The following is a 144,179-nucleotide window of genomic DNA, read 5'->3' as shown; positions in this document are numbered from 1 at the left end:
TTAACCTTGCCCATGTCTATGTTCACTAGTAGGTTATTCTTGGCCTCAAGCCATGCTTAGTGCTAACACCCTTTTAATTTCCTTTATCTTTTTTATATTCATTATAATATACGTGAGAGAATTCTATGACCTTACTTCTATGGATAGTCTCCCATATTAGTAAAAAAATACAATAGAGAAGAACCTAAAAGACGTTACTTGGACTTACAAAAAACATGAATAATGAATTAACATGTGTCGTTAACCTAATATAACAAGTGTTACATCCTTTCTTATTCCATACAAGGCCATTATTGGAGTGCCATGGGTAGGATAAAGCTTTTGAAAAAAAAAATCTTAGAAGAGCGTTAGAAAGAAAGGTTCTACTTGCAAGGTAAATTTATTTTCTACAATTGTGCACATTTTCCCCAAAGAAAATTAAAAATATATTAAAGGACATAGAAATATTAAGATTGTGAGGATTGGGTAAACATTTCTTTCAAGAAAGCTTTCTAAATTCCAAACATTTTTTCCAAAACACTCGGAAAGGCTCACAAGAACCCTATCTTAATGCCACCTTACTATCCATAATCCCGAGGTGGATTATCCACCCCCTTTTCAAGGCTAGCATAAAAAGCTATGGTGACTATTCATTCCCTTATCAAGGTGACCACCACCACCAAAAAAAAAAAGTTTATGAATCTAAGGCTTGACATGGTGGATCATTCACTTCCTCATTGGGCCCACTCTTCTTCAATATCTTCTTTAATATTACCTTTGATCTTGAGACAAAGCTCAAAAAGTCTACATTGAGATAAGGCTCTCTCCACAACTCAACCAAATTTCAAGGGAGGTGCATAATATGGCATAAAGGTTCTTACCAAAGGAAGCTAAACATGTTTTTTTTTCACCATCTCTCTCGGGATGTTTCTTAGAAATGAGGACCTACAAACACGGCAAAGATAAAGGACAAAATAAGAATCCTATCTAAGATGGCTCAAAACGTCCCAAGGTGGGCCTACAAAGAAGAACCAAAAAGAATCCTATTTAGAGTGGCTTAAGGTATTTCTTTATCCCTTCCTCTAAAATTGATTAATTCCTAAGTGTATTTATGAATGAAAACTTTCAGTAGGGTAAATTCATGGCCTTCATCCTCTTCTTAACCACTTCAAAACTTGGATTCACACAATTTGTACCTCAAGAGTATTGATAGTGGAAAAAACCTAGTGTATCCTAAATAGCCAAATTTTCTTTAAGTTTTTCTCTAAACAAATGGCTAAAGAGGTATTTTTTGCTAAACAATGGACAATTAGAAACTATCTCATCCCTCTTTTCATTTGGAGTCCCAATTTTCATCTCGATACCCTTAGTAACTCATCTCTTCTTGTGTAAAAGTACCTAACCTCCCTTTCTTTTTTTACCCCTTCATTGAACTTCTTTGCAAGCCAATTGGTAAATTGCTTGGATTTTAAGATAACAATGGTATCATACCTAGAATCCATTTCTTCCTAAAAAAACATCCCTTCTCATGCTCCCCCTCTTGATCCTTGTTGCTGTCGATGAGCTCTGACTCTATGCCTATGCCAAAAAGTTCTGATTGTGTGGCACAGAGTCCATGTGCTTGCTATAGATGGAAATTTGAGGCAAGAAAATGATTGAAAAGTTATTCAAGAACTCAACATACAAAAAATAAGGTTTAAAGCCTGAACTCAGTAGCTCATTCCATCATCATGAAGGCTTAAGTGATTGTGTGTGTGTTTGCGCTCTCTCTATGGTATGATTTAATTACTTTGTTGGCCTCTAGAAAATGGATTAGAAAGGGGGCTTGTATTCCAATTGGTGAAGAAAAAGAGTCATGAAGCATTGTAGCAACCAAAGGCAGAAACTGTTCCCACTTACCTTAATGATCATTCAAATGCTAATTAATTGATTGTAGATTTTTATTTATAATTTTTGGAATTAAATTGTAAATTTCAAGGTCCTTGATGGACACTCGAAAAATGCGAAGATCTCTCTCTAAAACTATAGCTCTAGTCAAATCACAAATGGAATACCAATGTCAAATGAAAAACACATCCTTGGGAGAAAATGAACATGAAAAATTTACTAAACCTATCTACAATAATAGTCAAGCAAGAATCCATAGATGTGTCATTAGATCAACAGTGCATCCCTTTTTCGTATTCTAAGTAGTTTTTCTCAATTAGATTTAATTTGAGACTCATTAGGCAGTATGGAATTATGCTAATGGCATGGTTATTGGCATCCACGATGAAATGGGCCATTCACATCTTGTCTTCTAGTATTTACTCCTTTCTATAGATATCAATGAGAGTCACTAGAATGTCAAAGGTTTATCTATTTGGGTTTGATATGTAAATCCCAATAAAGAAATGTCCCTATGGAGCAACATACATCATATGATGTGGTTGGAATGTTCCAATGGAGCACCTCTTGTACTTTTGTGGGGTGCTTTGATACAGTGCACCTTGGTCACAAACAGCTAAGATTTATCATTAGTGACGATCTATAAGAGTTCTTGACTCTTTGTGCTTAATTTCAATCATGAATCTTAAAATTAACTTTGATCCTCTCTAGTCCTCAAAACGTTTTCATGTTCTTTGAGCTTAGTTTAGGACTCACCTTAGTTTAGAGGGAGAGAAGAGAAAACATAGTGCTTTGAAGCTAAGCATCTTATCAATTGCAATACAACATTGGAAGTGGAGACATACAAAAATCTTATAGCTAATACAAATAGATTTCTAAAGAGTCTCAAGCCATTAATCAAAGGAACAAGCGATCTCTCCTTGCTTGCAACATCACCAAACATGCAACTTCAAAAAATTGCCTCTTGCTCAAGCAATTGGTTTTCTATTCCCACTCTAATTGCCTCTTGCTCAAAAAATTGCCTCTTGCTCAAGCAATTGGTTTTCTATTCCCACTCTAATTAGATAGACCTAAGCTCCTCAAACAAAACCCACGTTGCAATTTAATGGGGGTGCAATGAGAAATATTCTTAGTGTGGTGGTGGCCAACAACATCAACTAGTGGTGGTGTTAAACATCATCAACATAGTAGAAATATTCCTAGTGTGGTGGTGGGCCCAACAACAACACAATAGGTATCAACTAGCACCACCTCTTACACAGTCTCCTACGTTGAGATTGGCGATGGCTACTCTACAAACTAGTGAGCAACTTTTTTCTTTCAAACTTGAAAACTGTTAAAATTGGAAACCCTAAGAATGTAAGGTTTATTTCTCGTCACTCGAAATATCCATAAGAGGTTGTTAACACGCAATAAAATTCTCTTTACTAACGAAGGCTGCCTCAACAACATCATCACCAAAAATCTTTATTAACAAATTACTTGAACTATTTGTGCTTCACAAAAAACAAAGATCTAGATGGATTTGTCAAGCCTCTCATTTTTGTGAGAAATGGATTTATCACTTTTCTTCATTACTCATGTACCCATCTAGGTTCCACTACAATTTTTGTGGGTGCTGGTCTACACAATGATTTGATGTGCAAAATGAAGGTTTCCTTACACATCCCTTATATGTGTAAAAAGGGTATAATGTAGTCTAGGAGTCAAGTATAGAATTAATTTAGGAAGCCCTAAAAATTGTAAAGTATCCAAGATGCCAACATCAAGAAGAAGTAACAAGGGCCTCCTTGTTCAGGAGGTCTTGCGTAAAAGGTAGTTGAGATATATGTGGTTGGTTGCATTAGAATCATGCATGTATAGCACAAGTTGTCTTTATTTTTCCTTGGAACCTCCTCTAATTTGCATTGAGGGAGAGTTCTAAAATTTTAAGTTAAGTTACAATGCCAAATTATAAGGGTTTAGAGTGGTTGAGGAAAATTATTGTTATAGTAGTGAATATAGTTGTATTTAAAGGGTGAGTGTAAATGTAAATGATGCAATGAGAATGATATCATGGGTGACAAGATCCTAATGCATGTACATGCAAGCCCCTCACTTTGTGTGTTAATTTAAATGCTTTGATCCTTGTTATGAGTTACTTTGCCGCTTCCCCACCATAACACAACTTGTTAGATGTTAGTTGATTCTCAAGGTTTTGTGTCCTTGTCTAATTAATAGTCTCGCATTGGCTCCAGCCACACTCTTGCTACAAAATTTGTGTGCTAGTCATAACAAAATCAATGATGATGGTGATAATGGCACATAGAGTATTTGTATCCCTTCTCCTCCATGCCAAAAGAAGAGCAAAAGTATTGTTTTGATTTGGATTTACAAGATCCAAGGTATCCTCCGACCTCTTATAAAACCTAATAATGGTCTCCCACAACTCATAAAAGGATAGAATTGACCTCAACTTGAACTTATATAGTGTGTAGTTAGTTCCTTGGGGCTACATTATATTTGTAGGTTGAGCCATTTCTCTAAATCTTCTACCATGGAGCCACTTGCAAACAAGCATGACTTAGAGCCTATCCTCTCATACATGTAAGGAAACATCATCTCTACATTCACACAAAGAGTAAGATATTCCATAAGACAAAGGACTTAAAGTAAGGGAGATCAAGAAAAGGACTTAAAGTAAGGGAGCCACTTGCAAACAAGCATGACTTAGAGCCTATCCTCTCATACATGTAAGGAAACATCATCTCTACATTCACACAAAGAGTAGGATATTCCATAAGACAAAGGACTTAAAGTAAGGGAGATCAAGAACAATATTGAAAAGTGATGGCACCCGTGCACTCCAACAAAGGAGCTTTAATGACAATCTATGGAGATGAAGGATGCCATGTAATAGCGAGGGTGCGCAATGTAGTGAAGATAGATATCAATATGATAAAGGATGCTACCAAATTATCTATATATAGTACCTAGTGTTAGTCACATTGTAGGTCAAGCAAGGTTGACCACCCTACGACTAATCCAAATGGACCAAACCAACCACATCATCCAACTTTGATAACTGTAGACACTAAGCAAGGGATTGTAAGTCATGTTATAGCTTCTAGACCCATGGTTAGAGGAGGAAAAAATTGTCCATATGTAGTACCCATGGTTAGAGGAGGAGGAAAAAATTGTCTATATATAGTACCCAAGATGGTCATATTGTAGGTTAGTCACCCTACTAATCCAAATGGACTAAACCAACCACATCATCCGACTAGGATAATATTAGACTAACAAAGAGACAATAGATCATGGTAAACCCACCCAAGATCTCATTTGGGAACCACCCATTTGGGCCCAACACTAGATGTTTTCTAGAATACCTATACCCTTGAGCATGATCTACCTAGCTCTCATTTATCCTAATTAATGTGGAGAAAAACATAAGTAAACTACCTAGCTCTCATTTATCCTAGCTCTCATTTATGCTAGCCACCTATGGCTAACCCAAGTGTGCAGTGAAGAAAGACAAATAATACAAAAGGACAAAATTAACCACATCACCCCACTAGGATAATATTAGACTAAGAAAGAGACCATAGGTCAAGGTATAACTTTTAGACCAACCCAATGTTGTCTGAATGCACCTTTTTGGGCCTTGTAACTTGAGGACTAGGTGTCCTTGATAAGACTTCTACCCTTGATTATGAAACACTCTCATGCATCCTAATTAGCTTAAAGCCAAATATACATAAGCTGTCTCCTAATGATCTAGCCACCTATGGCTAACCTAAGTGTCTATCATTTGGCCTTCTATGGCTAACATGAGTGGCTAACACAAAGTAGCTTCTCCTCATATGAGGGGCCTTACAAAATGGGGTAATGCTACCCAATGACAATATGGGTGGAGCATTGGTATTGATTGAATACATGGAAGGAGAAGGCAAGAGGCACAAGGTCTAGAAGTAGTGAAGCCATTAGATTCAGTTTTCCACGACACTGCAAAGGAAACCCCAACAAAAATCACTTGCCCACCTTCCACTACAGCCAAATCTAAAGTTCTCACACTTCCAATAAACAAATTTGATGCTGAGTCTCACGTGCCCAACAAGGGTTAGCCTGCTGCCCATCTTCCAGGGCGAAGACTCAAATTGATTTGATGCTAACTTGAGGTGTTACTTGAGGTGCCCCAAAAAGGAAGGTATACAGACAGAAACCAGGGTGCCCAAAATGTATGTACAAAAAGGAACTTAAGAGTGTAATTTTACAGGGGTTTGGAGAATTTCTACTGGTTCTTAAAAACAAGAAAGAGCCAACAGCCCACATACGCGTGCACTTCAAAAATGGGTGCCTGAAAATCCCCAAAAACCACTGAAGGTTCAAGATGCAATCTCCTTCAAAATATTGATAAAGAGATTATCTTCATGACAAAGGAATGGGTGCTGTGAATCCATTGCAAAGTGGTACACTCTCTTTCAAAACATTGATAAAAAGGTTTGACAAGGGAATGGGTGCTGTGAATCCATTGCAAAGTGGTACACTCTCTTTCAAAACATTGATAAAAAGGTTTATCTTCATGACAAGGGAATGTGTGCTGGGTGGGAGGCCATTGCAAAGTGGTAGACTCTCTTTCAAACCATAGATAGAAAAGTTAATCTTCATGACGAGGGAATGGTGTTGGAGCCCATTTGCACTCTCTTTCAAAACAATGATGAAGGGGCGATCTCCATGACAAGGGAATGGGTGCAGGAAGTGCACTGCAAAGTGGGTTGCGACAGTGTGACACATGACCCATCTTCCATCCATCAGGGGTAGCGAGGATAGGAGCTGACATGTTTCATGATACAGACAAGCTAGCATAAGTCAGAATTTGCAGACACATGGTAAATGGCCATTTGCTGATTCAGCTATGTTAGAGTGAACTAAGGGCTGGCTGACTTGTCACAATGGTGCAACCATTCTGACGCAGACAGTCTCTGTACCCTCTCCTGATGGCAAATTCTCGCTCCTTCGACCAGCTACCATGACTTCAGGGAAAGCACATTTCAAACACCGGGATAAATATGAGAAATGCATTAAATGACAGAAATGTAGATACAAAGTAGTGTACGTGCCCAGGCAAAACTTCCCTTTCCGTCTTCCCTTTCCATTTATCCAGCCAGATGGAAGATACAATCTTCACGTTCATCACCAACAGTTCGCTGTCATTGCTCAACTCAAGCCTACTTCAATGGAACAGACCAACTCTACAGTATACAGCTCATAAACGAACCAAAGGTCTGGTGGCATGTGAGAGTAAAAAGGAGCTCAGAAGACCAAGATGTAAACCATACTGAGCAAGACTACCAAACTAGTAGACAAGAAGGGAAACGGTTCAAAACCAGCATTTGATGTCGTTGCAGGTGCCTTTGCTTCAGAACTGGCAGATGTAGGCGATACAACTGTGACTACTGAGGGAGGTAATGCAGGCTCTGTAACAGCGAGCTCAGAAGCTGGTGGATCAGCTGGTGGAACATTACTTGGAGGCACAGTTTGTGTCATCAGATTCCCTGGTGTCACTAAAAACATTGAATATACATCCGCCGATGGGTTCAAGTTTCGACACTCATTGCCTGCAAGGTTTTGTGCAACACAGTTTTTAGCATGCAATACCGGACAACCATATATGTTATTAGAGACCCTTGAGGGTTGGGACATTACCCAAATAGGCTCTGGCTGTTGCAGGAAAATCCGTGATAATCCCATCAACTTCAATTGCTTGCACCATGGTGTTGAGCTCTAGCGTGGGGTCTCCTTCATAATCAAAGGGCAATGCAACAAACTCACTTCTCAAATAAGAGACATACACAGTCACATTCTGAGCTTTAAACTGCCCAATCACATTGGATGAGTTATCCAAAAAAAACAACTCATTTGCTGGCGTTATTAATCCTCTTGGTAAAGTTACACTTGATGCCAGTTGCTTGATTTGCTGCACAGTTTCCTTCGTTATAGAGACATTCTCTGACTTGACTTTGTACACTAGCGTATAGGATGTCAACTGTTGGAGACGCTTAAGCACGGCACTATCTTCTGACTGTATTAGTATTCGGGATGACTTTCCATAGCCAGCAGCATCAAGGGCAGAAATAACAGAGCCGATGACATCAAGATGTAGAGATGTTTCTATGAAGTATGCGTTCTGCATGATGGTAAAACATCAGGGTAGACTGTCAAGTGAAAAGATGAGGTGACATGAAAGAAAACCCTTCTAAAGATTTGTTCTGAAGACATAGTAGTAAAACAAATTACATTTGAAAGAACGTATGGTCCAAATCTGAGCCCACGCATGGCCCCACGACTCTCTCTCTCTTTCACACGCCCACACACAGACCGCAAAAAAATCTTACTTGGATGTTAATGAAAACTCCTGCCTTTGATGCATTCTGGGATGCCCAAGCCAGAAAATCGGACAACCTAAGGATGTCTTGTGTTCTGTCAAAAGCAGGGTTTCGAAGGACACCAAATTCGTGCTCAGGACTGTACATCACAGCTGCAATAACACACAATACATTCAAAAGTGCCATCAGATAAAGGATCATAGAGGACACCATACAACCCCGCATCAATTAACAAGATGACCCAACCAAAGCATCTCTTACCCACCTTTCAGATTTTTTATCTCACTCCAAGTCATGTTGATGGAGAATAAACCTTTGGACTCCTGAAACTGAGCAATGCTACTTAGCCGTGATGGAAAAAACTCGGAGTGACGTGAAACATCTGTGCTTAACAAGAGATCTGGAGATTCTCTACATATTGGTACACCATCTTTGGTCATCTGGATCGGACAATCGATGTAATCTGCCCCATCCTTGATAGCCCCCTCGTATGCAAGCTGTGTGCAGCCAGGGAAATTCCCGCTTGCTCCATTGTGGGAAACTATAACAGGTCCCACATCCTTGTTTTCTGAGAAGCACACAAACGTATTAACATCAAGTAATCCTGTTTAGATTAGCATCAAGAGAAGCTGCAGCATTGGTGCAGTATTCATACCTAGTTCTGATGATGCCACTTGAGAAAAGCTACTGTAACACCCTGCATTATTGGAGTAAAATATTAACATATAAGTTGAGAGAAATCAGTTTAGCATAAAATCCATTCATAGGAGTCTAGAAAATCAAAACACAAACCAAAGGCCTCTGAGGCTGTTATTGGGAAGTCAGTGATGACACCGTCCACTATGGGACCACTGCCAGAGACGAACTGTAGATACTCTTGTATGGGATCGAAACTGTAATTATACACAGGTAGAGGAGCATCATTAACAAAGCCTGAGGCATACACTTCTAAACCCGCTTTGTGTGCATCCTGCACTAGTGTTGTCGATGGCTCCAGATACAGACTCTCGTCATCAACTGGCCAGATGAAGCCCTTCGGAACAAGAATGCCCGATGCAAAGCCTGCAATAGCCACCAAATTCTTCAAAAGATCACCATACGTTGCATTCGTACTTGGCTCCACCCCTGCTGCTTCCAAAAACTCGAAAACTAGCTTTGTGAGAGGCTGCTTTTATGCTTTTTAGAAAGCTAACTTCCGGTGACGAGATATAATTAATGTGCACTGCTTCAATTGCTGAAAGCACAAACGGTGCCATGTCAAGTCCATGCTCCTTGAAAAAACCTGGGTACTGTGCAAGAACCAACAGAAAGGAGCATCAGAGGGACCAAAATATCTTACGATATGGGAATTCTCAAACTTCAAACAGATCATCATACCTGGACATTTAGCCACACCAAATATGGAACCTTTAGATCATTCCCGATGCTAAACACATTCTCTAGCTGCAGGATAGAATACATCCCATCATAAACACTCGTACGGGACTGGATAGACTGAGTGGCTGAAAAACAAAACAGAGGAGAAATTGGTTAGCCACAGGGAGCTACGAACCTGCATGTCCCACTATAAAGATGACAGTCCAGATTATTCTCCTAACCATAGTTGTCAAAATGTCCCAACAGAATGGAAATCGTAGCTGCACGCCCCAATATAAAGATGACAGTCCAGATTATTCTCCTAACCATAGTTGTCAAAATGTCCCAATAGAGTGGAATCCCCAAAGTTCTTTAAAACGGCAAAGAATGAAAATGAAAACGGATCCGCACGATGTCCATGTCATAGGGTTAGTTGTGTTCCATAGACAGGCTTACCTGCACAAGGAGGAGGACCTTGTGCAAGATTACAACTTACTTAAAGATGCATCATGCACCACAATGGCAATGACACAGCTGCACTTAGGATGGCACTCATAATCTTTCCATTTGACAACTAGGTAAGACATTATTTTCACAAGTGCAAGCTTAGTAATGCTTCCAATGTTGCTGTCAAAAGGGTTGGAAAAGGTTGGCTATGCAAACATCTCAGTGGAGTTGGCAACAGCTTCTCCCAGGTAAAAACGTGAGAACGGGGCGTGAGAACGGGGTTTGGACCTTGCCAAAGCCAAGTTTTTACAACTATGCTCCTAACTCATTAGGCACAAAACCCTTACAGGCTGTGCGATCACTTGAAAGAGCTCAAACTCTTACAAAAACACAATAGAGTCACAAATCCTCCTAGTGAACATGCCCTAGTGGATCTTTCATACTTAATAAGAGGCTTCCTAATTGAATGGCATTGGCATTCAGTTTAGTCGAAAGATGAAAATCCCCTTTTAATACTTCCCTAATTCTCACCACATTTAGCCATCTCACATTACAACTCCTCTCTCTCCACCATCACATTGGTTCTGGCCGAGGCGGGTATCGTCATTAGCTAATCACAACATATCTCACTCTACACAGAATCATCTGTTGAATGATCACATGTGCTGTCAGATGTTTTCATTTTACTTTTTCTTTTAGTTTTCCATGGCTCAATATATCCATGGTACCATTGTATTACTTTTGGTCTCATAGGCCCTTGGGGTCTTCCATAGACGTTAATATAACTCTCTCCTCTCTCTCTCTCTCTCTGTCTCTCTCTCTCTCTCTCACGCAAACGCAGACACCTAGGAGCAAAAGCTAGCTCAGACAGTGTACCTATCCTTCTACTACATGCTTTTGATCTCAGCAGAGGGGTTGCATAGACACCTTGATGCATTCAGGGCTTGTCTTGCGAGGGATCTTCCGTAAATCCTGCTAAAACCTAAATCATGCTCTTTAATACCTCACATCAAGTTGCAACTAGGTAGTCCTTATATAGAGGCAAGGCGGCTGAGCTAGTCACTTCATACGTATACATTACTGGCCTATCTTAAATCATGCGACCAGCTTCCCGAGCCCGTTTGGTGTGAGAGGCTATGCTACTTTGCCTTGTTTGCAGAGTCGGTGTGTGCTTCTAAGCTCACTTCAAAGAATCTAGTACCAAGGCACTGGCTCCTTGATACCCTCACGGGGCCTACTGTGATGTATGACACTTCTTTTTCGAAGAGGAGGATTAAAGGAACGATAGGCAGATTGCAAGTAATGATACTTTCACAGATGATCGAGAGTAAGCCATTGGTGCCACATGAAATTTTACTAACCTGATTTGGGTGTAACATGCAGCGGAACTATGCGTAATGAAGGATCCTGTCACACAGTCTCACACCGCCTTCTTTATCTTGAGTTTCGCGAGCCTTTAGCAATCCACTTTTATCACTTCAAACTTTAAGAGATGGGGGAGAGAGATATAGAACTGTACACCTTATTGGGTCCCAAATTACCCACTAAAGGGCCCCCTCCTATTGCTAGGAGTATTTGCTTGATTATCTTTGAAGAGAATGAATGGATTGACTTGGGACTGTAGATAAGCCAAACGCAAGACCTTGAAAGACCAAGAGTCAGGCCGAACTCTACACGGTTGTAGAAGCACCAATGATGACCGATCTCAAGCCTATGCACTCTTCCAATGGAATGTAGGAAGGCTGCAAATCTGATTGGGACTGTTCTAGGCTGTGTTTATGTGCTGAAAATGAATGAATGAATGTGCTTTACCTTCACCAATAGGGTTGTAGCAAAACGATGATATGTATGGATGCTTAAGAATTCTGTATGAAGGCTGAAAACGTAGGTATTTAAGCGCTTCCTTCCTTGACTGAATGCTAGCTGATTCGTTTGTTGATGTATGCTCTATATGCTCAAGCGATGAAGCTCCAAGAGACTGAAGACTGGAATCTTTATGAAATGATGAATGAATGATGTGAAGCAATGCTATTTATATGCACGTCGGTTGGCTGTGAAGATGGCCGACTAGCTAAATAAAGCTACACGACTTGATAAATGGAGGAATAATGGTAATAAATGCTGTAAAAAATGCTATAAAACATGGTAAAAATACTTGATGACATTATAAGGCTTCTTCAATGGTTTAGGCTGTCTACTGACTCTATATGCATGAATGATTCTCTCCAAGTGGGTTAAGAGACTTGACTAACTCACTCACTCACTAAGGTTGAGGAATGACCTACATAGCTCGTGTCCGACATATCCTGTACTCAGGATTACAATGGGGTCACGACGTATGACAAACATCAAATCCTAAAGGGTTCTACTGCTGTACAGTGTTGCACTAATGATGAGCCATCTTATCACCATGCACTATAGTACATAGTGCATGTGACATTCCCTCCTGCTTAGTGTGGCGGCAGGTTCATGGCTTCCAAGTAGTCCGCCAACAACTGGGGATACTCTTGAAAGAACTCTTCGTCTAGCAAAACTGCTTGGTGGGTACCTCGATCTCGGAACTTTGTATAGACCTGACGGAGTCTTCGACCAAAACCATGCTTCCAACGATGAAGAAGAATCTGCTCAGGCTCAATGACTTCTAATTCGTCTACCAAGTCTCGCTACTTAGCGACACGTTCGGCTTCCAAGTAGTCCGCCAACAACTCAGGATACTTTGAAAGAAATCTTCATCTAGCCATCTTGTCACCATGCACTATACTACATAGTGCATATGACATTCCCTCCTGCTTAGCTTGGCGGCAGGTTCATGGCTTCCAAGTAGTCCGCCAACAACTGGGGATACTCTTAAAAGAACTCTTCGTCTAGCAAAACTATTTGGTGGGTACCTCGATCTCGGAACTTCGTATAGACCTGACGGAGTCTTCGACCAAAACCATGCTTCCAACGATGAAGAAGAATCTGTTCAGGCTCAATGACTTCTAATTCGTCTACCAAGTCTCGCTGCTTAGCAACACGTTCGGCTTCCAAGTAGTCCACCAACAACTGGGGATACTCTTGAAAGAAATCTTCGTCTAGCCAAACTGCTTTGCAGGTACCTCGATCTCACTACTTCGTATAGAACTGACAGAGTCTTTGACCGGGACCATGCTTCCAACAATGCAGAAGGATCTACTCAGGCTCAACGACTTCTGATTGGTCTATCACGTCTAGTTGCTGTTCATCTAAAACATCAAAGTCTAACATATGGTTTTAGCGAAACATGGAAAACATCATGGATCGTCCAACTATTAGGCAACTTCAATTTCATGGCGACATCACTTAACTTTTTAACTATAGGAAAGGGTCCAAAACTACAGAAAGAAAGCTTGGGACAAAGTTTGCCCACCTTTTTCAATCTCTGTTTGGTGATATGCAAATAGACCTTATCCCCTTCCTTAAAGTGGACATCTCGTCTAGACTTATTTGCCTATCTGTGAACTGAATAATGGCCAAGCTCAAAATTGAGGGCCAAACTGTATTGAGTACCAAACTCTGCGGAATCGACATGCGGATTGGTCATGCTATCCTAGTCATTTCCAAAGATTTTGAGAATGGTAAACTCCTAAATGGTCTGGATGCGAGTGTTTCTCCTAACAACATCGGCCACTGGTGGAATAGCCGACTCCATCTCGTGTGCTAATCACTCCACTGGGCATTTGGCATCGTCGAGAGCCACTTAAGTGCTTGGTGGTCTGTGTTGACTGTGAAAACGCGTCCATAAGGAACAGGTTTCAAATGTTTGAGTATTGACTTCTGTTCTAGCTTGCCCTTGAAAGTCTTGGAAAGACAATAGGGAAAATTGTAGGAGGTTCTACCCTAAGGACCAAATCAATATGATGATCCTCATGAGGAGAGGGTGGAATACTGGGTAGGAGATTATCCTTAAGCAAAATGTCTAAAAATGAAAAAGGAGATCTGTCAACTGAGGGACTGAAGAAGAAGATGAGCCAATTGTTATCGATGAGATAGAAGCTGTCTGGGCATAACTCCTTCCACTTCCTTGAGGACAGCTCGTCGGGCCTGGAAATGAGAAATCATAGGAATGCCAAGAATGCTCCTATCCCCACAAATCATGACAAGCTCAGGAAAATCTTTAGAGATAATAAAAGTGTCATGCTCCCAATTGGGAATGGGTTCATAACGATGAAACCATTGGATTCCTAAGATCATGTCACACCCCAAAAGAGCAAAGACAATGAAATCTCGTTGAAATGAGACCCTTTGAACTTGAAAAGAAAACTGCTATGCCTCTAGAGAAATGTGGGTGCAGAGACGAGGTGTAAACCTATCCACTTCCAAATGATAGGGCACTAGAGTACAGCTCATGCTGGTAGCCAACTGGGGAGAGAGAGTGTCCTCAGAACTGCGCATGTCAAAAAGACTATGAATATGGCGGCCCTTGGGAGAGCCATAAGCTCGGATCAGGCTTTTCTGTGTGGTTGTAGCCTCACCCTCCTGCTTAGCATCAAGCACCACGGATGGCATGGGATAGGTAAGAGCTGAACCGTATTGGTGTGGTAGCATGCGGTTCTGGAGGAGCGGAAAATACTGCAGCAACTGTTGGCAGAAGGCTCTTTGGAGGCTTGCTTCGCTTGCCATTTTTGATAATCCTTCTTACCATGCCCAATGGTATGACAAAAAAAACATCTATTGTCTAACTGGTACTTCCTTTGCTCCACTAGAGGAAGATATCCTTCAATGATGCCTGCTTTAGCCTTTTCCTTGGGGGTTTTCTTAGGATTGGATTCCTTACCCGCTGAACTAGAGCTAGGACTGCTGGATTCATCTTAGTGTCCTTAGAAGACGAATTACCCTTCCCCAATTAGGGTTTGGTACTAGACTCTGGTTGTTTAGGCTTACCTTTGTTCATCCTCATTTCTTCATTTTGAGCAAGAGTCAAAGCTCGATCATATGTGCTGGGTTCAAAGTTACAAACTGTGAACCGGATGTTAGGATCTAATCCACAAATGAATTGATCCATCTTAGCCTGCTCAGATAACCCTAACTGTTGTGCTTAAGTGATAACCTTTCCCGAAAACTGAAGCACGGGTGACACTTGTGATATGGTCTGTATGGATACTAGACCAATGTTGCCACCAAGTGATTGCCTTCAAGTGGAGAGCTGCTACATGGACTTTGTCTTGAGGATCCGTTAGCTTTGCCAATAGAAAATGACGGTTGTTGATGTCATGGGATTCTGGGTGGTGGCACCTATGGGTGCGAAAACTTAGATACATCAGATGCAATGCCTCCCATTGGTGTCAAGTAACATGTCCAATGCCGGTCTTCTTCAAGCTTGCGTTGGGCTTCCTCATAGTCCCATCTATCTGCTTTTTCTTCCCGCCATCTGGCTTCATCCTCTCGTCTTTGTTGTTCCATCTAAAAGAAGAGGGTGACGAAGTCGGGGATAAGTGGAGGAGTGGGTTTTGTTGTTGTTGCCTCCAAGAGATGGAGATGCTCCATAAGAAGATGGTTCTGTGCTCAGAGTAGAGCCATCTTGTCACCATGCACAGAACCATCGAAGGAGAATAGACAGGTTTGTTGGAGAACAAGCCTTATCCAAGTCCAAAAGGGCTACATGTTTTTTTCCGAAAAAGATCCTTCAATTAGTTAAAGAGAAAACAGCCACAAAGGGCTAGTACAACCACGAAGGGCTAAATACAAACTCGCCTCATATAAGGGTGGGAAACAAGTGATCATAAGGGGAAGAGATGCTTCTCCTCCGATTGGCCACTCTATGAGGAGAAGGTTATCTCATACAGGGGGAGGGGGGGGGAGGGGAGAACAACAACACAAGTGGTCTGTAGTGCCAAATGGGGCCACCGCCTCTATGTGTGAAGAAAGGGCTAGGCCTCCAAAGTCTCAAGAAGGCTTCCCGCCGCGTCCGCATGCGGTCAGAACCTCCCTGCAGCTTCCCCCACTGAACGCGGAGGGTATGAATGATGTCGAGCCATATGCTCCTGATGGTCTAAGCCGGTGGAGTATGGGTACCCTCAATGGCCTCACTACATCTAGAACACAAATCTCCCAGCGTTTGAATGAGCCTGGACACCAAACACCTGCAAGTGGGAAGGTGACTGGTACTACTGCAATACGCAATTCCAAAGCAATGTCGCTGAAACTCTTGGGGGTGGCCGCACCTCGGGCAAGCTGTTGACTGGACTTCGACTGCCAGCCAAGTACCCACTGCCAGACTCCTGTGTGCGGTCAACTAGAGGAAGAGAGTGATCTTCCTCGGCCGAAAGCTGTCCCAAAGCCTGATAGGCCCTAAGTATGCCAATGTGCTGCTGTTGTCGGTGTGCCATCTATCTCCGACATCTGGATCCTGCGGCCGAGCCTCGCTGTATATGCAAAGCAACAGGCATCCAAAGTCTCCACCCGATCTGTGGGATCATGCCACGTCCACTCTCAGGGTCCCACTCCAACCGCGTGAGAGGTCGGGCACTCCCAAATCCATAACCGCCAAAATCTCTCCCTGGCCACCTTGGCCGGTGCTAGATCTATGTGCCATGCACGTGCCCGAAAACCAATCACCCTCACCCTCTGCAATCCTCCAAGGGGTTCTCTGATCTCTCTAATCTGCCATGTAATCCAATAGAAAAAGTGAGCAGACAACTGTCCTCATCTGCTCACTGATGATGAGCCCTCTTGTCACCATCCACTACAGTGCAGAGTGCATGTGACATTGGGAGAGAAGGATCGAAGGAGAATAGACAAGTTTGTTAGAGAACAAGCATTATCCAAGTCCAAAAGGATAAAGTTGTGTGAACAACCTCTAAGAGGTTGCTACATGTTTTTTCCCGGGAAAAAGATCCTTCAATTAGTTAAAGAGAAAACAGCCACAAAGGGCTAAGTACAACCACGAAGGGTTAAATACAAACTCGCCTCATATAACGGCGGGAAACAAGTGATCATAAGGGGGAGAGATGCTTCTCCTCTGGCTGGCCAGTCTATGAGAAGAAGCCTATCTCATACAAGGGGAGGGAGGGAAACAACCACAGGTGGAATAAATGGGGTCACCCGCTTCTATCTGTGAGGAAAGGGCCCGCCGCTTCCGCATGCAGTCAAAACCTCCCTACAGCTTCCCCCACTGACCACAGAGGGTATGAATGATGTTGAGCCATATGCTTCCTGATGGTCTCAGCCGACGGAGTGTGGGTACCCTCGATGGTCTCAGCCGGTGGAGTGTGGGTACCCTTGATGGTCTCGCTACATCTAGCATGATGCCAGATGTGCTAAACTGCTATGCTACTACGAATCTCCCAGCGCTGGAATGAGCCTTGACACCAAACACCTGCAGGTGGGACTGTGACTAGTAATACTGCAATACGATGGTGGGAGACCTTAAGGGCATGGCCTCTCCCATCCTCCTCATAAGTCCTAACAACTCTAGCCTCGGTGGCCCAAGCAACAACCCCAAGTGATAATCCGGGTCGATGCCCTGTCCATAGCAAAGACGTGGAGAATCCGCTGCCAAATTTGCTGAGGCTTTGAGCAATCCGAGACAATGTCATTAAGACTCCTGGGGGTGGCCGCACCTCAGGCAAGCTGTTAACCGCCCTCTGACTGTGCCAGCCCATGTACCCACTGCCAGACTCCTGTGTGCTGTCCACCAGAGGAAGAGAGTGATCTTCCTCGTCCGAAAGCTGTCCCAAAGCCTCTTGCAAAAATCTAAAAGGAAGCGTTGTGATAGGCCCTAAGACTGCCAGTTTGCTGCTGTTGCCAGTGTGCCATCTATCTCCGACATCTCGATCCTATGGCCGAGCCTTGCTGTATATGCAAAGAAAGGGGCATCCAGAGTCACTCCCAAATCCATAACCGCCAAAATCTCTCCTTGACCACCTTGCCCGATGCTGGATTTACGTACCATGCACGTGTCCCGAAAACCAATCACCCTCACCCTCTACAATCCTCCAAGGGGTGCTATGATCTCTCTAATCTGGCATGTAATCCAATAGAAAAAGTGAGCAGACAACTGTCCTCATCTGCTCCTTGATGATGAGCCATCTTGTCACCATACACTACAGTGCAAAGTGCATGTAACATTGGGAGAGGAGGATCGAAGGAGAATAGACAGGTTTGTTGGAGAACAAGCCTTATCCAAGTCCAAAAGCATAAAGTTGTGTGAACAGCCTCTAAGAGGGCTACATGTTTTTTTCCGAGAAAAAGATCCTTCAATTAGTTAAAGAGAAAACAGCCACAAAGGGCTAAGTACAACCACGAAGGACTAAATACAAACTCGCCTCATATAAGGGCGGGAAACAAGTGATCATAAGTGTTGGGGTAAAGGCATTATGTCCACCCTTATTGTGTGTACAAGCCCATAAGTTTTATAGTACATAGTACACTTAGTACTTTTAATGTACTAAGTGCACTATGTGTACTAGAGCAAATATACATGTGTGATAGGGGAGTCACACACTCATACTGTGAGTTGACTTATCCCCACATATGTTTCTCTCTCTCTTGGATGTGAAGACTGCTTTTCTTCACGGTGATCTCCATGAGGAGATATATATGCAACAGCCAGAGGGTTATGCAGTGAATGGAAAGGAGAAGCTTGTATGCAAGCTGAAAAAGAGTCTTTATGGACTCAAACAGGCACCAAGGGAATGGTATCATAAATTTGACACATTCATGAAATCCCAGGATTTCAGGAGGAGTGACATAGATCACTGCTTATACACCAAGAAAGCTTTGGATGGCTGTCTATTGATCCTCATCTTGTATGTTGATGATATGTTGATTGCCGGGAAATCTCGTAAAGAGATGGATGCCTTGAAGAAGAGGCTGCATCAGACCTTGATATGAAGGATTTGGGTGATGCAAATCACATTTTGGGTATGCGGATACTTCGGGACAAAAATTAGCATGTGTTGTATTTGTCTCAGAAGGAATACATTGGCAAAGTTTTGCAGAGGTTCAATATGGACAGGGGGAAGAAGACTAGTACTCCTTTGCCTCCATATGTGAAACTCAGTGCTATGGACAGCCCACAGTCAGCTAGTGGCAGGGCTGATATGGCCAAGATTCCGTATGCTTCAGCTTGTGGCAGTCTCATGTATGCCATGGTTGCTACCAGGCCGGACATTGCATTTGCAGTGGGAGTGGTTAGTAAATACATTAGTAGATACATGGCCAACCCTGGCAAGAAGCATTGGGAAGCAGTGAAAGGTGTCATGAGATACCTGAAGGGCACACAGGATATGTGCATTTGCTCTGGCAAACAGGATGCATTAGTGCATGGTTACACGGATTCGGATTATGCCGGTCATCCAGATAACCGGAAGTCTACTACCGGTTATGTGTTTACATTCACAGGAGGTGCTGTGTCATGGATATCCAAGATGCAGAAGTGCACTGCCTTATCTACTAGAGGCCGAGTATATTGCAGCCACAGAGGCTTGCAAGGAGGCGGTGCCCACGGTGCTGACCACTTTGCCCACTATGCTCAATTCAGCCTGCCTCTTGTGCAGCATGTGTTGAAATGTTGGGTCTGCGTGTGTGTGAGTGGCAAGATTTCACTCATAATGTGTGTGGGGCATTTGTGGGAGACGCGTGTTCTCCCAAGAAATTGTCGAGTAAAGTTTAATTTATTTTTTCTCCAATATGGTCCCTTCCAAAACGGTCCAATCAACTCTGTCATATGCTTTCTCAAGATCGAGAAGCAAAACAGCCCTGCCCTCCCCCTAAGTCTGGCTGTAGCTGTCACCTCCAAAAGATGATAATGTTATTCAGGATGTTGCGGTCCTGGATGAAGCCAGTGTGGGAAGCATGGATCAAATCTGGGAGGGAAGGCTGAAGGTGCAGGCTGATTGCCTTGGCCAGGATCTTGTATGCTGTCCCAGAGGGTGATGGGTCTCCACTGTTAGATCTCCACGCGGTCACCACCCTCCTTCACAATAAGGCATATCAGGCCCTTGGATATGCGCTCGGGGAGTAAGCATGTCTGCATAACCTCATTGAAAGCAGCCCAAAAGCCTGCTCCCATGAGGTCCCAATGGCGGAGGAAGAGGGATGGCACCAGGCAGACTCTCTCTCCTGGGCACTTCCTGCACGGAAAGGCCTCCAATGCGGCTGCTAGCTCATGTCAGAGAATGGAGAATCCAAGTGTGGAGAATCCAAGTGTGTCCACAGGTGCACAGAGACACAAAGATGAACACGACATCAAACTCATTGATGAGCCACCTCTCTCTCAGGGGAGTCTGGGTCAGCAGTGAGCACGGAACTGTAAAAGGTTGAGGCCACCTCTTGGACCTGCTGAGGTGAGGCTCCGATGCAATAGAGGCAAGTGCTCAAATCCCCTCACTGAAAGAGGGGTCCTGGGTCAGCAGTGAACCACTGTAAAAGGTTGAGGCTTTCCTCGGACCTACTGAGACTCTGATGCAATAGATCTGCCGGGCCGATGAATAGCCCGAATCCCCTCTTGCCAAAAGTGGGGGTCCAGAGCCTCCATCTGGGAGTGAACCCAGCAATGTCTTGTCCCCCACCTGGGTCCATAAAGAAGCCCATGTGTGGTATCCATACTCAATCTGCTGCTCCTCCAGGCTCTCCAGTGAGGTGCAGGCTGCCTCCATCTTGGCGTGAACCCAAGGACTCGTTCCAGAAAGAAGCGTATCCATACTCAATCTGCTGCTCCTCCAGGCTCTCCAGTGAGGTGCAGGCTGCCTCCATCTCGGCGTGAACCCAAGGACTCTCTGGGGTCTGCTCCTGAAGTCGCTGCAGAGAGGCCAAGTTGCAGTCCCAAGTGTCAAATGAAGAAAACGCGGCACTCTTGAGGAAGCCTCTGCTCCCAGAAGAAAACACAGTACCTTCTATGCTGAAATCTACAAAAAACGCAACAAACTGTCTCTGCTCCAAAATAGAAAACGCAGCTTTCTTCTGCTCACAAGTCAACATTTTTCTCTAATACCATGAAAGAAAGTGCAGCAAATATAAAACACAGATGTAGGCCCAAGTACAAGGCCTATAAATGCTAGAAACTGATGTTTATTGCTGAAATCTGAGCACGAGGGAAGCCCATAGGTGCTGTACAATGGTGAGAAGCAGTAGCAGCTGCTAATGACCTCAACTGAATGCTAAAAAATGAGATGAACTAAGGGAAAGGGAGCCAACCCTTATATACTACCTCAGGATGCTGGTCGGCCAACTATAGCAAGCCGACAGCATGGCCGTAGCAAAAAATGCTACATAAAATGCCCAAAAATACCAAAAAATGGTAGAAAAATACTGAATAATCTCCGCTAAGATATGCTAATGCAAGGCCTCATAAATGGCCAATACAAGCATGAAAAAGGTGATGTAGACCCCCTGGAGATGATATAATCCAACAGTTCCAAGTAAGGGGACGCCCGCCCGTGAAATGTGCCTGTGAAACTGTCTGCTGCTGACATGGTTATGTGGCATGTGACAGGTGGTAAGTATTGGTCATAAACCTAGCCTCAAGAATTAGCAGTAATTTATAAGTGAGTGTGTACATACTTCATTAAGTTTTGGGCGACCAACACTCACTTATAAGTTATGACCAGGACTTGTGTTCGCGAACATTGATGTTCGAAGGTGGATAAGTTATGACCAACCCTATGTTCGCACACACTGATGTCCCAAGGTGAACAAAACCCAATCCCCATCACCCAGACCTTATCCACTTTCTACAAAGGGAGCAACCAACCATGTGTCCGTTCTAGCTTGCACCACAAGACACTTGTCATCTCCACTTGACACCTAGAGTGGACAACTCACCATCTCTCTTCCCTCTCTCTCTCTAGAAGTAGATGCCCCCTTCATGAGGCCTCTTTGGCTGTATTTTCTGCACTTTCTCCTTCCCAACTCCATATCCAAGCTTGCTAGTGAGTTTTCCAAGCTTCCAAGAGTGTTTCCAGAAAATGTTCACTCTCCCACACACTCCCAATGACTAAAATTCAGCAAAACAGCTCTTATTTTTGCTGTAATTTCTGGTCTTTTGCTGAAAACCCTAATTTCAACCTTCCTTTCTCTAATTGAACCATAGGGGAAGCTTTCCCTTCATCCTCTTGAAGACTTTTGTCCCAAAGGATCGCGACAAATCGAAGATTTCAACACTCCAAATGTTTCCATCGCGAAGACTTCCATTATCGTCAACTTTACTTGCAATTGGTAAGCAAGTAGCAAGAGGAGGAACCAGATTCCATGATCACATACCTTGTGTAGTGTTCTCTTGTCCTACGTGCTCTCTTACAGATTATTGCTAACATGTGTTGGTGAAACAAAAGAGAGCAGATGGTAGGGAATATGGGCACTTGAGAGGGTAGCGTGAGTTGCAAGTTTATATCGACAACCACATTGTTTGCAATACTATATTCATATACATTGGTATGGAAATCTGGTCAGAAATGCCCATGACACTATATACTTGATTCTCCCAAGTTCAAGATACTTTATTTGAGGGAGGGGCCGACCGTTCCGGCTCATTGTGTGTCTCTTGTCAATTCAGCAAATTACTTTTTGTATTGAGTATGTTGTCCATGAAATCTTGGTGTATTTAAGTGTATTGATTAGCATTGTGTTCAACCAAGTTACACTGGTATCAGAGCATACGGTTCTCTTTCACTTCTATCATGAAAGAGGATCACTGCGAACACTAGCTATCTCTACACTTAGAACACTAGCTATCTCTACACTTAGAACACTAAGGACAACCATACAGTGAATGTTGGAGAAGCTAACACAAGAGGCGGGGACAATGAAATGCATGCTTCCAATGCTTTACAAGATGAACAAACTCATGTGGTGTACATTAGGAAACAGGAACATGTGGGATAGCCATCTCGCGGCAAATAGAAAATGTAAGCAGAAGAGTCCATGGCCAAGACTAAACTTACTCGTATGCAGGCTCTTCTTTATGCACAACGAGAAGAATTGAAGCTCTACCACTATGAGAATCCATTGGTACATGATCGTTTGAAGGCCAAGAAAGCTGAATCTTATATGGATTATGCAATGGCAATGATTTCTCAAGAGTTGCACATGCAACCGAGTGATGCAACATGTGCATACTTGGCTCGTACCGAGGATGCCTATGCAAAAAAGGCAACCATCCCACATGCCTTGGTATCCCAACAAGTGCCCGAGCAACAACTTTATGTCTAAGAGGATGAATCCTCATGCTATTAGAGAGGAACTATTGGCAACTTCACACCATGCAAGAGTACCCTATGTAGCCCGTGAAGGATACAATGTTTATGGCAATGGTCAAAATGTATGTCAAATGCCATTGCCGGCGGCTGAAAATGTGCATGCACAACACATGCAACATGGGCTGCAATTTTCTGTTGGTGCACGTATTCCGCGTATCTCTCATGCCACTCATGCCTTCGAGTATGCTCGTGAGGGAGAAGCTATGGGTGAAAATGCATAAATGTGTGTTGAGGGGCCAGCCATGTTTCATGCTTACAGGGCACATGTACCTATGCCTAATGCATCACCTTTTATTCCTAAAATGATGCCAACCACAAGGACTGTCTGAAAGATGCAGGGGAGAAGAGAGCTTGAGCTCTTGCAAGCACACACACTCACAAAACCCTAAAAGAGAACACCAGGTGAGAGGCTGAAAATCTTCTTCTTCTTCTTCACACAACACTCAACACACCATATACAAAGATAAGAGTACACACTATGAAAAGGTACTCAACCAAATACATACTAGGGTTCTCTATAGTGTGAACCCAACTAAGAGTACACACTATGAAAAGGTACTCAACCAAAGCAAGAGTACAATAATTGTTTTGCTCTGCTGATGAGTTACCAAATGAGTTGCCACCCATACGATTGGAAGATCATCGCATTGATCTTGTGCCGGGTAGCTCACCACCTAATAGGCCAGCCGTGTAAGTGCATCCCAAAAAGAGATCATGATGCAGGTAAATGAGATTCTTAAGAAGGGTTTGGTTCAGCCAAGCTCTTCTCCATATTGTTCACCCGTGGATCTTTTCATATGTGTGGATTATGGAGCTTTGAAAAAAGCTCACCATCAAGAATCGGTTTTCAATTCCACGCATGGACGACATCCTTGACAAGTTGGATGGATCGGCGGCATGCTTTAGCCAAATTGATCTCAAGAGTGGGTATGTGTACATACTTCATTAAGTTTTGGGCAACCAAAACTCACTTATAAGTTATAACCAACCGTGTTCACACACACTATGTCCCAAGGTGGATAAAACCCAATGCCCAATTCCTTTCTAGGAGCCAATGTAACCAATCCTTCTTTCCATGAAGCTAGATCTCAAAGTAAGGCATCCACTTCTACCCATGTTGATATTGGAATGTTGTGGGCTGATGTACTTTAGGGTGGAATGCAAAAATTACAGATCATTATTGGCTAATATTGACATGACTTTCACCCGATGAACATGCATGCACTAATAAAATGCATGACATATAATGTACATGGGTTAAATAATCCGAGAACTTGGAGGCTACTTTGGAACTATGTATATAGGATGAAACCCGATATAGTGTGTTTAAAGGAACATAATCAGCATGCTCTCACTTGACAAGTTGGTTATTTCCATGACTATAATATATATTTTGTAGGCTTGGCTACTTTTTCTAGTGTTTGTGTACTTATACGACATGATTTACATACAATATTGGCTTATAATGATCTAGGTGGTAGAGTGACCATTTTACAATGCATTTTAAATGGGCAAACTTATGAATTTGCATCGGTTTATGCTTCTCTAGTATCTACTCACCATGCCTTACTGTGGCAAAAACTTATGCATAATCCATGGATGACTAATGCTATTTTGTGTGTGATTTTAATAATTCACCAACGCAAGAGGACAATACTTGTGGTCGTTCTCACATGATTGCAGCTGACGGGACCTCATGGACAAATGCATTATGTTGTCTAAATGCAATAGATATGTGGAAAGAAACTTGCTAAGATGTAAATTACTGATTATCGTGCTCGTTTGGGTCGTTGGTATATTTTAGAAGTTGATCATGCTGATCTTCATGCATGCCATATGTGGGTTGACTATTCCCTGGGACTCTTTGATCATGCTCCCTTATGGCTGTTATTTTGATGCTCCCATTGATGATATACAGCTGCCCACCAAATGACTTTGAATGGTAAATAATAGTTATGTCACTCGCCTCCCATTTGAGGAAATGGTGTGTGCTATTGTGGATGCTCTAAAAGTTGAAATGTATGAGGACATTGACATTGCTTGAGCCTTGGTATCATTTTGCAATGCGAATACAAGGAGTAATAACAAATTATGGAAAATAGTACTTAGGGGAAGAAAGACAACGAATCACTGGGCTGAAAAATTAACTGCAAGTTCTTGAAGAGCTTAGCCAAATTTGTTTCTTATCGTCCCATGAAGAAATGCAGATGATTTATGCCTGACATGAATTGGACGAAAATGATCAACAAAATAGGGCACTAGCAGGGTTCACACATGCAGACCCAAGTGTTCAGCATGGTTCAGCCTCTTTTAGGAGATATCCACGCATGGTATAGGGCCATTCATGGGCTGGATATGCCGTCCTAGGCCTGGCTGACAGCAGTAGCAAGGTGGTGGGCACCCTTCTCAGCAGGCCAACAGTATTACAGTTAATGTGGGCATCCCAAAAGGCTCTAGCCGACCTCCAGTCTTGGCATTTTTGGGTATTTTTCTCAATCATGGACATATATGAACAGGCCAACTGTTGTCTACAAACCGACTTGCATAAAAGGGAACGATAAATAGGTAGGCCAATAATTCAGCAAATTCATCTCTCTCCCTTTTGGAGATTGGTCATAATAAGCAGTTGTTAGTCCTCTTTTGGAAGGCATGTAACTTTTTCATGTACATAATACATATACTGCCAGTCTATCTTTCTCTTCTCTCATGTGTTTTGCATTAAGGTTCCTACAGGGTGCTTAAGGGTTGTGCTTCAAGGCATGAAGGCTTCTGCTATGTCACATTGGTATCAAAGCATTAGGTGCAACCATATCACCTTAGGTTTCGAAGAATAATTATTTTATTAATTATAAATATTAAAAAAACATATAAAAGCCACCTAAAATCATAGTATGATGATGAAAAAAACCTCGAGGTTTTGGGTTCTTTTAGACAAAGGAGGAGTTGCACATGGACATGATTTTTCCTTGCAACCGCCTGTGGGCAAGTTCCAGGGGTGTGTTTTGACCAAGAGGGTAATGTTTTGTGCACTGGGATAGTGGGCAGCTAGGCATCCATGGTCCGAAGAGGTGTGGATAGTTTGGGCACATCCTGTTATGGTCATGTTCATTTGGCCTAGTTTGGGTAGTTGGCCATAGTCCTATAGAGACACCTTTATAAGGACAAGTCTGAAGGTCATTCTATGCATGGTCCATATGCAAGAATATACAAAAGCCGAATCGAGTGCAACGAAGTGCAAGCTATGGGTCATTAGAAAGCAAGTATCTAAGCGTTTTTCAGTGGGACAAGAGAATCATCAGTTTAGGGTATGTATGTAGCCAAGGGGAGTTGCACATCAACATGATTTTCTTTTAGTTTTGAGGTTTTTTAGACCAAGGGGAGTTGCACATGGCATGATTTTCCATTGTAGCCGCCTGTTGGGGCGTGTATGGACCACGAGGGCAACGTCAAAAAACCTCAAAAACCATTAAAAAAATTGAAACCTGAAATTTGGGCAAAATTGTCGTACTGCAGAGGGTTTCAAGGTTTTTTTAAACTGTTTTGAAGTTTCGAGGTTTCGAGGTTTCAAAAGTTAGAAACGGGTGTTTTTGTGACTATGATTGGAACTAGATGCCGAGTTCTTTACCAGACTTGGAGTAGATCTCAGAAGTGGTGGTATTTTCGGCTGGATATGTAGTCCCAGGCTTGGTTGACAGCAGTAGCGAGGTGATGGGCACCCTTCTTAGTAGGCTGAAAACATTACATTTAATGTGGGCACCCCAGAAGGCTGGCCGACTAGTAATCTTGGCATTTTTCTCAGTCGTGGACGTATATGAAGAGGCCGACTGCTATCTACAAACTGACTTGCATAAAAGGGACCTATAAATAGTTAGGCCCAGCCAACTAGTAATCTTGGCATTTTTCTCAGTCGTGGATGTATATGAACAGGCCGACTGCTATCTACAAACTGACTTGCATAAAAGGGACCTATGAATAGTTGGGCCAATAATTCAACAAATTCATCTCTCTCCCTTTTGGAGATTTGTCATAAGTAGTCGTTAGTCCTTTTTTGGAAAGCACGTAACCTTTTTCATGTACATCATACATACATTGAAAGCCAGTCTATCTCTCTCTCTCTTCTCTCATGCATTTTGCATGAAGGTTCCTACAGGGTGCTTAAGGGCTGCAATTAAAGGCATGAAGGCTTCCGCTATGTCACATCCTCTCAGAGGTGGTGTCAATTATGGATGCACAGGAAGCAAGAGACCTTGAACTTCCTTTTTCAACTATACAGAGCTTAGTGGTGCTAATAAATCTTTAGGCTGTTGGAAATCGCCACATTGGGATGGTTTGACTGTTGAATTCTTTCTTCAATTTGGGGAATACTCGAGCATATGCTGTCGCTTATGATCAATCAATGATCAAATCATGGTTGCAAGGATTATGCCATCCTCTTGGCAAGAAGGGCTTGTCAAATTGGTGCCCAAAAAACAACTATGTCAAAATTTATCTGATTGGCATCCCATTACCTTGACATCAATAATCTATAAAATGATCACAAAAATGCTCACTGATGACAGACTCTAAAAGATTTCAAATAGAGGCTTACATTTTTGCCATAGTTGCATTTTGTACTCGTACTCATCCGTTTGCTACTTTCAATACGTACCGTACCGGTACCATGCTTTTTAAACCCGTACTTTTAAAAAAAATTAAAGTGACGAGGTGGTCTCCGTCTTTGAACTATGGTCTACGAAGGTGACAATCGTGCTAGGTCTTACAGCAGTGCTACCCTGCACTGAGAGCTTGGGCGGCCAAGAGTCTGGTCTTCTCCAAGCATGCTAAGTGGGGTACTACATGCCAGAATGCACAGCGGAAATGAAGACAACTGCTGTAGAGAGCAAAATGCAAATGAGAGAGGAAGAGAGAAGCTTTATAAACTCTGTATATACACTAGAAAAATCCCAGAATGGTATAATAACAAGTGTGGGGGGAATGGGTCATTTTATATGGCCCCAGGCTACTGGTCGGCCAGCCCAAAACAAGCTGACAACACCCAGATGTCCATGACCAGCAAAAAAAACACATTCAGCCAGCAATATCTCAGTCGGCCAGTACTGGATCAGGTCGGGTAGCAACTCCACCCGTTGGCTAGTAGAAGATGACAGCCGACAACCCTCACACACCTAGAAAAAATGGAAAAATACATGGAAAGTGAGGAAAAATGGGGGAATACCTAAAATGGGTGGGCACACCCACAACAGAGGCCCTGGTGTAATGTATAGGCAGGAGATGACTACTAACACCCCCTCTCAGCTCCTAGATGTGGAACCAACCCCTGTGAGTTGGAGTGCTGCCGGATCACAGCCTGAGGTAGAGGCTTCATGAAGTGGTCCGCTGCATTGTCCTCCGTCAAACAATAAACAAGCAAGATGTCACCAGTCAAAATCTTCTCACGAACAAAGTGATATTGTATCTCTACATTCTTGGTCCGGGCATGGAAGATCGGGTTCGGAGCAATAGCGATATAACTCTGGTTATCACATTGGATGACCGTGGGCTCGTTCTGTGGAAACCCAATCTCTCCAAGCAACCTCCGTAGCCACCCAACCTCGCAAGGAGCACCACAAGCAGCCCGCTACTTTGCCTCTGTAGACGACAAGGCAATAGTCGGCTGCCTCTTGCTGCTCCATGATATAGCTCCTGAGCCGAGGGTAAATCCATAGCTTGATGTAGACCTCCTCTTGATGTAGACCTCTTCGTGTCTCGATCTCCTCCCCAATCCGAGTCACTCTAGCCTTGGAGTCGGACTTGGTCCTTCGTTTCTTCTCCAGTGTCGTAGAAGAGTCCAAGATCATTCATACCCTGCAGATACCGCAAGATCTGCAATCCTACGTCCCAATGAGACTTCAAAGGCGTCTGCATGAATGAGCTCAATAGCCCCACAGGAAAGATAAAGTCCAATCTGGTGTTTAGCAACCAGATCAATGAACCAACCAGCTTTCGATACAGAGAGGCATCAACCAGCTCACAAGAATCATTCACTGTAAGCTTTGTGTTCGGGTCCATCGGTGATGTGATAGGCTTGCAGTTCTCCATCCCAAAGGCCTCAAGCAACTCATGACTGTTGAGAGACAAAGAAGCCCCTCTGGGTCTACTAGATCTCCAATCCCAAGAAGTGGATGTGCTCCACATGACCGCCAGGTCATCCACATAAAGGATGATCAACGTGACCAATCCGCGTTCCCGAAAGAGATACAAGTTAGGATCTGCAAGTTGCAACTAATCTCTGAAATCCAGTCTGTAGAAAGAAGGAATCAATCTTCTGATTTCAATCCTTGGGAGCTTGCTTAAGACCACACAAGGCTTTCCACAACCTGTAAACCATCCCCTCTGATCCTAGAACCTCAAAGCTTGGAGGCTACTCAACGTACACCTCCTCTTGCAAGTCACCATTAAGGAACGCGGATTTGACATCCATCTGATATACGGGCCACCGCTGAGAAGAGGCAAAGAAGAGGCAAGGGCAAGAACGGTCCGAATCAGGGTCATCCTCACTGTCGGTGCAAAGGTATCCTCATAGTCGATGCCAAGCCGTTGAGCATAATGCTTAGCCACAAGTCTGGCTTTGTGTTTGTCCATTGACCCATCTGACATATACTTGGTCTTAAAGACCCACTTGACACCCATGACTGACCGTTTTGACGGCCTCGGAATCAACTCCCAAGATTTATTCTTCTCTATGGCATCCAGTTCCACTTGCATGGCTTTCCTCCAAGTATCTTGAGAAAGCGCTTTCTTGACGGAAGTGGGCTCTTTGTCTCGCATGATATGAGACATCAAAGCATAGTTTACCTGTAAGAGCTCCGCTGAATGGCTTTTGTCAGGAACTCTATGCGATCTTCGAGGTCCCTTCTCTGTGGTCCACTCGGAGGAAAGCTCCGTAACACGTGACTCCCGAAGGGTGTCTTACAACCACCTGGGTACTCGAACAGAACGCGGAGCCTGCTCCTGCTCCAGGGGCTCATCTCCAGCTGTGAGCTCAACCTCTACAAATGATTACTACAAATGATTGAGGTTGTTCTGCTCTAGAACAATATGCTGGAACAATAAACTGGGAATCATCATCAAACCCATCTGGGTCACCAGCAAGTGGCGGCTCATCAATAGTGGAAGCTGGAACATGCTCATCAAAGACCATCTCTGCTGACGACAACCTCGTTCCGCTCCGCGTCATACAACCTGTATCCTTTGGAAAAAGAGTTATATCTCACAAAGATAAGCTTCTGGGACTTGGAGTCAAGCTTCCTCCTCTGCTTCTTTTGAATGTGAACATAGGCATCACTCCCAAACACACGGAAACGGGAGACATCTAGTTTCCTGCCAAAATAAGCCTCAAAGGGACTCATCTTTGGTACTGAAGTTGTCAGAGATCGGTTGAAGATATGGATAGCTGAAGCCACAGCCTCTCCCCAAAGTGGACGAGGAAGATACGATGCTCCAACATCGTCCTGGCCATCTCCACCACAGTCCGGTTCTTTCGCTCAACTACTCCATTCTCTGAAGGCGAATGTGTATTGGCTAGCTCCCGCTTGATGCCATGTTCCACACAAAACCGCACAAACACATTGGAAGAAAACTCTCCTCCTTTGTTAGCCCGAAGAGTCTTTATCTGCAATCCAGACTCTTTCTCCTCCATCACATGCCACTCCTTGAACCGAGCAAAAGCTTGGTCCTTTTGGGAAAGGAAATAAACCCATCTGAATCTGCTACAATCATCAACAAGCAGCATAAAATACAAAGAACCTCCCAAGGATGGGGTCTGCATAGGTCCACACAAGTACCAACTCCAAAGGTTTCAAAGCCCGCCTGGAAGCCTGCTTCGGAAAAGATTCCGCGTGCTGCTTACCACGAATGTAAGAACTACAACGTCCTCGCCTGCTATCAACATTCGGCAAGCCATCCACCATCTGGTCTCGGAAAGCCCGCCACAGTGCAGCCACATTCAAGTGGCCAAATCGAAAGTGCCACAAGTCACCGATTTGAGTGCCTGTCAGAGAGGAGAGCACTAAGAGTTTGTAGATACCGTTCTCCACTCCGCCTTCCCATACAACCTGGCCTGTTTCTCTGTCTCGTAGAGCAACAGAATGCTCCTCAAACTCCACTCGGAAGCCAGTCTTGCAAACGTCATGCACTGACAATAGATGAAAACCAAGTGCGGAGACATAAAGAACACGAGAGGAATGCTTCCCTCCTCTGCCATCGAGAATGATCTCCATCCTGCCCTCACTATGAATTGGTATAGTGGAATTGTCGCCAATGAAAATGAGACCTAACTGCCGTTTAAGATCCTGTAAGAACTCATGGGAAGGAGTCATGTGCTTGGAAGCACCACTATCAAGAATCCACTCTCGAGTATCCCTGGCGGTGAAGCCAACTGCCTCCTTGCTTGAAGAAGATGAATCATGTGTCCAAAATCTTCAAGTGCACAAAGGCTGGAGTCTTTGCAGCTGAAGCTGAAGAGTCCGCACTCTTCCTGGTATTCCGCTTAGGACACTTTCTCCAATAGTGGCCTTTCTCGCCACAATCGTTACAGGTCCGCTCAGCCTTTAGTTTCTCACAGTATGAATCGGGCTTCTTCTTAGAAGACTTCTCTGATGAAGACTTCCCTTTGTCCTTATTGTTGTTGTTACGGCCTTTCGACCCGCTGGCCAGTCAAGGCCTCAGAACCTCCGCCCTGTGGAGGGTTCGTAAAATGCTCTTCCTGGTCCAAGACCATAGGCACAAGCTCCTCCCACGTGATGGTACTGAGCCTGCCATTGGTGATCAAAGAGGAGTAAAATGCTGAGTACTGAGAGGGCAAATGGAATAACAACGTGATGGCCATGTCCTCTGAAGATATCTCTTTCCTTGCCTAAAGAATCTCCTGTTGAAGGGCTTGCAACTCGTTGATGTGTTCCCGCATTGTCGACGACTTTGCAGGATTCATCACCCGCATCCGCACTTCCAAGGAGATCCGCTCCATGGGTGATACCCTGTTATTCAGAGAAGCCAAATGTTGCCAAATCCCTCTGAACAGCGTCATATGCTTTATATGATTAAGCACCTGTGGTGTGCAATGAAGGAAGATAAAAGAACGCACATGGGCATTGACACGATCCCATAATTGTACCTGAGCCTCCCGTTCTTTCCATATAGAGGGTAACTCCCCATCTTCCAACTCCGGCTGTGGAACACTTGGGTGTTGCTGCCCTGTACCCGCCCTCCAGCACCCGGGTGCTGCTGCCCTGTACCTGCCTCCACCAGCACTCAGGTGCTGCTGCATCAGTACATGCCTGTGGCTTCTCCTATAACCGCAAGTGGTTGCTCCTACACCCGCCATTAGTACCGGTTGCTGTTGCTCTTGTACTCATCATCGGTAGCTGCTGATTGTTACTATCTGCACCAACCAGGAGCACATTAAAGGGGACACTCTTCTCTCCTTGGATCTGAATTTGAATCTAAAATCAAATACTTGTTTTTGTATTTCAAATTTAGATAATATTAAATTTAAATGTTGTTTTTCCAAGTCTTGTGTAGGCAATGATCACCATCGGTTGCCTTTACCATGGAAGGCCACTGGGATGGTGATCTTTCCCGTGAGTACCCTGATCGCGCCCTCACATTCAGAGGAGCCAGTGAAGGTCATTGGGGTTTGAGGGAAACTAAGAGCGAAGCTTACTTGGGAGCACCAGTTACCACTCCCTCTGCAGTGTCTCACCTTGCCAGGTGTTAGTACGGGCGTGCCTGTTGGTGCACGGTCTTGGAAGACCAGTGAGGGACCCAGTGAAGGTGGGAGACTGCTTGTGATTTGGGCTACTCCGATAAACCGATACTTCATCGATAGAAATCTTATTGTTTTCAGTCGTATTCACTCCATGTTATGGAGAAATCTGCCTTGGGGCTCGTGAAATCTTGTACATATAAATACTCCAAGAAATACAAATTGTATCGAGGGGGGGCGGTCCTTTTCGTCCCCAGTGATGGTGTCTAGTGTTCTTTGTCATTTCCAGTTTTAATGTTACAAGTATTGTGCATTATTTGTATTAGTTAAGCGATCAAAAAATGTGTATTTTATCTTCCGATTTGTAGGCCTCCTGTGTAGGGAGCAGTTTGTTGGTCATGTACACTCCCGAGTAGTTCAGGTGTAAACCCAGCTTACTCACGGGCACTTTTTCCCTGTGACTGGACTCAGGTTTTTTCCCCGTGTGAACACACTTATGTGTGTTGGGCACTTTGCCCTAGACCTTTTAGTACTCACTTGCACTTTCATTTTCATATCATTATTGAGTACATCTTTTCCAGCACTCTCATGTTTCTCTGTGCTTGAGGTTGTGTGTGTGTGTGTGCAGGCTAGCTTCTCTCCTACCCAACCAACATTGGTATCATAGCTTGGTTAGGGTTAGGGTTAGCATTAGGGTTTGCCCCGTGCTGCCCTTGAGAGCTTGAGCTTCAGCCTATTGGCATTAGGGTTTGTAGCATTAAGGTTTTTGCTATTTAGGGTTAGGGTTTTGCCCTCAGCCGCCTTACTATCGCCCGTCGTCACCTCTCAGATCCGCCGTTCCAAATCGCCCGCGCCGTCCTAGATCTGCGTCGCCCCGCCCCAGATCTGGCACCACCTGTACCTGCAGCGAACCTGCGTGTGCGCCGTCGCCTCTGTCGTCGCCCTCACAGGAAGCCGTCGCCTGCGCCGCCGTACGACGTCCTGTCGTCACTGCCCTCTATCGCATCCTGTACCGTCGTACGACTGTATTTGCGCCGCTGCACGATTATTACCGCCTCAACTTTGGTCCAACTATATAGTACTTGCATTTCAGTTCTGCCCAAAGTAACTTCAAATTCCAGGTTTGCTGCAGTATATGTATGCCATTGTGGACACTTTGACAGATTTGCATCATCGTGCAGTACACTTGCAGATTTGGGACATGCATATGTATTTCTCGTGGTAAAGGAGTTCCCTTTCAGTCCATTGATTATCCTGCTATTTATCTTCCGCATTCTTACAGTTTTGCTGGGCATTGCCTACTCGTGGTGACTTGTGATAGATTTGATGTGTTATCATGGCCAACAGTAGTGACCTCTTTGGAATGCTATCTCAAGAGGACAAGCTCAATGGGGATAACTACCCTATGTGGGCTTATATGATGCGTCATGTATTGGTTGCCAAGAATGTATGGCTATATGTGGATGGCACTGAGGAGCGTCCTCTTGCACCTGCTCCAGCGGAAGGTGAAGTGATTCCCGCTCACCCTTCTGGGATGCTAGGGATGCTCAGGCCCATTGATTGCTCTCTCGTGCCACAGGCATATCCTTGGGATACCTTGGTGGCGTTGTATTCAGGTCGCAATGAGGCTCGTGTAGCTTACCTTCGGGGCAAGCTTGAGATTGACCGCATGCTTGAAGGTGACTCTATCGATCAGTACCTTACGCATGTGAAAGACCTATGAGAGCAGCTCATTAACATTGATGAGGTCTTGACAGATAGCTATCTTGTTCAGACGGTTTTGCGTAACTTGCCTGACTCTTATCAGAAATTTGGTACCACTTTGCGGTTGTTGGCTGGCAATGCACCTAATGTGGTCACTTTTGACAACCTTGTGACTCTCTTGCTCAGTGAAGAGCAATCTTGTTCCAATAGGAACAACATGATGTCTGTTGAGTTAGCAATGGTTGCTCCCTTTCGTGGGAATAGATCTTGGCCTAAACCTAGCCCATCGGATCCTCCCAAGACAGAGGACAAGCCTGAAAAGAAAAAGCGCTAACTATTGCACGAAAACAGGGCACACCATAGAGGAATGCAGGAAGCGTATTGAGAGTGAAAAAAAGAAGAAGCTGGCATCTTCTTCTACAGGTGCAGATCAGGCCAATTTGGCTACACGTGTCAGCCTTGACCCTTACTTCTTCATCGCCTGGAGAGATGTCTTCTGATGCCGTTGCTTTTGATGACTATGCTCTATAGTTTGTACTCCATGGTATGCATTGTCTAGCAGATGCGTTTCAGGGGGGGGTTTTACTTGCCCACATGCAGTTGGTGATGTCTCATGGTCACTTATGCTTGTTGACCCTTATGCTGGTCTATGCTAGATGCTTTCTCTCATGTGATGTCTACTGGAGATGCCTTTTATGCTGTTTTCCCTTGCACCGGGATTGTTTCTACAGTGTTGACATTGTCACTTTCTCACTTGTGATGTTTACTGGGAGTGCCTTTTACACACTTGGCCAGTGTTGGCTTGCTCTCATGGTTTTGACATGTCACATGTATATTATTCATTGTGGGATTATGCATCTTTATACTTGCCATACATGCCACTAATCATGGCATCGCTGAGAGTTTACCTATCCTCTCATAGCATTGGTTGATGCCCGCCTTGAGCCCCCACTTTTTCTCCCCATTTTCAGCTTTTCCCATTGCTGAATTTTTATCAGCCCTACCATTGCTGATTTTTCCTCATCGGTGAGTTTCACTTTTGCACATTGCATGTCTCACAGGCTTGACTTCTGGATCCTGTTGCCTTTACACATGCGTATATCTGCTACCTCTTCTTATGCTTATATCACTGGTGCAGTTATAGAGCATTGATGTGGATTACATGTAGTTCAGCTTGGCATTTGGTACTTGCCTTCAGGGGGGTATTATGCAATGCCTCTTGATTTGATGCAGTTGATGTCCACATGATCTTTGCCATGCATTTCTGGTGATGCATTTATGTACTACTGCGCTTTAGCATTAGCACTATGACATTGGGGATTCTCCTTTTCCCCGTCATATAGTGCTTGCTTTTTCCATTGGCACTACAGTTCACTCTTACTGTGGAGCATAGTGCAGGGCAGCATTCACAGCTTTATCACCCTGCTGCTACCCGCTCACACCATTCACTTGAGGGGAGTTTGTTGGTCATGTCCACTCCCGGCTAGTTCAGGTGTGAACCCAGCTTACTCGCGGTTATTTTTTCCCTGTGACTAGACACAGGTTTTTTCCCCGTGTGAACACACGTGTGTTGGGCACTTTGTCCTAGACCTTTTAGTACTCACTTGTACTTTGTCCTAGACCTTTTAGTACTCACTTGTACTTTCATTTTCATATCATTATTGAGTACATCTTTTCCAGCACTCTCACGTTTCTCTGTGCTTGAGGTTATGTGGAAAATCCCCGTTCACATCTTGGCTTTGCTTAGTGTGTGAAACACTAAGCAGAGGGGGTGATGGGGTTGTGAAGGGCTCAAAGTGAATAGAGACTGGAAGCTGGCTAAACGAATGGCGCATCTATATACGGCAATTTTCTTACCAGGCTATACTATAGGGGGGCCGGTACCAAAATCTTTATGTCTGTAGCCGACGCCTCTCACCAACCAAATAACATGGCACTTTCCCAGCACGAGTAGGAGCGGAAGCTGAGAAAGAGCTTTGCGCTTTATCCTAGCATCTATCTCAGAAAATATGTATCTAATCAAGCGTAGCGATCAAGGTCATGTAATGATCGATGTACCAATACTTCTTTTTCACAAGCGGAGAACGGTGCGGAGCGGGCGAGACCTCTTCCGATGCCCCCTTCTTCCCTTCTCTTTGTTCAGGTTGAACCCGAAAGATTTTCCAAAAATGCTGAAATCTTACGAAAGCGCTATGCGCTTTCGCAACCTTCGGAACATTTTATGAATGGAATGAATTTTCGTTTATAGATGTAAAGAAAACGGAATTGTCTCTTTTTAGGCCAAATCTGTGGATCCCTTAGCGCGTAACGCTTCTCAAGGCGTCGTGGAACCTAAAGGAGGTAGCCTGCCTTTGGGACGGAAGTTTTCTTGCTACTGCACTCGCTACGCTTGAATGTTAGGGATGGATGGGCTTGTGCACTGCTGTAAGGCCATGTGCGGAGTTTTTCCTCGAATGCACCGCACTAGTCACAAGACTAGTGAAGGGACCAAATGGTGACATCCCCTCCGTCTTATAAAGTAGTTGTCCGCAAACTGTATAAGCCATTGCATTGGACTGCATAAGAGTATGCTTCACATGCCAGCGCTTGGAGACTACCAAGTACACGTGTTGTATGGCTGTTCTGTACAACAAGCTAAATGAAAGCACCTGCAGTCAACTGTGCGGCCAGCGCAGGAAGAGAGAGAAGGATAGGTTGCAGTTGGCCAAAAGCTGCAATCGCATGATCTAAAAAAGAAAACCCCTCCTTGCTTTTTAATAGAGTCGACCAGCCCTATATTTGCCAAAAATAGCTGGGCTGGCCCAAAATATCCAATTTATGCTTTTCCCAAGCTTGTGGCCCAAGTTTCATGTAGGCGCCTCCTTTTGTCCACCCTTCCGTGCCCCAAATAATAAATATATCTAGCCCTTCATTATTAATAATGTATGAACACATTGACTTATAAGCATTATAAGTCACTTCGATAAATAAAATCCCATGCTTCTCTTGCTGTATAGCCATTTTTTAGGCCAAAATTTGCCAATAAATGCTCCAACTTACTTATGTGGAAAATCCCCGTAGACTAGTGAAGGGACCAAATGGTGATAGATACAGCTCCCACTCTCGATAAGTTGGCAGAGACTTGGTCTCCGGGCACTAGTCCGAGTTGGGAGATCATCAGTAGCATAGCTACATTGCACATATGGTAGGTCCATTGCAGCGTGGCCATCGAGGGTACTCTCACCCCTCCAACAACAGGAGTCACATCATTCATACCCTCTACAGTGAGTGGGGGAAGCTTCAGGGCAGGTCGAATTGTAGCACGTGCAGACGACGAGAGGCCGTCTTGCGCACACGACACATGGGTCCCTTTCTCAATGATTAGGATTGATATAGATTACTTGGCATTACAGGCCGTTGGTGTGCACGCCCCCCCCCACACACACACCCCGAAGGTAGTTTCCCTTCGAGAGCAGCCAACCATGGAGGGAAACCACCCCTCCCCAATTTGTTTTTTCCTCTTATGAGGGTTATGAGCATCATGTACATTTAACCCCCGGATTGCCAATTTTTAACTAATAGAAGGATCTCTTTCCTGGGGGAAAAAATGGTGTCAATAGAGTACATCATTGGGATATCTAGGTAGCGTGCTACACTTGTAAACTCAACATACATTTTACATGTTGAGCTTTATTGGTAGAAATAGAGAGGGAGGATTCTTCTATAGGCATATGCTCACTTATGGTAGTGCTATGTGTAACAGGGCTTAACCAAGGGCACTTTTTCCCATGTGGTTTTTCCCCTTGGATATCAAGTGTGACAGGACACTCTACATATAATATTTTGTACTTCTATATTATATGGATGTGACACACATGCAAGGGTTGACTTGCATTTTGTGGCCACCACATTTTTGGCTCTCTCTCTTGCTCTCTCTCTCTCTCTCATTTCTGTGTGAGCTTCTTCTTCCTGCACCTAACCCAATGTGGAGGTTTTTGTGTGTGAGTGTGTGAGTCTGACACCAACAATTGGTATCAGAGCTATGGGCTGCCTATGGAGTTCTATCGTGAAATCTGCAGCACACTGTGAATTTTCGTTGATAGCCAGCAGTTCGTCCGTCAGTTGCTGCGGAATTCCGTCCGTCGACCTATTTCGTCCTTTGCTCCGTTGGGCTCAGCCTTTGCTGGCGGCACTAGTGTGGAGAGGACCACCGCCGCTCAACTCATAGGTGGCGCCTCCCAGTCCTGCCGCCTCAGCCGGCCGCGCTACTGCCCAGCGAACCGCCGCTTTCTGCCTCCTGCCCGCGGTTGAGCTACTATGGCGACCTCCTCCTCCTCGCTCCCTGTCCATCGCGCCCTACTCCATCCGCACTGTTCCGGTGGCACCTGCAAACCCGGACGCGCATGCCTGCCAGCTCCGCTCCAGTCCTGCGCGTCACTCCATTCTGGCGCACGTACGTGCAGCCTGACACCGCCTGTTGCATGCCTATACTTGCTACCTCCGTTGGCCAGCCTTCGTGTACTGCCCGAGTGGCACCTATGCTGTGCGTGCTTCGCTCGCCTGCTGCAGGTTTGCTTCATATTTTTATTATTATGTGTTGAACCCATAAATTTTTTAAAAAATTTGCAACCATTGTAGGGCAAGGCAGGTTCAACAATTTTTAGGAGTTTGCCAAAATTCCCCTTTGCTAGAAAATTGCAGGTGGTGCCATACATGCTATTTGGGTTGGAATTTGGGTGTTTTTCGAATTGAGGTCAAAATCAGCAAATTGAGCCTCTTTCAGTTACAGAAATTTGGGGCTTTTGTGAAAATTGGCCAATTAACTGCACATTGAAGCAATTGGAGTGCATAAAAATTGGGGCTTTTCAGATTGGAGCATGTAATTGGACATTACAGCTGTGATTTGTCGTATATGTATACACATTGTGTGTAATTGGACAAATTCAGATTGGAGCATGTAATTGGACATTACAGCTGTGATTTGTCGTATATGTATACACATTGTGTGTAATTGGACAATTTGGTGCAGGTTTACACTTGCTTCAGTTTGCAGGCAAAAATTTACACATGACTTTTGTTTGCTTGGGAGTGCACATTGGTGCTTGGTTTGCTTGCAGGTATAATTTGTTTACATGGCTCAAAATGCTACAGATGTATTTGGTGTGCTCACCCAAAAGGACAAGCTGGATGGATCTAACTACTCCCTCTCGAGTTTCGTGATCCGTAATTTGCTGGTAGCCAAAGGGCTTTGGGACATCGTGTGTGGTGATGACACATGCCCACTTACCATACAGCCAGCAACGCCTCAAAGGGGAGGTACTCAAAGAGCTCTTGAGGTAGAACCTGCTCCCACACAAGAACAAAAGAGATGGGACTCTAGGGATGCACAATCCATGTCATTGATAGTCCTTTCAGTGAAAAGGACTATTATTCTGCACATTCGTTCTTGCAAGACATCGAAGCTTGCATGGGACACATTGGAAGCAATGTATCAATGTATGCAACGAGGCAAGAGTTGCCTACTTGAAGAGGCAATTGGATCTTCTTTCTATGGATGAGGGTGACTCCATGGCAGATTATCTCACCAAAGTGAAAGATTTGTAGGAACAATTGCTCAACATTGATGAGGCTATCCCAAGCAAACAGCTGGTCACCAACACTCTTCATTCTTTACCACCTTCCTACTTGGGCTTTCATACCTCTCTCAACCTCTCTATGAGAGGAGGTGGTAATCCTGTCACTTTTGAAGAGCTAGTGGGTTTACTCTTGCAGGAAGAGCAAACAAGAGCAAACTTATCGAGAAACCGTGGTGGAGACAAGGCATTTACAGCCAAGGATAAGGGTAAAGCAAAGAGCTTTAGGCATGGGGGACAACAGTCTTGCAAGGCTAGTTATGGACAGCTCTCTTCTGGTGGTGAAAAGTCTGACAAAGGGGATGCAAACAAGCCCAAAAAGAAGGGCAAATGTCACTACTGCCATAAGCTGGACACTACATCAGTGAATGTAGAAAGCGGATTGCAAGAGAAAAGGAAAGAAGCACGCAATGCAGTAGCAGACTCTTCTGATGACAAAGCACAGCAATCAGCTAATGTAATTCAGGAAGAGTACACTTTTTTGGTCACATGCACTAGTGAGACACCAAGTGCTTCAGACAATGATATGTCTTGCATTGCATCTGGCAGATAGGATGTATCATGGTATTTTGATAGTGGTGCTTTGAGCCACATCACTTCATGCAAAGATGTATTTCAGCACTTGGTTTATGCTTCAAATGACCGCACTGTATCATGTGCAGATCATACCACATATCCAGTAAAGGGAATCGGCAATGTCATACTTATTGCAGCCATGGTGCCAATATATGTATGAAAAATGTGTTGTATGTTCCAGGGATAAAGAAAAATCTGCTCTCCGTCTCAGCCATAAACGATTAAGGTTTAAAGGTTGAATTTGAAGATGGGAAGTGTTTGGTAAAAGACCCATCAAAGGGTTATGAAATAGTCACTTCTAGAACTCGATACAAAGACTTGTATAAGCTGGACAACTATGACAAGCGTACTTATGATGCAAATACAGTGGCTGCCCACACTCCTACTATGCATGATGCAGAGCTATGGCATGCTCGTTTTGGGTATGTAAATTTTCGGAGTTTGATGCTTTTGCAAAAGCATCATATGGTTGATAATATGCCGCCTCTTGAGTCTCCAACAAGACATGCATTTTTTCCAAAACAACTCCGAACAAAGCTAGATGATAAAGGAATGAAATGCATTTTTGTGGGCTACAACAATGAGAGCAAAGGATAGCATGTTTATAATCCAACAACACGCAGGATTTTTGTCAGTAGAGATATGGTATTTGCTGAAAATTCAGTACAGCCCATGTACAGCTTGTATAAAAGTAATGATACAGGCATACAGGACATGTTTGATGGGCTATTACCCATTGCAATTAGGGGGGACTCAGATCAGCCAGCCCCTACACAAGAAAATCTTCATGTAGAACATGTGGAAGAGGTACTGTAGTACTCTCAAATGTCACAACCAGTGACTTCAATGTGCATACATACACCCAATGGCAACTGTTGACCTCTTTGCAGCACCCACAGTGTCTGCACAGTCAATCTGTCTTCCTGCAGTTCTTAAAACAGAGTTCTGCAGAGAATCAGTGACTTACCCGCAGTGCTCGAAATCGCCTACTTTCTAAAAAACGGAGGTCCTGACGCGCCCAAAATGCGTTTTCGGCCCTGACAATATAGTTGCCCTATAGCTTTACTCCCGCGAAGAAAGCTCCTCAATCAGAGATCGTTGCCGGTGCCTCCCGTATAGCTCCCGACAAGGGTGTAGTCACCAACACAAATAGGAAAGAGTAGTTGAAGCTCTTACCCTCGTACCGCTTCCTGTGGTTCTCTTGCTTGCAGCTCAGCCCTTAGCACGAACCAGGCTCTGATACCATGAAAAGATGCAGGGGGGAAGAGAGCTTGAGCTCTTGCAAGCACACACACACACTCACAAAACCCTAATAGAGAACACACAAGGTGAGAGGCTGAAAATCTTCTTCTTCTCTACTCAACACTCAACACACCATATACAAGATAAGAGTACATAATATGAAAGGTACTTAACCAATACATACACGGGTTCTCTATAGTGTCAACCCGACTAAATGAGCTGGCGCTATAACTATGCCAGTCTCTAGAATGGCTGTCACACAGCCTGTCATCCCACTGGCCGCATATCACCCATGATCTCACCAACCATGCCAGTGGTATAAGTGTGGGGCCTATCCCCCAGCGGGTCAGTGTCCACCGCCTCACTAGACGAGCTCGATATCTCAACAATTTATAAGCAGGTAGTGGGCATGATATACAACCGATGCTAAGAGTTTAAAGCAGGTTAGCTTATAGGTGTGCAAAGGTAGACTTCTATTTATATATATGTAGAAGACGGTAACTATGGAGGCTCTGAGTAAATCTAAGCATGTTAAAAGAGTAGAAAATTGAAATATTTTTTCGAGAGGACATTTTTAGAGAGAGACATCATATAGCCTATGGGTGTAAACTTTTACCCACGTAGGCATTTGTTGTTATTAAGCAAATGCTTGTTATGTAATATGGATAATAGTGGCGGGAAGAAATCGTAGCCTGTATCATGTATATATGTGGTGGTGGCAAAAAATCATATGTTGATGTTTGATCCAGATAGCCATTATCATGAGCTTAGGTGATGGTATGTCTAAGAGTAGTGTAGGAATGAGCTCTGGTTATAATTATTTAGAGGACATGCAAAGGATACTGAGAGATAGTATGTCTAAAGGTAGTGTAGAATGAGCTGTGGTTATAATTATTTGGAGGATATACGAAGGATGCTGAGAGATGCAATCTTCACCCCCGTGACATTATCTTTGTGTGCAAAGAGAAAAGAGAGGAGCTTGGGGCTTCTTGAATGGTGGTAAAGAGGAGCTTGGTGTGCGAAAGAGAGAATCTTGGAGCTTTCACGAGATGATGACAGATTCAAGGTCCCCTATGCTGGAGAGAGCATACTACTACACATAGGCATGGTAGAGTCCAAGTTCACATGTACCCTCCGATATAGATGGCCCCACCATGTGTATTTGCTTGTAGTTCTTCAGTTTTAAAATTTAATTGTAGAATAAAATTCAGGGTTGGCGAATCAATCAACTCATGGTCTTCCAAATTAATGGAGTCTTGCACGTCTGGATTAAAACCATTGGATTATCTCATCTAGCTCTTTTGCTATCATAAAGTTTTGGCATCTACTATGTAGCAATATTATTTATGATACAAAGAATATATGGATACATGGAAAAGTTTTTTTTTTAAATCTCCTCCCAAATTTGCAGTCAAAGGTTGCGACGATGTGTTTTTCATGTCCTTATCCCTAAACCTATGTCACCTATTCCTACGCATGTTTTTTCTTTAATTCTATGATTTATAAGATTTTTTCTAATTTTTTGAGATTTTATTGGCTATCATCTTCTATTTAGAATGATTTTTTACAGATTTGTTGATGATATAAATAAAAAAACTTCTCATAAATAATCTTAAAATATTTCAAAGCTAAGGAAATTTAGCCCCCTAAAAGTTGATGTTTTACATCAAAGTTGATACATAACATCGACTTTTCGGCTAAGAGTTAATGTTTTACGTCAAAGTTGATGCAAAACATCAACTCTACCACAAACCTTGATGTTTTGCATCAAGTTTCAGATGCTCCGGAGAAGAAAGTTGGAGAATCAGAGGTCGATTTTCACAAGCATTCTGCTTTAATGGTTTTGATTGCATAAGCATGCTCAAACGACCTGTTCCACAAATTTTGCATACCAACACGAACATGGTCGTATTGGCAGATTGCATCGAAACATGATTCTGTTAGTACTCAAAATTTGTGGAGCAGGTCATTTGAGCATGCTTGTGTGAATGGAATCATTAAAACAGGTTGTTTGTAAAAATTGACCTCCGATCCTTTAACTTTCTTCTCTATAGCATTTGAAACTTGATGCAAAACATCAAGTTTTGTGGTAGAGTTGATGTTTTGCATCAACTTTGATTCAAAACATCAAGTTTTATGAAAGAGTTGATGTTTTGCATCAAGTTTTGTGAAAAAGTTAATGTTTTGCATCAACTTGATGCAAAACATCAACTTTTAGCCTAAAAGTTGATGTGATGTTTTGCATCAAGGTGATACAAAATATCAACTTTTCCACAAAACTTGACAAAAATATGATCTTTTGTGGAAAAGTTGATGCAAAACATCAAGTTTTGTAAAAAAAAGTTGATGTTTTGCATAGAAATTTGATATTTCATTTTCGTGTTCAAAGAATCTTATGTATATCGTTGACATGTTATTTTGAATGTTTCTTGGTGTTGTGTTGCTATTCTAAATGCTGATTGGAGGGCTCATGTATTGGTTAACCCACACCGCATTAGAATATGGGGATTCGATTACACTGTGTGTTGTACTCAGCGCATTTATATATTTTTTGAAGGTTCTCGCTTTTTTTGATAATATGATTGTTAGCCCTTAATAAGGTGCTAGTCATGCAAAGGATCGGGCTATTAGCACGCTAGTACTGATGATCTCAAATAGGCTACTACTAGTTTGTCATAATGATTGACTCTTATCAGGCTTGACCTATATAATAATTTGGCCATGAGTCCTACCAAACACTAAGCGAGATTTTTCAAGCCCTTGGCCTTGGCCTTATACACCTCTTGGAACTACCTATAGCATTCCTTTTCTAAGGGAGGTTTCCCCACGAAGTATAGATGCACTCCATAGGTGAGAGCCCTATTGAAGTCATACATGGTTCGACCCATGGACAACTCTCTTCCTGTCTTGTCCACCCTCTTGCCTTCTGAGACCTTTGCTACCATTCTTTTTAACTCCTAACCATACATTCTTACTAGCATTCTTACCATTAAAGACCAATGTCAAGTAACCAGTTGAGCATGGATTTTTGTTGAGAAATGTGATGCCAAAGAGCACAAGGAAAATATGGAGTGAGTGTGAGAAGCCACATCACCAAGTCTGAATTATCCCACATGCAAGAGAAAGGCCAAGTTGTATTCTCCTCATATAAAAGGAGGACATTTCAAGCTTAGGAATACAAGCAGCACAACATCTCATGTCTTTTTATGAGTACAAGATTCCATCTAGTAAGCTAATTGAACTTGAGTCTTAACCTTAATTTGCACACACTCTCATGATGAGATTTTTTCATTTCTATCCACCTTAGATTAGCATTATGATTCATGTAGGATTAGTGTATGATTAGGTAGATGTATTGTTATTTTAGGATGTGTAGTTCGGAGAGCTCGATCCATGATTTCAACATGGCATCGTCTAGCTCTTCTAATCTACTTCAGCTCATTAGCATTTGATTAAGCTTAAGTTTAAGAGAGTATATTAGAGGATTTTCCAGATTAGGGTTCTTGTCCCTTTTTTCTTTTTCATCATAGCTCCCCTCCTTGCTACCGTTGAGATTAAAGAAAGAGTTCCCCATCTTCACATTCTCAAACTATAGCACTAACTTGGTGTCCCTTCAAACCATATCATAGTGGACTCTCTTTAGAGATTAGGGAGGCAGAAAGAGAGAGAGAGAGAGAGAGAGAGACAAGGAGAGAGTTGAGGGGTTTTTATTTAAGTGTACCATGGAGTGCATCAACTTTCTCTCCCACCTTTATGTAGCAGCAAAGAACGCCATCAAAAGTAGGTGCAAGCAGCACACAAAAGAAAACAATGAGTAATCATATGCCTCTGTAGCACACAGAAAGAGCAGATCCGAAAGACAAGTCGGCAAAATAGAGCAATTGAACAAGTAGTGGTGGGGAACTGCAATCGCAAGACTCAGACAGCCTGTTAATCGCCCTGTAGGCAGCGTAAAAAAATTACAGCATACAAAGAAAGGGGAAGAGCTGATGGGCACCAGAGAGAAAGAAGCAGCTCATGCATGCATAGAAAAATTGACAAGCGAAGAGAGTAGCCGATTCATTGTTTGTGAGTATCATCGCCGCCAAAAGACATCTCAAACTTCAAGCTACCCTCCCCTTTGCTTTGCATTGTCCTCACATTCAGCTGCACAGAGTTCCTTCAGTTCCACGGCTTTCCTTCACAATAGTGTTATCTCCCCTCATTAGCTTGCCACCATCATACGCCCACACTGAAAAATAGCCGGCGCCGCCAGCACCACACAAAATTTAAAATATATATATATATTATCTTTTTTTTAAAAAAATCGTATAGTGCAAAGGATTTGAAGCCTTATCCTCTCTTAAGGGCATGTTCACACGCAGGGCAAGACAAAACAATCATCTTTGCATTGCTAAATCTTGTTAGTGACTAGACATTGCCATGTTGAAGCTGAGGAGCTCCGCTGGTAAGACGTTCACAATGGCAACAATTATGAGATCATAAGAAAATTGCACATGGAGGACTCTCACATGAGGAAGGGTCATGTGCGAGTTGCAACATTGTGGGCATAGCATGAAAAGCAAACATCAAAGCACAAACAAAGCATGATTTGCAACAAAAATGAAAGTAACAAGAAAAGCTACAATGAAGAAGAAAGAGGAGCTGCAAAAAGTCTCGCATCAAAAATTCATCTCACTACCACTCTTAAACCAAAAAAAAAATATTGGTAAAAAGAAAAATCTTACTTCCTACAAAAAGTGTCTGATCTAGCCTCTAGGATCGATGATGTACTTGGCAAGCTAGAAATTTATCCCTCACCTAAGAGCCAAAGTAGCATAAAGGAGGGGATAGTGCCAAAGTAGCACATTTGTATCTTGGGTCAAAGCAATCCTAGCACATAGAGGGAGTTAGGAAGAGTGAAAACTTATTTGTATGACTCGCATCCAACCACTTTGAAGTAGCCCAAAGATTTGGCACCAAGGGGGGGTGTTGAGAAATGTGGTGCCAAAGAGCACAAGGAAAATATGGAGTGAGTGTGAGAAACCATATCACTAAGTGAGAATTATCCCACATGCAAGAGAAAGGCCAAGTTGTATTCTCCTCATATAAAAGGAGGACATTTCAAGCATTGGAATACAAGCATAACATCTAAAGTCTTTTTATGAGTACAAGTTTCCATCTTTTAACCTAACTAAACTTGAGTCTAAACCTTAATTTGCACACTCATGATGAGTTTTTTTCATTTCTATCCACCTTAGTTTAGTATTGTGGTTAGTGTAGGATTAGTGTATGATTAGGTAAATGTCTTGTTATTAGGATGTGTAGTTAGGAGAGCTCGATCCATGATTTCAATAATTTTCCATGACAAATAGCATACAATCCTTAGCCAAAGCAAAATGGAAACCATGCATTTGGAACTATTTTACTATAAGCTTTCTTATGATGTTGTGACAACTCAAAGCCATAAATAAGATCACATCCCATTAGGAATTTTTTGGACCCAAAAAGGGCCTCCTAAGGATTTCTAATTCTAAAGGATTAGAGCTTAAAAAGCTAGGCTTAAGGGAGACAAAGGCTATGATGACCCCTATTTTTTGCCTTGCCACATCAGCCATACCCTCCTAGTTTCACTTTTTAAAGGGAATATTCTCATACTCTCTCTCTTATTTTTTGACTTTTCTCTCTCTCTCTTACTTTTTGACTTTTCTCTTACTTTCTCTCTTACTTTTTGAATTTTTTATCTTCACTCTCTACAAATTGAATCTTTCTTGTCAGTTTGAAATCTCCTTTCTCATTAACTCCCACCATATCTCCCTTCCACATCAGCAAAACATTCTCGTATTTAGGTGGGTCCCAAAAAGTGAAAAAATTTTATTTTTTATTTTTTTACATTTTGAGGTGGAAAAAACACCACCCAACCATATCGCCCTTCCGCCTCGCTGCCGCCCACTAGCGCTGCCTTGTTGTTGACTGCCGATTCGCTTCGCTGCTGCCCACTAGCCCTTTCGCCTCGCTGCCTTGCTGACTGTTTGCCCATTTCGCCTCGCTCATTCATTCGCCGCCGCCCACTATGTTGGCCCGTCTCCCTCTCCGCCGGTAGGCCCTGTGATTCCGCCTCGCCGATTCGCTCACCTAAGAGCCAAGGTAGCGATAGTGCCAAAGTAGCACATTTGTATCTTGGGTCAAAGCATCCCTAGCACATAGAGGGAGTTAGGAAGAGTGAAAGCTTATTTGTATGACTCGCATCCAACCACCTTGAAGTAGCCCAAAGATTTGGCACCAAGGAGGGGTGTTGAGAAATGTGGTGCCAAAGAGCACAAGGAAAATATGGAGTGAGTGTGAGAAACTATATCACTATGTGAGAATTATCCCACATGCAAGAGAAAGGCCAAGTTGTATTCTCCTCATATAAAAGGAGGACATTTCAAGCATTGGAATACAAGCATTGTTGAAATATACAAGTGAATAGGGTGTGTGCGGGAACAAGCCCTTGGTTAGAGGCTGTAAAAGAGATTGAGTAAATGTGAAAGAACCTGTGAAAAGGTGAGAAGAATCTACTGGGAGAGAATAAAGGGTAGCATGAGAGAATTTAGGAAGTGTGGAGTTATTCTGGGAGATATTCAGGGAAAAGAGAAGAGGTAGAGAGAATCAAGCAAGAGGTGGAGATATTATGGGAGTGAATCATGGAGAAATCAATGGGATTTGATGCTTGATGTAAACTCTATAAATTGAGGCATAGCCCTAATGAGAATTTGCTGGTTTTTGAGTATCCATGCCTACATTAATGTATTTGCTAATTATCCACTAATCACGTCTTAATTATTTGCTAATCACTTTGTTAATGATGTTGATTCTAGTGTTTGATCTACCATAGCTCATCACAATGCTCAAATTTCAACATGGTATCAGAGCCATGCCTAGAATCCATCATTTTGTGAGCTCATTATCTTGCTAATTATTTTGCTAATTAGAATTAGTAGAAAATTATAATTTTTCCTCTTTTTTCAACTCACCTCTGTACCCCCAGCCAGTGGAGGAGCTCCCACTCCTTGCACACATAAAATTAGCCCAAACCCTTCTAGCCATAGATAGCCAACTCCTTGCTAATCCAGCCAGTCGAATCAGAAGCACAAACCGCCAACCGGATGAAGAGAAATCGCGTTTTTATCAAGCTACGTTTTTCTGCAACAAATCACTAATTCCCACTTCATCAAATCAAATTGCTCTAATTCCTCTTAGCCCCGGGGGTTTTCAAGCATGCTCTACAAGCTGGTGAAGACAGAATTCAGTTTCATCAAGTCTACGGTGAGATCCAAGCTCTTCATCAAATCTGCAGGTGACTTTGGTAAAACAAAGATTAAGCTTTCAATATTTAGTCAAATCTTGTGTTTCTTGGCTTAATCCTCTACTAGACTCATTGCTATTGATGCCTTTGAAAGCATTTGAGCTCATTTGAAGTGTAAGGCACCAGATCTGGACTCCCCGCATACTCTATTTTCTGCACACAAAACAGAGCATTAGTTTGTTAATCAATGATTAATCAATGCTAATCACTGTATTTTGGTACAATTGAGGGTTCAAATTAACCATTAGGTATCTGATACAGATCCCTATAACTTTAGATTGCAATTCGGAGTTGGTTTGATACTCCAACCATTCCGTACAAATTGGTTACCCTTGATTTAGTGTAATTTCTGGTGATTTTATGCTGATAAATTTATTGTAATCATCTATTAAACACCAGATTGAGTTGTAAAAGGGTAGACACTGCCCTTGAATCTTGAAATTGGATCAAGAGGTAAGACCCCCTTCACATCACCATGAGTTCAGCACAGGAAATAGCCAAATTTAATGGGGAGCAGTTTTATACATGATGGCAGACAAAAACCATGTATTTGCTCATGAGGAAAAATCTATGGGGATTAGTTGAAGGGAGAGATGAATGCCCAGAGAGAGGGAAAAATGAGTGGAAGAGCATGAATGAAAAAGCATTGGGACTTATTGCACTCAGTTTAAATGATGAAATCATTCATCACATCACAGGGATACAATGGGCAAAAGATGCATGGGATGAACTCAATAAATTATTTGGTACACAAGCAAAAAATTCAAAGATAAATCTGTTAATGCAATTCTACAAATTGGACATGAAGGAAAGTGAACCTTTAATCACACACTTGAACAAATATAAAAGCATTAACCAACAGCTGGCAGCCCCATTGGCAAAAAGGTCGAAGATGATGAGGCACTAGCAGTGCTTCTGAAGAGTGTGGACATTGTAGCAACACTAAAGAATGTACCTGAATTGAAGGTACACGAGATACAAGCAGCTCTACTAGAGCAAGAGAGCAGAGGCAAAGAGAAGAAAGGGCTCGACTCAACAGCAGGAGAGGAAAAAGCATTCTTCACCCGAGGAGGATTCTCTCGAGGATGAGGACAAGGAAGAGGCAGAGAAGGAGGAAGGACCTTCACTTGCCACAAATGTGGAAAGCCAGGACACATGGCGAGAGACTGCTACAGCAAACCCAGTGGAGAAGGAACATCGGCAAACTTCATGGAGGCTCCAAAGGAAGTGGAGTCGGATCATCTTTTCTGAGAGAGAGAGAGAGAGAGAGACCCCACAACCCAATGTAACCTGCCCCAACAAAGTAAAACCACCTTTGAGCCACCGATGATGTAGGCCAAGTAGTAGATGTATGTGTGAGCACTTTAGTCAAGGTCGCGGGCACTTATAGTAGCCTTGGACACATAGAGAGAGAGAGTGTCAAGGACTATGGAGTTTAGGGACTTGAGACTGGTCGCGGGCTATCAAGTAAGAGGGAAACTTGGTATAGGGTCCAAGTGTGCTAGGATTATTCACTTGAGGGGAGGTGTTGAAATATACAAGTGAATAGGGTGTGTGCGGGAACAAGCCCATGGAGAAATCAATGGGATTTGATGCTTGATGTAAACTCTATACCATACAATCCTTAGCCAAAGCAAAATGGGAACCATGCATTTGGAACTATTTTACTATAAGCTTTCTTATGACGTTGTGACAACTCAAAGCCATAACCAAGATCACATACCATTAGGAATTTTTTGGACCCAAAAAGGGCCTCCTAAAGGATTCCTAATTTTAAGGGATTAGAGCTTAAAAAGCTGGGCTTAAGGGAGACAAAGGCTATGATGACCCCTATTTTTTACCTTGCCACATCAGCCATACCCCCCCTAGTTTCACTTTGTAAAGGGAATATTCTCATACTCTCTCTCTTACTTTTTGACTTTTCTCATACTTTCTCTCTTACTTTTTGAATTTTTATCTTTACTCTCTACAAATTGAATCTTTCTTGTCAGTTTGAAATCTCCTTTCTCATTAACTCCCACCATATCTCCCTTCCACATCAACAAAACATTCTCGTATTTAGGTGGGCCCCAAAAAGTGAAAAAATTTTATTTTTTATTTTTTTACATTTTGAGGTGGAAAAAACACCACCCAACCATATCACCCTTCCGCCTCGTTGCCGCCCACTAGCGCTGCCCTGCTGACTGTTCGCGCCGATTCGCTTTGCTACCGCCCACTAGCCCTTCCGCCTCGCTGCCCGACTGTGACTGTTCGTCCATTTCACCTCGCTGATTTGTTCGCTGTCACCCGCTATGCTGGCCCGCCTCCCTCTCCGGTAGGCCCTGTGATTTCGCCTCGCTGATTCGCTTCACTGTTTGCCCCGCCACCTCGCTATGCTGGCCCACCTCCCTCTCCGCTAGGCTTTGTGCCCCCCTTTCCCCACCCACCCTTGCTCAGGCCCCCAAGGCAGCAACATAACTCTCTCTGTGTCTCTCTCCTCTCTGCCTGTGGGAAGGACTGCAGAGTAATCTAGAGGAATGGCCCCACCCACCCTTGCTCAGGCCCCCAAGGTAGCAACATAACTCTCTCTCTCTCCTCCCTGCCTGTGGGAAGGACTGCAGAGTAATCTAGAGGAATGGCCCCGAGTCTCCAAGAGAAACTTGAAGCCCTCGAGACGGCAATGAAGGCACTAATCAAGGAGAAGAAGAAGACATCTGATTCCAACCTCAATGAGGTGGAGAACAAACTACACCGACACATCATGGCCCTCGAAGCACGAGTCACGGACCTTGAACAAGAGAACACGGCACTCAAGGAGGAGATGAGTGCATTGAAAGTGGAATTGGTAGCCATCAAGATTACTAAGAAGCAAGAAGGGGAGATCAATGACAACACTCTCACGGCCATCAAAGAAGAGATCTCCAAAGAGATCACAAAGGACATGGAGGGAAAACTCAAAGCCAAGCAGTCAGGATGGGTTGAGGTGGTGAAGAAGAACATCCGTAAAGAAGTGAGGGAGGAGACTCAAAGGGAAAAACACCAAATCATTCACACCACCATTGAGGAGGAGAAGATGAGCATGCCCGCCGCCTCAACATTCGAGTCACAGGTATAGGCGAGACACCCGACTCCACTCCCGAGAAAGATGGACAGCTTCTATGCATGAAGCTCGGCTACAAGGAGGAAGAGGACCCTCTCCCCTTCACCAAAGCATGGAGAGCCGGGAAAGACTCAACATGCAAGCGAGCCCTCATCCTACAGTTTGCAGGAGAGACGGAGAGGGTCACCTTCATGAGAAAGAGGGTCATACTACGAGGTTTAGAGGGAGCTCCTATTTTCTTTGATGATGATCTCACAAGGATGCAGCTTGAGCATAGGAGAGCTTGCATGCCACGAGTCTTACACGCGAGGAGAGAAGGCAAGAAGGCCTTCTATCGAGATGGTCGGGTCATCATTGATGGCCGGCCCATGGATTAGCGGTTTGGGGCCTATGGGACATAGACCAGGCCACTGATAGAGATACACATGGCAGTATGGAACTGTAATGGTTCACTATGGGTGCAACCTGGACAACTGGAGCATGTTATGGTGGGGAGAGACATCATACTTCTGACAGAGACACATCAGAGCCCAGAGAGAGAGCTACCTCGAGTAGAGGGATTCCAGTGGGAGTCAGCATACAGGAGGACCACACGCCAAGGTACCTCGAGAGGGTCGGGGGGAGTAGCAGTTCTATTCATATGGGAGCTACAGGGGAGAGTGAGAGTGGTAGCATAGGATCCAGAGGCCAGATACATGTGGATCAGCTTACAGCTCTCACAGGACAGGGTTATATACATAGCCCTATGTTACTTTCCTCCATCAGGATTCTCCCATGTCATTACAGAGGACATGCCACAGCAGGAGACAGGACCCTCGCCATACACTTGTCTGTCAGAGGAGATTATGCATTATTCTACACTAGGGGAAGTATTTCTTACAGGCGACTTCAATGCCCACACACAGAGCAGACAGTGTGAGGTGTATGACTATGATGACATGGAGATCCTTAACCCTGTGGATCCAGAGGAGATAGGGGCTAGTCGGGCATCAAAGGACACTAGACTAGACAGAGGACATTATGGGGACCACTTACTAGAGTTGGGAGCTAGGCATCGTCTCGTTATTTATAACGGGATGCTACAGTGGCCGGGATCAGGAGGGCTGACATGCTTCCCACATGGGGGTCATACACAGACCAGAGGCACGGTGGTAGACTACATTATGGGGTCTTTGGAGGCATCACAGCTTGTCACCTCATTCTCCATTCCACCTCGTCCTATTGGGGCAGATCATACATACTTGGCATTTTCACTAGCCGGATCACCAGTATCACCAGCCCCCCACAGACTGACGCCACACACTACCATCTACTTCACACATGACATGGTAGACATATACATTTGTAGAGTAGAGGATGGGCTCCTACTCATGGATCCCCTGGCACCTATGGATACCATTACAGCCTAGTTGGCATCACTCCTACACACACGGCTGCATTACAGAGAGATCTTTCATTTCTTCATGAGTAGAGATAGCCCTATCTCATGGCGGCACTTCAGAGAGCCCCGGACACCAACACCTATTGCAGACCCACAGACATGGCACACATATGCAGAGGGCCTATACCACGTCCCACAGTAGCCACCTATACCTCAGCCACCACACAGGAGACTCGACGTACCATAGCTAGCTTCTTTACCCACTCAATGGTAAAGGAAGCTATCCGCCGCCTACTACAGCATGGACGGCAGGCCGCCGACCATATGGGCCTGTAGGGTGAGCATCTCATATATGCAGTAGATTCTTTGGCTCCTTTTCTTGCACACCTGTTTAACAGGGCACTAGCAGAGGGTTTGCCTGTGCGGAGTGGACGATGCACACCATTGTGCCGATTCACAAAACAGGGGATATGCTCGATCCGAGCAACTACAAGACGGTTATGGTTGGCCATGTGTTGGCCAAACTCTATGGTGCAGTGTTGGAGAAAGAGCTTAGCTTATATGCTGAGCGAGCAGGTTTACGCTCATCAGGGCAGGCAGGCTTTAGGAGAGCTTTCTCTACCACTGACCATGTATTCACTTTGAGATGTATGATCAGGCGAGGGTGAGGAGAGAAAGCTCTATTGTTGCTTTGTGGATTTCCACAAGGCATTTGTTGACACAATACCACGAGAGAGGCTCTTTCAGCGCCTGCAGTCTCTTGGCATACCAGCAGATATGACATGGGGCATCTATGCATTATATGAGCAGGTTTTTGGGCGACTCAGATGTCCAGGAGGTATGTCCGAGACTATTGCTAGCACCATTGGTGTGAAGCAAGGATGCCCACTTTCCCCACGCTATATGGGTTATACATTTGATGAGGTGGCTAACTTCATTACACGGGGAGGCAGAGATGGAGTTGATTTAGCAGGTACCTCAGTACATATTATGCTTTATGCTGATGATATTGTATTAGTGTCTGAGCGTCTCTCTCATAGCGAGAGGAACAGAGTATTGAGACGACAGGACCTATGGCAGCTCTATACACGAGAGACATGGATATCACCTACACAGCCTCTTCCATCGAAGATGCTATACTACAGAGATCACTTCATGAGTATCACTGATGATGGATTTATAGAGAGGCCTAGATACATGGAGGGCTTTTTACCACACGGCTCCCGAGTGGCTATTGGTCAGCTTAGAGTTTCAACACATCGATTGGAGATCGAGACTGGCAGAGCAGCACGGATCCCCCGGCCGAGAGGAGAGGTATGCAGATTGTGCAGAGAGGAGGTGGAGAGTGAGGAGCATTATGTATGCAGATGCAGAGCATATACAGCCATCAGAGAGAGATATCCCATTTTATTTAGAGAGCCACATTCCCTACGCCAGATCTTTGAGGCAGCAGACCAGCACATACTAGGGAGATTCATTCTAGACATACAACGTCACAGAGAGACATCATTATAGGCTCAGACAGCTCCAGAGGGAGGACGACAGACATAGATTACTACATTTTTTCAGAGATCCATCCCACTCCTAGCCCCTACACAGCAGGGAATTACTCTCCAGAGAGCAGAGACACTCAGAGCCCCGCAGGCTAGCTTTCGGACACCACGCCTATACCAGAGAGAGATAACAGAGATCAGAGCTCAATTTCACAGAGAGGGTGCGGAGCGACTGACTCGCTTCAAAGCAAACCCAGGCATGTTCTTTAGGGAGCTGCGGACACCCCCTTCATTGATGTATACCATTTTATACCCCTAGTATGGTACAAGATGAAGCTAGCTAGGTTGCATATCACGATTGTATACTCCATGCATATAGCTTTGCATTCTCCTAGTAGTAGAGTTCCATCCCCTCCCTCACTCATTGTACTTATTGCACACCCAGATTCAGCTTTTTAGTTCAGTACTTTTTCATTTTGTTGGGATGACAGAGGATACCCATTCAGGTACATCGATTTGTCTCATAGGCCGAGTTCGGTCTTTTGGAAGAAGTTAATAAAATCTCTCTCTCTCTCTCTCTCTCTCTCTCTCTCTCTCTCTCTCTCTGAGGATCTCTGTGCTTTAGCTTCTTCCTCTGCTTAGCTATGGAGCCGTTGCAAGCTGTGTGTGTAGCCCCTTATGAAGCTAGAAAACGGAAGGTTGATTTACACATTCGTATTCCTGAAGAGTATGGCAGCTCTAAAAAAACCCATCCTACTGATGCACAATCTGTCCAAGCTTGTAGGATAGCTAAGGAGAAAAATGTAGATCTTTGGGTTGATGGGCATCTCTATCCAGTTGACCCTCCATTAAGAGCAAACCCTCCTTTCCGTAATTTATCATCTTTTATGTAATTTGTTGGTGAAGTAGAGCTTGGCTTGTGAGGATACTGCAGAAGATTGACTACAAGTGGAGCTTGGCAAACCCATATTCTCCAATCTCAATTGCAAGCATCACAATTCAGTCTTTTACAATGTCAAGAAGGACTTAAAACATCATCAGTGATGATAATTAAGCAGGCCTCTGGTATGTCATACGAGGTTACTCAAAAGGTCTCCATGACTGGATCAAAGACAAGGAGATTTTTGGAGAAGCCAGCAAACATAGAGAATTCAAAGAAGACTTAGGGACTTTGGAGAGACCTGTGTGCAATCACCACAAATGTAGATTGTCCAATGCTAGCTCTTGTAAATATGCGCAAACAGCTTTGGATAAATTTCAATAACATGGTTCGCATTATGAATCAAAGTAGCACAACTGCCCAAGAACGAGCATCATTCCAACAACATATCATAGAATTCACCAAAAGTGTGCTAGGTGCTTGGGGAGAGAGTAAAGTAACACACTATATGGTAAGTTGTACAGTAAAAAAATAAACTAGTGTTTTAACCTTGACTTTTTCTAATTAAATTCTATTGTCATGTGTACAGCACATAGTTTATGCACATGGTAACAAGTATGGATCGCTCGACATCTGGAGTACCCAAGGGATGGAGAAATCACATTATAAAGCAAGAGGGGTTTATTTCAAAAATACAAGACATGGAGGTGGAGCTTCTGAGCAGGAGGAACACGTACAAACTATCTACAAGAAATGTTCAATTGGTTTTATCGCACAACCTTTGGAAGGGTATTGGTTAGGGAGCGGGCCCAACAATCTAATCTTGTGCAAGAGGCACGCAAGGCTGCAAAAAGTCATGCTCAGCTTGAATGGTTGCAGACCAATGCTCTCCATAGGCATGGTGCTTGGCGTGCACGAATGAGGAGACAAGGAAGGCGTTGGGTTGTGCACGCACTAGCATAAATCTAGATGTAATAAGGCTAAGAAAATAAGTTTAGTTAGGTTTTTTTTTGCCCTTAAAAAAAAATATTAATAGTTCCTTCTCTCACTTCATTTTCATTTCACTTTTTTAGAGAGCTTAAGCTCAAGATCTACGTAGACACCCATGTAAGGACACCAACACATCACCACGTTAGCATAGCCGTACATGGATATGGCACGCACCAAGAACACCGCACGTGTTACCATGCCTTCACAAAACACAGTGCAAGGCACCCAACGACCACATACTGGCGACAGCATGGAAGAGAGTGACCCCTTGGATTCTAGGACACGCCCAATGGGATCACCAGAGTCCAACCCTCCTCCCACAGCAACACCAATGCACATACATGCAGGCCCTTCTAATGGGAGAAAACGTGTGAAGAAGAACCCACAATGCAGCCACCCCAGAGATCAAGACAGAGAGGTCGATGATGAGCAGTTCGATTAGGTTGGTGAAAATATTCCTACATTGCGCAGCACCATAGGTGGCAAGACCCTACTATCAGGACAGGGTCCCCTACCTACCCGGGAGGAACTTGATACACAAGTACCACAGCAACAGGAGGAGGAGGATTCAGACTATGAGAGAGACCAAGAGGAGGTTCCTGTGCGTGCAAGCGTAGAAAGGTCAAGCTCTTCATGCTAAGGAAGTCCCAACCTTGCCAACGCACTAACACAACACAGAGAGCTCCAAGGAGAAGGATGCGCCAAGGGCATAGGGCTCTACAAGAAATCAAGTTTTATCAGAGGAACACTAAGTTGCTGATAAGAAGAGCCCCTTTCGCTCGCACAATGATTCTCCAACAATATAGAAGAGAGTTCCGTGTATAGGGGATTTCCCTTGAAGCATTGCAAGAAGCCTCCGAGGCTTACCTTGTTGGGCTTTTTGAAGACACCAACCTCCTTGCAATACATGCAAGGAGGATTACCATATCTGCCACAAAGGACATGCAACTAGCTCGGCGCATTCGAGGCGAGCGTGACACGATCTAAAGATCTTAGATGTTAACCTTTTTTTTTGAAGCAACTCTTTTGTTTCAAACCCCCCCTTTGTTAACAAGCCTATCTAGCTTTCATTTGTAACCTTCTGATAATTAAAATTTTAAGTTTCTCTTACAATGTCTCGGTGTCATCATGTTTGTTTAACATGGAGTGTCTATCATGTGCCAGTTGTCACCCAAGGCATCAGAAATTCTCCTGGAGGACTAAGGAAGCTATGCTAGAACAGTGCGAATTTGGCCTCTGCAAAACAGCGATGTAGGCTCAAAATTCGCACTGTTCTGGCGCTTCTCCCCCAGCCACTCAGGATCATTTTTGATGCATTTATAATGAAGTTGAGCACACTAATTGTGAGAAACAGTAGTTTATAAGATAAAAACACCTTTAATTATGTGTAAAAATATAGTGTTTATCATCCAATACATCAGAATTACTCCTAGAGTATTGGGGAAGCTATGCTAGAACAGTGCAAATTTAAGCTCTGCAGCGGCGATGCAGGCTCAAAATTCGCACTGTTCTGGCACTGCTCTCCTAGCCACTCTGGATCTTTTCTGGTGCATTTATAATGAAGTTGAGTACACTAATTGTGAGAAACAATAGTTTATAAGATAAAAATAGCTTTAATCATGTGTAAAATTACATTGTTTGTCATCCAATGCATCAGAATTGCTCTCCTGGAGGACTGGTGAAGCTATGCCAGAACAGTGCGAATTTAGGCTATGCAGTGCGGTGCAGGCTCAAAATTTGCACTGTTCTGGCACTGCTCCCCCAACCACTCAGGATCATTTCTGATACATTTATAATGAAGTTGAGTACACTAATTGTGAGAAACAATAGTTTATAAGATAAAAACAGCTTTAATCATGTGTAAAATTACATTGTTTGTCATCCAATGCATTAGAATCGCTCCTAGAGGACTGCGAAAGCTATGCCAGAATAGTGCGAATTTAGGCTGTGCAGCGGCGGTGCAGGCTCAAAATTTGCACTGTTCTTCTGGCACTGCTCCCCCAGCCACTCAGGATCATTTCTGATGCATTTATAATGAAGTTGAGTACATTAATTATAAAAACAATAATTACAAAATAAAACTACCTTTAATCATGTGTAAAAATACATTATTTGTCATCCAATGCATTAGAATTGCTCCTGGAGGGTTGGGGAAGCTATGCCAGAACAGTGCGAATTTGGGCTCTACAGCAGTGGTGCAGGCTCAAAATTCGTACTGTTCTGGCACTGCTCTCCCAGCCACTCAGAATCATTTCTGATGCATTTATAATCAAGTTGAGTACATTGATTATGAGAAACAGCAATTTACAAGATAAAAATACCTTTAATCATGTGTAAAAATACATTGTTTGTCATCCAATGCATCAAAATTGCTCCTGAAGGACTGGGGAAGCTATGCCAAAACAGTGCGAATTTGGGCTCTATAGCAGCGGCGGTGCAGGCTCAAAATTCACAGTGTTCTGGCACTGCTCCCCTAGGCTCCCAGGGTCATTTCTGATGCATTTACAAAAACATTGATGGTACAAACTAGAAAAAACAATGATATACTTGATGAAAATATGTTTACAAAAATTGTATTGTATTCATAATAAGAAGTGATACATCATCTTTACAAAAGCTTTCTTACAATATTGAGCTTCCTTCTCTTGTGACTGGGCAGAGTGTGCACAAGGAGTGATTGGGCTATTTCTTGAGGATCCTCTATGCCTATGCTTTTGGCTATACCTATATGAGCAAGAAGCTTATCCCTAAATCCAGAACCAAAAACATCGAAGGCAAGGGATTTTTTAATCAGAACTATACATTTGGTGCGTTCAAGGCGCTAGATGTAGGGGCGGGCATATTGTTGAATGTACTTAAGCACTTAAGCAGCTCAACAGGCACCCATCAATCATTGGGGCAATGGGAAAAGGAGATGGAGTGGGGAGCCACAATTTGCATCTCATAATGTTGGGACGCAAGGGCGAGCGACTTTTCAAAGTCGACTTCACGAGAGAACATGACAAAGAGCTCGCTCTTGCCTGCCCACGGTGTGTGAAGTTTTTTGGGAACCTCAGACTCAACTTGTACATGTGTACATGAGTGCTGTTCGTGTTGTGATAAGGTCATGGGAGCACCCATTGACTCAGCGTGGGCGTCGTGGATGCGGCAAGCAGGCATATGGTTTTGATGGAAGTGTATGTGCAGGAAAAAAATGATGAAATTCTGGAAGCACGACCTGTCCGGTGAGAGGTCCACTGGAGATGATATCAACTGCTTGGTCGTCTTGAAGTGTGTGCGCATCCAAGAAATAGGATGGGCATCGAAGCTGCATTTGAATTGGTGTGAAATGGAGGTATGAAGGCATGGGGAGCAATTAAAAGATTATGGGCCTTTGTTGCCTTTAAATTGGTGGGTGTGAAAGGATTATGTGGCCATCACTTAGGCCATAGAGAAGAAATAAAAATATAATATAAACGTGGTAAAAGAAGGCATAGCCACGTGGGAGCCTAGCGCTGCTGCCAACGTGAATTCTCGAAGGATGGCGAAGCAGCTGTGGGAGAGCGTGGCGAGTCGGCGCAACTGCTGACGGGTATGAGTGGAGGAGGCCGCTTTGTTGGGTGTGTGCTCTCTGGCACAGCTGCAAGATAGAGAAAAAGAAGAGCTGGGCGCAGCCGGAAGGGCTGGAGCAGACAGACGTGAGGTGTTCGCCGTGTGGAGAGCTGGGGGCCTCCCTTGCGTAGCTGCTTGCTGGCGAGCACCGTAAGCAAGGTTGCCGGGTGATATTGGTAGTGGCTGGGCGTGTGCAGCCAGGCGCTGGAGGGAAGCGACGTGGAAGCCGAGAGCATAAAGGGCACTGGTGGGAGTGGCTGGTGCAAAGAGAAAGAGAGAGATGATGGAATAGTGGGCTGGCAGGGCTACCACAGAGTAGAGATTGTGGAGCGGTGGATGAGACGACAGAGAGAGGCTGTGTGGGCTGGTGTTACAGTGTGGTGATCGTGCAGGTGCATAGGACAGAGAGCCGCCTTGGAGCTGGCTCAGGTTGGCGATACGAGAGAAGAAGGTCCTTGGTGACTGAGTGGCAACAGTGTTCAAGTGTGGGCCTGGCGCTAAAGGCAGTGGACTGGCATCAAGGCGCAAGTCAAGAGTGGAGTGCACGCGTGTGTGGGAGGGTTAGCGAGCGAAGGCAAAACAGGTGGGTCAGAAGCTAGTGGATTCTGCAGGCGATGGCGGCTGGAAAGGATAGGAGCTGCCTGGCGAGGGACTGGCACCGTGTGATGGTAGCCATCTCAGTGGAGGGATGTGCGTAGCAAAGAGCGGGAGAAGTTGGATGTGAGAAGACCCGCTGCTGGTACTGTGTAGGGGGAGGTGGTGTGTTCTTTTGCAAAGGATGGTACTGGAGATGGGAGCAGTTTTTTGGTTTCTGGTTAGCGCAGCGTTGGACGTGGGAGAGTATAGCGGCCGATGATAAGGGAGACGGACGCTGACTGTGTGTGAGAGAGGAGGGTCGTCTGCAGGTTGGAGAGGGGCGCTGGCTGCTGCAGAGAAAGAGAGATGAATGATGATCGTGGCCTTACAGCTGGCATGTCGTGTAGTTGCCACAGCTACTCCAGGGCTTAGAGGAGGGTTATTTTGATCGGGTAGACGTCTCTGAAGAGGATGAGTTGTCTCTTGCTAGTGTTGCTGCCACTGGTGCGAAGGAGAGAGGTGGTTGTCCCTATGAATATGGGCGGATACTAACAAGTGTTTGAAGGGATATATATATATATATATTCAGGTGGTGAATCCAAGCTTAGAAGTGGATATAAAAAGAGAAAGCACAGGCTAAGGATCGAACCCACAAGAATGCTTTTGAAAATCATGAAGGTATCTTTGCCTCCAATGATGGTAACATTAAGCATCAACATGTAATGAACATCATTAACCAGAGCAAGAAAGGCGGGTTGCATCATCTCTAGTGTTGTTGATGAACTATGGGAAATAATGGTTGTGGCCAGAGTATGAGCTGTATAAAGAGGTGTGTAGAGGCCAGGATGTTGAATGAATGCCTTTTGCCTTCTGATAGTGTTGTTCAGTTGTTTTTAATGTGAAAGAGGGTGACTGAAGGCGGATTAGGCTCTACTGTTTTTTTGTCCAACTCTGTAAAGATGAAGGTTCTTTCTGAAATATAAGTCTTGTTCATGCTCTTTGGTCTGGTGTTCTGGTGTGTTTGCATGCGTGTGTGGAAGTGTGGCACTCTATAAAGGCGTAGACAGCTTTACCGCTTCCGTGCCATCACTTTTTGGTGCCTCCACAGAGGAGCAGATTTCCTCTGGTTTGTAAAAGAAGACAGGGGTTTGTGTGAAGCAAGATTTGGAAAGATGGCTCAAGATTTTCCGGAGTATTGGGGATTGCCACAGGAGAGTGCAACCAGGTTTTGGAGAAGATGGAGTTTACAGCCTTGATGAAAGACAGGGCAACCCCGGAGATCCTTTCTCAGATTTTGACTTATTGCTTGCAGGGTGATGCAAAAGCATGGCTGCAGATGTTTATGACTGCACACAGGAATGTTCATCGACAGGATCTTGAGTACCGTGTAGTCAGAGCTGCATTTTTGGCACAGTTTGTCCATGTGAAGAGTCCGAATGAAGTATGGAAGGAGTTGTGTAATATTCAACAGAAGGATGGTCAGGATGTGGATCAGTATCTGATAGAGTTTGGTAGACTGTGGAGTCTATGGTGTGAGGCTTTGATTCCTGAAGTACCCCCGCAGATGATAAAGAGAGAGCGGTTTGTGGCTGGTCTGGAGCCAACGATCCGTCTGAAGGTGGAGCTGAAGAACCTGGATAGCTTTGAGGAGGCTGTTAGAGTTGCTCAAGAGAAGGAGTGGAAGGTGAAGCGTTTGAGGCAGTTGGGAATGCAGGAAGAGCCGAAGAGGTTTGTAAAGATGCCAGAGATTGAGAGTATGCATCCTGGAAGAAGAGCTGCTGTTGTTCCTAAACAGGAGGATTCTTTAAGAGGGAGGTTCATGAAGCAGTGGAGCTCATGAAGTCTTTAAGTGTGAATTGGATAGAGTCTACAGGAAGAGGAAGAGGCATAAGTGATATGGGAAGGAAGACTGATGCATCATCTGATTCTGGAGGAAATTCAGCAGATATTGGAAGAGGGAGAGGGTATCTGAGTGATGTGCAATGCCAGAATTGTGGTGAGTGGGGTCATATCAGTCCGCAATGTGAAAAACCAGCCAAAGCTAATGGTGGTATATATCAATTGTCTATGGGAATGAGTGATAAGGTGATTGGCCCTAGTATACAGATGAAGGATGCAATCCAGCCCAATGTTCATGAAGTCTGTGAGGTCACATTTGGAGAGCAGGATATGGGACAGATTAATCTATTGGGAATGGAGAAGGTTAAGGTTTCTGGAATCAACCCTGAAGAGCTTTTAGAAGATGAGGAGGAGGAGGATGGAAATATTGATGGTGCTGTGGATTGTGAAAGTGTTGCTAGTGCTGTGGAGCCTGATGAGTTTGAGTATGGATATGACTTGGATGATCTCTTTAATTTAGAAAAGAGTAATGACTTGCATGTGCCAGTACTTCAGCCAGTCAAGGTGGAGAGTGATGATCAAGGTGTTACTAATGAAGATACTATGGATGGAGTATGTATGGATGATCCCGGTGATGAGTTGGATATTGCAGCCTGTGAGAGTGTGGATGATGAGCTGGACTGTGTACTTGATAGTGCACTAGATGATCTGTTGGAGTTGGCTTCCTTGGAGAAGATAACAAATGCTTGCATACCAGTTGTGCAGGAAGAGAGTGATGGTGTGACTGATGATGAGTTGGATGCTATTTTGGATGATGGTGTGATAGATTTCGCAGGTGCAGATGCTGATCATAAGGTGTGTGTTCCTTGTCATGCCCAAGAAAATGAGTCGGTTGTCAGTGGTGAGAATGCATGTGAGGCTATTGTTGTTGGTCAGGGGGACCAAGATGCTTTGCCTGGGAGTTTGGGGAGCTTAGACTTGGTAGGGATGCATGTGCAAGATGTGGAGAATCTTGAAGGATCGCCAATGGTCTTGAAGCTGGAGAAACTACAGGAAAGTGACAATGATGAGTCTGCAGTGCATGAAGTTGTTGTGTTTGATGTTGATGGGCTGAAGGGAAATGGGTTTATGGTGGACACACCACATGTTGATGCTTAGCATATAGATGAGTGGTTTGGTTATAGTTCGAGTCTGGCAGTTAGTCCAGAGGGAGAGTTGGAAGCCAATGATGTGGGTTGTAAATTGGATGATCATGAGATGGGAGTTGATGATCAGATGTGTGTTATTTTGGTATATGATTATGAGTGGGAGTCAGATGTATCAGAGGGGAGTAGAGGTGAGGAATGGTTGTTTCCCTCACAAGACTATGTGAGCTAGTATGGAGGAGGAAGTGCAACAGTAGATGGTGATGAGGCCATATGTAAAGAGCAAAGGGGGTTGCTGAAAGTAGAAGGTCATCACAGGGTGTATCAATGGTTGTTTGATGGAGGAAAATGCTTGAAGGATTGGAAGGCAGACGCACCGAGGTTTTTGTTTGATCCAGGGGGATAAATGGTTTCTGTTTGTGCAGCTGCTGGACATAAATGTCTCAGCAGAAAAAAAGGGGGTTGCTAAATATGTGTGAAGTTTTTTGGGAACCTCAGACTCAACTTGTACATGTGTACATGAGTGCTGTTCGTGTTGTGATAAGGTCATGGGAGCACCCATTGACTCAGCGTGGGCGTCGTGGATGCGGCAAGCAGGCATATGGTTTTGATGGAAGTGTATGTGCAGGAAAAAAATGATGAAATTCTGGAAGCACGACCTATCCGGTGAGAGGTCCACTGGAGATGATATCAGCTGCTTGGTCGTCTTGAAGTGTGTGCGCATCCAAGAAATAGGATGGGCATCGAAGCTGCATTTGAATTGGTGTGAAATGGAGGTATGAAGGCATGGGGAGCAATTAAAAGATTATGGGCCTTTGTTGCCTTTAAATTGGTGGGTGTGAAAGGATTATGTGGCCATCACTTAGGCCATAGAGAAGAAATAAAAATATAATATAAACGTGGTAAAAGAAGGCATAGCCACATGGGAGCCTAGCGCTGCTGCCAACGTGAATTCTCAAAGGATGGCGAAGCAGCTGTGGGAGAGCGTGGCGAGTCGGCGCAACTGCTGACGGGTATGAGTGGAGGAGGCCGCTTTGTTGGGTGTGTGCTCTCTGGCACAGCTGCAAGATAGAGAAAAAGAAGAGCTGGGCGCAGCCGGAAGGGCTGGAGCAGACAGACGTGAGGTGTTCGCCGTGTGGAGAGCTAGGGGCCTCCCTTGCGTAGCTGCTGCTGGCGAGCACCGTAAGTAAGGTTGTCGGGTGATATTGGTAGTGGCTGGGCGTGTGCAGCCAGGCGCTGGAGGGAAGCGACGTGGAAGCCGAGAGCATAGAGGGCACTGGTGGGAGTGGCTGGTGCAAAGAGAAAGAGAGAGATGATGGAATAGTGGGCTGGCGGGGCTACCACAGAGCAAAGATTGTGGAGCGGTGGATGAGACGACAGAGAGAGGCTGTGTGGAGTTGATGAGGAGCTTGGGATCCCAGCTATGAGAACACCTGGTGTAAAGAAGGCTATGGAAGCCATGAATGAAAAGCTGCGAAGATCTGGGAGAGTGAAAAACCCTGTGCAGAGATTTACATATGATGGTTATGTGGCACATCACTATGCATATATGGCAAAGGTTGTGCAGGTTGTTGAGCCCACATGCATTGATGAGGCTATTGGAAATGTGTATTGGGAGAAAGCTATGGATGAGGAGATGGATACACTATATGGAAATGAAACTTGGGACTTAGTGCAATTGCCTGAAGGCAAGAAAGCCATTGGATGCAAGTGGGTGTACAAAGTAAAACATAACAGTGATGGAAGCATAAACAGGTACAAGGCTAGATTGGTAGCCAAAGGATATGCGCAGACATATGGCATTGATTATGAGGAAACTTTCAGCCTAGTTGCCAAGATGGCAACAGTGAGAGTTGTGATAGCAGTGGCTGCGTCAAAGCAATGGTCTTTACATCAGATGGATGTAAAGAATGCATTCTTGCATGGGGATTTGCAAGAAGAGGTGTATATGTTGGAGTCACCTGGTTATGAGGATGAGGGTCACCCCGAGCATGTTTGCAGGTTGAAGAAAGCCTTATATGGCTTAAAACAAGCACCAAAAGCATGGTCTGACAAGATTTCTGAATATCTTGTCACTATTGGCTTTCATGTAGCCAATGCAAATTTCTCGCTGTATGTGAGACATGGTGATAGAGGGGTTGTGCTTGTTGTCATCTATGTAGATGACTTGATCATTACGGGGGACCATGATGCAGAGATCTTTGATGTAAAGATCTTGCTTAGACAGAAGTTTGAGATGAAGGATCTGGGGGAGCTCAGATATTTCTTGGGCATTGAGGTGATTAGGTCACCACATGGTATTGGATTACTGCAGAGACAGTATGGCTTGGACATGTTGTCCAAGTATGGTATGACAGGCTGTAAGCCTATTTCCGTGCCATTGGATCAGAATGGCAAGTTGAGTGCAGATTCAGGAGAGATCTTGGAGGATCCTACTATGTATAGGCGCATAGTAGGAAGCTTGATCTACATGACGATCACCAGACCAGATTTGAGCTATGCTGTTGGGTTGGTGAGTCAGTTTATGCAGGTTCCACGAAAACCGCATTTGGATGCAGTGAGACGCATACTGAGGTATGTGAGGTCTACTTTGCATTGTGGACTATTCTATGAGACTGGGACAGAGATATGTGTACATGGGTACACAGATGCTGATTGGGCTGGTAGTATCTCAGATAGAAGATCTACCAGTGGCTTCATGTTTTCTTTGGGGAGTGCTGCTGTGACTTGGAGTAGTAAGAAGCAACCTACGGTTGCTCTATCGAGTACAGAGGCCGAGTACAGAGGAGCTGCTATGGCAGCATGTGAGGTAGCTTGGTTGAGAAAGCTACTTGCAGATTTGGGTCTATCAATGGATAGACAAGTTGTCATTTTCTGTGACAACATTAGCAGTATACAGTTGGCCAGGAACCCAGTCTTTCATGCTCGCACAAAGCATATAGAGGTCCACTATCATTTCGTCAGAGAGGTCTTGGCAGGAGACCTTGACCTTGTTTATGTCAGCACAGAGGATCAGGTAACTGACATCTTCACCAAAGCATTGGGTACAGAGAAGCTCCGCAGATTCAGGGCTTCGCTTGGTGTACATGAGATGGAGTTGAGCTCGAGGGGGAGTGTTGAGATATCGAGCTCGTCTTGTGAGGCGGTGGACACTAATGACCCGCCTGGGGGATAGGCCCCACACTTACACCACTGGCATGGTTGGTGAGATCATGGGTGATATGTGGCCAGTGGGATGACAGGCTGTGTGATAGCCATTCGAGAGACTGGCATAGTTATAGCGCCAGCTCATTTAGTCGGGTTCACACTATAGAGAACCCGTGTATGTATTGGTTGAGTACCTTTCATATTATGTGTACTCTTATCTTGTATATGGTGTGTTGAGTGTTGAGTAGAGAAGAAGAAGATTTTCAGCCTCTCACCTTGTGTGTTCTCTATTAGGGTTTTGTGAGTGTGTGTTTGTGCTTGCAAGAGCTCAAGCTCTCTTCCCCCCTGCATCTTTTCATAAATAATAAAGCAAATAATTATGTCATACAAACGGTTAAGGTAAGTATATACTCAAGGCTTTGCTATTTGGGTCTAGAAATAGACTCAAGGATGTTTGTAGGATTTTTCATAAATTATAGAGCTTATAATGTTATGTATTCTAATATTTTTTGAATGCTTGTTAAATAATGTGCATATTTATGCATAGTGGTAGAATTTGTCCCAAGAAAGTCCATTAAAAAAATGCCTTTCATTCATGAAATTTATAAAATAAATTTTTATTTGAAAACGATTGGTATTTCTTTAAGTTATGTGGACTCCTATGGCATTTGTAAGATAAGTTTATTTTTATGTCACAAACAATAGCAGTTTATAAATCTACAAAGGTCACACGTGTTCTCAATCGTTAAAAAAATATTAAAATTCATGTAGTTTTTAAATGTATACATAGAATTCTATATGTGTTTTCAAAAAACCATGTTTTTAAGCCATTTTTGAGCTTTCACGCATTTTGGGAGGAAATGTTTTCAGGTAACCCTCATCAGTTACCTATTTTTCTCCCAACAGTGTTTATATATATTAGACGTCAAGGTGGTATTGCCATCACAAAATAAACTCCAAGCCCAATAAACAATACAAGGCAAATAAAAAGGACTCAAAGTATAAGAGATGATCAACCATCATCACCTTCATCATCATTGTCAAGTAGGTCTTCATTGCTTTCATCTTCTTGCCCTTCATCATCAAAGTCCTCATTCTCATCATCATCGTCCTCATTCTCTTCATAATCTGGATTCTCCATGTACTCAAGTATCAAATCATCCTATATATACCAAATACAATTAAGTAATGCAAATTAATATAACACAACAATTATGCTAATAGAGTTACATTATATTTTCATACATACTTAAGAATCAAGGAGAGCACTTACATTCTCATCTAAAATGATTAAAAACTCATTTATCAAAATTTAAATTAGCACACATACAAGAGATAAAGAAAAAAAAGAGAAGTTTAGGTAACTTACGCAGCACGCTTGGAAGTGGTTCTTCCTCCTAACCCTAGATGTGAAAGTCCATGCTTTTTCAAGGGGGAGGTACTATAGCTGATTATTGTTGCTTGTACTTATCTAAAAGTTGCCACACACACCTTAGCATGCTTATATTCTTTATCAAAGTAGTGTGGTGGTTTATCCTTCTCTTCTATTGGACAAGAGAAGGTTCATCCACTTCTTCAGTACATCATCATTTTTTCAAACACACCCCTTTTGATGTGTGTTTTTTTATTGGAGAAGCTTCACCCCCTTCTTTATCACATCATATTTTTGATGTGTTCTCTTCTATTGGATAAGAGAAGCTTTTCTATTGGAAGCTTCATCCCCTTCTTAATTACATCATCATTAAATTCAAGGATAGGGTGTGGAACCATGAACTCCTCCTTCAATATATCACATATGTATTGCTAGGAGTCTACATATTCTTCCTTCCAGAAATCCTAATCTTGATTTATCTAGTGGATGTTCGAAAGCTACATCAAGCACATGATCTAATGTATGTAAAATTCCATATGAATCAATCTACTAAAATAAGTAATCATAATTTTATTTCCATTCTTCTAGAAATGACGACTCTGGATCTGCAATCTTCATTTGTCGATCCGGGTCTTCGCTCTATCCGTGTAGTCAGTTAATAGCACCACGGTGTTGTCCACGCACATGTGGGATAAAGCTTGATATTTGGGAGAGAGGTTTGGACAAAATGAAAATAAATAATCAAAAAAATTCTTCCACTCCGGAACTACCAACTTTGGATCTTTAATCTTCACTTGTTGATTTGGATCTTCACTATGACTATGTAGTCAGGTAACAATCACCATGATGTTGTACACACACCTGGATCTTTAATCTTCACTTGTTGATTCAAATCTTCACTCTAACCATGTAGTTAGGTAACAATCACCATGATGTTGTGTAGGTTAAAGCTTCATCTAGTGAGATGGAGGTCTGAGGAGAAATAGGTAGGTGATGGTAAGAGCAGAATGGAAATTAATGATTATGCTACATGTTGAATAAAATCACAACACTTTTTTAGCTCCCTCACTAGCACCTTAACAAAATTCCTATATGTAGTTGCATGCTCCTTCAAAATCCTCACCTCTTTATTAAACACATTGGCCTGCTCTATATGAAACATGTAGGTCTTGAATCTTCTGCTCATATTCATCCAACTTTAAAACTAAGTGAAGTCCTTTAGATCCGGTTGATTTCTTCTTTGTTGGATCTTGTGTTTGCTGATCTTGCAATCATGCGTTATTCTTTTTCAACTCTTGATTCGCCAATTTCAATTCATCATTCATAGCAATTGAGTATTATGTTGAAATGCTTTGGCCTACACTCGGATCACAATAATTCCTCTTTTACATTTTGCTATCAGCTCATTATAATTTACAACAACTTGTTTGCCTTTGTCATGTTGTTGATTGTGCCTCCTGCTATTGATTAGGTGTAAGGCTCGAGTTTGGATCAGATTCAGTGCTATGCTGGGTAGCTACTGCTACTGCATTGGTAATGATGTCTCTAGATCCTCCTACTCCTTCGGATCCACACATTTTCAGATGTATCATCTAGTTTCTACAAGGCAAGTGCATCTGGCCTATACTCTAGACCTATTAATAGTCGAAAAAATGCTATATGTCTCTAGCATAGAGATCTTGCATCATCATTTGGGGAGGAGCCTCATAGGTCTCCCATTTCCATAGATCATATCACATATACCTCCAGATCATCTATTAAAATAAAGTGTATTAATCCAGCTTTGCATTTTACACTATTTGCATTAACTGTAGCTTCATGCTGATTCATGGTGGTAAATAAGTGTTATGTGAGCAAGTGCATCTGGCCTATACTCTAGACTTATTAATAGTCGAAAATTCTATATGTCTCTAGCATAGAGATCTTGCATCATCATTAGGGGAGGAGCCTTATAGGTCTCCCATTTCCATAGATCATATCACATATACCTCCAGATCATCTATTAAAATAAAGTGTATTAATCCAGCTTTGCATTTTACACTATTTGCATTAACTGTAGCTTCATGCTGATTCATGGTAAATAAGTGTTATGTGAGCACACGTTAGCATTTGAGTTCAACACATGTAAATTTCTATTGGAAGTCTAGGATTTCTTCTTGTATTCTATCTTTATCTGTATTAGACTACACAACATCTTGCTAGAGAGCTTCCCTCAAGGCCTGCCTCATGACTTTCCAAGGTGGCAACGTTGTTTTAGAGTGTTGGCACTTGTTCCAGCTCTACCTTTGCTCTATCCTAATGTGCTAGCTCTTGTTGTTGGTAATACAAAGACTTAATGTTTTGGGGTCTTTTTTGTTATTGTCTACTACTAGAGAGAGACTATTTCTTGCCCCTTCTTCATCTTTTTATAGAATTGTGGCTTTCTAGATAGGCATGTTACCTTGAAAGTAGCAAAAACATATATGCCCCAATCTTTATCTTCCTCCCAGAGCTGGGGTTGACACATTCTTAAACTCTCTATGCATCTGATTAAATAAAATGGTAGCATATAGATACATTCTCAATGCATTCTTTGACATATAAGTGGTCTTGTGTGTCAACATTATCATTTTAATCAAAACTTGAAATGGATCCTATTGTAAGAATTTTCATGGCTAGTTACCTCGTACTCCTTAGCCACTCCTTTTGAATTGAAGAACTACTCCATTTCCTACTCGTGTGGTAAAATGAATATTTGTTGCCCCATCTAGAGATAGATGGAAGACTTTTGATACATACTCAGGGCTTAAGCTGAAATCTCCCTAAGTTGATGTCATGATGATAACTCCATTCTTTTGCACCTCAATGGGCGATTTGCTCTATGGTGTTCGGGATACCATGGAAGTGAAGCAAACTGCAATAGACCCACCTTCTCGAGCCAAACTCCGTTGTATGTTGAAATCCAACGCTATTTTGAGGGTCTCAAATTTCACCATTTTTGGAAAAGGAAATAAAAAATGTGAGTGAATAAAGAGATAGAAAGTATGAAAGTAAGTAAGCAATAAGCTCAAGAAAGCAGAGAATGAAAGCACAAAATGAAAATTTGTGAATGAAACAAACCCGAAGGAAAGATATAATAATGGGCAACTAGGCTTTATGTGCTAAATCATAATTTTGAAATTGAAGAGTAGCACAATTAGAGATGATAAACAACCAAAATATTTATGAAAATATCATACTATAATAAACAATGATGCATAAAGGGATATGTGCACAACCCAAGGCACACATATGACGTGGTGTGGCATGATGTAATAAAAATAGAATACAAGGGTGCTTACAAAGGTGATTTAAATGAGAAGCTTGCCAAATAAGGCTTTAATCTAAAACCATTCATTGGCTTAGGCACCTTCACACCATCTAATGTTGTCGATTCAAATGTGCCCGTTGTTCTAAACTTTATGTATAGCCAAGATGGCCCTATCCCCCCAATAGTTTTCTGAGGCGTGGACCCATTCTAGAATTAATAAACAATAACACTGGGTTGCCCATATCAAGTATTTTAAAATTTGGTATTTTTGTCCCATAAAAAACTTCTCACGATGTCATTGGATAACATCAATAATCCAGGCACTTCAGAGTCGCTTCTCTCCAGCGTTCATAGTTGTTCTAGATGTTGAGTCATGGATCCCTTTGGAGAAAGTCGGATAGTAACTGCCAATCTAAAACTTGGAATGACAAACTCCATGGATAGCACTACCTCCAAACCATGGGCAACACAACCTCTAAACCAAGGTTGCATCCGTACGTACGTACAGATCGATCCGTACCGTACGGAACGTACTGTACGGATCCGTACGCGTACGGATCCATCCGTACGTTTATTTTTTTAAAAAACCCCTTTTTGACCTTCACCGTGCGATTTTGGCCTTGTTTTGGATTTTCGCCTGTTTCGCCCAGCGCTCTGTTTCGCTCCGTCTCTGCAGTCTGCACACTGTGCACAGGTAATTCACACGCTCTCTCGCTCATGGCCTATGTCCCACATGATGCATCTCGTACTGTACTCTCTCTCTCTCTCTCTCTCTCTCTCTCTCTCTCTCTCTGCCAATGTACTACTGTCTACATGATTAATCTCGTCTCTCTCTCACTCCCTCCCGAGTCCGGGGTCCCTCTCCCTCTCTCTCTCTCTCTCTCTCTCTTTCCTCCTTTGGAGTATGCTCTACGCTCTCCCTCTCTCTCTCTCTCTCTTTCTTCCTTTGGAGTATGTACTCTGCTCTAAGCTCTCTCTCTCTCTTTGTTTGTGTCACAGAGCTTCCAGGATCCAATATGCCGAAGCCATGCAACCCCTACTGGCAAGAGCACACGAATGTCATCCGTGTTATTAATACGCCGACCCAAGCTGGTTTTGGCACGCGTAGATGGCAGTGCAAGTATTGCAACTTCGAGCTCACGAGCACAATTTCTCGTGTCGTGATACACTTGACAGGTATTGGCACCACCGGCAATTGTGGTGGGTGCAAGCAGGTGCCGCAGGATATCAGAGACAAGCTCATTGCTGAGAATTCATCAACAGCAAAGGGTTCAAAGAAGGTAAGGGGCAGCCAGCACACTCAAGATGCACTTCATGATGCGCTTGTGGGGGAGATGGGTGATTCTTCCACACAAGATAGCCAGTCTACAGGGGGCAGAAAGAGGGCCCATGTCATGCAGGAGGGTGATGAGGATGATGATGCACATGTGCTGAGACAGAGTACTTTGCCTTCACGTGTGTCATCTCTTTCATGGGTGAAAGAGAGACAAAAAGTGGCAGAGATGGAGATTGCAAGCACTCTTGTGGAGTGCAACATCTCCTTCAATGTACTGAGGACTGATCAATGGAAGAGAATGGTGAGGGCCATAGCAGAGGTTGGCCACACAGACTCGTGGTCCGGGGTGGAGTATAACAAAATGCGTACCACGATGCTTGAAGAGCAGAAAGCCTTGATAGACAAGGCATTGGTACCTGTCAAGGCAGGATGGCAGTCTTTTGGGTGCACCATCATATCTGATGGCTGGAGTGATATGCGTAGACGACACATTATCAATATTTTGGTGTCCTCATGTCTTGGCACATACTTCTTGCGGGCTGTGGATGCAGGAAAGGCAGGAGAATCCATCAGTGCTGAGTTTATTTATCACCACATCAGACAGGCAATTTTGGATGTTGGGCCAGAGAATGTGGTCCAAGTGGTGACAGACAATGCTTCAAATTGCAAGCGTATGGGTGAATTGGTCGAGGCAGAGTTTCCTCGCATTGCTTGGACTCCTTGTGTTGCACATTGCTTGGACCTGCTGATGGAGGATATTGGAAAGTTGCCATGGGTGCAACCTAATGTTGCAGATGCCATGAAGATTACTACATTTTTCCGAAAAAAACATCAGGCTTTGGCCATCTTCAGGAGCCATAGTGCACTTGATATGGTGCGACCCTCGAAGACCAGGTTTTCTTATATGTTCTTGGTCTTGCAGAGGCTTTTTAGATTGCGGGACCCACTACTACAGACTGTGGTGGACCCGAAATGGAGGTTTATGCACCATGCACAGACAGAGGCCACTAGATACATTCAGCGGAAAGTGCTTGACGAGGCCTTTTGGACAGAGGTACAGAGCTTGACGGTGGCATTGCAGCCTATCCATGTCCTCCTCCGAATCACAGATATGGAGGGCTCTACTCTTGGATTGGTCTATCATCTCTTCATGGAGATGAAGCGCCATATTGCCACCTGTACGACATTGACAGAGTCTCAGTGAGTGTACACTTGGATATTGTTCTTGGTTGATTATATTAATATTAAATAATATGCACATTGCAACAATGAACAATATGTTTAAAGTTATATTATATAATGACTGTTGGAATGTTGGCTTGTCAATTTGTAGCCGTGGTGACATCCTGGCTATTGTAGAGCGGCGATGGACATTTATGAGCCGTCCCATTCATGGGATGGCTGCATTGCTTCATCCCTTCTACAAGAAGCCAGAGCTGTTTAGTGAGAGCACTCTGCTCACGTAGAAAGACCAGTACATCAACATAATGTACGACGAGGATGAGCAACTTGAGGTTGATGCAGAGATGGTGAGTTTTATGAACAATCTAGGACCATCCTTTGCTAGAGCGGTGGTTTTGAGAGAGGAGGCGACGAAATTTCCTCTCACGTGGTGGCAGAGCTATGGAAGACAAGGTCTTCCAAAGCTGACTCATCTTGCTCTCCAAATCCTCTCGCAGGTACTCTTGACTCTTTCACAATTGCATCCATCTTTAAAGTTTGATTCATTAAGGGTTTTGAGTCTTGACTCCAAAATCGTATCGTGATTCGTGATCGTAGGATTGTTCTGCTGGTGCTTGTGAGCGCAATTGGAGTGCCTACTCCTTGGTTCACACGAAGATCCGCAATCGACTTAGTACCGCTCAGCTGGAGCGATTAGTGTATTGCCGAGCTAACATGAAGCTCGTGCGAGATTATCATGCTTTGGGGGCACCCAAGCAGGTATATTTAAGTTTTAACTGTCGTACGTCTTTTGACACATTTCAATATAAGTCATTTCTTATGGTTCTGACTTGTCGGATTTTGCTTTTCCACAGGCAGATCCGACCCATGTGAAGATGGTGCCGACCTCTACTGAGGGCGACGTGGAGCAGCGTGTCAGAGACGAGCAGGCAGATATTATATGACTCCTTCATAGAGAGTTGGAGAGCATCGATCGTCGTGTCACAAGGTCACGCGCACGGGCTTTGGCGATACCTTTGCGTGAGGAGGCTGCAGATTCAGAGAGCGCTAGACGGAGGAGCATTCGTCGGGGGAAGCTGCCTGTTCGTACGCAGCGGACTCGGGCGAATGAGGCTGTCACTCTCATTCATACTCAGAGTGAGCCAGGAGATGATGATGTAGCACATGGATCTCATGATACATCTTTCACATCATCACATGTGCCCGTGATGGCAGAGCCTGAGTATGACGACGAGGGCAATGTCTTGACAGATGGGGACTTGCTCTCTTCTGGTGCATCGTCATCATCATCATCTGATGAGGAGTTTTGACTCTTAGATCATGTTTCATTGTGGAGTCTAGACACTGGACTAGCCCTTATGGGCCTTTTGAGGACATTTCTATGATGTAGTGTTGCAGCTTGCTATGTAGTATGTGCATTGTATTCAGTTTGTTTTGAATCTTGATGCATTTGCAGCCTTTTGACATGGATGAGAGTCGAGACTTTTGTTGTGTGCACTGTGAACACTGATTCATCAGTTTATATAGAGCTAACTTCTAAGAGTGGTGATTGGTGATTGAAGATTGATCTCTGTCATCTGATTGAAAAATGGTTTTGGTATCTGATGTTTGATTTCTGAAGTAACAAGTTTTACAACATGCGGCAAGGGTTTTGTGATTACTAATCAAATGCGTATTAGCAAAGACCTTATTAGATTGTCTTGTAGGTCTCTCTCACAATTTAAAATGTATTTGGATCTTTTTATGTTTATTTTGATATGAAATGCCATATAGATTGATATTTTTTACAATGGTACGTATTTTTACGTACACAAAAATTTTATCTGTACGGAACAACGTACAAATACGTACCGTACATTACGTACAGTACGTACACATCAACCTTGCTCTAAACCATACACCAACAAAAAAGAAGTATGTCCAGTTGCCACCTTATAAGCAACCCGGAAAGCCTAAAGTGCAGAGTACAACTTCTGATCCTAGTTAGTTCAATTTTCATTTTCTTCAAGAACTTCTATAATACATGACCATTGGCATGAGGATAATACATTATGGATTTCTTGTGTATAATGCTCTCTATGGGACTCCAGATAACATCATGTAGTAAATGGCATCCTGACCAGTTGGATGGAGAAGTGAGTGAGTACAAAGAGAGTGGAGAGAGTTCACAAATTGTGCTACGATGTAGTCTAGCTACATTGTAGAGTGGAGGGAGTTCATAAATTGCGCTACAACGTAGCCTAGATACCAAAGGTAGATTATATTTTTCCCTTCATAAATTTAACATGTAATCATAGATTATATCATGTTCTCTAAGTAGTAACTATAAGGTGATTCACTTACATAAGGAAAATAAAGAAAGAAAGAAAGATGATAAGGTTTATTAGAGAGGCGATATGCACTACAAGGCATGCAAGTAGAAAGTGAGGGAAGCCTTTCTAATGGAATTATTCCATAGCTCAAATTCAACCCTTGGATCTTTATTGATCTCTTTGATTGGACACTATAATAATGTTGGATGTAAATGCTATTTGAACACACCCCCCCACCCCCTTCTCCCCTTAAAAAAAATAAAAATTTAACTTGTTGTATAGATCATCTTAAGTCCTAATCACTATAGACTCTAAGGAGGCTTTAAGGAGGAAATAAAGAAAAAGAGGATGACAAGTTTGTTTTAAGAGATGATATGCATAACATAACATGCAAACATGCAAGTAGAAAGTGAGGAAGGTAAATTTTATTTCTTATGGAATTATTTATAACTTAAAATCAACTCTCAACTATTACCTTAACTATTTATAACTTTTATTTCTTATGGAATTATTTATAACTTAAAATCAACTCTCAACTATTACCTTAACTATTTAATTGGCCACTACAATGTCAGAGGTAGCTACTTATTATATTTCTCTAATCATAAACTAACATATAATTGTAGATCATTTCTTGTTCTATTCACTAACTCTCTGGTGATTGTAAGGATGATTACAAGAGGAAAAGAAAGGAAAAGGAGGATGGCAAGGCAAAGTTGATATACAATAAGGTATTCAAGTAAAAAGTGAGGAAGTCCTTGAAAAGTTCCTCTATTTTCTAGACATTAAGGAGGGCTTGCCTTGGCACCTAGATGGATGGAAGATAAGGAATGAAGAGAGAAGCGTTTTAAGTGGATGTAGCTACATTGCCTACCCACACACTTGAAGCTTCCTCTAAAGCATTACAAAATCGATTTGCTTTGGGAGACGCTTGAGGAAGCATAAAAGAGGAGAGATGGTCTCAAGAGAAGAATGAGAGTATGCAAGTAGGTGCGTCTATGAATCAACCATAAGTAGGAATTGCACTTACCTGAGTATCTGCCCAAGGTCCACCCACACATAAGATAACCATGGTCAAAGTAATCTAGGTACCTATAAAGCATGGTCACCAATGCATCACTATTACCAAGATGACAATAGATGGGTTCACAACCTAACTCTATAATGCTCATGGTGGCGAAGGGTTTTTCACAGATCGAAGGATTCGACTAAGACATTCACCCCCATAGCCAGATTGACTTCGTACACAATACTAGCCTTGGCCACTCATAATAAGTGGCCGGTAATGCAAATGGATGTGAACTCAACATTTTTGAATGGTCATCTCAAGGAGGAGGTTTATGTGGTGCAACCACCTGGGTTTGAGATACCTAGATTAGAAAACAAAGTGTGTAGACTTTGGAAGGCCTATGGGAAAACATTGAGGGGAGGTGTTGAAAAAGCATTTGCTTATGCTCCATCTTCGTGTTGTCATGGGTGGTAATGGATGAAATCTATTTTAGTAGAAAAAAATTTGCTTGATGCTCCACCCTCGTGTTGTCACTATGGTAGGTGAAAGATGTGCTCTATTTTGTAAGGTGCCCTATATGAAGAGTAGCCGTTGTGAGTGACGGATCTGTTCTATTTTGTAAGGTGCCCTAGGTGCCATATATGAAGAGTAGCCGTTGTGAGTGACGGATCTGTTCTATTTTGTAAGGTGCCCTCCTATATAAGGAGTACTGGTTACTCCTTATATAGGGCACCTTACAAAATAGAGCACACTCACACTGACAACATTAACCGTCACACACAGGTTATTCCGCATATAGGGCACCTTACAAAATAGAGCACACTCACACTAACAAGATTCTCTCTGTCACACACGCTCATAAATACATGAGACTTTTGGTTGTTGAACCTTGATAATAAAGAAATCATTTGACAAATTCCATTTCATTTTGCAGGCATGTATAATGGCCATAAATATAAGCAAGGTTTCTTTCATAATATGGACTCGGGTCCAGACCTTAGAATGCTGCAACGCTTCGAGGCAGGAAGGCTTGCAGGGGAGGTTATTGAATCCTGGAAGCAGCAGGTGGACAAGTGCAGGGCTGCTGCAAGACACATACTGGAAAATCCACTATGGGCAAGCTTATCACAATGGCCTTCTTCTCGGTTGCAGCAACGTGGCACCATCATTGCCAGTGCAGGCAAGCAGCTGCATCATGCTTTGGATCTCACAAAGCTACTATCATTACAAATAAAAGGCAGCCAGGAAAGGCCTTTGTATGCCTGCTTGTCCAGCAGTAATATGAACCTTGGAAGGGAAGGCAAGCACCTATTTGATGTTGCCCTCAGCAGTGAAGAAATTTCGCAGAAGCTGGATGGCATCCCTGTCTATGCTGTCTGCAACAATTCCAGCGAGTTTGTGCTTGTCTCTGACTCCAGCAACCAGAAATCCCTGGGCATCTTCTGCTTCCGACGCAGCGATGCCGAGGCCCTCCTTCAACAGGTATTCTTTCTTAATCTAAAAAAACAACATAACAGCTTAATAATAATTAATCGTTCCTTGGAGCTGCTTTGCTTGTCTTTTTAGAGTTCTTATGCCTCTCTTTACAATGTAAATTCTATGCGGTGCTTCTCTCTTTCTAGTGCAATGACTTATGTTTGAGGGTCTTATTATAGTTTTGTTATTTAGTTATAATGAGTTCGATGGGTAAAGGTTGGTGGGTATTGAACCCAGGTTCTTACATTGGGAGGCAAAACCCTCCTTTATTACCAGGCTACATGCCCATGGTCGCATTTGAGGAATTTCAAACTCGTCCTGCTAAGAAATTTTGATTGCTTGCATGTTGCTTTGGCTGTATATATTGTTGAGAGAGAGAGAGAGAGAGAGAGAGAGAGAGAGAGAGAAAGAAAGTAATATTAATGTCTTTGAAAGATGTAGTTGGTCTATGAGACCAAAAAAGTTTTACAAATGAATCCATGAGAATGCTCATTCATGGAAAACTGAAATGGAAAGCTACCTATGCAATGATAACCATATGAGTACAAGTACATCACGATTAAAATGACATATAGTAGTAGGTAGACGTCATCAACATGCATCCAAAATGTCCAAGATGGGTGAATCTAGGACCTCAAAGAGGCTTGCTATATCCACTGTTTTCCCAGGAGAGGGGAGGGAGGGTCAGGGGCATCCTTGTGTTTGTGTAGAATCTCGTTGCTGCATAGAGGTCCTTGCCTCGCCCAGAGGGCCATGGGCGATTGGCACTCTGCAACAACTGATGGGCTTTGTCCAGGGTGATTCTTGGGAGTCGTGATGGTGCGACTACTGGTTGCGTATGTCGTTTGCTCCTCCTGGGAGGGTTTCAAGCTCGAGTGGCCCTTGAGGTCGATTCCTGGTGCTGCCCTTGTGTCACCCGGAAGAAGCTTGTGATGGGTGGTTTTGAGGTGACCTAGACGTGGGCTTGGCTCTCGTCGTAGGTTTCTATGTCTGCAGGTCTCCATCAAGTAGAAAGAAAGAAAGAACGAAAGATACCTTAATGTCTACAAAAGACCCGAGGGGCCTATGAGACCATGAATGGTACAATGATACCATGGGTATACAGTGCCATGGAAAACTTAAAAAACTGAAAACTGAAACCTGACTCTAAGGCCACCTGATGGCAGATTTTACTATGGTGAGGGCATGTCATGTTGCCGGAGAATATCATGGGTGTGTCTCTATGGTGGAGATCCTTGGTGCTCTGGGTTGGGGGCGCATCGCATGTAAGATGGAGTAGACCTGCCCACCTAGGACTCCTCTAGGATGCGAATGTGGCCCTTGTGCTGGTATGAGCTGATGTTGATGTGGCGCTGTCGGCGTGGGTGGTTGATGTGGATGCTTGTGCTATGAAGAAATTAGTGTTGGATCTTTGGGCAACGTCTCAATACTCCGTCCCTATGTCGTATGAGCTCTATCAAGTACATCGTCAGACATCTCTGGTCCTCATACTGCATCACCCGTGCTAGTGACACGAACCCCTCTCGGAAGGGGCAGTGAAATCTCCCCTGTATCTCATAATATGCTGGACATCTGAACATATAGTGGGACTCGTCCTCTACCTCCCCTATGGTGCATACTTTGCTCCTCTAGTGGGATGTTCTCAGCTCTCCCAGTCTCTACTTGGAGGCAGAGGGAGGATACTTTATCACGTGCGCCATTGTCCTAGGGTGCCACGTGGACATTTTTGCAACTTCTAGGATAGTAAGTCCCCTTTTTTGATGGGCCAAGAGCATGTTGTGAGCCCTATTCCAAGGGACAAGTTTCTGTGCACCATCTAGGTTTAGGGTCAATGTCAAGGTGGAAAGGTACGGTAAGGTACGGTAAGTCACACATTCAGGTACGGGTTGAGATTTTGAGGTACTTTAAATATGTAAGGTCCGTAAAAACATAAAAAATATACTATATAGTGTAGATATATATACAGAAAAATGAATAGAAAAACAATTTATTTTGAACATTCAACAACAACACAGTTACCAAAATGAGAGCTCCATCTGTCAACATGTTTCCTTCGCTACCATACTCTTAGCTCTAGCTTTGCAATGGCGGTGACTGTAGTGGTTGGTACCGCATCATCATCTCTCGCTGCAATGTCTGTATCAATGAGAGGAATGGCTATGTTCGCACTTTGCATAAGTCGACTAAAATCGGCGATGACGGCTAGCCTAGGTTTTTTTTTTGGCCCAAAATGTTTTTAAAAACTGTCACGTACTTGCCAATGAGGTGATAACTCAAGTGGTGAAGGTGTTTGCCTAGGACCATGTAACACGCGGAAGCTCTGGGAGTCTTCTTTCAACCCTAAACACCACTTAGAACATGCTGATGCAAAAACGTAGACAGAAGGGAGAGTAGAGAGAGAGAGAGAGAGAGAGCTGGAAATTCAGTATATTCATATGGTACAAAAAGGTACCGTAAATCTATAGCCATGGGCTGCCTTCGTGAAAAGGTGTAATCACCCAAAACAGTCCTACATTAAGGACCCACTCCCTAGTGGAGTGAATGAACAATTCTGTAACATGCGGAAGCTTTGGGGGTCTTCTTTCAGCTCTAAACACTATTGGAAACATGTTGATGCAAAATGCAGACATGAAGATAGAGTAGAGAGACAGAGATATGCTGGAAATTCAGTATATTCTGATGGTACAAAAAGGTACCTACAAATCTACAGCCCTTGGTTGTCTTCTTGAAAAGGTGAACATTACTAAAACAGTCCCAAACTATGACCCATCCCTTAAAGGAATGAATGAACAACACAATGAGCACCCTATGCCTTATATAGGCCTTTGGACTTCTTGAAGAACTGGCCGACCAGCAGTCGGCGGCCAGTAGTTTTGGCTTTTAGTCAATAAACGCAGCGCCTCTTGAACTGGTCCAGTCGCCTCTGTTTGGTCTAGCTACCCACTTCTGTAAGCAGCCGACAGCACCATCTTCTCCAAGCCTTCCATCTCTTCCAAGTCCACACTGCCAATAGCACTCTGTGCTCCAAGTTCTAGTTCTTATACTTTTTTTTCTGGCTGCTTCTTTTGGATCAGCATCTGAGAATGTCCATGTCATTTTATGCACATGACATCCCCCTCTGCTAAACTTGATGACGGTATTCCAACCTATTCTTGGATGACTGTCATCATCTCATTCAAATCCCGGAGTCCCTCTATCATCCATCCATCCCTGGCAACCCTTTTCTCTGAAAACCCGGCCCGGTCTCCAAAACCACTCTGTCTCTGAATAAGATCTATGCATCTGTTCCATCTAGTCCCCAATCCATTCCTGCCCTGACTCTGAACACTGTCTTGGTCTTCATTCCTGAGAAATGAGTCTGGCACTCTCACATCACCCGTTGGAGGATAATCCTCCCTTGGGACCGTTGCTTCGAGAACCTATCTGGCTCACAAGGCTGCCATCCCCTCTGGCTTTGTGGAACACCACCAACAAACCTCTTGGGGGCTCTTCCTGCTTCTGTGTTCCTTGCCTTGGGCTTCGTATCCGTGTACTTTCCTGTACCTTGGACCTGTACACCATCATATGGGACTGATTCAGTGTTTAGCTTTGCTGAGCCTGATGCTTTGATACCAATGTAACACGCGGAAGCTCTGGGGGTCTTCTTTCAGCCCTAAACACTACTGGAACATGCTGATGCAAAACGCAGACATGAAGATAGAGTAGAGAGAGAGAGAGATGCTGGAAATTCAGTATATTCTGATGGTACAAAAAGGTACCTACAAATCTACAGCCCTTGGCTGTCTTCTTGAAAAGGTGAACATCACCAAAACAGTCCCTAACTATGACCCATCCCTTAAAGGAATGAATGAACAACACAATGAGCACCCTATGCCTTATATAGGCCTTTGGACTCCTTGAAGAACTGGCCGACGAGCGGTCGTCCAGCAGTTTTGGCTTTTAGTCAATAAAACGCAGCGCCTCTTGAACTAGTCTAGCCGCCTCTGTTTTGGTCTAGCCGCCTCTGTTTGGTCCAGCCGCCCACTTCTGTAAGCAGCCGACAACACCATCTTCTCCAAGCCTTCCATCTCTTCGAAGTCCACAGTGCCAATAGCACTCTGTGCTCCAAGTTCTAGTTCTTATACTTTTTTCCTGGCTGCCAAAGGTTGGTGGGTATCGAACCTAGGTTCTTATATTGGGAGGCAAAACCCTTCATTAGTAGGCTACATGCCCGTGGTTGCATTTGAGGAATTTTGAAACTTGTCCTGCCAAGAAATTTTGATTGCTTGCATGTTGCTTTGGCTGTATATATTGTTGAGAGAGAGAGAGAGAGAGAGTAATATCAATGTCTTTGAAAAGATGCAGTGGGTCTATGAGACCAAAAAGTTGTATAAATGAATCCATGATAATACTCATTCATGGAAAACTGAAAAAGAAAGCTACCTATGCAATGATAATCATATGGGTAGAAGTACATCACGATTAAAATGACATATATGTTGGCCCTCTTGGATGCTAGAGTTAGGGTATGGATAGCAATGAAGCACACACACACTCACAAGAAGCAACACGATTGGGAGCAGGAGTGGGAGAAGTACTTGCACGTATATTAAGTGATAAGAAAATGAAGTACAAGATATAAAGTGTAGTGTCCTTTCATACTAGACATACAGGGAGAAAAACCCAATGGGAAAAAGTGCTCGTGGTAAGCCCATGTTCACACAGAGCACTACTAAGCTGTAAGATTTGTAAGACGCCTTCAAATCCCCCCTGTAGTGATGTTGTGAACCTGTACAAGGTAGCAGATCATTCATTGTAGAAGAGTTAGCCTAAAGCTTTGCAGAAAGCTTCAAACTTCTCTCGAGGCAACACCTTGGTAAACAGATTTGCAACATTGTCTTGTGTAGGGCAGTAGGTCGAACTGATGTCCCTTGCATGAAGCCTTTCCCTGACATAGTGATAATGTATCTCTATGTGCTTGGTACGAGCATGGAAAACTGGATTCCGTGCCACGGCCATAGCATTCTTACTATCAGTGAGTATGGTGGTGGGTGTTTGTTGACACTCACGAAGATCTGCAAGTAAGCTTCTTAGCCATATACAATCTACTGTAGTAGTGAAGGCTGCCCTGTAGTCAGCTTCACAGATAGATGTGGCAACAATGGGTTGCTTTTTACTTAACCATGATATGCATGAACTGCCCAAAAAAGTACAATTCCCATTGGTAGATTGCCGAGTGTCATAATCACCAGTCTAGTTTGAATCACTGTATGCATGGAGTTGCAGCTAAGGTGGGAATACAAGTGAGGCGTTCTGTCACAACCCTGTGCTTTTCTCTGGACAGTATGCAGGTGGGCACGGGGACATGATGGACTGTGAATGGCATTGGTTTGGAGTTGATAAGGAAACCCATGTGTGGACAACCCCAAGTGTGAAGGGGACAAAAATGGTACTTCCAGTAGTACCAGCATCTATAGAGTGCTCACGGCCTCTATGTACAAAGCTGATTTTCTTCTCTTTGTAAGCCTTAATAGGCTCTAAACGGTGATGCCAGGGCATCCCCAACAAAACATCACAACCTGTAAGAGGAGCCACTAAAAAGCTCTCATAGTCGAGGTAGTCCTGTATTTGTACACGGAGTTTACCAATGACCGGAGTTACATCAACCTATTTGCCCTCAAAGGCGGCATCTGCATTCATTTGCATTCCCATGTCTTCCACATTGAGACCTATGGCGGCAGCCATCTGTACGGATATAAAGTTATTTGTGGAAGCATCATCAAAAAGAAGCAAAGCGGGCTGATCCTTCAATTTGCCCCAAGCCTTGCATATGACTCTACTCTTGGGCTCATGCCCTGTATTACCCTGCACATCGGGTACAACATTCACAAGAGGCTTTTCCACATTAGGCTCAGCATTCTTAGGATTCTGTGGGCATTTAGGATATATATGATCTTTACTGCCACACTTAAAGCATTTTCCAGCCTTCCTGTACTCTTCCAATTGCTGTTTTGAGAGCCCAAAATTGTGGCGTTTACCCCCCGGCTTCTTTTCGGAGTCATCCTTTGCATCTCAGCCATCTTTGGGAGCATTCTTAGGTGGCTGTCCACCCTTTTTCTGGTCATAACCAGCCCTGAATTTGCTCTTGTTTTGACCTGCAAATGGCTTATTTGAGGGTGCTTTTATGTGCAAGTTCTCCGCAATCATGGCTGAGTGTATAAGCTCTTGTATGGTCTTATTTGGGTACACTCCCAAGCTTTGTTGGATAATGTGATGGAGCCCCGATTCAAACTTTCTCTTCTTCTCGTCCTCTCCAATCTTCATGAAGGGAGTAACCTTGAGAAGGACTTTCCAAAACTTTGCTATGTATGAAGCAACGGACTCTCCCTCATCTTGGGACAGCCAATCCCACTCCTTGCGTACATCCTTTGCAAAGTTTGGTGGTAAGAATTGATCATAAAACTGAATTTTGAAAGAAGACCAAGTTGGGGCAGCACTTCCATCAAGTATTTTTGCAAGCCACCAATCACTTGCCGTATCCTTGAGATGCATTCCCACATGCTTGAGCATAGACTTTTCCGAAAAGTCTTCATTGCAAAAAGCTATCTCAAACTGTCTAATGAAAGCAAGTGCTTTGGTAGAGTCCATCCGTCCCTGAAAGTTTTCAAACTTTACATCCTTGTCACCGGACTTGAACTCTCGAGGCTTCTATGTACATCCTGTTCATCTGCATGATGATGATGCCGCGATGAAGATTCACGATCCCTCTTCGTTCTCTCTTGAGCCACACTCTCCAAATGAGTAGAAAGCTCAACACGAGAACGGATATGTCTTCTTGGAGCAAAGCGGGAATGAGTAGAGGATCCCTCATCCTTACTCTTCTCTTGACCTGCATCAAACCTAGCACCAGGGACTCTTGTCCTTTCAGCATTTGGCACTTGCTGTGCTCTTTCTGCTTGTTGTGCATCATGTGCATCACCACGGGCAGCCATGAGGGGTGGCTTCTTGAAAGCCAAACTACCATCTGCTTCAGTGTATACATCACCCTTAACCATTAGGTATGCAAGTGCAAGCTCTCGGGGTTTCTCAACATCCATTTCCTTTGCAATTGCTTCAAAAGTGACTTCATGGACCGAAGCCTTTGCCTTCGCAGCCAACACCTTTTGTATATCCGGGTCATTTTTCAATGACCTAAGCTCTTCGGTTTCAGCCCTATAGCGTCGCACTTGACGCCTCAAAGATTCCAAATCAGAATGCATAGTGTCATGAGTACCTGCATCTCCATAGACATCATTGCCTGCAGCATCTCTTGCATCCTTTGTACCATGAAATTCACGGTCCTGTGTGTTCTCCACACTATCAGAAATGTGGCTGTCCATGACACTCAAATCAGGTCACCACTTATGATTCCAAGCCTCAGACCGTTTTCCAATGAGGGAAAAAACTGAGCTCTGATACCAATGTAACGGGAGGCGGACGCGTGTATTGGAATCGTATAAATGTGAACAAGATTCTGAGCACTTAACACTTGAGCATTACAACCACAAAGCTGAAAATGACAGTACACCACATAAAGGGGCCGATGATAGGCTGACCCCCCCCCCCCCCCCCCCCCTTTAGGTTATATTACCAAAAGAGTCTGCAAAGTACAAGATTACGGGTGCCTGGGGATTCACCACCAGCCTGCACCTGATTCTTCCAAATACATCATGAATGAATACATTTCAAACAAGAGAATCTGTAGGTACATCCGCCCTACACACGGGTACATCCGCCCTGCACAAGCCTCTTCACAGGTACATCCGCCCTGCACAAGAGTTTCACAATCCTCACAGGTACTCCGCCCTGCACAAGATGTAAATGGATCTTTAGGCCCTGTTTCCACGCGAGAAACTGATCCAGAAACCTGTGTTCTCCGCGAGCAAGTGTCCCCAATGCTTGCCCTAAGCACCTATTATACCAGGAATCCTTGAGACACATCCATGCTCACATATTCCATTGCTGTCCGGCCTGTTTTGTGCAATAACCAGTCCAAAACAGCAACTTTCTATCGCGAGAAATCCACCTATAAAGGGTCTTACAGCCCTGTGGAGGTCCCTAGAGCTGTCCTGTACTGTCCAAGTTGACTTTGGACACCTGTAACCAGCCCAAAACTCGCAATAACCAGAAATTGCAGGTCTGAAATTTACCAACCAGCCCTTTAGAAGAGTGTGGGGATCGTTGTCCAAGCTTGTGTGAGTCCAAGCTTGTGTGAGTCCGGGAAGCAAGCAACCAGCCCTGTAGCAACTCCCAAAGCTCCAACCAGCTCTCGAATGTGTTGAGTAGTGAATAAAACAGCCCAAAAGGCCTCTTGAGGGAGGCGCCTTTTTCCAGTGCCACCTATGGGGCCTGGTGGGTACACATACTGGCTGACAAGTGTCCCCATAAGGTGTCCAGGTAGGTGTCCAGCCCATAGTGCTCCATTTGTCCTGTTTGTATAAGTTTAGGTCCAACCAAATGGGAAATGGCCATAAGCTGTCCGGACTTCATTAATTTTGGTCCAACCAAATGCGAACGCATTATAAGTTGTCTGGCCACTTATTAATGAGTGTGGACCTGCAAACCAATAAACTTTAGTAGTAAATGAAATAAGCTGTAAATTGAGTGTGGACGCACTTACCACCTGCAAAACCCATAAGCCCACAATTTTAGGCCCAAACAGGAGTGCACACACGTGTCCACAAGGTGCCCGGGCGTCCCCGGTCCCTCGGGCTTCACAAGCCAAAATAACAAACATTGTCCATGCAGCAAGACAATGTCACACAAAGTAAAATAAAGTTATGGCATGCATCATTTATGCATTGTGTACATGTAAACTTGGAGAACCACCTATCATCATTCTTGTACTTGAAAATATTCCGCCTGCCATCATAACACACCATGTGTGCATGGCCGGAATCCACACGGGCACCGCCCGAAAGTCCACAAATGTCCTGCCATGTCCTTGGACTCATATGCATCCACTCATATGATCCATACACATACCCAGGTATAATACATACATGCATCCGCATGTTTCTAGGCCTGACACGCATCCGCATGTCCCTAGAATATAGGGATTTGTGACACCGAGGGTGCAGCCTACCTTTAGATACATATATGCAGAGGATTGGTCTCACGCCTATGCCCTGGATAGGGCGAAGGTGGAGTGGGGCTGGACACAGAGACAGGTCACCCTCTTTTTGGAGAGACTCCACACCCGGACAGACAGTGACTATTCTCCCTCCAAGCCGGCGCCCAAGACTCACAGAGTGGAGGGCAGCTCATCCGGGCCGGCTGAGAGGGGTGAGCCAGTGGTGGCTGCTTCACTTGCCATAGCTCATCCATGAGGATCCTCTCGTGGAACATCCAGGGTCTTGGTGGACCTCGCTGCTACATTGGTCGGGGCAGACTTCGCCAGGAGATCCAGAGGGCTCTCGTTGGAGGACCCATAGATATCCTTTTCATCCAGGAGCACCACCTTTCTGCCGGGCGTACCCGCACCTGCGGGAAGATCTTGCCAGGCAGGAGTCACACTTTTTGGTCACCGGCATATGGCTCCCAGGGGAACCAGGGTGGAGTATGCATCTCAGTCAGCGAGCAGCTTCTATCCGAGGTTGTGGATTCTGGCACTCTGGTCCAGGGTCGAGCGCAGTGGATCATCCTTCGGGTTGGGGAAGACCGCATTGGCTTCCTCAACTTCTACGCCCCTAATGGGGCGACCGGGAGAGCTGAGTTCTGGAGCACCATTAGGCAGTCCCTCCCCATGGCAGACCATTGGTGCCTAGGGGGGGATTGCAACATGCTGGAGGATGCAGAGGACAGGATGGGGGGTAGCCAGGAGACCATTCATGGGCCGGAGCTCGCTGGCTGGGAGGAACTAGTGTTGCAGGTGAGAGGCCAGGATCCGTGGACTCTCTCGGAGTTTGGCAGGTTGCAGGGGAGTTTATCTTTCTCGCGCTCGGATAGACGGGCCACAGGAGTTAACCTTTCCCGTATCGACAGGTTTTACATTGATGAGTGGGCTTGCGATAGAGGTGGCACTGTGGGTATACTTGCAGGCTCCTCGTTTTCAGACCACTTTCCAGTGCTTCTCCAGATCGATGACCCTACGAGAGGAGAGCGAGGCCAGAGCGTCCGGATTCCAGATTGTCTCATAGAGGAGCCCGAGATTGCGACCAGAGTTGAGCAGGTCTGGCAGGAGCTTCAGTTCAGGAGAGGATCGGCAGCCAGCGATCTTGACAGGGGTTTGCAGGAGATCAGTAGGATGCTCAGACAGGCTGCCCTGGACCGTCTGGAGGCTTTCAGAGAGCAGGAGAGGAGCCTGCGGAGGAGTCTAGCTTCCCTTCAGAGACTTCAGGAGAGGGAGCCTACGAGCCCTTGGATTTCAGAGCAGATGGAGTCCGCTCGCACAGAGATCAGATCCATCGAGGAGAGGAGGGTGGAGTTTCGATTCCATGCTCGGGCTTCTTTTTGGACGCAGGCTGGAGACAGAGTGACTCGAGATTTCTTTGAGGTGACAGGGCCTCGCTTCAGACGAGAGGGTCTCAGGCGTCTTCGGCAGGCTGATGGCCAGGTGGTGGTGGATCCCCCCAGGGTTCGGGCGATCGCCACAGATTTTTACAGGGATCTGCTCTCTGCTGAGCCAGCAGATGACAGGGTGAGAGAGGCTCGGGAGGCAGTCTGGAGCTTCACAAGACCGGTTGTGCCGGCCCATTTGCAGCACTCCCTTCTCTCCCCCTTCTCGGATACGGAACTGGAGGAGGCTCTTCAGGCACTTCCTCGGGGCAAATGCCCTGGAGAGGACGGTCTCTCAGTGGCTTTCTTCCAGAGGTACTGGGGTCTCTTGCATAGGGGTTTCAGATTGGCATTCCAGGAGATCATGGAGTCGGGAGACATGCCGGACAGCATGGCAAAGGGGTTGATTCACTTGATCCCCAAAGAGGGAGGAGACAGACTGGAGATTAGACAGTGGAGACCGATCACCTTGCTAGGCACGGCCTACAAGGTCCTAGCTAAGGCGATCAGCAGGCGGCTTCAGCCTCACCTTCCGGACATCATCCACTCCACGCAGACAGGCTTCATCCAGGATAGGAGCATCCTGGATAACATCTTCTCTTTCTGGGAGGCTACTGCTTTGGCTAGATTTCGGCAGGAGGATCTGGCAGTGCTCCTTCTCGACTTCGAGAAGGCATATGATCGGGTGGACTGGGCCTTCTTGGAAGGCACTATGGAGAGGATGGGCTTCCCCCCTTAGTGGATCCGTGGGGTCTCTGCACTCTACACATCGGCTCATAGCCAGGTGCTGATACAGGGCGTGCGCGGAGAGAGGTTCCAGCTCTCGCGCTCGGTGCGGCAGGGGTGCCCCTTGGCGCCCTTTCTTTTTCTTTTTGTGGCGGAGGCCATGAGCACTTTCTTGACGGCACAGGATACAGGTTTGCGGGGCCTCCAGCTCCCCATCCGCACCTCGGAGGAGCTCCTAGACTCGGAGTTCGCGGATGACACTGCTATCTATCTTCAGGGAGGGGAGGAGAACCTCCGCCGCTTCGCCTCAGCCATGGACAGGTTTTGCAGAGCTTCGGGCGCTTTGATCAACTGGCACAAGTCGTGTGGGTTGTGGGTCAGTTCTGTGCCCCCCCCGACTTGGAGGCCAGTTGATGGGTTTCAGTGGCTGCCCCCCGGCACTACAGTGCACTATTTGGGATGCTATGTGGGCATTGACATATCTCCGGAGCAGCAGATAGCCCCCCTTCTTCTGAGCATCCAGAAGAAGCTTCTGTATTGGAGTACCGCTCGTTTATCTCTGGCTGGCCGAGTGGTTGTGGCCAACCAGGTTCTGCTTGCTACCATGTGGTACATCACTTCTTGCTGGGCCTTCTCTCGGGCGTGCATTGGCCAGGTGCAGAGGCTCATCAGGAACTTTCTTTGGTCCGGTGGCGACGGGCGGCCCGCCAGGGCCAAGGTGGCATGGGCTGTGATCACCCAGCCGAGGGAGAGAGGCGGCCTGGGCATAGTTGATCCTATTTGTCAGAGCCGAGCTTTGCTTGGCAAGTTGGTGGTTCGTGGCCTCCTACCAGGCGCTGAGCCGTGGAAGGAGCTTCTTGTTTCCAGGATTCTCAGCCGCACTCCTTCTCTTAGCGGCCCCTGGACCCCCAGCATCAGGTGGATCTTTACAGAGCAGCGATCCAGAGGAGTGGGCCTTGGCTTCGAGGAGCGTTTTGCAGCTAGCCTTCTGAGGGCCTGGGAGCATTTGAGGCCGTCACTCTTCCAGACTCCCCCGGGCACCGATGAGGAGCGCCTGAGGCAGCCATTGATCTGGAACCCCTTGATCCGACTTCCCAGTGGTCATATGGTTGGATCACGATCTCACGTGTCGTGGGGCCCGCTGAGCTCCGGCCCAGCACAGTCCCTAGACGACTGGATATGTTTTTAGCAGCTGCCCCTAGAGGTTCAGGAGAGGAGACTCATCGGGATAAGGGGTAGAGAGTTGATGAGGCAGGACATTGAGGCGGCCATAACCCGGGAGTGGCGGACTCCAGTACAGGACCCTCCACCTCCACAGTGGATGGGCGTCTTTACTCGGCATGAGATCCTTCTAGCGGTCTGCGGCTCAGCAGAGAGTCGCACCACTCACCTTCAAGGTGGGAGAGGGAGGCCAGCTTTAGAGGACCGGACTAGATTTGGATGATTTCCAGGGTTGTATCTTTCAAAGGGTGCGGGTGGTCGGCTTTCATCAGAGACAGTGGCATGTAGACCCCTCACCGGCCTCGATAGGGGAGGACTATTCTTGGAGATTATGGGCTTGGGACAGCAGGCCTCTTATTCGCCTTCAGTGGGATCCAGGCGAGTGGCTTTGGCGAGATCCCTACTCGGCCCCTACCAGCCCAGGCACCCCCTTTTTTCAGTACACAGCGAGGCTGGGGCGGCGGATCCAGAGGCACAGGATAGCGGGCACCCCGGCGGCGGCCGAGCATTGGCGGCGACAGGGGCTCTCCCCTGCCTTCCTTAGGGACTTCTGGCAGCGCCTTTGGGCTAGCTTCCGGCCCCGGAAGGTGACGCTTTTTCTCTGGCTTACAGCGCATAGAGGACTGGCTGTGGGGGCTTGGCTAGCTTTTGGCAGACACCCAGCGTCCTGCCCTCGGTGCGGCCATGTACAGGAGTCGCAGCGGCACTGCTTATGGGATTGCCCACAGGCACAGCAGGTCTGGCAGCGCGCTCTCAGGATGGTTTTTGCAGGCTCGCCAGGTGAGATGATGGCGACGTGGGGTGCGGTGGCTTGGGCCACGGACAGCGGCCCGGCCCTTGGTTACGAGGACGTCCCTGGCAGTGTGACCATCCAGGTCTCTGACAGGGCGATGGCGGTGGTTCCGACGCCAGACTTCTCTTCGGCAGTCTCCCAGGAGGGGGACCGGCACAGATGGGAGATGATCAGCAGCATGACGGCTTGGCACATATGGAGAGCCCGATGCAGGGAGGCCATAGACCGCCAGGCGACTCCACCGGCGGAGGTCATACAGGCCCTTTGGGTGGACATCATTCACACCTTGAGAGGACACTGGGGGAAACTTCAGGGCGACTCGGATCGCATTAACGGTCGCCGCAAGGCGTTCCTCCGCACTTGGCAGCCTGGCCCTTTCCTCATCGCGAGGGGCGAGGATGTCACTTGGCACTACAGGCCTCCAGTTTGGCTCTTCTCACCTCCCGCATGTACTACTAGGTAGCCCCCCCCCAGAGAGCGGCCAGCCACGGGGGTGGAGCTCCGGTGTTCACTGTGTTTATTATCCCTCCTTGTGAGGTGAGCTTTGTAGCCTTATGGCGTTTTCTCATTAACTAATAGAAGGATCGTTTTTCCAAAAAAAAAAAAATCTGTTGTGGTTGCAAAGTCTTTGCTCTTCCACCTTTGGTGGATCCTCGAAAATTGGCTCCTTTGGGGGAGCGGTCCTATGAATGGTTTCAATAAACTGACATGGATGGCATTATGTAACCTCTAATGATCTGGAAAGGCCAACCAACACCATACATCGTTGATCTTCTTGGTAATCTCAGAAGGTCTATATACCATCATTCCCATTCCCTAACTTTGGTAATCCAAAGATAAAATCCATAGCAATACTCTCCATGGAACATTAGGAATCGGCAATGGTTGCAATGGTCCTACTGGCTTTTGTCGATCAACCTTGACCTTATGACAAACCAAAACATTCTCGAATATATCGCTCAATGTCCTTTCTCATGCTAAGCCAATAGAAGTAGCTCTGCAAAGCTTGAGTTGTAATCAAGATGCCCCCTCTTTGAAGTCTTCGACTCTCATGGGTCAGAGCATTGCCCTCTTGGTTCAAAATTTTTCCAATGCAATCTTCTAAGGCATAACATTTCAACCATAAAAGGTTTTGATAAATCTAGAATAATCAACACTGATTCTTTGCTAGAATAAAATTTCAATGCTTCAAAGGATTCTTTTTTCAGCTTTGGTCCATCGAAATCCCACGGCTTTCTTTGTCAAATCATGCAATGGACTAGCAACCACTGCAAACCACTTGATGAACTTCTTGGCATGATGTCGATCTGATGATCTTCTGGTGTCTTTGGCTTCTTGCTTAGGCTTGTCAGGACAATTTGTAGCCAAGTGTCCCTTCTTTCCACATTGAAAACACTTCCCTTCTTTGGCATATCCCTCAAGTTGTTTGAGGGACAATTTTCTTCGAAAGAGTGGAGGTTTGTCCCCACTCATATCCTTCTTCTCTTGAGTCTCGGTTCTCGATCTTGTCACATGCACTTTGCATTGTAGTGCATGGTGACAAACTGGCTCATCATCATCAGTGTAACATTTGTACAGTGTTAGTACCATTCAGGATGATATTTGTCGTACGTCGTGACCCCATTGTAATCCTCAGTCCAGGATAAGTCAGGCATGAGCTACGTAGGTCATTCTCAGCCATAGTCAGTTAGTCAGTCTAAGTCCCTTAACCCACTTAAAGAGACGCATTCATGCATATACAGCAGTCAGTAGAAACCTTAGGGTTTGCATCAGAAAGCATCTTGCATATTGCGCATCATTCATGCATAGTATCTAGACCATTGCAGGAACCCCAGATATCATCCAGTATTTATTAGGATATTTACTAGGATTTTTATGGTATTTTTCCCATCATTTTCATCATTTATACATCATTATTAAGCATGTAACATTTATGGAGCAGTCGGCCAGCATTTAGTGCCAACCGACTAGCTACATTGCTAGTATAAATAGGAGGGATTGATCCATTCTCTCATTCATCTCATAATTCAGCAAAGGATCAATCAAGCGCTTGTCATCCTCAGCCTAAGGAGCATAAGCGATTGCAGTTTCAGCCACCTTACTTCAGCGTTTGTCTGCTACAGCCCTAGGCGCCTCAAACGCATGAGCATTTAGCCATCTACATCAGTAAAACGCATCAGTTCAGCATTCAGCCTTGCATTTTCTGCATCCACACAGTTTTCAGCATTCATCATATCATTGTTTTGCTCCAGCCTCTTGGTGAAGGTAAAATGCAGCATTCATACTCATTTATAGCATTCATATACAGTCTAGAACAGTCCCAAACAGCCCCTCTCTCAGCCCTAGCTTTGCATCCCTCCCTCATTCCATTGGGAAGAGTGCATAGGCTCGAGATTGGACATCTTTGGTGTTTCTACAACAGTATCAGTTCAGCCCAACACTTGGTCTTCAGAGGTCTTGCGTTTGGCTTATTGTCAGTCACACCGTCAGTCTCTTTAAAGATAATAAAGCAAATACTATCTCGGTAACGAGATAGGGGGCCCTTCAGTGGGTGATTCGGGACCCCATACGGCGTATAGTTCTCATCTCTCTAAAGTTTGAAGTATTAAAATGGATTGCTAAACTCGCGAAACTCAGGATACAGAAGACGGTGTGAGCATTTGTGTGACAGGATCCTCCAATACGAAAGACTTCCGCTGCATGTTACATTGGTATCAGATTCAACTTGTCCACACACATTGTATCCTAGCGTGAGGGCATCCTTGGATGGTCAGATTGCGTTCTGGCACGACCACCGACTTCAGTATCATGTCTATAGAAGAGAGTAGTCATAGTCAGAAGACGTCTCCTCTGAAGGAGACCTTGCTCTTCCGACTACGGCAGACACCACAGCTCTTCTTAGAGCTCAGAACCAGCTACTCATGGAGCGTCTCCAACTCTTGGACGCAGCAGCAGGACCTCCTCCTCCGCCTCCAGCAGCCCCTGACTACATCTCCCTCTTCTTTCAAATGGAACAACAAAGGAGAGAAGACGAGGCCCGAAGGAGAGAAAAAGCAAAAGCAAAAGCAGAAAGCAACAAGAAAAAGCAGAAAGACGGGACTATGAGGAAGCCCAATGCAGGATCGACGAAGACCGGCGTCAGGCTGAACTTGCGCTCGGGAGCACCAACGAGAGCTTGATCGATAACGTTACTCGAGCACCAAAGAGGCCATTCATCTTAGATACCTGCATCTCTCTTCAGTATCCCCAGCGTCAGGTGCCACCAGCCAGTAGTCCGCAGCATTAACTACCGCCATTCACAGTCAACCAAATTTCAGTAAGTATGATGGTAAGTGTGATCATTTAGCAGTAAATCAGTTTATTCATCAATTTACTGCTCATTTTCCATTAGCTAGGACCACATATCCTCAGGATAGAGTCCACATAGCGGCTGAGCAGCTTCCCATCTCACTGGTGAGGCAATCACTTGGTGGTAGCGTTGGTCTAATCAATATACTGACCAGACCACAGGTGTCACAGCTTTTAGCTGGGATACATTTGTCCATGACCTGAAGACCAGATTTCTTCCGCCCTAGTACATGACCGGTCTGGCAGATGAGTTCTATGGATTCAGACAGAACGGATCTCGAGTGCTTCAGTTTTCCGGAAAGGTTATTACTTTAGCACAGTAGTTAGGGTTATCTGCGCAGGCCAAGATGGAGCAATTCATTCGTGGATTAGATCCTAACATTCGGTTCACAGTTCGTAACTTTGAACCCAGTACATATGACCGGGCTTTGACTCTCGCTCAGAATGAAGATGAACGGAGGCAAGCCCAAGCAGTCATCTCAGTCAAGTACCAAACCCCAGCAGCAGCAATCCTCCGCTTAGCTAGGGAAAGGTAATGCATCTTCTAAAGATACTACTAAGGATGGCAGTAATAGCTCCAGTTCAGGGGGTAAGAAAGATAAAGAATCTAAGCCTAAGAAAATCCCCGATGAAAAGGCTAAAGCAGGCATTACTAGAGGTTATCTTCCTCCAGAGGAGCACAAGAAGTATCAGTCAAAAAATAGATGTTTTTTCTGTCACATCATAGGGCGTGGTAAGAAGGATTGCCACAAATGGCAAGCGGAACAAGCCGCTAAAGCCCCTTTTGCCACAGTTGCCACAGCCTCCCGAGCTCCTCCAGCCCCGCCTACTACCACCAATACGGTTCAACTTTTACCTTCTATGCATCCTATGCCATCAGTGGTATTTGATGCTAAGCAGGAGGGTGAGAGCAATGCTACACAGAAGAGCCTCATCCGAGCTTATGGCTCTGCCAAGGGTCGACAGTTTGTAGTCCTTTTCGATATGGGTAGTTCTGAGGACGCCATCTCTCCCCAGTTGGCTAACAAAATGAACTGCACATTAGTCCCATATCATCTGGATGTGGACGGGTTTACACCTGGTCTTCGCACCCACATTTCTCAGAAGGCACATCAATTTGCCTTTGAAGTTCAAAAGGCCTCATTCCAACGAGATTTCATCGTCTCGCCTCTGTTGGGGTGTGACATGATCTTAGGAATTCAGTGGTTTCGTCAGTATGAGCCTATTCCCGATTGGGGGCAATTACTATTTGTAAAGGTTTTCCTGAGCCTGTCATGATTCGTGGGGATAGAAGCATTCTTGGTATCCCATTGATTTTGCATCTCCAGGCCCGACGAGCTATCCGCAAGGCAGCAGAAGGAGCACTACTGTATGTTCGTGCTCAAGCAGCCTCTACCTCATTGGTAGCATCCATCTGATCCTCAGTCCCTCAATTAGCAGACCTCCTGTCCAGACATCAAGACATTATATGCTTAGGGACGATCACCCGCCTAATCTCCCACCCTCTTGCCCTGAGGACCATCACATTGATTTGGTCCGTGGATCAGATCCTCCTAGCAGGTTTCCCTATCGTCTTTCCAAGACTTTAGAGGGCGAGTTAGAAAAGTAGTTATCTAAGCTTCTTCGAGCCGGATTTATTCGGCCTTCTTCCTCACCATTTGCTGTACCTATCCTCTTTGTCCAAAAGAAGGACAAGTTTGCACGACTTTGTGTAGACTACAAGGCATTAAACGAACTCACCATCAAGAATGAGTTTCCTATGCCAAGGATAGAGTATATTTTGGAGCATTTAGACCGTGCTAAGTTTTTCACTAAGATCGACCTCAAGAGTGGTTACCATCAGGTCCGCATTTTCGAAGCTGACATTCCAAAAACAACTTTTCGGACAGAGCGTGGTCGCTAAACGAGTTCGTAGTCATGCCTTTTGGGCTTACAAATGCACCCACAATCTTCAATAAGATGATGTCTAGGATTTTCGCAGTCCACATTGGGAAGTGTGTTTTCATATTCCTTGATGACATACTAGTCTTCTCGGCCATTGCGGAGCAGCACGAGAAAGATGTGGAGAAAGTCTTGCAACTTTTGCGAGATAATGAGCTCTACATAAACGCCAAAAAGTTAGTCTTTGGTGTTAAGGAAGTTCAGTATCTGGGCTATATCATCGGTTCCGATGGGATTAGATTGGATCCATCAAAGGTTTAAGAAATCTTAGATTGGGACATTCCTAAGACCGCCCAAGAAATCCGCTCATTCGTAGGTCTTTGTCAGGCCTATAGTACGCATGTCCATCAGTTTTCCAACCTTGCAGCACCTCTTACCGACTTGCTCAAGGGGGTGAAGACTCGCAAGTAGAAAGCCTCAATTACACGCAAGGCGCTTGATGCATTCCGTGCACTCCAGAAAGCTGCCTTAGAAGCGCTTGTATTAAAGTTAGCATCTTGGGATGAATGTTTCGGGGTCATTACCGATGCAAGCAATGTAGCCATAGGTGCAGTTCTCCAGCAGGACAATAGATCCGTGGCATACTACAGTAGAAAGTTGGATGTCGCCGAAAAGAATTACTCGGTATATGACAAAAAGCTTTTGGGTGTGATCACAGCGCTTAAACATTGGAAGCCTTTTCTTTATGGACAGGTTTTCACAGAAGTCAAAACAGACCACCAAGCACTTAAGTGGCTTCAACTATGCCAAGTGCCTAGTGGAGTGATCGTCAGGCCAAGTGGAGTCAACTCTTCCAACAGTTTGGAGGAATGATTGAATACATCCCTGGTAAGCATAACCCAATAGCAGATGCTCTTAGTCGAAAGGCTAGCATCCAGGCAGTCCAAGAATCTACCATTCTCGAAATCACAGGGAAGGACTTAGATAGCATGAAAGACCAATATGTCGACTCCCCTGAGTTTGGTACTCAGTACAATTTGGTCCTCAATTCAGAGCCAGGCCATTATTCAGTACAGAATGGTTGGTTGTTCTTCAAGAACCGCCTCTGTGTCATTCGAAAAAAGCGTTCTGCTCTTCTCCATGATGCCCATGACTCCCTAGTTGGAGGACATAGGGGTATCAACAGTACCCTCGAGAAATTAGAACGGTTCTTTTATTGGCCAAAGATGAGGCGTGATATATATTCATGTTCAAGCCTGTAAGATGAGGTGTGATGTATATTCACATGTTCAAGCCTGTAAGATTTGTCAAAAAGTAAAGGTTCCACATACAAAGAAGGCTGGTTTACTTTATCCTTTGCCTATCCCCGACAGGCCTTTCATCGACATATCTATGGACTTTTTAGGGCCTCTTCCAGCATCACTATCTTGGTAACGTGATACGGGGCCCTTCAGTGGGTAATTCGGGACCCCATACGGTGTACAGTTCTCATCTCTCTCTCTCTCATATCTCTCTAAAGTTTGAAGTATTAAAGTGGATTGCTAAACTCGCGAAACTCAAGATACAGAAGACGGTGTGAGAATTTGTGTGACAGGATCCTCCAATACGAAAGACTTCCGCTGCATGTTTCAGATCTGGATCTGCCTTTCAACTTCTTCTTTTGGGGTGGATCCTGGTTGTCATTCTTTGTCTTGCCCTCCATCCAAGGCATGTATAAAGCCTCGACTTGCAAAGCTTTGTCTGGGGCTTCGTCCAAAGATTTTGGACCAGCCATATACACTGCTTCCATAAGCTTAGGGTGTAGTCCATTTACAAACTTAACGCATTTTCTTTAGCTGTGGAATAGGATTATAAGAAGTAAACTTCAATGAAACACTTGAAAAGTTGTTAAGATAAGTTGCCACATTCTTGCTAACTTTATGTTTTACCTCATCCCATTCTTTTTGCACATCTGCTTCAAAATTTGCGGCACCAATTCAAGGCCGCATCCTTCAAGTGCATGTGAACCATGCGAAGCTTGGATTTTTCAGAGAAGTCCTCTCCTCTAAAAGCGGCATCGAATTGCTATAAATAAAAGATAAAGATTTTTGTGTATCCCTTTTACGGTCTACCAATGAAAGCATCGAACTTGACACTTTTCTCTCTCGGCTTGAAGTCCATTTTGCCGGTTGATGTAGGCTCCTTTGCCTTCCTTTCCCTTAGTTGTCCCAAAGAGCCTACATTTGAGACAGCGGGCCTAGGAATAGCGTCCTTGTCTCCTCCACGAGAAACAGACTTGGTGCATCTAGATTCTTTTGCAATGGTGACTCCTTTGGCACCTTTAGTAGCTTCAACTTCTTCAGCTTCGGTGGCTGTATCCTTGATGAAGTCTTCAAACATTTGAGCCCTTCTTTTGTCATGTTTCCTTTTGGCTCTCCAAGCAAGGAACTCTTGATCTTTGAGCAAACGCTTGAATTGCTGAAAATCATTGCACTCTTCTGATGACATGGCCGCAGTCTCATGAGTAATGGATCGACGACCTTGGATTCCTATCCTAAAGTCCTGGATCGGCCTCATAGTTGTTTCTTTCATTAGGCCCTTGGTTGCCCTCTACTCTCGACATGGCTGTGTCACCCCAAGAAAGATTCCTCGAGAGAAATCCTGCTTTGATACCCCTGTAAGCCAAGCGGGACGTGCAGTGATAGATTCCATCACGTATCCAAGAGAGAGAAATATAGAGAGGGAAGATAGAGAGGGAGAGAGAGGGTTTTAGGGAACTTTGCGCAATACACACACACTAAGCGAGGTACCGGCCTTGCCCTCTTTCAGGAATTTATTTAGGAACAATCCACGGGCTCGCAAGACAAGATCAATACATCAATGAATACAAAAGCAAACAAATATGCTGATGTAGAAATCCAAGTCGATGTCGAGGCACGAGATCCTAATGCCGAGCACACCACAAGGATGGCCCACAAGAATCTCTCACTGAGCTAGTACCAGTCCAAGTCCAAGTCCAAGTCCAAATCCAAATGCAAATCCAAATCCAAATCCAAATCCAACAAACCCCAAGTATGTACACAAGGTACATAGGAGATACGTGTAGATGACGAAGTATATGATGTGTGCTGGCAGATGGTGGTTGTAGACAGGTGTAGGTCGCAACTAGACGGTACGCAACGCAGGCAAGCGTGCTGTCAGCAGTCGGCGGCACAATAGGTGGCGCAACTCTAGTTGTAGGGGCGGTGTAGGCAAGTTGGCGGGGGCGCTGTCAGGCCTTCGATGGTGGTGCTGGACAGTAGGGGCCGGGTGGGTGGCAATGCTGGCTGCAGGCGGCGATGGCCAGTACAACAGGGCTGGCTGATCAATCTCAGAGGCGGCAGCCAAGTGTAGGTGGCGTTGACTTAGCAGACGAGTGGTGATGAAAAACTCCAAGCTCCGATGATGGTCACCATACCTTGTTCATGATGAGAAGAGAGAGGCTCATGCTAGTTTTATGGTAGAGGGGAGCCCTACTTTTTTGCCGGAAAGCTAGCCAAGCTTTTGCTTTTACCTTTTGGCTTTGCTTTTGCTCTTTTTCACTTTACATAATAAAATATTACTGAAATATGGCCAGCTTTTTCAAAATTCTTTGTGCTTTGCTTTTCTGGCTTTAGGGCTTTGCTTTTTGGCCGTAGTGCTGCTTTTTGAAAAAGCAGCTTTTTGCGATTTGGTCCTCCTCAATCCCCTCTTGCCAGTGGTGCTCCTAGCTCGCGGTCAACTCAGTTTGACTTTTTTTTTTTTGCTTTTTGACCGAAACTGGTGCTTTTCCATGAGCAAACCTTATGGTCCCTATCCCCATGCCTTCTTTTACGTGTCCAATGTCTGGGCAAGGGTTCCATCATGTGAATAGAGTGCTAGGAAGGGCAACTAGTTACAACGGTGGGGAAAGGTGCTTAGGGTAAGCGAGCCACCAATACACTAGAAAGAACCGAAATAGTGACTTTTCCTTAACGGATCTTGCGCAATGCTGGAATCTAGGGGCTCTACCCCATCCAAGTAGTCAACCCGCATGGGTGTGAGAAAAGAAAATAATTTACAGGCTCACTAGAACACTCGTGCTAATGTGCTAGGGTTTTCAGAGAGATAAAAAAGAGTGCATCGGAAGCACACATACAACACACACATGAGTCCTAAACTACTGAATGTATTATGTACAAGAATAAGTGTAGAAGTGGAATTCAAGTACAAGAAGTGGCTGATAATGAAGACGTCAATTCACAGCCCATGCTTTTCCAAAGATCTCCTTGGCCAGCCACACCTAGGAGAAGCACTACGTAGATGTTGGGTGTTGGACTCACACACTCACACACACAAACCTGCACATTAGGGTTAGGTGCAAGGTAGAGAAGCTCACACACAGAAATGAGAGAGAGAGAGAGAGAGCCAAAAGTGTGGTATCCACAAAATGCAAGTCAACCCTTGCATGTGTGCCACATCCATATAATATAGAAGTACAAAATATTATATGTTAGAGTGTCCTTTCACACTTGATGTCCAAGGGGAAAAACCACATGGGAAAAAAGTGCCCTTGGTTAAGCCCTGTTCACACATAGCACTACCATAAGTGAGCATATGCCTACAAATCCCCCCTATAGTGGAAGTGTGAACCTGTACAAGGTAGCAGATCACTCTCTATATGAGAGTAAGCCCAAAGCTTTGCGGAAAGCTTCAACCTTTTCTCGAGGTAAAGCCTTTGTGAATAGATCTACAACATTATCCTGTGTAGGGCAATAAGATAAACTGATCTCCCCTGCATGTAGCCTCTCTCTGACATAGTGATAATGAATCTCTATGTGCTTGGTACGTGCATGAAATACTGGATTTCGTGCCATGGCCATAGCACTCTGGCTATCAGTGAGAATGGTGGTGGGTGTCTGCTGACACTCACGAAGATCGGCCAATAGTCTCCTCACCATACACAATCTACTGTAGCTGTAAAGACTGCCCTGTACTCAGCCTCACAAGTAGATGTAGCAACAGTGGGTTGCTTTTTACTCAACCAAGATATGCATGAGCTGCCAAGAAAAAAACAATTCCCACTGGTGGATTGCCTGGTATCATAATCACCAGCCCAATCTGAATCACTGTATGCATATAGCTGCAAGTTGCCCCCCCTGGGATAGAACAAACCAAGATCCAGGGTACCCTTAAGATATCGAAAAATGCGTTTGACTGCATGCCAATGCTTTGTGCCTGGGCTGTGCATGAATTTGCTCAACAAAGACACTCCAAAAGATATGTCTGGCCTCGTGTTACACAAGTAAATGAGGCATCCCACTGCCTGGCTATAAAGGCCGGCCTCAAAAGGCTCTCCAATATCATGCATAGTAAGCCGTACACCTAGTTCTACCGGAGTAGAAATGGGCTTACATTCATCCATGTGAAACCTTGCAAATGCCGCATAAGGATGATAAGCGTAGCGATCAAGGTCATGTAATGATTGATATACCAATGCTTCTTTTTCACAAGCGGAGAACGACGCGGAGCGGGCGGGACCTCTTCCGATGCCCCCTTCTTCCCTTCTCTTTGTTCAGGTTGAACCCGAAAGATTTTCCAAAAATGCTGAAATCTTACGAAAGCGCTATGCGCTTTCGCAACCTTCGGAACATTTTATGAATGGAATGAATTTTCGTTTATAGATGTAAAGAAAACGGAATTGTCTCTTTTTAGGCCAAATCTGTGGATCCCTCGGCGCGTAACGCTTCTCAAGGCGTCGTGGAACCTAAAGGAGGTAGCCTGCCTTTGGGGACGGAAGTTTTCTTGCTACTGCACTCGCTACGCTTTGCTACGCTTTGCTACGCTTTGCTACGCTTGAATGTTAGGGATGGATGGGCTTGCGCACTGCTATAAGGCCATGTGCCGAGTTTTTCCTCAAATGCACCGCACTAGTCACAAGACTAGTGAAGGGACCAAATGGTGACATCCCCTCTGTCTTATAAAGCAGTTGTCCGCAGCTGTATAAGCCATTGCATTGGACTGCATAAGAGCATGCTTTACATGCCAGCGCTTGGAGACTACCAAGCACACGTGCTGTACGGCTGTTCTGTACAACCAACTAAATGAAAGCACCTGCAGTCAACTGTGCGGCCAGCGCAGGAGAAGAGAAGGATAGGCTGCAATTGTCCAAAAGCTGCAATCGCATGATCTAAAAAAGAAAACCCCTCCCTGCTTTTTAATAGAGTCGACCAGCCCTATATTTGAAGTGCTTTGGCCTTTTTGCCAAAAATAGCTGGGCTGGCCCAAAATATCCAATTTATGCTTTTCCCAAGCTTGTGGCCCAAGTTTCATGTAGGCGCCTCCTTTTGTCCACCCTTCCATGCCCCAAATAATAAATATATCTAGCCCTTCATTAATAATGTATGAACACATTGACTTATAAGCATTATAAGTCACTTCGATAAATAAAATCCCATGCTTCTCATGCTCTATAGCCATCTTTCAGGCCAAACTTTGCCAGTAAATGCTCCAACTTACTTCTGTGGAAAATCCCCGTAGACTAGTGAAGGGACCAAATGGTGACAGATACACCTCCCACTCTCGATAGGTTGGCAAAGACTTGGTCTCCGGGCACCAGTCCGAGTTGGGAGATCATCAGTAGCATAGCTACATTGCACATATGGCAGGTCCATTGCAGCGTGGCCATCGAGGGTACTCTCACCCCTCCAACAGGAGTCCATCCGCTCCATTTTGACTCACATCATTCATACCCTCTACAATGAGTGGGGGAAGCTTCAAGGCGGGTCGAATAGTAGCACGTGCAGACGACGAGAGGTCGTCTTGCGCACATGGCACATGGGTCCCTTTCTCAATGATTAGGATTGATATAGATTACTTGGCATTACAGGCCGTTGGTGTGCACCCCCCCCCCCCCCCCCACACACACACCCACCCCCCGAAGGTAGTTTCCCTTCAAGAGCAGCCAACCATGGAGGGAAACCACCCCTCCCCAATTTGTTTTTTCCTCTTATGAGGGTTATGAGCATGTACATTTAGCCTCGGGACTGCTGATTTTTAACTAATAGAAGGATCTCTTTCCCGGGGAAAAAAATGGTGTCAATAGAGTACATCATTGGGATATCTAGGTAGCGTGTTACACTTGTAAACTCAACATACATTTTACATGTTGAGCCTTATTGGTAGAAATAGAGAGGGAGAATTCTTCTGTAGGCATATGCTCACTTATGGTAGTGCTATGTGTGAACAGGGCTTAACCAAGGGCACTTTTTCCCATGTGGTTTTTCCCCTTGGATATCAAGTGTGACAGGACACTCTACATATAATATTTTGTACTTCTATATTATATGGATGTGACACACATGCAAGGGTTGACTTGCATTTTGTGGCCACCACATTTTTGGCTCTCTCTCTCTCTCTCTCTCTCATTTCTGTGTGAGCTTCTTCTTCCTGCACCTAATCCTAATGTGGAGGTTTTTGTGTGTGTGAGTGTGTGAGTCCGACACCAACAATTGGTATCAGAGCTGTGGGCTGCCTATGGAGTTCTATCCGTGAAATCTGCAGCACACTGTGAATTTCCGTCGATAGCCAGCAGTCCGTCGGTTAGCTGCGGAATTCCGTCCGTTGACCTGTTCCGTCCCTTGCTCTGCCGGGCTCAGCTTTCGTTGGTAGTGTGGAGAGGACCACCACCGCTCAGCTTACAGGTGGCGCCTCCCAGCCCTGCCATCTTAGCCGGCCGCGCTACTGCCCAGCGAACCGCCGCTTTCCGCCTCCTGCCCGCGGTTGAGCTACTGTGGCGACCTCCTCCTCCTCGCCCGCCGTCCATCGCGCCCTACTCCTTCCGCACTGTTCCGGCGGCACCTGCAGACCCGGACGCGCATGCCTGCCAGCTCCGCTCCAATCCTGCGCGTCACTCCATTCTGGCGCGCGTACGTGCAGCCTGACACCGCCTGCTGCACGCCTATACTTGCTACCTGCGTTGGCCAGCCTTCGTGTACTGCCCGAGTGGCACCTATGCCGTGCGTGCTTCCCTCGTCGGCAGGTTTGCTTCAGATTTTTATTATTTTTGTGTTGAACCCGTAAATTTTAAAAAAAAATTACAGCCATTTGAGGGCAAGGCAGGTTCAGCAATTTTTAGGAGTTTGCCAAAATTCCCCTTTGCTAGAAAATTGCAGGTGGGTGCTATTTGGGTTGGAATTTGGGGGTTTTTCAAATTGAGGTCAAAATCAGTAAATTGAGCCTCTTTCAGTTGCAGAAATTTGGGGCTTTTGTGAAAAATTGGCCAATTAACTGCAGATTGAAGCAATTGGGGTGCATAAAAATTGGGGCTTTTGAGATTGGAGCATGTAATTGGGCATTACAGCTGTGATTTGTCGCATATGTATACACATTGTGTGTAATTGGACAATTTGGTGCAGGTTTACACTTGCTTCAATTTGCAGGCAAAAATTTGCACAGGATTTTTGGTTGCTTGGCAGTGCACATTGGTGCTTGGTTTGCTTGCAGGTATAATTTGTTTACATGGCTCAAAATGTTACAGATGTATTTGGTGTGCTCACCCAGGAGGACAAGCTGGATGGATCTAACTACTCCCTCTCGAGTTTCATGATCCGTAATTTGGTGGTAGCCAAAGGGCTTTGGGACATCGTGTGTGGTGATGACACACGCCCACTTACCATACAGCCAGCAATGCCTCAAAGGGGAGGTACTCAAAGAGCTCCTGAGGTAGAACCTGAGGTAGAACCTAATCCTAATGTGGAGGTTTTTGTGTGTGTGAGTGTGTGAGTCCGACACCAACAATTGGTATCAGAGCTGTGGGCTGCCTATGGAGTTCTATCCGTGAAATCTGCAGCACACTGTGAATTTCCGTCGATAGCCAGCAGTCCGTCCGTCAGCCGCGGAATTCCGTCCGTTGACCTGTTCCGTCCCTTGCTCTGCCGGGCTCAGCTTTCGTTGGTAGTGTGGAGAGGACCACCACTGCTCAGCTCACAGGTGGCGCCTCCCAGCCCTGCCGTCTTAGCCGGCCGCGCTACTGCCCAGCGAACCGCCGCTTTCCGCCTCCTGCCCGCGGTTGAGCTACTGTGGCGACCTCCTCCTCCTCGCCCGCCGTCCATCGCGCCCTACTCCTTCTGCACTGTTCCGGCGGCACCTGCAGACCCGGACGCGCATGCCTGCCAGCTCCGCTCCAATCCTGCGCGTCACTCCATTCTAGCGCGCGTACGTGCAGCCTGACACCGCCTGCTGCACGCCTATACTTGCTACCTGCGTTGGCCAGCCTTCGTGTACTGCCCGAGTGGCACCTATGCCGTGCGTGCTTCCCTCGTCGGCAGGTTTGCTTCAGATTTTTATTATTTTTGTGTTGAACCCGTAAATTTTAAAAAAAAAGTACAGCCATTTGAGGGCAAGGCAGGTTCAGCAATTTTTAGGAGTTTGCCAAAATTCCCCTTTGCTAGAAAATTGCAGGTGGGTGCTATTTGGGTTGGAATTTGGGGGTTTTTCAAATTGAGGTCAAAATCAGTAAATTGAGCCTCTTTCAGTTGCAGAAATTTGGGGCTTTTGTGAAAAATTGGCCAATTAACTGCACATTGAAGCAATTGGAGTGCATAAAAATTGGGGCTTTTGAGATTGGAGCATGTAATTGGGCATTACAGTTGTGATTTGTCGCATATGTATACACATTGTGTGTAATTGGACAATTTGGTGCAGGTTTACACTTGCTTCAATTTGCAGGCAAAAATTTGCACATGATTTTCGGTTGCTTGGCAGTGCACATTGGTGCTTGGTTTGCTTGCAGGTATAATTTGTTTACATGGCTCAAAATGTTACAGATGTATTTGGTGTGCTCACCCAGGAGGACAAGCTGGATGGATCTAACTACTCCCTCTCGAGTTTCATGATCCGTAATTTGGTGGTAGCCAAAGGGCTTTGGGACATCGTGTGTGGTGATGACACACGCCCACTTACCATACAGCCAGCAATGCCTCAAAGGGGAGGTACTCAAAGAGCTCCTGAGGTAGAACCTGCTCCCACACAAGAGCAGAAGAGATGGGACTCTAGGGATGCTCAATCCATGTCATTGATAGCCCTTTCAGTGACTATTATTCTGCACATTCGTTCTTGCAGGACATCGAAGCTTGCATGGGACACATTGGAAGCAATGTATCAGATATGCAACGAGGCAAGAGTTGTCTACTTGAAGAGGCAATTGGATCTTCTTTCTATGGAGGAGGGTGACTCCATGGCAGATTATCTCACCAAAGTGAAAGATTTGTAGGAACAATTGCTCAACATTGATGAGGCTATCCCAAGCAGACAGCTGGTCACCAACACTCTTCATTCTTTACGACCTTCCTACTTGGGTTTTCATACCTCTCTCAACCTCTCTATGAGAGGAGGTGGTGATCCTGTCACTTTTGAAGAGCTGGTGGGTTTACTCTTGCAGGAAGAGCAAACAAGAGCAAACTTATCGAGAAACCATGGTGGAGACAAGGCGTTTACAGCCAAGGATAAGGGTAAAGCAAAGAGCTTTAGGCATGGGGGACAACAGTCTTGCAAGGCTGGTCATGGACAGCTCTCTTCTGGTGGTGAAAAGTCTGACAAAGGGGATGCAAACAAGCCCAAAAGAAGGGCAAATGTCACTACTGCCATTAAGCCTGGACACTACATCAGTGAATGTAATATGCGGAAGCTTCGGAGAAGGATCGGTACTTCAAAACTCAGAAAACAGCACTCTTTTCGCGACGGAATTAACGCACAAACTGAAAGACGATGTGCAGAAAATAGAGAGAGAAGGGGGAGATGGAGAAAGACACAGTATTGGGTCCCAATTACCCTCTGTAGGGCCCCCACCACGGATGGTGTATTTGCTTTATTAGAATGATGTAAATCTGAACAAATACAAAGTACTTGACCTTTTCTTGGCTGGAAAACCTGCCCTTGACCTTCAGTCCTTCACCCCTTAGCTTTAGCAATGTTCTTGGCTGTCCTGGCCCTTGGTTGCTTGGAGCACTTGGTGAATTATGAGATGAGATGAATGAGATCTTGGCTGGGCTTTTATACCCCTCCCTTCATGCAGTCGGCTGGTTTCAGGACAGCCCACGACTGAGTATTTTAATAAAATACTCACACACTTTAAATAATGCTGTTTTCACACTATATTAGACCCTGTCCAGCCTGCGCATGCTTCTGGGCAGCACCCTGGCTGCTGGGCATGCTGCGCAGAGGTGTGGGACAGTTCCCTACACCTGGCCGCCTGCTGTTTAGGGCTTTGGACCCAGACGACTGCCTGTCCAGCAGTAGTACATCTGGCCGACAGCCCCTCCCAGCCCTTGCCTTGGCTGGTGGGCAAGGCTTGGGCCCTCCTGGCCCCTTGGGGGTGGTTCTACACCTCCCCCATGCCCAGACTAAGTATGCAAGCTGCAAATCCTTGCACTGGGGTAGCCCTATGGGCTGGCCCCATCTCTACATGCAAACGACATGCCTACAGAGGCCTGGCATCCAGTTGCAAACCAGATACACAGCACATCTGACATCATTCCAGAGGGAGACTCACAGCGCGGACTGGCACTGCTTCATGTGCAGGACAATGCACACCTGACCTTGGACTCATGTGCAGGACGATGCACACCTGACCTCGGACGACTGAGATGGATCCCTGGCTGACTCGTCCCGGACTGGGCTCACATGGGACCAGTTCACCATCCCAGGTCCTGCACCTACTGTACAGAATGTCTACGTGGCATCCAAGTGCGGGATGCACGTGACAGTGAATGTAGAAAGCGGATTGCAAAAGAGAAAAGGAAAGAAGCAGGCAATGCAGTAGGTAGCAGACTCTTCTGATGACAAAGCACAGCAATCAGCTAATGTAATTCAGGAAGAGTACACTTTTTTTGTCACATGCACTAGTGACACCAAGTGCTTCAGACAATGATGTCTTGCATTGCATCTGGCAGACAGGATGTATCATGGTATTTTGATAGTGGTGCTTTGAGCCACATCACTTCATGCAAAGATGTATTTCAGCACTTGGTTTATGCTTCAAATGACCGCACTGTATCATGTGTAGATCATACCACATATCCAGTAAAGGGAATCGGCAATGTCATACTTATTGCAGCCAATGGTGCCAATATATGTATGAAAAATGTGTTGTATGTTCCAGGGATAAAGAAAAATCTGCTCTCCATCTCAGCCATAAACGACCAAGGTTTAAAGGTTGAATTTGAAGATGGGAAGTGTTTGGTAAAAGACCCATCAAAGGGTTATGAAATAGTCACTTCTAGAACTCGATACAAAGACTTGTATAAGCTGGACAGCTATGACAAGCGTACTTATGATGCAAATACAGTGGCTGCCCACACTCTTGCTATGCATGATGCAGAGCTATGGCATGCTCGTTTTGGGTATGTAAGTTTTCGGAGTTTGATGCTTTTGCAGAAGCATCATATGGTTGATAATATGCCGCCTCTTGAGTCTCCAACAAGACATGTATGTGAGGGGTGTATTTTGGGAAAGATGCAACGTAAACCATTCCCCAAAGATGGAGCTGTTAGAGTTGAAAGTAAATTACAGCTCATACATAGTAATGTATGTGGTCCAATGCGGACACCATCCATAGGGGGGCATCTTTACTTCATCACATTCATTGATGACTACTCCAGGTTTGCTTGGGTTTACCCCTTGAAAGCGAAAGCAAAGGTGTTTACATGCTTTCGACACTCTGTAGCAATGGCTGAAAATATGTGTGGATGTAAAGTCCAAACACTCTGTCTGATAGAGGTGGAGATTACATGTCAAATGCATTTAAGGATTATATGCTTCAAAAGGGCATCAAACACCAATGTACTGTGCCTTATACACCACAGCAGAATGGTGTAGCTGAGAGGAAAATAGATCTCTCATGGAGATGGCAAGATGCATGGTGAAAGCACAAAAGTTGCCTCACAATTTTTGGATGGAAGCTATAATGTGTGCAACTCATGTGTTGAACAGGTGTCCAACAAAATCTTTGAAAACCATAACACCATTTGAGGCTCAGTATAGCCGAAAAAGCCAACAGTGGTTTATATGCGTACATTTGGATGTTTGGCATATGCACATTTTCCAGAACAACTCCGAACAAAGCTAGATGATAAAGCAATGAAATGCATTTTTGTGGGCTACAACAATGAGAGCAAAGGATACCGTGTTTATAATCCAACAACACGCATGATTTTCGTCAGTAGAGATATGGTATTTGCTGAAAATTCAGTACAACCCATGTACAGCTTGTATAAAAGTAATGATATAGGCATACATGACATGTTTGATGGGCTATTACCCATTGCAATTAGGGGGGACTCAGATCAGCCAGTCCCTACACAAGAAAATCCTCATGTAGAACATGTGGAACAGCCAGCCATTCAGCCCCCTTCTATGGAAGAAGTGGAAGATCTTGTCAGGGAAGAGCAAACAACCATAGACACAGCCAAGTCGGTGCCAAGATGGCTGTTGAAAACTTTGTAAGAAAGCAAACTTGCAGCTCCACTCACAGGTAGAACAAGGGCTAGTTCCAGCCATGCATTGAATATGCATCATGGGTAGTGTGCATTAGCCATTGGTGGTCTCTTTGATTCAGAAGAGCCTTCTTCTTATGAAGAAACACATGAGAATGAGCATTGGGTGCAAGCTATGCAAGATGAAATCTCTTCTATCATGAAGAACAATACTTGGGATCTTGTGGAATTGCCGAAAGGCAAGCATGTCATTGGAACAAAGTGGGTGTACAAAGTCAAAAGGAAGTCTGATGGTACTATTGACAGGTACAAAGCAAGACTTGTGGCTAAAGGCTACTCCCAGAAAAAGGGAATAGATTATGAGGAGGCTTTTGCTCCTACTTCGAGAATGACTACAATAAGATCAGTGATTGCATTGGCTGCACATAAAGGATGGAAAGTGCATCAATTGGACATCAAAACTGCATTCTTAAATGGGGATTTACAGGAGGAAGTATATGTAAATCAGTCCATTGGTTTTGTAGTTCCTGGTGAGGAACATAAAGTATGCAGGTTATACAAAACATTGTATGGGTTAAAGCAAGCTCCAAGAGCTTGGTATGATAAAATACATGCTCATCTAACCAGCCAAGGTTATGTGAATAGTCCAACTGAAAGCACATTGTATGTGAAGAAAATCGGTGCCGATATTCTCTTAGTCATCTTGTATGTAGATGACATGCTCATTACAGGTACTAGCAAAGCACAAATTTCAGATTTCAAAGCTGATTTGAAAGCTGAATTTGATATGTCAGATTTGGGTCCTTTACACTATACAATTTATGCATATAGATAATGACATTGTTATGCAACAAACTAAGTACATAAAAAGTTTGCTAAAACGGTTTCACATGGATGAATGTAAGCCCATTTCTACTCGAGTAGAACCAAGTGTACGGCTTACTATGCATGATATTGGAGCGCCTTTTGAGGCCAGCATTTAGAGCCAGGCAGTGGGATGCCTCATTTACTTGTGTAACACTAGGCCAGACATATCTTTTGGGGTGTCTTTGTTGGGCAAATCCATGCACAGCCCAAGCACAAAGCATTGGCAAGCAATCAAACGTATTTTTCGTTATCTTCACGGTACCTTGGATCTTGGTTTGTTCTATCCCAAGGGGGGCAGCTTGCAGCTTTATGCATACAGTGATTCAGATTGGGTTGGTGATTATGATACCAGGCAATCCACTAGTGGGAATCGTTTTTTTCTTGGCAGTTCATGCATATCTTGGTTGAGCAAAAAGCAACCCACTATTGCCACATCTACTTGTGAGGCTGAGTACAGGGTAGTCTTCACAGCTACAGTAGATTGTGTATGGTTGAAGAGATTATTGGCTGATCTTCGTGAGAGTCAGCAGACACCCACCACCATTCTCACTGATAGCCAGAGTGCTATGGCCGTGGCACGAAATCCCGTATTTCATGCACGTACCAAGCACATTGAGATTCATTATTACTATGTCAGAGACAGGTTATATGCAGGCCCTACACAGGATAATGTTGCAGATCCATTCACAAAGGCTTTACCTCGAGAAAAGTTTGAAGCTTTCTGCAAAGCTTTGGGCTTACTCTCATACAAAGAGTGATCTACTACCTTGTACAGGTTCACACTTTCAGTACAGGGGGGATTTGTAGGCATATGCTCACTCATGGTAGTGCTATGTGTGAACAAGGCTTAACCAAGGGCACTTTTTCCCATGTGGTTTTTTCCCCTTGGATATCAAGTGTGAAAGGACACTCTACATTTTGTACTTCTATATTATATGGATGTGACACACATGCAAGGGTTGACTTGCATTTTGTGGCCACCACACTTTTGGCTCTCTCTCTCTCTCTCTCTCTCTCTCATTTCTATGTGAGCTTCTTCTTCCTGCACCTAACCCTAATGTGCAGGTTAATGTGTGTGAGTGTGTGAGTCCGACACCATCTTCGTCTCTATGGTGTAGTTGCATGAGGATACCATTAAGCACTAGTGGGATTTAACTTTGTTGTCACTCTATCTAATGGCCTTTCAAGTTTTTTTTTTTTATGAAATAAATTTGGGGGGAGGGGGGGGGGTGGGGTGTGGCAAATCTTATGACAATCTACATTCTTGTGGTGGAACACTCTACAGGTAAGTGGGCACATTGAAGAAAAAGGCACATCGTTTGATGGAGTGCCGGTCTTCCAGGTACTGTCAACCTTATTTTTTGATTATGAATTTTCTTTTTGCTGTAATTTTGTTCCATTGATATTTTGTTAAATGAATTGTGGGGAGATTTTAGGCTACAAAAAGGATTGAAATTTCTTGTTCAAGTCTTGTACAGTTGCAATGGTTAAGAAGAATCACATATCAAGAAGATAGGAGAATAGAAGAAAGAGCTATATGAGAATTATTCACCCAACATTAGCAAGTGTTCTTCTTAAAGTAACCAAATCTTTCTTAAGTTAGGAGTTACTTCCTGAAAAAGAAGTTGCTTTTTTAACTATGCCTAAGACCCAATACTAAACCTGGCAAAGGCTTTGCTGATTGATAGGCCCCTGGGGTTGTCTAGTCTCGGGGGTTGCTAGGAAGATAGTGGCTTTGCGGCTTGTCTAATGTCAGAACATGTAAGGAAGTTTTGTGGCTCTAATCAACCTAAATATCGACATTCAGAGCTAGTCCAATGGAAAAAGTGGATAAATTGTGCCCAAGCATCATGCTTATTTGCTGATTTGAATGGTAATGGCAGTCCAATAAGATATCATGCTTATTTGAATCGTAATGGCAGTCCAATAACTTGACATTAAGTTGGATTTACGTTGCAAACTTTTTGGAATAAGTTGTCCAAGAGATCGTGCTGATTTGAATTGTGTAATGGCAGTCCAATAACTTGATCGTGAGAAGCAATGACACACGATTTTGTCCGATCTTCTTTTGCAAGGTGTGGTATAGTCTCTTCTACTTTCATCTAGCAAACCAAGATTGCTTGAATCAAACAAAATTTTCTGAAACTTCAATGGAGCCAAACTATACTCAGTAGCTATCCAGGGGTTACAGTTTCTTCAATGGTAGCTATCCAGGGGTTCATTTATTACCTTGGCAATAAGAAAACGTTCATTCTATGACTGGTTATTTGCAGGAAGATTTAGACCAAGCACTTCAAAGAGCATCAAAAGTGCAGCAAAAGGTCCATCTGTCACTTCAAGTGAACACTGACATACAGGTAGTGGCTTGTGTAATTACACGTTAACTTAAAAAAGTGATTTGTAGGATATTTTAAGTTTCCTAACATCAAACAGTAACGTGAAGTCCCCCCTTAGTTCAAGTCCCACTCCCTGCACTTCCATGCCGTCATATGGATCAAAGCCCACCCTTAGTGTGTGTGTTCCCTGCACTTCCGTGCCGTCATATAGATAATACGATTGGATATGCTGTTAAAATACTCTCTCTCTCTCTCTCTCTCTCTCTCTCTCTCTGTTTTCTTATATGCACCTGAGGCTTACGTTTAAAAAATAAAATAAAATGTAGGTTGGCAGCTTTGAACATGTATTGAAACGAATGGAGGTATGAAATTTTGGTTTTTCACTTGCTATTTTGTTGGAAAATAGTTAACCGTAGTAGTGGAAGAAGTTTGTATGTAACATTCATGATAATTATGTGAACAGGGTCTTGTTGATGAACAGGGATGGGGAGACGTGGTTTTCATTCCCCCCGGCATGACAGCTTTTGGCCAATTGGAGAACTTGAACAAGACCACCGTTGGTTGAGCCATGCCAGTCCTTGCATGTGTCAAAGTTTGATGGTGGAAGTGATGACATACCAGATTCTCTCTCTCTCTCTCTCTCTCTCTCTCTCTCTCGGGCAGAGACAATTGAAGACAGACAGCAAGAATATGTTTTGGAAAAGCTAAAATTTTGAAATCTGTGTGCATGGTTTGGTTCAGCATTTTTGACGTAGTTTGCTGAAGAGTGAAGTGGAAATCATCAGCTCTACTCTGCAGAAAGGATTACCACTTCAATAGGCATTATGGCAAAATGAACTAAGATTGCATGTCATGCATATTAGGAACTTGGATAGGATACTAAACGGTTTGCACATGTCGTTTTTCCTTCAAGCATTTTCTTGTGAAAGGGCCATAATTTACAAATAATGAATTATATTACTGAAGCTTCAAATTGAAGTTACTGAAGCTTCACATTTAAGTGTCTTTTGTTCCAACTTGTTTGTTTTCATTCGTGAAATTTGGCATCTCCGTAATTTTTTAAATAAGTTTACGAATTTCAGTGTAACGTAAAAGATAAAGTCTTCTTTCTTTGAGTTGGTGTCCCCAGACAGTGAGCTTACAAACTTGTACGGTTTGGGAAACGATAGGTTAAGTTTAGCCTGAAATTTAATTTAATCTTCAAAAAATCATTCTCAAATCTGTGGGAGAAGGAAGACTTCCTCCTAAGATATAGTTATAATTATATAAAAATGTGCTTGTTCAAAAGTACAATTTCCTATTAATTTTGGTGAAAAGTATTTAAATGTAATTTTCAATTAAAAAAAAGATTTTAATACGAAGTGGTCTTTCTTATGGATTGTTGGGTCTATGACCCATGATGGAGAGGTAAGGTGATAGCATTTTAAGGTAAGGTGGTCTTAGAAGCTAGAGGAGCTTGTCACATGTGTATACGAGTATCGGTAGCATTTCTTCCATAGAGACTTCTTGTGGAGATCAAGTGGGAACCCCCTTCTAAAAGGAGGGGACCAACAAGAGCTAATGTAATTCATCAAACTTGGTTAACCATCACGACCTTGTATGCCAATTAGAGTCTAGATGTGTTCATGCTCATGAGTTTCTTGCATATGCTCACAAGGACATGTCCTAAATGTTGCTTCCCTCCCACATGGTGGAAAGTGTAAATAAATTTTTCCAACTAATCAAGTACGTGACGCCTAACAATCTCTCTCAATGGGGGTTGAAAATATGCTAGAGGCAACTGCATGTGCGTCTTACTTAATTTAATTGTCATCACAAACTCATACACGGGACATTCTTGAATGCAAATGAGAAGGTACATGACTTGTAGTTGAATACTATTTTCTTTTTCTTTTTTTGTTCATCACTTGATAGATAGTACATCTTGTTAATGTTGTTAGACTTTATGATAAATCAACCTTATTCCCATTTACTAATAACAAAGTATAACCAATAGAACACAATTTGTGATTTATGTAACAAATTTGAACTTGTAGGCCGCTACAGCGTATCGGGAGGTCTTGATTGTGTGAGTCCACATGTGGTGTAGGTGAAAATTGTCCTTTAGTGTGTTTTTTCAAGACTCAAATTGGGGAAAAAAAGATTGAAATTATAGCTTGCCTTGGAAATAGAGACCAAGACTTTGGAAAATTTTAGAAAGGACTTTGAAAACTTTAGTGAGGACTTTGAAAATTTTACCATTGATGAAGAAAAAACAGGCCAAGATCATTCTATTTTGATTGGTTTCAGGGAGAAATGATCCATCCCTATAAAGGATGGAACCTTAAACCTAAAATGTGCACCCCTCTCTTTTGTACCATGATGCCCAATCTTGGGACGCCCGTTCAAATCATGACCTCTTTAAAGCCCACTAAGCCCACTAACACTTGCACCAACCAAATAAAAGTTTGTTTTTTCTTTTAGAATAAAATTAGAGGCACTAATTTCCTTTGTGAAAACCTTGAATCAACGCTTAGTTAAATGCCGTGGCAATGCTTAGGTTAGTTAGGTTGAGTTTAGCTTGAAATTTAATTTAATCTTCAAAAAATCATTCTCGAATCAGCGGGAGAAGGAAGACTTTCTCTTAAGATATAGTTGTAATTATATTAAAATGTGCTTGTTCAAAAGTACAATTTCTTTTAATTTTGGTGAAAAGAATTTAAATGTAATTTTAAAAAAATAAGATTTTAATACTAAGTGGGCTTTCTTATGGATTGTTGGGTCTATGACCCATGATGGAGAGGTAAGGTGATAGCATTTTATGGTAAGGTGGACTCCATTTTGCTAGACGCTAGAGGAGCTTGTCGCATATGCATATGAGTATAGGTAGCATTTCTTCCATAGAGACTTCTGTTGGAGATGAAGTGGGAACACCCTTCTAAAAGGAGGGGACCAACAAGAGCTAATGTAATTCATCAAACTTGGTTAACCATCATGACCTTGCATGCCAATTAGAGTTGAGATGTGTTGTTGTTCATGAGTTTCTTGCATATGCTCACAAGAACATGTGCTAAATGTTGCTTCACTCCCACAAGGTGAAAGTATAAATAAATTTCCCTAGCTAATCCAAGTACGTGATGCCAAGCAATTCATATCTCAATGGAAGGTTGAAAATATGATAGAGGCTACCGTATGTGCATCTTACTTAAGTTAATTGTCATCCCAAACTCATACACGAGACATTCTTGAATGCAAATGAGAAGGTACATGACTTGTAGCTGTATGCTATCTTCTTTTTTTGTTCATCACTTGATAGTACATCTTATTAATGTTGTTAGACTTAATGATGAATCAACCTTATTCCCATTTACTAATAACAAAGTATAACGAATACAACACAATTTGTGATTCATGTTAAATAACAAATTTTAACTTGTGGGCCACTATAGCACATCGGGAGGTCTTGAATGTGTGAGACTCCACATATGGTGTAGGTGAAAATTGTGCTTTAGTGTGTTTTTTCAAGGCTCAAATAATTGGGGAAAAAAGGATTGAAATTATAGCTTGCCTTGGAAATAGAGACCAAGACTTTGAAAACTTTACCATTGATGTGTACTTTGAAAGGACTTTGAAAACTTTAGTGAGGACTTTGAAAACTTTACCATTGATGTGTACTTTGAAAGGACTTCTAAAACTTTAGTGAGGACTTTGAAAACTTTACCATTGATGTGTACATTGATGAAGGAAAAAAACGGGCCATGGTCGTTCTATTTTGATTGGTTTCAAGGGGTCCCTGTATAGAGGATAGAACCTTAAACCTAAAATGTCCACCCCTCAGTTATGTACCAGGGACGCCCATTCAAATCATGACTCCTTTAAAGCCTCCTAAGCCAACCAAATAAAAGGTGATTTTTTTCTTTTAAAATAGAATTAGAGGCACTAGGATTTTCAGTCCCATCTCACGTTCATCTTTTCCTTTTCCTTTGTGAAAACGCTTAGTCTCTCTCTTTCTCCTTTGTGGCGTTTGTGTGTCGGGATGGATGGCCGCTGGGGAAGATGGAAGGTATGTTTGCTTATGTTGGCCGCAGCTTTGTTACTACTGAAGGATCAGCCGTGGCCCGGCGCAGCACAGGCGCCGCTCCAGCGTTGCAAGGAAACGCAAAGGGCCGCCCTGCTCGAGTTTTATAACGACGGCTTTAATCATGACGCCCTGGGCTGGACGCGGTTCGACATCAACGGCACGTCGGACTGCTGCGAGTGGCGAGGCGTTACGTGCGCCAAGGACGGCCTTGTTGTGTCGCTGGAGATGGTCCTGTACGAGTCGTCGGGCGGGGCCGGATCACGAGGTGGAGTGCCATGGCCTGTACCGCTAGCCAAACTCCGCTCTCTTAAGGTACTTACTACTCGATCAAGCTAATCCTCATTATTAATTATATATTTGTTACAAGCTCCGTCTGCATCTTACTCTCGTCGTCGTCGTTGATATGGTTGTAGGAGCTTCACCTGGATACCATCAATTTTTCCAGCCCTCTGCCGCCAGAGATCGGCCTTCTTTCCCAGTCCCTCTCCAAGCTCACCTGGATACCATCAATTGTAGGTGGTGGTGTTCAATTTGCGGCTCCGATTCCTTGGGAGCTCTGCAACTTAACAGCTCTCCAATATCTCGACCTTGGTGGGAACGGATTTGGAGGCAGAATACCCTCTTGTCTCAGTTTGCTCCCTCACCTCTCGCACCTAAATCTCCGGGATAATCAGCTGACAGGCCATCTCCCAGAACACTGGAATGCAAGATCTTCTCTCGTACACCTAGATTTGTCAAATAATCAGCTGACAGGCCACGTCTCCTCCGTTTCTAACCTTACTAATCTCCGAAGCCTAGACCTTTTCGGGAGCAATCTCGGAGGCCCCGTCTCCTCCCTTTCTAACCTTACTAATCTCCAATGGCTAGACCTTTCCTCGAACAATCTCACAGGCCCCGTCTCCTCCCTTTCTAACCTTACTAATCTCCGGCACCTAGCCCTTTACTCGAACAATCTCGGAGGCCCCGTCTCCTCCCTTTCTAACCTTACTAATCTCCGGCACCTAGCCTTTTCCTGGAACAATCTCGGAGGCCCCGTCTCCTCCCTTTCTAACCTTACTAATCTCCGATGGCTATACCTTTCCTCGAACAATCTCACAGGCCCCGTCTCCTCCCTTTCTAACCTTACTAATCTCCAGAGCCTAGACCTTTCCTCGAACAATCTCGGAGGCCCCCTCTCCTCCCTTTCTAACCTTACTAATCTCCAGAGCCTAGACCTTTCCTCGAACAATCTCGGAGGCCCCGTCTCCTCCCTTTCTAACCTTACTAATCTCCAATTCCTAGCCCTTTCCTCGAACAATCTCACAGGCCCCGTCTCCTCCCTTTCTAACCTTACTAATCTCCAGAGCCTAGACCTTTCCTCGAACAATCTCACAGGCCCCGTCTCCTCCCTTTCTAACCTTACTAATCTCCGATGGCTATACCTTTCCTCGAACAATCTCGGAGGCCCCGTCTCGTCCCTTTCTAACCTTACTAATCTCCAATTGCTAGACCTTTCCTCGAACAATCTCGGAGGCCCCGTCTCCTCCCTTTCTAACCTTACTAATCTCCGATGGCTAGACCTTTCCTCGAACAATCTCGGAGGCCCCATCTCCTCCCTTTCTAACCTTACTAATCTCAGAATCCTCAAGCTGGACAACAACTTCGTCAATGGCTCTATTCCGCCCGGTCTCAGCAAGCTTGCAACAAATCTGCAAATCTTGGACCTCTCACACAATAGCCTAGAGGGTGGGGTACCTCCATGGATTCAGCAGTTTCAGTCTCTCCGCCTGTTAAGCCTCAGTTTCAATGGTTTTTCCGGCCCCCTCCCATCCACAAAATGGAATACCACTCAGCTTCAGGTGCTTGACATCTCCCACAACAATCTGAGTGGAAGCATCCCCGCCCAAAGCCTCTCCTACCTCCTCTTACAAGGCTTCCTGTATAATGAAGTCGATTCCTTAGGTATCTTCAGCGAGACTTTCTCAATAGAAGGCAAAGGACAAGAGCTCAATTTCCCTTACCTCCTCCCAGCCACGGTGTCTTTAGATCTCTCTAGCAACGCTCTTGCTGGGCCCATCCCGCCTGAGCTCGGCTCCCTTGATGGTTTGGTCTTCTTGAACTTGTCCAACAACCATCTCACTGGACAGATCCCGGAAAGCTTCAGCAAATTAACGCAATTAAACTCGTTGGATGTGTCTAGAAATGATCTGGTGGGAGTGATTCCTGAGGCCTTGTGCTCACTCACATTTCTTAGTGTTGTGGATGTCTCTCATAACAATCTGGAGGGTCTAATCCCTCAGTGCAACCAGTGGAGGACATTCTCACCTCAGGCTTTTCTTGGCAACAAGCCGGGGTTGTGCGGGCTTCCTCTCGACCAGCCCTGTCCGAGCGACAGCAGGACATTGAGCTCTAATAATCACTCATTAGAGCAAGCAGATATTGCTGATCATGACTTCCTTATTGCAATCTTCGTGGGCTTCTGCATTGGCTTTCCAACGTGTTTTGCCATCACCATGCTGTGGAGGCCGGTCAGTGATCCCATGGCCAAAGTGTCTCAGTGGATACTTGGTAAAGTTATTTACTGGCAAAGCCTATCTGTCTACACTCTTAACCATGCTTTCCATAAGTATGCCCTGCTCCATGCTAGCATGCGCACAGGGCGTGTGTTTTATGTGCCTAAGCTAATTAGTGCTAATACACTCTTAATTTCGACACATCATCTTGGTTCTTAACATTTTGGTTTTGTTTTGTTTTTTTAATAAGATAACTTGAATTCAACTTGAATTTTTATATTTTTGATGTTTGGTAGTTGTTTAATTTGGAAGTCTCGGACTTGCAACATTTTCAGTTTTACTCGTGAAATATAAATTTTCTGAGCTTTATTTATTTTTTACTAAATTCACGGTGCCTTACTTAAAATTTAGCTCAAAAGTTTGTTAGTTTTGAAGAACTAGAATTGGGCATGGAGGCGAGGGAACAGTGTGCAAAATTACACACATACATATGTGAAGATCTACATAATTGCATATACTTATGCATGTGCATGCTATATGTTTATGGACAAGAGACTAGCATATTCGAAGATCTATATTCTATATATTTATAGACAAGACACTAACATATTCTAAGATCTATATTCTTTTTTTTTAAATCGCATCCAAAGTCTTATGGGTTGCTTTTTTTTTTTGAAATTAGAATTTAAATTACTTCAAATATCTCATCTTACGTCATATGGACTATGTTGATGAGTCTCTTTTGAGACCCTGATCAGCTACTATACAATCCATCAGTACTTGATGCTTTATTATAACCTAAGGAAGACTAGCTCTAAACGTTGTGTGTTGATTTAACATAGCTCTGTTTCTAGTCAACAAAATGAACCATAGGAACCAAACTCTGATCATCTGCAAGATAACTTGCAAATCTTCTGAAGCCATTTGAAATGTACCAAATGTCAAAGAAAATCTTGTCAGCTTGTAACCAAAACATCAAACAAGAATTTAATCAATTGACACCACCATTTGTTGACATCAAGGCAATATCAAAATGCATGCTTGTATGTCTATGGTGCTATTTTACATTATCTATTGCATTTCCCATCCGTGAATCTATTGGATGAGAGAGAAGGTGATCTGCACACACACACACACACACACACACACACACACATAGAGAGACAATGATTAACTCAGAGACTCAGAGAGCAAGAGAGACGAAGCTCGATGCTGGAAAACACTCATATTGAATTGCAAGACGGGTACTGCATATGTAATAAGGTATCCGAATGTTCACTGATAATAAGGGGATGCATCAAAACCACCTTCGCAAGATGCCCTCCTCAATTGCTATAAACTAGATAACCAAATAGTGTAAAAGCCCAATGTCTGTTGCAACATCAAATGCATGCTGTAATGTCACAAGCAAATCATTAAGGCCAATTTCTGCTAAATTTGCTGAATGTTAGCAGGGCATCAGAAGGCTAAATGCATGACTGTAACCTAATGATCATCTTCTAAGGCATCAAGAAGAGAAGGTGGCTCCTCATGTAATGCGAAAGCAACAAGGGTGGAATCATTAAAATAAGATGCATGACCAGAGGCAGAGCGTGTTCGACGGCTATTAGCGGGAGATCACAACGGCCACATCCTCTTCAATTAACGCATCACCCATGGCATTAGAGCAATATGGAAAAGTTGGGCTGTTGAATCTGACTCAATGGCAGCCAACACAACAGGGGACTGATTTAGAGCCAAAACAATCCTGCATCTGATTGTTAAGTCGTGAGACATTTTATACTGTAAAGAAACGGGCAAACTGAAGTATATTTGACACAAGCAGTAGCTTCAAGTGGCTTAAAGTACCTCAAATGTTTGCTCAATGCATTTGCAAACTTACCAAAATATGAATCTACAAGTTGAAACCTGTAGGTAGAATCAACGAGGAAGCAGAAACTATAGGTCGAAATCTACTGTCCATAGGTTGGAAGTTGACATGGTGTTAGCAGGTTGGAAGCTGACGTGGTGTCAGCAGGTCAAAAGCTGATGCGGAATCAGCAGGTTAGTAGGTCAGAAGCTGAAATGGAGTTAGTAGGTTAGAAGTTGAACGAGAGTTAGCAGGTCAGAAGCTGATGTGGCATCAGCAGCAGCAAGTCGAAAGCTGAAGGCGGAGTCATCAGGTCAAAATTAGTTGACTGACGGACGTGGAACTAGCTGATGGTGTGGCAGACATGGAACCAGCTAACGCGGCAGGGGGAATCTGAATCGGCGCTGATGGGATGGATGCTGAAATGGTTGACTGAATCAATTGACGAAAATTGAAAGCCAAACGCCGAATGTCAAAGGCGAAAGTCCAAAATCCGGATGCTGAAAGCAGAGTGCCAAAGTAGAAAGGCGAGTGCTGATGGGGGTAAACCCGACCAAGAAAGTAAACCTGGCCAATGGTGTAAACCCAACCAACTACTGAATGATGCTAATAGAGCCAAAGGTCGAAAGCTATCTCTTAACGTGAAAGCCGTAATCAAGTGTTGACTACTGATGGGGGAAAGCTGAATGTCAAATGCCAAGCGCTCAAAGCTGATTACCAAATGCAGAGAGCTGAAAGCTGAAAGCCAAGCTACTCACTTGGAGGTCGTAATCAAGTTCTGAACGCTAATGGATGAAAGCTGGATGAAAGCTGAATGCGGAAGTCAAGCATTGAGAGTTGACTCTACGGAAAGCCTAGCCGAACATTGAAAGTGGGAAGCCAAGAGTCGAATGTTGAAGGCCAAAATCGAATGGCTGAATGTGGAGATCGAAGAGCCGAGCAATGCCATAAGCTAAGCGCTGAATGCTCAAAGTTGATGCTAAATAGTTGAATGCTGAAGTGGAATGCTCTAATGCAGAGTGCCTAAAGTAGAATGGCTAAACGAGGAAATCCAAACGCTGAATGGCTAACCAGTCAAAGCCAACGAATATAGCTAATGGACGAGGAAGTTTGATGTCGTGAGCTGAAAATCGAAGGTTCAATTGTTGACTGGGAAAAATCGATAGAAGCAACTGTTGATCAATGATCAAGTACAACTGAAGCTAAATGTTGAACGTGCAAATGCTAATTGTGGAAAGCCAAAGGTTGATCTGCTGACCACGCTAAGCTGATGAATGGAGATTAATGGTTGACAAAGTAGAATTGACAGACACAGAAGTCCAGTGCCAAATGGAAAGCTAAATGTATGACTGTCAAATTGACGAAAGCAGAAATCCAATGTTAAAAACTGAAAGCCAATACACTCAGACAATAGCAAACAACAGAAACAAAAAAACTCGATGCCGAAATTTAATGCCAAAAGTTTCTGAAAGCTTGATCTGGGTGTAGTGCTAGTGTGTGGGGTTGGCCAAAATGTATGGCAACAAAAAGAAAACTGACCGATGTACAGAGGAGGCAAAACCCTAGATCTATGGAAAGTGAGAAGTGCAAGAGCTTACCTAGGAGCTATGCGACAGCAAAGATGAAAGAATGTACAACATCATAGATGTAAAGCACCAACAATGTACAAAGTTCACCGCTTCAGAGACTAATGGCAAGGAGGTAATGGCTCTACAACCAAGCTTTGAAACTAGCTCTAAAAAGGACAACAGGTGGCCATGCCAATGAGGAGAGCGTCTAGGCGAATGGTGGTAGGAAGTCGAGGCAGGAGGAGGTGCGAATGTCAATGGTAGGTGCTGACACTCAAATGCATGCATGCTCCAAAAGCAAGACACTAAAGCCGAGGCCATAAATTTTAGCTCTGATACCAATATTGGATGAGGGAGAAGATGCTTTATACACTCACACAGACACATATGCACACACAGTGACAAAAGCTCATAGAGCGAGAGAGACGAAGCTCGATGCTGGAAAGTACTCGATAATGATGATAAGAAATAAGTGGAGTACAAGAGTACGAATAGAAGCCCTAGCCCTATGGATGATGTGGCTAACACACAAGAGTGTGTTCACAGAGGGAAAAAATCCCTACCACTAGAACACGGTAAAAAGTGCCTGTGTGTAGGGCTATTCACATGAGGGACTTCCAGGCTAAACAGACTAACAGAATCCGCTCTGCTCAAGGGCAGTAGCCAAGGGCAAAGATGCAATTAATAATCTCCTTAAGAAAACCTTAAATTTAAGCCCAACTCGTAATAATGACTAGAGCTTAAGTAACTATACACCCCACCATACATTGGATTTTTTAATATGCCATGCTATATTACATTTGACATCCACAGACACCTGACTTTTTAAGAGTATAAAGTTGCTTTGTGGAAGTAGTCCACTAGTTTACATCAGAATGAGGCAAGGACCAATCTTTAAATCTATCTACAAGATTGTGTTTGTGAGTTACCTATAATTGAAAGACCATTGTGTAAAGTAGATGCCAATAGTTTTTGTAAGCCATGCCCAACCTGAGATTTCTTTTGACTATAAAGAAAGAAATGTAACTCCCCCTAGAGTCCATCATTTTCCATGTGGTATTCACACCTTTCTTACATAGATATTTCCTATGTTACTTTAAGATCAGAGTAGGAGGCTTTTAAAAATAAAATTCCAAAATACATTTTCACCAACCAATGAATTCCCAGTATATTTGATTGTACGATTCCAAATCAGCTTAGCACAATAAAACTTCCATCATGATCTAACTAACATTTGAGCAATATTGTAACCAATTTTAAGAGGAGCATTAGATAAGAGTTTAGTCCAATTATCCAAAGACCACACACCATGAAAATAAATATGTGAAGATAAACAATGACACCAAAGTGAAAAGGAAAGTGGCTCTCCTAGCTAGCATATGCATGTGAACATCCAGAATCCCAAGACCACCCAGTCTTTGGGTTGAGTTATTGCATTCCATCCAATTAGAGCAAGGGGATTACTGCCTGAAGAACTACCCTAAAAAAATTACTTCTTAATATGACTTTATTTCCAGTCCAACAGAGGTAGGAAATACAACACATAAGGAATGAGAATAGCTTGAACTATTCTAACCCTGCATCTGTTAAGTCAATTAAAATTGATTTATTAATATTCAAATGCAGTACTGCTGTAGCCAAGGTGTACAAGTCTAAAGTCTACATGCATTTATTAATGTTACTATTCATGGCCTTTAGAAACATGAATGTATCATCAGCAAACCCAAGTCCCATGATTTTCCTTTTTTGGACTTGTAAGCTAACTAATTCTCCTTTATAACCTTGAGCTTCTAAGAAACAAAAAAGAGGATGGCAAGCAACAAAGGACTGAGTGGACATCCTTGTCTCATTCATCTGCTGATCAGAATTGCATCAGTGAGTCTCCCATTAATCCCCACAAAAGAATAAGCCAATAGGAAAACCACAAAAGACATTCTAGGCCCAAAATCCATTTGTTGCATAATATATTTTATGAAATTCCAATCCACAGTATCAAAATCCTTTGCAAAGTCAAGATGCTGCATCAAGAGCTCTTGTTTAGATAACTAAGCATGTTCAATACACAGCTGCATAGTAAATATGTTATCGAGAATGGGTCTACCTCCCACAAAGCTTGATTGGCTTTGGTGACTATATTTCCTTCATTCTGATGGCGATAGCTTTTGTCAAGATTTTATACATTATGCCAAGCATAGTTATGGGCCTCCAATGGCTAAAAGATGAACAAAATAATTATTTTGGTAGCAGTTTTATGACCCCTTGCTTGTAGATGGGATCCATCCATTGATGTAACCATATACCATTTATCAACCTAATGATCATAGGTTTCAATACATCCTAGAATTCCATCATAAATGCTTTAGGTAAGCTATCCATACCAGGGTTTTTTCAGTCCCCAAATGTTGCAATATATAAGAATTGAAGAGAGCATCCTTAATCAACAAAGTATTAACCATAAAAGGTCTTTTATTACATAAACTCACCATAGATTTAGCCTAGTCATACTCAGATAAATGTACAATCAGGGAGAAATAATTAGATCAAATCTAAGCTAATAACTTCTATATCATCCTCAACCTCATTCATATAAATTTCAAGATTTATACCAGCATCCTCTGAAGTAGAAGATTTCCCAAATTTGTCAATAACATTAAATGATGCAATAGTTTCTAGAGTTAGAGGTGTATTAAGGATACATACAGATTGTGATTTGCATAACCAGAGGTAAATTTAGGTTTAGATCTCATGGCAGCCTTCCTATAAGACACAGGTGTAAATCCATCATTGTCAATGGCCCTCTTCCCTCTATCCCCAAAGGTTTGACATATGGTCTATTAGACATGATATTAGCATGAGATTGTTGTATCTGAATAGCTCTAGGTGTCAAAGTAGATTCAATTAAGGTGGAACAATTTTTGGTGAAATGTCCTAAATTACCACAATGAAAGCAAGACCCTACCAAATTTCCCCATTTCAGGTATATCACTACCATGCTAGTCCAGTATTTTTTCCTAGAGTTTTTAAAACCAACTCTATTCCTGTTTGGCAAGTTAATAGATGGAGAAAACAAAACTTTTCCTAATGAAGATGCAATATCCTTAATGCTAGGCCATAAAAAATATGGCAAGTTAATCAAATCTACCTATATAGGGTAAGCATAGCATCCTTGATTAGTCTAACAGGTTGCCATGGAAAGACATGCATAATCTCTTGATTAATTATGGCATAAGGAGAGAAACTGAACCTGCACTTATCCTCTTCAATCTTCAATAAAACTTCAAAGATCCCTTGACTCATATAATATACTTTATCCACTAATATCAAACCCTTGGTCTATACAAAGAGCAAGCTCATGGATTGCAGGAAGCCTACCAGTGAAATACAACACAACCCCTTTGGACTGAGTCTCAAGGGGGAAGAACAATACTTATAATAATATGTAGAAGCCTTAAATGAAGTTGAGGAGTTTTTCTCTACCTGGAAGGATCTAATAAAAGAACTAGTATAAATGCCATGGAAATAGATCCTGATATAGGTGAAGTTCCAGCCCATGATTACCCCTACGATATGGTTTCGATGGACTCCAAAAAACAATGTACCTTTGTCTACTATTGAGACACTAGGTGCTCATGTGGAGATTTGCATGCGTAGTACCACTGAGAGCATCCAACATGTGGTGCATCTATTTTTATGATCGATGCCGACAAATGAGGTATTTATATATATTCATTGCTTCTTTAGGTTTTTCATAGTTGTTTGTTTACATCTTTATATCTACTTTTCTATATTTTTAAAATTAATGGTGGTTGATTGTGTCACGTAGGGTCCCACATCAAAAAGTGAGAGACTCACACAAGAGTTTCTAAAGGTGAGAGTAGAGATTGATCATCTTAGAGCAACATTGCAGACGACAGAGACAACCACTACAAAGGCGCGCTAGGGGAGAGAAATTGACATCCTGGTAGGTCTCTCTTTTGTATGTAAAAGAGTTATAATTAAGGTCTAAACTTATAAATTTCTTTAAGTTATATCTAATTAGAGAGACTAATCAAATTTTTTATATGCTTTAATTTTTTAGTAGGCCAGGACTAAGGTAGAGAGTGCTAGCGCTGAGGGGCAGAGCAACATATGATCATGGAGAGGATTACACAACACAGGGCAGAGTAGCTAATCCTGCATATTTGGGAGTTCCGTAGGTCTTTTAATGTGATAGTTCCTTACTTTCCCTTGTATCCATGGCCCGTACAAAGGTTTTTCGGTGATCTCTCTCTCAGGATGCACCACCATTTCTCTGCGACGCCTGCTGCGCTCTATGCCTCGAGGACATAAATAGTACCGGTGGATATGCTCTGGGATGTGGACATTTTTTCCATTTGTCCTACATCACCTAGGAGCTAGTACGTTTATCGGCATGTCCCTCTTACCAAAGCACGAGTCAATCTTAGCCACATACAGAATTCTCAACATTGATGATCTTCATCTAGGTTTCACTCGAGTCGATGCTAGGACTGGTAGGCCTCTAGATTTTACATCAGCTAGCGACTTAGTACTTGATGCCATTGACAATAGAGTTCAGGAGTCCGAGGTGCCTCCAAAGATTGAGTGGAGTGCACATGAGTTTGATGGGTACCAGAGAGTTCTTTGGGAGAGCCAGCTCACAGCACACGAGCATGTGGGTGGTGCTAGTCAAATGGCACCTTGAGGGATGGTGCTGGAAGCAGTACTGCTTCACATGAGCAGCGTTTCCTTATAGTAGAGGATCTTACACGTGCGTAGAGTGGAGCACATACCATTTTTTATTATAGATCTTAGGTTTACAGATAGAGACGTCTTGCAATAGCACGGCATCGAGAGAGGGAGAGGGTTATAGCAGCTTTTGGGACTCCTGAGCTCCCGAGTACACCAACACCAGCTTATGATCCTTCCTTTGAGGCACACCTTCCCGTAGATATTTAACCACCCCCGTAGCACAGCACCCGGCACAACCTCCTCAATGTGCATGTTGACCACCAGTTAGAGATGATGATATTAATTGGGTGCCCGTTGTTAGTGACTAAACTTAGACTAGCTAGGTTTTTGACTTGCATTGTACTTAGATTTATTGGTAGTGACTAACCTCAGACAAGCTGAGGTAGCTCATTTACATTATGCTTTGATCTATTGAGTTAGTGGCTAAACCCAAAGAAGCTAGGTTGTCTCACATTCTAATGTACTTAACTAATGTTTATATTTTATGAGTTATGTCTTTCTTGAGGATCATTGCATTTTAGTTGATTTTCATGGTTTACGAATTTTTTTAACACTTTGGCTATCATATTATTTATTGAAAATCCCGCTCTTCCCCATGCCATCGTACCCAAAACATCATCCAACGATGACCAAACTTTGCGAGCATGTGGGGGGGTCCCTCTTCACATGCTTGCAAAATTTGGTCATCATCGAACGATATTTGGTATATCAGTTAGCGCCCAATGTAGAATTTTTAAGTCTCTTAGTGCTCGAGAGGCCATGGAAAATCCCTTTCTTCCCCATGCCATCGTACCATCCTCCAATGGTGACCAAACTTTGCAAGACGAGTGGGGGGGCCCACATGCTCACAAAGTTTTGTCACCATTGGATGATGTTTGGTATATCAATGAGTTCCCAATGAACCTCAGAGGATGTTTGGTATATCAATTAGTTCCCAGTGTGGAATTTTCAAGTCTCTTGGTGCTTGAGAGGCCATGGAAATTCCCGTTCTTCTCCATGCCATCGTACCCAAACATCCTCTAATGGTGTGACCAAACTTTGAGAGCATGTGCTGATCGTTGGCGCATGTACCCAGACAAGGGGGCCCGAGCCCTTCGGTAAGCCCTACGGCTTGGGCCTAAAGCGCAATGTGCTTCCCTCACCACATGCTCACAAAGTTTGGTCACCATCTGAGGTGTTTGGGTACGATGGCATGGGAAAGAGCGGGATCTTCCATGGCCTCTCAAGCACTAACAAACTTGAAAATTCCACACTGGTCACTAATTGATATACCAAACATCAACTAAAATGCAATTATCCCAAATAAATACATAACTCATAAGATATAAACATCAACTGCGTACATCAGAATGTGAGCTAACCCAACTACTCTAGATTTAGTCCCCCCACATGCTCGCAAAGTTTGGTCACCATCGGAGGACTATGTTTGGTATATCAAGTAGCGCTTAGTGTGGAATTTAAAAGATATGAAATCTTAAAACAAAGTTGGTATACAAAATAAAAGAGACAATTGGATGGAGTGATGATCAATAGAACATAATTAATCATCAAGATCAACCACAATGCTAAAGTACAAAGATAGAATCAAGTTCAACCGCATTGATAAAGTACAAAGACATCATTGAGGTAGAAGAAATGTGAACATGAGCAAATATGAAATGCCTCTAAAAGTACAACCATTAAATGAACAAAAATACTAAGATGAAAGTAGACACTCTATCAAGATAGAGATCTAGTCTCATCAACACCCTCTCTAGCTCTCGAATTCTCTAAAATGCTCTCATTGTCATCCACTTAAAGCCAAAAATGCTGGCAAGATCTGTGTTTTCGACTCTGTACTCCATCAAGAGTGAGCCTGATAACAAGCACTAGATGAGAGTACTAAAATGCCTCTAACTCGCACTGCCACTGCTGGAACTCAAGACTCCCCCGACGATGTCCAATTTGCTGGTAGAATTGGCCTGCCACAATCATGTTGTGAGCATCAAAAGAAAACCCATGATCATCCATAGTATCTTGCTCAAGGATGCACTTTGGCCTAGTGCAACTCATGAGATAGTAGTCTACTCCCTTGCTATTTCCCTCACCAGTAATAATGACAAATACATCACTCTCCTATAGCAAATTTGTCAAGCCATCATAGTTGACCACATATGACTAATGTGCTCATCGAACAACACTCGATGTGAAGGATGCTCGGGGGAGAGCACTATCTGTATTCATGCATCTTCCCATACTCTCAAGGCACAATCTTACCAATCGCCATCCATACATGCTCCACAAAAGCATGCAAACCATCGTGTGTGAATCGTGGTGGCCGCCATGCACGTTATGTGGTGGCTATGGGTGATACCCTCTACTACACCACCAACAGGCACACAAGAAGAAGACACAATGGGATCAAAATTGGGGGACACTGGAATCCCAGCTCCAAGGGGACCAATCAGAGACTTGCACCTGTCCTCTTACCTCTAGCTGAGTCCACCTAGCACCCCAACACCCTCCCAACCTCACTGTCTGATACTCAAACTTGCCTACTCAAACTGTCCTCCCAGGTCAGCGCACACAGACCTCCAAAAGCTCTGAATGTACACATATTAGCCTCTCCTAACCTCAACTGATATCCAGTTGACCAAAACTAGCCCCAGTTGACATAGAATTTATTAGATTCTGCTTTCGAAATCCTCCACTTGTCCCTAGGCAGAAACCTGTCCTCCAAGATCCTCTACTATCCTCCAGCATCAGCTAACCTCACTGCCACAATCCTAGGACCTCCCTCAACCCTTTGTTGACTCTCTTCTGACCCTTGTCTAACGTTTACCAGCTGAAAATTACCTTAGAAATCTGACTCAGAACCAAATATCAGAAGCCCTATCTGACACAGAAAGCTCCTTCAAATGTCCTTAGACATCCACATGTCCTCAAGCACCTCTAAACTTGAATAGATATCACACTACAAACACCCTGCTGACTACAACTACTTTCAACCTGTCTAACCTCTTAAAATCCACTAATATAACTCAGCTCACTCCAGTTTCCTCACTTCTGTGTCAGTCGACACCTGTCCTAATCACACCTAGTGGGGACCCAAGGAGGGGGTTGGGTCATGGCCCCTCTCCTCCTCATCTTTCCCTCTTTGATTAAGTCAGAGGTATCAATTTGGGTCACCATCCCGCGCACGAAGACTAGAGCCCATCCCCCCGATAGGATCCCAACCCCCTCTCCTCCTCATCTTTCCCTCTTTGATTAAGTCAGAGGTATCAATTTGGGTCACCATCCCGCGCACGAAGACTAGAGCCCATCCCCCAGATAGGATCCCAACCCTCATTCAAAATAATTCATTCAAGCATACAAACAATGGAATACAAATCACTGATCTTAAACCATTCCTTTCTTATTACTTTATTTTTTCCCACATCTTTGATTTATTTGTGGCTCCATCCTTAGGACAAAGCCTTTAGTATAATTTCAACTAGGGGTTTTCCTTTTTAAATCCTTAGATATTGCCATTTAAAAAAAAAACCTAGGGATATCCTTAGATTGAATTAAGAATAGATTTCAAGGAACTAAAGTCTCATGTCTATGTCTAGGAGCTAGAGTTCATGTCCAAGTTTGGGTTCATTTCTTTTCTCTACTCCTAAAAGATCTTCACTATTGAACAACAATGCACACATGCATAGGGTTCTCTACCTTCACTAATCTTAGATTTAAAAAATCCCAAAACTCATTAGTTTTAGCATTCTTTTACTTGTTTCAACTACATACATAAGTAGCATAAGATTTGAGCCAACAAAGATATCTATACTAGAATCCATAAAATCTTAAAATCATAGCTAACATTCTTTCGTGTACACCAACTAACATTATGCGAATTAAAAGCTCAATTTAAAGAAAAACTAAAAGCATTCTTTAAAGTAGTGCACTTGAAGCTCCAATGAAGGGCAATAACAGCACTAATTTTGGGCTAGCTATTGGGCAAGATATGAAGCTTGAGGGTTAAGCATGTGTCATGCACTTGAAGCTCAAATGAAGGGAAATAATAGCACTAACTTTTGGCTTCCTTTGGGCTGACCCAAGCACTCACAAACAAAAGCATAGACTCCTTATCAAGCTAGGGTTTATTTGCTAGGCATTTAACTATTTAAATTTAAAAGCAAAGCTCAAATACCCATGGGAGGGAGAAGGAAGCTTAAGCAGCGCTGATTTTCTGCAGCTTTACAAGCTTCAATGGGCACTCCTCTTTTATTAGGCTACAAATCCTATAAGGTGGGTAAGACCATGGGCTATAGATTGCTCCAGTTACTACTCACAACAACTCAGCCATAGCTCCCAACCTCACATAGCAATAGAAGGTGAAATTCAACAGAGAGAAGAGCTTCCAAAATTATGATTTGGCGTATCTTTTTCTAAAGTGGAGTCTCCACATCAATTAACCAAGAGAATCTCCAAAGTTGGCAAGATGAAGTGGAGTTGTCAAGTGGAGGGATGGGAGCATCGGAGAGCCATCTAATTTCTAATTTTGAATTTCTGGGTAGTATCCAAAGCTTTTTATTAATAAATGTCTAAATCATTAGTTTCTCCTAAGGTGAGGTCAAGAGTAATAAAATGCTCATATATTATCTAAGGTGAATACAACTTCTCATCATTTATCAAATTTTAAGATAAAAGCCTTGGTACTAGAGCTTCTAAGAAATCCCGGTTAACTCTTATATTGATCATTTTTCACGTACGTTTTTACCTATATAGAAATCATTAAACCACACATATAATCTAGCTCTTTCTAGCCCTAACCACTAACTTTTGGCTTCTGTTGGGCTGCCCCAAAGTTATTAGCCAAAAGTCTATCCTTATGAAACACTAGGTTTCGTGCCATGACTATAGCACTTTAACCGTGTTAGTGAGTATGGTGGTGGGTGTCTGCTGACACTCACAAAGATCAATCACAATCTCCTCAGCCATACATAATCTACATTGGCTATAAAGGCTGACTTACACTCAGCCTCACAAGTAGATGCAGCAACAATGGGCTGCTTTTTACTCAACCATGATATGCACGAATTCAAAAGAAACAATTCCCACTGGTGGATTACCATGTATCATAGTCACCAACATAGTCAGAACCACTATAAGCATGTAACTGCAAGTTTCCTCCCATGGGATATACCAACGCAAGATCCAAGGAGCCCTAAAGATAATGGAAGATCTGCTTCAATGCTTGCCAATGCTTTGTATAAATTTGCTACATCGAGAAACCCCAAACCGAATATCCAGGTGTGTATTACATAAGCATATGAGACAACCCACTGCTTGGCTATAAACACTCATATCAAAAGGCTCTCCAACATCATACATGCTCATTTTAGCCTTGGCTCCAACGGAGTAGAGATGGGCTTACAATCTTGAAACCAAAATTTGTGTAATAACTTTTAGCTTTCTTTGGGCTACCACAATTCTTGCTCTTGCATGGCAGGTGTAAGAGTGGTAACCAAATGAGCGTCATACTCTCTCCTGTCAAACCTGTCAAGCTTATATAACCCATGGTACAATGTGCCGGAAGTGACCAATAATGCATAGCCACCTTTACGATCTTTCATTGTGCATTTATCGTCCTCAAAGTTCACTGCTTAGCAAAAGAGGAGATGGACATCAAGTTCTTCTTAATCTGTGACACATATAATACATCTGAAAAACATAAGTCTGCACCATCTGCTGTTGTGAGGATCAACTCACCAACACCTTGAACTGGATAAGAAGAATTGTTTGCACATGTTACCCGTTTGCCTTCAGAGGCAGCCATAAGCTTCTTAAATAAATTCCTCTATGAGGTAATGTGTTTAGAAGCACCACTGTCAAAGTACCATGTGTCATGTCTTTCATTAACACTGAGAGACATATGATCTAATGATTCATCATAACTGCAAGTAAGAAAAGTCCACTCATCCTTCATAAGATTTATTAATGTATCATCTTTCACTCTGTAGGTGATGAAGAAGAATTTACAATCATGCCACTTTTCTTTTTCTTCTCCTTTGCACTGATTCAAATAGTGACCTTGCTTTTTGTAATAGTGACATTTTTTCTTTTTCTTGGGCTTGACTCCATCTTTTTTAACCTTTTGTGAAGGTTGTCTCAAATCAAACTTTGACTGAAAATTGCTTTAGGCTTTTCCCTTACCCTTGTCTTGGGTAACAAAATCCCCATCACTGCCACGCAATGGAAGATTTCTTCTTTTGATTATGCTTCTCCTATGTAGTAACAAGCCAACCAACTCTTCAAACAAGATTGGTTCCGGGTTTCCCTACATAGATAGATTAAGCAATGTGTGGAAGTTCAAGTAAGTTTTTAGCAGTGATGATAATGTCCTAGAAACTAGCTTCTTTCAGAAATGACCTCATCAATATTGACCAACTGCTCCCGAAGCTCCTGGATCTTTGTAAGATGATCAATCATACTATCACCATCATTCATGTCCAGGTTCTCAAGTTCTTTCTTGAGATATGCATTCTTGGCCTCATTCTTTGTGTGATACATGGCTTCAAGTACATCCCAAGATCGTCATAAGGTCCTGCAAGACTGGATATGCAATATGATTGATCGTTTTACTGACAAAGCAATCAAATCCATCGTTTGGGAATCATGAGAATCCCATCTCTTTTGTTCCTGTAAAAGGGAGGAGTAGGTACTGTAGCGTGTTGAGCACCACAACCAGGCGTATTAGGTGCTATGTAAACAGGATGTACATCTTCACCTAACACATAACCCCATAATCCTTTGGCCACAAGAAGATTTCGGACCATTAAACTCCAGAGGGAGTAATTACTGCCATCCAATTTGTCCTCTTGCGACAAAATCCTGAATATATCGATAGTATTCCTAGCCATAATGTTGAAAACACGTGCAACCAAATATGCTATAAAAAGAACCTGCAGGCAAAATCCCAACACACTGGAGGCAACCGCAAGGTCTTGTGCAAATGTTTGCCCTAAATACAAAACTGCAGATAAAGTTTGTAATATGTTGACAACACAATCACTGCATAAATTTGCACAATCACTGCATAAATATGCAATGCAATGCAAAAAAAAAAAAAAACCAAATTTCTAAGCACCAATGGGCTATTTTATGTGTCAATTGCACATAAATCACAAAAGCCCCAAAAATTTGTGTACCAATGAACTTTAATTGTGTGAGTAAACACTGATTTTAGGAAATCCCCAAATGTTTGTGTGCACATAAATCACAAAAGCCCCAAAAATTTGTGCACCAATGAACTTTAATTGTGTGAGTAAACACTGATTTTAGGAAATCCCCAAATGTTTGTGTGTCATGTAAGTATAATTGTGCAATTAAACACTAATTTTTTAAAAATCCCTAAATTTTCAGAAAACTCTACACCAAAATGTTGGCCTGCACTTGAGTTTTGCAACGAAGCAAGTAATTCACAAAACCCCCAGATTTTGCATGACCTATACTCTCAAATTTTGGAACAAAACACAGTGCATTGGTAATACCTTTTCTATCTCTTCACCTTCTGGCTTGTAGAAGCTTCCCACACTCTTTGGCGGTCGACGGGCTGGAGGCAAGCAAAATAAGACGGTTACTTGGAGAAGTTGCAGGCTGCGTAGACGAATAGGACAGGCAACAAAGCAGCTATGGCTGTTGACGAGCAGCAAGAGGCGGCAATGAGATGGCGGGGGTAGCTACTACAGCTATTGTGAGCTACAGCTATGACAACGATGTTGTGGTGTGGCCCAAACCGGCGATGCGGAGGCTTCAATGGACGGCTTCTTGTTTTTTGTTTTTTGTCTTTTTTTTTGTTTGTTTTGTTTTTTGTTTTGTTTGTTTGTTTTTGTTTTTTTGTTAATGTCTTAATTAAAAGTCTTCGTTTGATATTATCTTTTGATTTTCTCTCCTTAGTAGCTAGGTTTGTTAGTTTATTTATTTTTTATTTTTCAAATGCTTTGTTTTTGTCTTTGTCCTTCTTCACTATTATTTCTTTCTCAAATCTCTCAATTCGTAAGTTCAGATTTTTCTGACCTTATGAAGGTATATGCATTAAATAAGGTCAAATGGTTTGGTATTGGGAAGGGCCTTTATATACATGGGCTTGTTACATTTTGTTTATTTGCCAACCTAAGGCACAAGTGCAGCTGGGCACCGCCGACCTAAGGCACAAGTGCAGCTGAGCACCGCCGACCTAAGCCGATTGAGGCACAAGCACCGCCGTTCCGTACTAGTTTCGCCTAGGTGGGAGGTGAAAACTAGCAAGCCAGCGAGTTGGAAACGCCAAGGTGGGCGGCGGGTGGGAGACGACGGAACGTAGAGTGAATGCACCGAACGGAATGGTGTTATGCCATAGCCGATGGACAAATGGGGAGGCCACAGATGGCGGCAGATAGGCCATGCACAGTCGTCGCCGGAAGGAGACTGTGATCATCAAGCTCTGTTAGGATTAGGGTTCCACATAGACAGACGCATAGAGAATCAGTATCAAAAAGCAAGTAGATGGTCATTGATGCTTACACAATGGATTGCATTGGAATGTGTGGAGATAGTGAGTCAACTCCATAATATCAAAATACAATAAATATGGTGGTGTCCTTTCACACTACATATCCAAGGAGAAAAAATCAAAGGGAGAAAAGTGCCCTTGGTTAGCCCATGTTCACATGTGGCACTACTCACAGCATATATGCCGATAGACAGAGTATCACATGCCAAGGTTTTTAAGAAAAAGTTTGACAAACATACAAGTTTAATTTTTGCTTTTTACTGAAGTGCATAGCAATTCTCTCAGAACATTGGCTAAGCTTGCTACTTAATTAAAGCATCTTAAAATATCCCAAGTAAGAGCTTCAACCTTAACATGGACCCCTTGCACACCTAGGAAAAGTTTGTTTATTTCTTGTTTTCTTGTTGTTGATTTATACACTAATCCAACTATTTACATAAGAAGAGAATTCTTCTAGCAACCAAACTGATGAAGTTCGGCCCCATGGATTCAATCCCTCTCTGAAGAACCTACATCACGCAAGACCATATCACTTTCTTATTCAATTCCGAGTTAGAGTTTCTAACAAAATTTAGCATATGTCACGCGAGTAAAGGTAGCGATCACCTTACATGCTAGCAAAAAGAAAAGAATAATAGAATATTTGCATGAACAAAAGAAAAGTATACAAAAAAGATGGCTTTACATGGAAAAAGTAAAAAGCTAGCATGGGAAAAGTGAGAATTCACACTACTTGATCTTTAAATATTGTATAAATGGTTTAATTAGACTTTTCTTTCAACATCACTTGCATTGTGTAGCATGGCGAGTAACATTATTGTTGGGTTTTGTAGTCCTCCTTGTGTCTACCCTTTATATATGTGTGTGTGTTCCTCCTAAATAACCTGAAAGTAAACTCGACCAAGAAAGTAAACCCAATCGTATAGCCCTACTCTCTTAAGCCTTTAGCTAAGCAGTGATGTCAACACCTTTTAGGTAGATATTCTCTCCTATGATTTAGGCCTCTAATTTAGCCAAAGATAAGGCTCAGCCAAGCCTATAAAAAGGGCCCTTGTACTTTCATTTCACATCAATCAAAGATGTACTCATGCCAATCATTCTAGCACTTTTACCCTCACACACACTCACTCTAAGTCACTATCACACCCTGCACAATCTCCTACTCTTTCACACCATGTGAGCTCCAAGGCTCCAACATGGTATCAGAGCCTGAGGCTCCTCCTCTACCCACCAAGGCTGCACATACACATTCTTCTCTACCTGCTCACATCACCTTCTTGGCTACGACACATTGGCGTTGATCAACACTTGCACACTCTAGCCTACACAGCCTACCCCACCCGATTGCACTGCCCACTAGGCCAACTTCACACCTTCACCCCTCAACAGTTGCGCACCTCCATGTCTTAGATCTATGCCATCTCAAATCCATAGTTGTACTGCTCTACATCGGCACTGCACAACTATTACATCAATCTTCAGCATTCAAACATTTAGCTTTCAGTGTTTGACGTTTGGCATGCAGCATATGGCATTCGGCATTCCACCTACAGCCTTCGGCATTCGACATTTGGGTTCTAGCTTCTGACCTGGTGATGCCATGTCAGTTTCTGACCTGTGGATACCACATCAGCTTTTGATCTACGGATGCCACGCCAGCTTCTAACCTGAAGATACCACATCAGCTTTTGACTTGTAGATACCACGTCAACTTCCAACCTGTGGAGTGAGCTGTCAGAGTCAGCTATCTGAATCAACTGCTGTCAGAGTCAACTGTCTGAATCCGCTGCTAGAGTCAACTGTCTAAATCCACTGTCGAAATTAACTGTCAAAAATAGCCATCTCAATCAACCTCAAAGTCAACTATTGGAGTCAGTCATCTAAATCAACTTTGTAGAGTCAACCATCTGAATTAGCTAACAAAATCGACTAACATAATAGGTATGTTAAAATCGGTAGACATAATCAACTAACGGAATCTACAGGGGGAATCCACCATAAAACAAAGGGGGGAGGTCAGAATCTGCCATTGCGGAAAAAAGAAAGGAAGTCAGAATCTACCTCATGGATTCTTCCAAAGCTTTGGAAAAACTTCTTTCTCTACAAAAGTTCTCTAGAACAAAATTTCCCTACTTGGCAGACAAAGATAAGACTTCTTCTCATGCAAGATGGGGTATGGGCAATTGTCAAAGGAAATGAAGAAAAACTTGAAGGCAAACCATCATCACCTCTGGTAAAGTCCTAGAACAAGCATAATGTGACAAGCCACTTGTTCACATCGGCCTTGGTCTTGTAGATAATCTTATCCATCGTCTTGATTTGGATAAAACAACAAAAGAGGTATGTGATAAGCTTGAGAATCGATTTAGTAAAAAAATTAATAATTCTAAAGTTTTTCTCAAGCAAAAATACTATAATCTGAAAATGAAAGAACATCAAACCCTTCAAGAACATCTTAGCAACATTGGCTCTCTCCTGTAATAACTTGGTGCATTAAATACACATCTCAATGAGGATGACAAGAAAGATGTGCTATTCTCTAGCCTAGAAGAAATCAAGAAGTACAAAGAAACCCTTACTTCACTTCGTCCCGTGAAATGCCATACAAAAGTATGGTCACTATCCTCATCGATGAAGACAAGAGACTTCAGGAAGAAGAAATGGTTGTGCTTGATTTAGAGAAATCTTTCCTGACTTTTCCAACGAGAAAGGGCAAAGGCAAAGGAAAAGCCATAAAATGCACATTTTGCAAAAAGCTTGGTCACGCAGAAGACAGATGTTTTAAGAAGATGTCACAGCACGAAAAGGACCATGCCAACCTAGTTGCAAAGGACGATGAAGATCCTCAAAATGTTCCAAAAGCTACCACATATTTGCTACAATCAAAGGACTCGATCTCGATGATGAGGATGAGTATGCCTTGTGATTTCCTCTTTATTTATGTAATGGGTCCTCTTCCCGAGTAGTCTACCCAAAATGTGTATTTCTTTGTTAACATGTGTGTGTTTCCACTATGATGTCCAACTACTCTCTGTATAGAGTAAGAGGAGGCTAGTTCTAAGAGTTAAGGGATTTCATGTGTGGTCAAGCTCCAGGCCTAACATAAGAGTTTCAAGTGTTGGCACACTATGATCTTTTGTATCACGTTGTGTGGTGCATCCATGGCCCATCCAAAACATCATGTACAGATGGACAGAATGTACATAAGCAAGTATGCAAAGGAATCCAGGTGGCTAAAATGAGTGTGGCAACCAAGTGTAAAATGCAGGTGTGCTAAATGACAATGTGGACGATCCAAGGAAGCGGGCACACTACCTTCTAGAAGAATTATGGCGACGACAAGCCTAAGGGGAAAAACAGGAGGATTTCCATAATATTGGGGGTGGGATGAAGAGAGACAAGGGGAGGTAAGAGGAGGAGGAGACAGTAAGTGAAGAGTGAGTAAGGGCTACAATAAAGATGGCCATATGCAGACGAAGGTTCTTCTAGTTTTTTGCAAGTTGTAGAAGCGAGGTTCCGCGCAATTGAGGTATAATTGGAAAGGCCAGAGCAGAGATGGCGTCAAAATCTAGAAAAAATCAGTTGGAGTGTGTCTCGCGAGCTTTTTGAGGGTAGCCCTATTAGAGACGTGGCTGAGGGCAATTCATGTTCAGTTGCAACTGGAGAGTGTCAAGAGCAGTAGAGCTGAATGCTGATTTGTGATGATTAAAGATGTTGCTGTAAAGAACAGAGGTTGTGGTCCATCTACTAGGGTTACTTGAGCTTCTTGTTGTTTTTTCCCTTTTTCTTCTAGCCCAAGCTTGAGGGCTATTGAGACAATCAAGTTTATTCTTGTATATCTCAAGCAGACAGAGCCCTTGGTTTGTGATATCTGTTATCTTGATGTTTTTGTTGTGTTGAAAGTGTGGATTTGATATAGTTTGAGGTGATGAATCATCTGTGTGTGCCAGTCTGATGATTGCTGATTCTAAGTCAAAATCATAGGATAGTATACCAAATCTGTTCTGTGTCAGCAGCAACTGATGAGTTAGTTGATGAGGTTAGGACCTATCTATTGTCTGTCTGATGATTGCTGATTCTAAGTCAGAATTAGAGGATAGTATACCAAATCTGTTCTGTGTCAGCAGCAACTGATGAGTTAGCTGATGAGGTTAGGACCTATCTATTGTTTGTCTGAGTTTGTGTGAAGTGCTTGTAAATCTAGTCTGACAGTCTGGGGGCTGTCAGCAATCAGAATTTAGAAGGGTTGTGGGTTGAAAGTGTTTCTGAGACAGCTGAGTGTCATCTAGACCTCAGTATGGTCAGTTTTTTGTGTGGACTACTTGGTTTGGAGTGTTTGGGCTAAAGGGAAGTTCTTGTGGGGGTCAGAGCTAACAGTTAGAATTGTCAGCTGGGACAAAAGTTTGATGAAATAGTGATAAAGTATTGACCCAGATTCAACTGAGTGTATCTAGAGTCAACCAAGTGTCTCTTGTGATGAGTCTTTAAGTAGTTTGAATGTTTAGAGGGTATAGAAATGTCAGTTAACATAGAAAAGAGGAAAATGGTGTCAGTTGATTCAGTTTAGTGGGTTTTAAGGGGACTATCCATTCGGAGGTAGATGTGGGTCAGCTGCAACATAGTGTAATATCTTGGTCAATTTAAGGGGTTCTGAGGGCGTGAGGAAGTCAGAGGACAGAAAGGAGAGGAATTCTGACACAGAGGTCAGTTAACTCTAATTCGAACAGTCAGGTCTGTCTTAGATAGAGTAGGCAGATGAAGGTCAACACAGTGACCGGGTAGGTTTTAAGGATGTGGTTGATGCTGGAGGACAACAGAGGATCTTGGAGGACCTTTTTCTTCTTGGGAGACGAAGATTTTCAAGGTAGAATCAAAGGCTTTTGAGTTAGCTGGGACTAAATTAGTCAATTGGAGGTCAACTGTGGGGTTAAGAGAGGCCTTGAGGTGAATAGTCAGAGCTACTCGAGGTGAATGCTAACCTGAGAGGGCAGTCAGATGTGGCTATTGGACCTGAAAGGGAGGTTGTTGGGAGGGTTTTGAGGCATCCGTTTGTGCCCAGAGGAGTCAACCATAGGGCTGAGGATTGAAGATCAGTGGAGAGGTGCCCTTGGAGCCGGGATTCTTTAGTCCCTAAGTTTTGTTCATCTTACATTCTCATCTTGTGTGCTTGCTGGTGGTGTATAGAGGCCACTACCCAGCCACCACAAATCTTTTTGGTGCCCCCACTTAGGAAAATAAGGCTCTAATTTAGGCAATCCATCTCAAGTCTAACTCAAGCCATGGTAAGCATGGAAAATGATTGGTGTTTTCATGGTGATGGGCATGAGAATGTTCATGCATTTGTTCAATATGTAGACAAACTGATGCAGTTTGGAAGATGATAGGAGGAAAGCTCTCTTCCTTACACAAGGTTTGAAGGACTATGCTGTCTTGTATGGTGGCAAGGCTTGCATGCTGAGATTAGAGGTAGTTGGAGGCTTCCATTCAAAGCTCTTATCTGTAGGTTTGAAGTCAGTGAAGATCAATATGTAGCATGGCTGAATATGGAAGGTTTGATCCAGAGAGATGATGACCCTATGGACAGCTTTATGATCAGATTTGAGGAGCTTTGGAGTGCTTACGTTTCTTTCTTTGATAAGATAGATCAGGTGCATGAGATGCTTCAATTGGTTAGCTTTGTTCAAGGTTTGAATGACAAGTTGCACGATAGAGTGTTGCATCAACAAAGCCATACATATGCAGAGGCAATACATCATGCATGCTACCAAGAGCAAGCAATTTTGAAGAGGAAGAAGCTAGTTAGAATACAAAGTCTAAATGTGAAGCATGTGAAGGGGTCCAGGTCAAAATAAATAAATAAAAAGATGGTGAATGAGAATGGTTTATGGATGAAGTCTTCTAGAGAGGATAGAATGTTTGGCAGTGAGGAGAGTGTATGTGCAGGTACAAGAGTGAAGAGTGTGAATCTGCTCATGATGTGGAAGAGAGGAGTGTTTTTTCAATTGTTCCAGATGTATAGTTTGAGTATGATGGTGTTTTTCAGAAATTAAATGGCTTGCTAGAAAGTGAGGATGCTGACTGTCTCGGTAAGGCCATAGGTGAGGGATCTACTATAGCAGGTGAGAGGCTAGAGAAGCCTATAGAGTGCTGGCAGATGGGAGAAAGGCCCTTAAAGATGAAGAGCCCAGATGATGTGTCAGAGGTTTCCTCAAACACTAGAAGCCATGGTACATGTGAGTTAGAGATAAAGGGTGGTGTGGACATGCATTTGGATGTATCTATGTTGGTATTTGCTATAG

At 43.8% G+C, this 144,179-nt stretch overlaps 3 protein-coding genes and 1 pseudogene across 10 annotated transcripts; 3 read left to right on the top strand and 1 right to left on the bottom strand.

The window, feature by feature from the left end:
* Positions 1–6,907: 6,907 nt before the first annotated feature.
* On the bottom strand, positions 6,908–10,132 carry LOC147632102 (glycerophosphodiester phosphodiesterase GDPDL7-like; annotated as a pseudogene). The gene is made up of 8 exons (XR_015267419.1): positions 9,833–10,132; positions 9,612–9,736; positions 9,027–9,523; positions 8,890–8,931; positions 8,500–8,802; positions 8,244–8,386; positions 7,555–8,035; positions 6,908–7,466 (listed from the first exon to the last, which is right to left on the bottom strand). The product of XR_015267419.1 is annotated as a glycerophosphodiester phosphodiesterase GDPDL7-like (transcript).
* A 62,822-nt stretch (positions 10,133–72,954) lies between these two features.
* LOC147632101 (uncharacterized) lies at positions 72,955–76,588 on the top strand. The gene is made up of 4 exons (XM_086808683.1): positions 72,955–74,715; positions 74,849–75,194; positions 75,295–75,456; positions 75,552–76,588. The coding sequence occupies exons 1-2, from the start codon at positions 73,193–73,195 to the stop codon at positions 74,979–74,981; spliced, it is 1,656 nt and encodes a 551-aa protein (XP_086664809.1). The 5' UTR covers positions 72,955–73,192; the 3' UTR covers positions 74,982–75,194; positions 75,295–75,456; positions 75,552–76,588.
* Positions 76,589–78,695: 2,107 nt separating this feature from the next.
* LOC147632100 (protein TIC 22, chloroplastic-like) lies at positions 78,696–115,623 on the top strand. Of its 6 annotated transcripts, XM_086808685.1 has the most exons (7): positions 78,696–78,801; positions 78,953–79,500; positions 113,600–113,656; positions 114,330–114,389; positions 114,588–114,671; positions 114,977–115,012; positions 115,114–115,623. In XM_086808685.1, the coding sequence occupies exons 2-7, from the start codon at positions 78,955–78,957 to the stop codon at positions 115,213–115,215; spliced, it is 885 nt and encodes a 294-aa protein (XP_086664811.1). In that variant the 5' UTR covers positions 78,696–78,801; positions 78,953–78,954; the 3' UTR covers positions 115,216–115,623. The 6 variants fall into 6 exon arrangements, with proteins under 6 accessions (XP_086664811.1, XP_086664814.1, XP_086664813.1 ...); XM_086808686.1 differs by lacking the exon at positions 78,696–78,801 and having other exon boundaries at positions 78,856–79,500; positions 115,132–115,623; XM_086808684.1 differs by lacking the exon at positions 78,696–78,801 and having other exon boundaries at positions 78,858–79,500.
* Positions 115,624–118,567: 2,944 nt separating this feature from the next.
* On the top strand, positions 118,568–122,161 carry LOC147632099 (uncharacterized). 2 transcript variants are annotated; one of them, XM_086808677.1, is made up of 2 exons: positions 118,568–119,022; positions 119,124–122,161. In XM_086808677.1, exons 1-2 carry the CDS (start codon positions 118,666–118,668, stop codon positions 121,419–121,421), a joined length of 2,655 nt encoding a protein of 884 aa, XP_086664803.1. In that variant the 5' UTR covers positions 118,568–118,665; the 3' UTR covers positions 121,422–122,161. The 2 variants fall into 2 exon arrangements, with proteins under 2 accessions (XP_086664803.1, XP_086664804.1); XM_086808678.1 differs by having other exon boundaries at positions 118,701–118,975.
* Positions 122,162–144,179: the final 22,018 nt, after the last annotated feature.

This window comes from Cibotium barometz, chromosome 14, assembly GCF_041138505.1.
Source record: "Cibotium barometz isolate CiBa-2024 chromosome 14, ASM4113850v1, whole genome shotgun sequence".
Lineage (NCBI taxonomy): Eukaryota > Viridiplantae > Streptophyta > Polypodiopsida > Cyatheales > Cibotiaceae > Cibotium > Cibotium barometz.
The sequence above is the reverse complement of the archived record's forward strand: the minus strand, read 5'-3'. Positions and strand labels throughout refer to the sequence as shown.

What these genes read in the sequence shown, in the direction of transcription:
- LOC147632101 (XM_086808683.1), top strand. Translation starts at nt 73,193, where the DNA reads ATGTACTCTGCTCTAAGCTCTCTCTCTCTCTTTGTTTGTGTCACAGAG. An exon ending in ACGACATTGACAGAGTCTCA is followed by an intron (nt 74,716 to 74,848) that starts GTGAGTGTACAC and finishes GTCAATTTGTAG; the next exon opens with CCGTGGTGACATCCTGGCTA.
- LOC147632100 (XM_086808685.1), top strand. Translation starts at nt 78,955, where the DNA reads ATGTATAATGGCCATAAATATAAGCAAGGTTTCTTTCATAATATGGAC. An exon ending in AAGTGAACACTGACATACAG is followed by an intron (nt 114,672 to 114,976) that starts GTAGTGGCTTGT and finishes AATAAAATGTAG; the next exon opens with GTTGGCAGCTTTGAACATGT. An exon ending in ATGTATTGAAACGAATGGAG is followed by an intron (nt 115,013 to 115,113) that starts GTATGAAATTTT and finishes TTATGTGAACAG; the next exon opens with GGTCTTGTTGATGAACAGGG.
- LOC147632099 (XM_086808677.1), top strand. Translation starts at nt 118,666, where the DNA reads ATGGATGGCCGCTGGGGAAGATGGAAGGTATGTTTGCTTATGTTGGCC. An exon ending in CCAAACTCCGCTCTCTTAAG is followed by an intron (nt 119,023 to 119,123) that starts GTACTTACTACT and finishes ATATGGTTGTAG; the next exon opens with GAGCTTCACCTGGATACCAT.